Source organism: Oncorhynchus nerka, linkage group LG18, assembly GCF_034236695.1.
Source record: "Oncorhynchus nerka isolate Pitt River linkage group LG18, Oner_Uvic_2.0, whole genome shotgun sequence".
Lineage (NCBI taxonomy): Eukaryota > Metazoa > Chordata > Actinopteri > Salmoniformes > Salmonidae > Oncorhynchus > Oncorhynchus nerka.
The window spans coordinates 61,660,962-61,805,140 of record NC_088413.1 but is presented as its reverse complement, the minus strand read 5'-3'; the positions used below and the strand labels follow the sequence as shown (position 1 = coordinate 61,805,140).

At 41.9% G+C, this 144,179-nt stretch overlaps 6 protein-coding genes and 3 long non-coding RNA genes across 17 annotated transcripts; 5 read left to right on the top strand and 4 right to left on the bottom strand.

Moving 5' to 3' along the window:
- The first annotated feature begins 3,495 nt into the window (after window positions 1-3,495).
- LOC135561907 (uncharacterized) lies at window positions 3,496-6,266 on the top strand. Of its 4 annotated transcripts, none has more exons than XR_010459780.1 (7): window positions 3,496-3,549; window positions 3,640-3,701; window positions 3,784-3,870; window positions 3,958-4,240; window positions 4,320-5,008; window positions 5,290-5,401; window positions 5,496-6,266. It is a non-coding gene; the product is annotated as an uncharacterized LOC135561907 (long non-coding RNA). The 4 variants fall into 4 exon arrangements; XR_010459782.1 differs by having other exon boundaries at window positions 3,784-4,240; window positions 4,320-4,355; window positions 4,454-5,008; XR_010459779.1 differs by having other exon boundaries at window positions 3,784-4,240.
- Window positions 6,267-14,677: 8,411 nt separating this feature from the next.
- LOC115146289 (protein L-Myc-1b-like) lies at window positions 14,678-20,907 on the bottom strand. The gene is made up of 3 exons (XM_029688285.2): window positions 20,632-20,907; window positions 19,345-19,979; window positions 14,678-18,624 (listed from the first exon to the last, which is right to left on the bottom strand). The coding sequence occupies exons 2-3, from the start codon at window positions 19,931-19,933 to the stop codon at window positions 18,047-18,049; spliced, it is 1,167 nt and encodes a 388-aa protein (XP_029544145.2). The 5' UTR covers window positions 19,934-19,979; window positions 20,632-20,907; the 3' UTR covers window positions 14,678-18,046.
- Window positions 20,908-31,962: 11,055 nt separating this feature from the next.
- Window positions 31,963-39,275, bottom strand: LOC135561908 (uncharacterized). The gene is made up of 2 exons (XR_010459783.1): window positions 39,053-39,275; window positions 31,963-34,300 (listed from the first exon to the last, which is right to left on the bottom strand). It is a non-coding gene; the product is annotated as an uncharacterized LOC135561908 (long non-coding RNA).
- A 1,690-nt stretch (window positions 39,276-40,965) lies between these two features.
- LOC115146288 (sodium-dependent lysophosphatidylcholine symporter 1-B-like) lies at window positions 40,966-64,091 on the top strand. Its single transcript, XM_029688284.2, has 14 exons — window positions 40,966-41,311; window positions 43,377-43,505; window positions 44,134-44,258; window positions 48,275-48,398; window positions 48,555-48,633; window positions 48,741-48,910; window positions 49,022-49,112; window positions 49,442-49,560; window positions 49,737-49,820; window positions 50,491-50,574; window positions 50,670-50,782; window positions 50,915-51,058; window positions 60,904-61,080; window positions 61,409-64,091. The coding sequence occupies exons 1-14, from the start codon at window positions 41,222-41,224 to the stop codon at window positions 61,461-61,463; spliced, it is 1,584 nt and encodes a 527-aa protein (XP_029544144.1). The 5' UTR covers window positions 40,966-41,221; the 3' UTR covers window positions 61,464-64,091.
- A 394-nt stretch (window positions 64,092-64,485) lies between these two features.
- Window positions 64,486-68,212, top strand: LOC115146658 (uncharacterized). Of its 2 annotated transcripts, XM_029688722.2 has the most exons (8): window positions 64,486-65,074; window positions 65,169-65,278; window positions 65,358-65,461; window positions 65,593-65,767; window positions 65,890-66,007; window positions 66,195-66,274; window positions 66,551-66,639; window positions 66,777-68,210. In XM_029688722.2, exons 1-8 carry the CDS (start codon window positions 64,559-64,561, stop codon window positions 67,538-67,540), a joined length of 1,956 nt encoding a protein of 651 aa, XP_029544582.1. In that variant the 5' UTR covers window positions 64,486-64,558; the 3' UTR covers window positions 67,541-68,210. The 2 variants fall into 2 exon arrangements, with proteins under 2 accessions (XP_029544582.1, XP_029544583.1); XM_029688723.2 differs by lacking the exon at window positions 65,169-65,278 and having other exon boundaries at window positions 64,969-65,074; window positions 66,777-68,212.
- A 3,549-nt stretch (window positions 68,213-71,761) lies between these two features.
- Window positions 71,762-115,135, bottom strand: LOC115146285 (NHS-like protein 3). 2 transcript variants are annotated; one of them, XM_029688276.2, is made up of 8 exons: window positions 114,836-115,135; window positions 97,672-97,930; window positions 78,402-78,542; window positions 78,240-78,283; window positions 77,950-78,106; window positions 77,656-77,769; window positions 74,033-77,497; window positions 71,762-73,929 (listed from the first exon to the last, which is right to left on the bottom strand). In XM_029688276.2, exons 2-8 carry the CDS (start codon window positions 97,904-97,906, stop codon window positions 73,862-73,864), a joined length of 4,224 nt encoding a protein of 1,407 aa, XP_029544136.1. In that variant the 5' UTR covers window positions 97,907-97,930; window positions 114,836-115,135; the 3' UTR covers window positions 71,762-73,861. The 2 variants fall into 2 exon arrangements, with proteins under 2 accessions (XP_029544136.1, XP_029544138.1); XM_029688278.2 differs by lacking the exon at window positions 114,836-115,135 and adding an exon at window positions 113,972-114,140.
- LOC115146287 (syncoilin-like) lies at window positions 113,461-131,157 on the top strand. Of its 4 annotated transcripts, none has more exons than XM_029688282.2 (5): window positions 113,461-113,544; window positions 126,963-127,524; window positions 127,838-128,248; window positions 128,327-128,451; window positions 130,623-131,157. In XM_029688282.2, the coding sequence occupies exons 2-5, from the start codon at window positions 126,970-126,972 to the stop codon at window positions 130,666-130,668; spliced, it is 1,137 nt and encodes a 378-aa protein (XP_029544142.1). In that variant the 5' UTR covers window positions 113,461-113,544; window positions 126,963-126,969; the 3' UTR covers window positions 130,669-131,157. The 4 variants fall into 4 exon arrangements, with proteins under 4 accessions (XP_029544142.1, XP_029544141.1, XP_029544140.1 ...); XM_029688281.2 differs by lacking the exon at window positions 113,461-113,544 and adding an exon at window positions 121,495-121,657 and having other exon boundaries at window positions 128,327-128,432; XM_029688280.2 differs by lacking the exon at window positions 113,461-113,544 and adding an exon at window positions 121,498-121,657.
- Window positions 130,886-135,694, bottom strand: LOC115146286 (histone-binding protein RBBP4-like). Its single transcript, XM_029688279.1, has 10 exons — window positions 135,571-135,694; window positions 134,948-135,095; window positions 133,272-133,417; window positions 132,964-133,137; window positions 132,763-132,878; window positions 132,503-132,663; window positions 132,229-132,355; window positions 132,040-132,117; window positions 131,663-131,908; window positions 130,886-131,465 (listed from the first exon to the last, which is right to left on the bottom strand). Exons 1-10 carry the CDS (start codon window positions 135,584-135,586, stop codon window positions 131,403-131,405), a joined length of 1,275 nt encoding a protein of 424 aa, XP_029544139.1. The 5' UTR covers window positions 135,587-135,694; the 3' UTR covers window positions 130,886-131,402.
- Window positions 135,695-141,070: 5,376 nt separating this feature from the next.
- LOC115146657 (uncharacterized) lies at window positions 141,071-143,586 on the top strand. The gene is made up of 2 exons (XR_003866196.2): window positions 141,071-141,398; window positions 141,682-143,586. It is a non-coding gene; the product is annotated as an uncharacterized LOC115146657 (long non-coding RNA).
- Window positions 143,587-144,179: the final 593 nt, after the last annotated feature.

Here is a 144,179-nt window from a genome sequence, read left to right as displayed (position 1 = left end):
CAACTAGGAATATAAAATGCTATGACACTTCCACGTGTATTAGCTTTGGAAAGCGAATTAATCTCCAAATCGTGAAAATAAGACCTGTGCAATGTTGTGCGCAATTTTTCCAACATCATGACACTAATTTTGAGTCTATGGCTCAAGTGGTTTGAAAGCGCGAATATACAACTTGAAACCGTCTTTACCTCGGTTGACTTTACTCACATAAAAACTGTGGATGGGAACCTGGTTAGGCTACTACAATCTCCTAAAGTGTTGGATGACTTTCGAGATAAAAATGATAATAATTCACTTACTAAGAAGATCCCCCCCTGCACCTTGCGTGTAGTGGGAGCGGTATCGTTTCGACGCATTGTCCTCTCCGAAATTAGGAAGGTGAGATGTATCTTTTGGGTTGCTGGTCCCTGTCTGCGATATTTCAACAGTTGGACTAAATATTATTCAGATCCTTTTCGACCAGTTTGAGGTTGTCACAATGCGTTTGTCTCAGACCATTCAGGACGGCATTTTGTCAGACTACACTTTTATGACGTAATGTTATATTCTACTAGCAATTAAAAATATTGGACATGGATAAATATTTGGTCATTTTAGTCGTTGATTTGACCGGTTAGGCTGCTTAAAACAACTCCCCGCATCACCCCCAGGCATGCGCATATTAAGTCATGAGTGTGTCTGTCTTCGATAATTAAGCGCAATGGGTGACTGACTGTAGGCTGCTAGTGTCATTACAGACATGATAACTAACAGATGGACCCTCTTCTAAATGCATTATGAAAGCCTTATCTAGTAGCCCTTATATTTTATAACAAACGTTTTAAAAACGAAGGAACTGGTTTCTTATTTGGTGTAAATGTCAATGATAATTGCCACATGACAGGAGATACAGTACATTCAGTTAACGAATTGATAGGTAGGCTAACAGATACATATAAAACATTGAACATGGATGAACATTTGGCAAACTCCCCCACAATACAGACTGAGATGTGCATGACGCCTCTGAACATGTTACTTTAGGCCTATTGCCATTGCCTTCCAATGTATGCGTTTATCAGTACCCAAATCTGCCATTTTCAAGTCGTATAGGGTACGAGTGTAAATGGCTACAACCCTCAGAGATCACCAAAGCGGAGGCTTGTTCTCCACTTTAAATGTAGCTAATTGTGATTGTTAGGTTCGAGACAGGCAGTTTATTTACCCATGGTTGCCCAGCCCTCACACAGGGGCTCCTCCCCTTGGGTGCTTAGTAGCATTGTCCTTTTCACTGTTTAATGGGCGGGGAAATGGTGCCACTGGATCATTTTATGATGATTTCTTATTGCCTTTCTTCCGAACCCCTGCAGCTCTCTCATCTGATAGAATTACAGTACAGCAGCAATTGCTTAGCAACCATGGGACCCCTCAAGTTGGAAGCTGATTGGCTGCCGTGTTCCACGCTCCGTATTTAGCCTGATAAACGACGTTACAGAGGCAGACGCCCCAGGAAAATAAGATATAGGTGTCGCTTTTACTTTGAAGATCACGCATGGAAAATCATATCCGCCTTGGTTATATGGTTTTAACCCAACAGAAGCAGTTACTGTAAAATCTGTTACTTGTGACTGGAATGGATATTACACAGACATCCTGTAAAAGGCTTAATCAAGACACAAATGGATAAATGGGTTACCAGATGCACTTACATCTTATTCATGTGTTTCTGTTAAATGAGATGTATCAGAGATGGTTACCTAACATACTCTGGTACATACATCCTTGAAATGGGTTGCCAAAAACACACATTTCCCCATGGCACATTACAAATCTAATCTATACAATATGCAACGTTTGTTACATTTTCTATCCTTTCTGTGTGAGCAGTATCAGGATAATATGACCTGCTGTGAGCTGTGACCATCAGCTCCAGGCTGTCTGGGGAATAGACACAGAGGGCACTTTGTTGATCAACTCAGACATTTACAGGCTGGGGTGGATGGAGTTTACAATCCTGTTGGAAAGCATTTGTGGCATTGTAAAGGATATGACCACTATAGAATAATTAGAGCTTTTGATCTAATTTGTGTTGAGCAAATGAGAAACTTGACATAATTCCTTCATTGCAAAAAGTATCTGCTTACCATTTAATAAAAATGTTGTGCTCTTTGAATTCTAAATATTATAGTTTTTGGTCTTGTCATTTAATGACAATGGACATAATACAGATCCTAGCCGTTATGTTCAGGAATATTACCATAACATTAAACCAAATGTAATTATGACTAATAGACAGGTTGGGTGTGTAGCAACAAAACCGACATGTGCGCAACTATGGGGCTGGCTTAGATTGTTGACAACATGTAAACAATATTTATCTCCAATGTTTATTGAAACATAAATACATTTGCACAATGAGCACTTGTTGTCTCTCAAATACATCTTTACTGTTGTTGGTTAGCTAGCTAGCTAGTGAATTTGAGCCATATTTGCATAAAGTGACAGTCAAAACACCTCAAAACAGACATGGTATCAAGAACAAGATAAACTGGGGCCTGTTGCACAAAAGTAGAATTAAGACATCCGGGATAAATGACTCAGCTGAGCTCAATGAAGCCAAAACATGTGCGTCCAGGCTTAATTGGTTGCACAAAGACCAAGCCAGGATGAGCAGACACGGATTCATTAAGCCAGGTGAAACCAATCCTGGATAGGTGCGCGCTCACGGCTCACTCAAATAGACCCCGCCACAGATCACAGATTAACTGATTTACCATGGCAACTAGAGCCGCGTACTTTTCCCCGTCGGAAGCACAAATCCTCATGGAGGCATACGAGGAGGTAAAAGATATAATTAAGAAGAAAGGCAACACCGCCACAGTGATAAAGCAAAGAGAAAAAGCGTGGCAAAGTATTGCAGACCGCCTGAATGCGTAAGTAGTGCACAATTACACACTCACCGCTCCGCTGAAACATCACAATTACAATTCAAATATTTAATTCACATCTCCAAAAATGCAGTTGTACTGTAATTATGAAACGGTTAAATTTTTAATTGAAATGCACTGCAGATATGAGTGAAATTGTGTAAAGTAACTCCATCACACTGTATAAAGCTATGATACATTTTTTGATATTTTTACTGAAAACAAGACAAAAATACCAAGTAATTTTTTGCAGTGTGACTCCATTAAATGTGTGTGTGTGTGTGTGTGTGTGTGTGTGTGTGTGTGTGTAGATTAAACATGAACGGGCCAAAACGGACATGGCAGCAGGTCAAAATCAAATACAAGAACATTCTGCAGAATGGTATGGTCCCTGACTAATATTTAACAAAGCACAAGCATATATTGTACCCAGAAGGTGCCTGCTCACACATTGTCTGTACTGTTTTAGCAGTGAAAAGAATACCCACAGACAAGGCACGGGTGGTGGGTCACCAAAGGCTGACCTTACCCCAGCAGAGGACATGGCCTTGGAGCTAAATAAAGGCAGGCCCGTCTTAGAGGGATCCCTGGGGGAAAGAGACGAGCATAGGTTCCTCCCAAGATGCCACCCGCTTCATTCAAGGTATGTCCTTCCATCTCTACATGGGATACAACCACATTCATATTGAATCAATTTGGACTGTCTGACTTTGGTTTACCTATTGCCTTGCAGTGCCTGGCAACACTGTGTTCCTGTTAGAGCCACCAGCACAAGCACCAGACGATGCTGATCCAGTGAGTACTCCATCAAAGGCATACTGTAGGCCTGGCATGTCTTGTCTACTAGCTTCAATATGAATCCGATTAAATGTGATAGGGTGAAGGCCCCAGTGCAGCAGCAACAGCACATGATGGAGACGATGATGAGGAGGAGACCATCTCTCTGGATTCCAGAAGGCATGAGGTATCATGTTAAGACTGTGAAAGTACTATTTACTCTACAATGGTGAGGAGTCCTCATCAAAATCAAAAAATCTAATTTCTTTTACAGGACCCAGATGCTATACAGTGGGAAAACCAGCCTGGCAACATAGTGCGTATTAATAAAAGGACACCACATCCTGCCAAATTCCAGCTGCGCTAATTGTATTGTGTTCACAGAGCTCACAAGCTATCAGAAAGTTGTATGGCAACCACCTCCGGCGCCAAATAGAACTGGCAGACATAGACATTCAGTACAAGAAGAAAAAGATGGAAAATCTTGCACTGGAGTCCGAAATAAAAAGAGGACAATTAGGAAACTGGACCTTGAAATAAAAAAACTTGAGAGGGAGGTGAGATATGCCTTCAATGTACACTGTATGCTAACTGTAACACAAATGTATTAATCATTATTTTTCTTTCCTCCCCCAGCTCCAAGAAGATGACACAGCTCAAAATAAAAATTAGGTATATTCTCGTAAAGTCAAGTGAGCCATGACATATGAGCTCTTATTGTGAGCACACAGGACGGTGGCATCTTTCTAAGGTTTTTTTTATTTTCCCAGCAATCAGTACAACCAAGTCATCGTTATAAGGCATCGCCCTCTTTTGCCCACCCCCCCAGCACCAGGTGTGGCCACTAGCCTATATGAAGGCCCAAAATTGTGTGTTCCTTTCTGCTCTGACAATGGCATGCCCATTCGTGCGAGATGTGGTGGATGAAGAAGCACTTGTGCTGAGGAGAGCCTTCAGGCGAGAAAGGGTCTTCAGGGACCGGTTGGACCCACTGGCCTTCCCTGATGACCATCTATATGAAAGATACCTGATGCCATCTGCAGAAAACCTGTATCTATGCAGACTACTGGGTCCCAGGATTAAGCACCGCACTGCACGGAGCCATGCACTGAGTGTGGAGCAAATGGTTTGTGTGGCCTTGCGCTTTTTTGCTAGTGGAGCCTTCCTGTACTCAGTGGGGGATGCAGAACAGCTGAACAAGGCCACAATTTGCCGCACAATAAGGAGTGTGTGTCTGGCTATCAAAGCATTAGCAGATGTCTTCATCTCCTTCCCTGGCCACAGAAGACTCTGTGACATCAAAGAGGAGTTCTATAGGATTGCAGGTAAGAGGATCTACAAATTACAGGACAACTGTTAACACATAGTAGGATACTCATTACTTTGTGTGACAGGTTTCCCCAATGTCATTGGTGCAGTGGACTGCACACACATAAGGATAAAAGCCCCCTCAGGTGCCCATGAGGCCGATTTTGTGAATAGGAAATCCTTTCACAGCATTAATGTTCAGGTGAACATAACTTTTTGATATTGTCCATTGACGAACACTCTGCATTGCCAGTGATGTGCATTGATTGGTGTAATATTCCTCATCTTATGATTTCAGATGGTCTGCAATGCTGACTGTGTGATCAGCAATGTTGTGGCAAAATGGCCTGGCTCAGTCCATGACTCCAGAATCTTTCGGGCCTCTGAAATCTATCAGTGCCTATCACAAGGTAAGCCACACAACCCCTATTTATAACCATCATGGCTGTGTCAAGAATATCACTGTGTTTATGAGGTAGTAATGATGAGATTTTGTGTTGACAGGTGAATTCTCTGGTGTGTTGCTGGGAGACAGGGGTATGGCTGCCAGCCTTTTCTCCTGACACCTTTCACAGACCCCAGGAAGCACAGCAGGCCTACAACCATGCCCATGCCAGGACCAGGGCCAGAGTTGAAATGACCTTTGGCCTCCTGAAGGCACGCTTTCACTGCCTTCACAAATTAAGGGTCAGCCCTGTTAGGGCATGTGATATTACTGTGGCTTGTGCTGTCCTCCACAATGTGGCCTGCCTGAGGAAGGAGAGGGCCCCCAGAGTGCCACCAGCCATGGACTGGGACAATCCGGCAATCTTCCCTGATGACGACAGTGGTCGGCTGCTGAGGGACCAATATGTGTTGAATTATTTTAGTTAGTATGTGTGCTTTCAATTTTGGTTAAATATGTCCTGCGGTGGCAGAGGAATTTGGGTTTTTTTGGGTTCGTTTTTTGACGAATTTGGCCTCTTATGATGTTTGTGCGGTATACTGTGTGTAATACAAGGCTGCAGGGAGGCTACTGCATCCATTCATTTGTCTGTTCAGTTGATGTGTATGGATTTGTCCTGCATTTATTTTAGTGTGCAGACATGCAGGGTGTGTTATATACAGACCTTTGAATGTGTATGTATCATTTTGTATAATATGCTTGGATTCTGTGCTTTCCATCTTGTAGAGTCACTGTGACTTCAGTTTCGAAAGGAGCTGATGGTTTACCTGCTTTGTTTTGTCCTTATTCAATAAAGGAACATAATGTTACACATTGTGTTTTTATATTCATATGGAATGTGTATTTGTTTATATGACAGAGTACTAGGGCCACACTGAAGAAAAAGGATAAAGTCATAAATTTATGAGGCTGGTTCTTTCTGCAGAAAAGCTACATATTGTTTTTACAGTTTTGATACTTATGACAATGTGATACTTAATATTCTGGCACATCAGCATGTCTTTGTTTATGAAACCATACTGAAGTCGAATTTCACGAAATGCCCCACATCTGTCATTTTAACAACTGTCCTCCTTTAAAACAACTGGTTACAATATTATGACTTGTGTTTTTTTCCCCTCTGTGGCCCTAATATTCTATCATTTTATATATAGCCTTATAGTCTATGGGAAACTGTAAATTATCTAATGATAGCAACATCATCTAAAAATCATTTTTTATCCAAAATCATTGAAATTAATGATCACAAACGTTTAAATAACAGTGGGTCTAGTTATATGTGATAACAATGTATAGTGAGCAGTGAAATAACTATTGGTTTCCATTTGTGGTGACTGCTGACTGACATTAGGGATGAGATTAAATAGATCCTGGAATTTAGCCTGGTCTGGAGCAGGCTAGCTCCACAGAATAAATCTCCATGGTAATTTATACCATAACATATCCTCCTGCCCCCTATCCATCTTTAGTGCAACCGGATTACGGATCAATTGAGCCAGGATCACCAAGATATCCTGGCTTAATCCCTTATCCTAGTTTTGTGCAACAGGCCCCTGGTCTGAAACGAGACACGTACTATTCCCCACATGGCAGCGTCTTGTCATTGTTGCTAGCTATCTGGCCATCCAGAATAACAACAACACAAGGTGTTCCGAGCCACATTAGGGATTCTTCAATAAAATCTTTGTCATTCAACGATGACTCGTTTTCATTGAGAAATACTGCACCAAACATCTTAGTCAGATGTAAGACTAAGATCTCCTTAGTAAAAAAAAAACATAAAAATGAATTATAGACTTCTTGAGTTATCGTATACTGAACAAAAATGTAAACGCAACCATTTCAAAGATTTTACTGAGTTACAGTTCATATAAGGAAATCGGTAAATTTAAATAAAGATCAGGGGTGCAGCCATGGGTGGGCCTTGGAGGGTATAGGCCCACCCACCTTGGAGCCAGGCAATTAGAATACGTTTTTCCCCACAAAAAGGCGTTATTAAAAACAGAAATACTCAAAATAAATACAGAAATACTCTTGAGTTTTTATTTCAGCTCATGAAACATGAGACCAACGCTTTACATGTTGCATAAATATTTTTGTTCGGTGTAGATTCATTATGACAATTTTGAGGAAGTATATACTGGCTACAGCGTCTCAAAATGAACAAACAGTACTATTGCCCTGTTCACTCATTTTTTTAAGCGACTGTCTTTTAAGGGAGTATACGAGCACATTCGTTAGGCTAGGCGCCATGGCGCTGCATGGTCAATCTGTCGTCTGCATTGGCCGTGTATAATTTAAGGTGATACTGCCTCTGCAGAAGTCAGGGCATTCATACTTGTTGTGAAGGAAGTTGTCAAGGAAATGAGTTTGTGTTTATACAGGACCTCCCGCACCTACCTACCATCAACCAATCATGTCAATGCAGAGCTATATAGAGCCCTCCGCATTGTTACAACATTTGGGAGGTCATAGCTCCGTACAGCGCTCAGTTTGACCTCTGCATGCCCCCAGAGACTCCGCAATGGCGTCGCACCCTCCATTGGCTTTTAACTCCTCTGTAGCTTTCAAAAAATTCAATAGAGTATTTCATTTCAGAGAGGGGGAACTTTATTAGCAAAGCTTATTTTTTACAGCCTGTTTGACATAGTTCATGGTGTTTGTGTGCCCTTGTAGCAACTTTAATTATTTAAAACAAGACTTAATACAGGACTCTTTTTTTGGGGAGACATTCACGTTTTATTATTATTATTATCCCCGCTAGAGGGCAGCATTGTACAAGTCAAATTCCTTTCCCCAGTTTGGGATCATTTGTTACAAAATGTCCAGAAACACAGGATGTGAAAGAACAATAGGGGAATTTTGAAGAAGTACATCTAAAATGACTTTAACCTGCGAATTTATGGTTTAGAATTACATATGATTACATCACATGCAATGCTTTCTGGTGTCTTCTGCAAACGACGGTGCCATATAAATTATTTACAGCCTTTTAGTGTATCATGTAGCAGTAAGAACTGAAAAATACAGAATTTTGGCTCTGTTGTCCTAAATTTGAATCATGACACATTAATTTTGAGACCCTGAAAACATTATAAAATTTTTAATAATGTGGCTCCAAGACAAATTCCTTATGATTCATTATGCCCATATAAAATTAGGATTTTCAGAGGGATGATGATCTGTCATAGTTTTTACTGGTTTTCTGAAGCTAGAGAGTGAGAAACCCTATCCACTGTGTCCGATAGGCTACAGGAGAGTATCTATTTTAGAGTCAAGCCTAGTCTTTGTGATCTCTAAACAAGCTCACAGCCCTCTGGTGGTGTAGGGGTTAACGGGATGAGGAGGCAGTTGAAAGCAAGTCTTCTTAATACCTACAGCAGGAAGCTCCTCCCCCTGTTGTGGCGGGAAATGCTGGTGTGAGAGAGAGAGAGAGAGAGAGACAGAGACATGTAAACATATGTTTCCCATGACAATAAAGCCCTTTTAATTGAATTGAAGAGAGAGAGAGAGAGAACTGCAGTGGCTGAACCTAAAAAGGAGCGTAATCTACTACTACTCTACCTGCTTCCACCGGGTTGCCCTGGCAACATGCCAGAAGCAAGCACCTAGGAGGAAGGGGAAGAGAAAGAGATAGCTTTTACAGCCCCGGCCCCACACCCTCCCTGTTTTGGCGCGAGACGGATAGAGAGATAATGCTATGTCATAGCAGTAGATGGGCGGGGACTAAGCAGGCATGAGTGTAGGGGAAGAACAAAGAGGGTAGAATAGAGACACACACACATCTCTGAGGGTAGGAGCCAAATTACTATCTTAACGGTAATCAATCTCCAAAATAACTGCCCAGGTCTGTCTATTCATCCATTGACCACACCCCCTCCATACACACATAAACATGCACCTTTTTCATGTTTATATAGCCATGTATTAACAGTGGACTCAGACTCAAAAATTGTTGAAAATCCACTTTCAGAGAGGCCATTCTATGGAACACAGACTAGTCCAGAGACACCACCACAGTCAGGAGAGAGAAGGCCCTCAAAGCAGAGACCACAGTCCAGCCATTCCCTACACGTTCTGCCTCGAAAGGGGCCCTATACAAAATCAGGAAGCGTGAGCTGCCTCTTTGTTCCCACTTCCCAGAGCTAGAACCACAACCTATGCAGTCTGCAACTCTCTGACAGACAGAGAGGTGAAAGGAGGGCATTGATTATTACATAACCAGGCGATGTGCTGTAATGTTACTGCTGTAGTGGTCAGGCTGATTCTACAGCATCAAACACATTCAGCTGCTGTTAGAAGAAAAGACTGGTGACTGTTGTCCATGGAGGCAGGACAGACAGAGACTGGTGACTGTTGTCCATGGAGGCAGGACAGACAGAGACTGGTGACTGTTGTCCATGGAGGCAGGACAGACAGAGACTGGTACTGTTGTCCATGGAGGCAAGACAGACAGAGACTGGTGACTGTTGTCCATGGAGGCAGGACAGACAGAGACTGGTACTGTTGTCCATGGAGGCAAGACAGACAGAGACTGGGAGCACAATGATCTAAATGCTTTATGTTCAAAATCTGGTATTCCACATGGGCTCACCCACTTGTTCTCTCAATTAAATTGCAATTCAAAGGGTAGTATTGGCATGAGAAACATATGTTTATATTGTTATATCTACTGAACCCCCCCCCCCCTTCTTTCTCTATTTCCATCCGTGTGGTAATTAGCCATTGTTTGCATGGTGGTGGTGGGGTGGAGAGAGAAACTGATTAGTGAGGGTTTGGCTGTCGCTTCATAAGGGACAAAGAACAGGGAGAGAACCAAACAGAGCCGCTGTGACAACTATGGGGTCTGCAGGGGATTAAAGGGGGTGGGGGAGGGGTTAATACCCCTCTGAGTAGCTTGAGGGTATGCAGGGGGAGGGAGATCTTCAATGGGACGAGATTCAAAAGATGCAGCAAGTGTCCCGACTACAACTGATGCAACTTTATACTGTGAAGCGCTGCGGAGCCGAACAAAGGAACATCTGCTTACTGACAAAGCATTCAGACACAGCAATGGCTCTCAGCTGGGACGCAATGGCTTCAGATTGGTTTCAAAACTAGCAACAGGTTAAGAATTGAGAAAATATGAGAGAAAAGAACATGAGTTAGGTCAGATTTATGGCAGACGTTGAGTTAAAATATAAACTATATTTAACTGTTGTCAAAAACGTCATATGCACATCATATTACACATAGGTACATGTTGAAGAGGTTTACACTATTTTGCACATTGTAGTTCCAATTAGTGGTATGGGAGAGTACAGTGTGCAATCCTTTCTGTTTCAAAATACAAACCACAGCCCTAGAGATCAGTCTTTCACAGTTCACTTGCACATGCACAAGAACACACTACACACACTCTTACATTCTGTATGCAACGTTGCCAGGGTGAGGGTAATAGACCAGCTGTAAGAGCTGAGGCCCGTTCCTCCTCTCCTGTAGCCCTGATCAACGATTCACCAGCTCCATGGTTACATCACATGCTAAACCTACTGCTACATCACTGGCTAATTACCACACAACCTGCAGTAGGCCTACTCCTCCGTCTTCCAACAATGCTACTGTGCTTACATTCATTTACATTTATCCCACCGCCATACCTTGCCCTTTGAATATGAAACTAGGCGGGACATTTGATCTTTGACCCCGTATTGTCAGACTGGTCTCAGGCTACAGCTCCCTGGTTCAGAGTGGTTCTAGGTTCTACTAGGCCTGGGCTAGGTAGTGCTGCGCTCGTTGTCCAGGTCAGGGGACCTTATGACGAGTTCATTATTCTCAGCGATGGGGTCTGTCTGGGGCCAGATGGCCGTGGTGTTTACACTAACGGGATTAGGATTATCTCCATATTAGACAGGCGAGCTGAGAGTCCAGCTCCCCACTATCACAGGACTGCTGCTTTAAAAATAACATCCCCAGTCACTACCAAGTCACTACTCTACAATGGGCATCTACACTATTTCCTCTATTAAGATTTGCCAAGAACAGTCAGAGCTTGATATTGTAATTTCACTGCATAAAGGGTGAAATTCTTACTCTTCTGTGAACCCATTACTGTTTATTTTGTATTTAAATAGAACAAGATGATAGAGTTGCAAAGCTCAAATGCAGAACATGCATGTATGTCACAAATTAGCAAGGCCCAGATGTAGAGAGACAGCGTGTTCCGACTGAATCATTCCTGTTATGTAACTTTGGCCTTGGGATGAGACAGAGTGAGAGAGAAACAGAAATGGGCTGATGATTCTGGCCTATTTCACAGAGGACTAGAAACACAGAAATATGGACCTAAGGGAAGGGCTGGAGTCTAGGAAGAACCTGTTGGTGAGAGAAGGATAGAGGGACTGGGAGACATGGAGATGGGAATAGAGATGGGAATAGAGATGGAGAAACTAACAGACGGTGAGACAAAGTGATAAATAAAGCTAGAGAGAGTGACAGTGTGTGTGTGTGTGTGTGAGTGCATGTGAGTGTGTCCATATCCATTTTATACCCTGATGAAGACATCTTGTCTGTCGAAACATTGGTTATTATGTTATTCAATTATTGCATCTGAGCTCCTAGTTTGCGGCTCTCCTTTTTATTTTCAAGTGTCCATGTAAAACAGGTAAAATCTCCTCTTCGTTCTCCCTTGACTGCCATCGCAGTCACCTAAAAATAAAATTTGGGAAAAGGTGTGTTCTAAAAAGTGTTGATGTTAAGTAATACCTAGGCAGTCATTCAAAATAAGACTTTGTTCTCAACTGACTTGCCTAGTTAAATAAAGGTTTTTTAAAAATTACAAAAAATAAATTAAAATTAAAAACTACAGAAATGAAAGTATTGTCCACCCAGCAATATTCTCTCCATTCTCCAGCTGAACTTCTATTATTTTATCGCTATTTTACTGGAAAGAAACTGCAAAACACAATGTCCCAGAAGACCTCCAATCTTACATTCAAAGTAGACATAAGTTAAAGCATAAGGGAGAGGCAGTCAAATGTGTGATTGCAGCACCGTAAAGACAATATAATCAAAAGACCAAAGAAAGCCGCATGTTTAACAACATCTGGGTCAGATGGGCTCCGACCTGATAAGGAACCGTTTCAACAAGATCTATTGTGCTTTTAGTCGACTTCCTCTCTGAATCACTATGTAAAGACACTATGTAAACTCTGCATAACCAAGCCAGTGAGAAGAATACAGGGGAATATAATGACTTAACATGGCAGAAAAAACATTGCCCAATATCTCTCTGTGTTAAAGTGCAAAGGTATGGAATGTCTCACGACAGCTGAGGGATGTTACGAAACTTTCATCGACAAGAACAGAGATGCAGTTGTTCAGATATTGCTCAATGTTTACTGCTCAATGTTTACTGAGGTGTGTTGCAATCATCACACAACCTTTTCTGGCTCCGGAAGTACTTTATATTGTTTGCATTTATGCTGGTAGATAACCTGGCAGCATTCCTCATAGAGCTGTTCTCTGTGCTGTTCTGTGAGGAGGTTGGGCTAACGTTTATGCACTGGGTTAGCCAGACTGATTATTGTTCAGCTCAGTGATGAGGGAATCTATCTATTTGAGTAATCAATTGTGTGAAAATGAACCGTAACACACACACACGTGTGCACGCACATATACACACATACACACAGAGTAGCACATCATAGAGGACTGTTTGCTACCCTAGAACACTATCCTGCAGCCTAGTGCACACCCACATATTTGTTCTCTCTCTGAGCTGGGATACTATTGGCCCATTGCCAAAAGAGCAGATACACAGACGCTCTGCTCTCCCATTGTCTCCTCTCTGATATCAGGCCACTGACCCTTGCCCTGGTCATCCTGTTAACCACAATTATCAAATTATCCACACAGTAAATTATCCCCAGCCATTCAATCAACCACTAAGATCATCAAGTCAGCCCTCCTAGTCATTACCTATTGTATGTGAGCTGATTTGCTGGGAAGACCTCTATTCTTGATTTAAATAGGCATCGATGGCACAAGGTCAAAGTGTTTATGTCGACTAAAGTGGATGTGTTGGTGGTGCTGATTAGCAGAGTAGTGGAAGGAGAGGTGAAGGAGGACCAGCGTGTAGCTGGTAGACTTACGTGGATTACATATTTGTGGAGAGAGAAATGGAGAGAAAAAAGTCCAGGAGAGGAGTATGACGGTGTAATGAGGATACTTGCTTGTGTAGGGAGATTTCAACAGGGGAGAGGAATAAAAGTGTTCTGAGGAGAGGATCTATAAATCAGGAAGATCAGAGTTCCCTGTACCACCAACTGCCCGAATCATCACCCTGATCAGACATACACTGTGGTCTGACCACCACTAGAGCTCACTTAGGCTGTGTTTAAACAGGCAGCACAATTCAGATCTGATCTACTTGGCCTTTTGTCCAATCAGATCAGAGAGGAAGAAGATCTGTGATTGCTCAAAATATCAATTGGGGAATACACACAGATTCAGGATGCACAGGCCTCCATGACACATACAGTACATGATATGCCCACAGACACAATGACTTCACACCACCAGACACATGCAAGACAACCGACACGCATGCAGTTAAGAGTCGGGTTGTAACAGGGATAACTGTAGAACACGTGTGAGAATGAAATATTTGATCTTTAACACACACCAGGCCACCTCAAAAACATGTGTGGAAGTGATCACACATGCAGTATTTCAGAGGTTGCTGTGTGGGCGTGGCTTCAAACCAGAAAAGCCAGTTGGACAAGCCAGTAGAGTTTAACCGTCAGGGGCCCCAACACAACAGAGCAGCTCACGGGACAAACAGATCATCTTACATCACCACTTACTACATGGGAAAGATCCTGACGCTATGGAGGGAGACACTCGAGACATATACTTGACTTTTAACAGTGTTTGCACATGCATTTTCACTCATCGTTATTACTATCATTAGGTACTGCAGTAACAGTTGGAAACCACCCCCAGTGACTCAGTAAAGACTGTGGGATGAGTACTTTGCATATTAGTTGTTTTATGCCTAATCGTAATTGCATAACCACTAAATAAACACAACTGTAAACAGAAAAGTGGGTTCTCTAGAAAAATATATTGCTTTCCCATGAAGTGTAGGGCGGCAGATAGCCAAGCAGTTAAGAGCGTTGGGCCAGTAACCAACGCACTAGGTGTGGTCTGGTAGGATGGCAACAACAAGAAACAATGACAGACATCCAACACACAGAAGCACAGCTTAAACCAGGCATATTTATTTAAAATAAAAGGTTAACAAAGACTGTTCTCAAACTGTAACTGAAAACAAAACACTGTCCTTAACTGAACCTAAAGTTAGACTAATGAAACTAGCTGGGATGCTACCAAGTTTACCAGCTTCACTTGTAGTCCAGTTACTCCTTCCTGTAGAGAACTCAATGTCCAGGGGCTTCAAACAAATGTCTGTAAAGCTCTCTGTGCTGAACTACTGCAGCACCTTAAATGTCCCAGGTGCGTTGCAGCCTAAGGAGGCTGAGTGGTCTCAGGTGTGGGTGTAGCGCTGCAGCCTACAATGCTGGTTGGACGTGGCTGACGCTCCAAACAGTGGCTTTCCTCGGTCACATCGCCGGGGGAGCCACAGTGCTTTATTCTTTATGTGTTGTGACAATTATAATCAGGTGAGTTGGCTGAAGATCTTGGACCGGGCTAACTCACAACCGTATACATTTACATTTAAGTCATTTAGCAGACGCTCTTATCCAGAGCGACTTACAAATTGGTGCATTCACCTTATGACATCCAGTGGAACAGATGAAATAGAGAATTGCAGCAGCTCTACTCAACACATTTCTATCTGAAATGTTCTGGAACGTTCTACTTCTTTGAGAAAGTCCATAAACACAGTGTACAAAACATTAGGAACACCTTCCTAATATTTAGTTGCACCCCGCTTTTCCCTCAGAACACCCTGAATTAGTTGGGGCATGTACTCGACATGGTGTCGAAAGCGTTCCACAGGAATGCTGTCCCATGTTGACTACAATGCCTCCCACAGTTTTATCAAGTTGGCTGGATGTCCTTTGGGTGGTGGACCGTTCTTGATACACACAGGAAACTCTTGAGCGTGAAACCTAGCAGTGTTGCAGTTCTGGACAGACTCGGTCCGGTGCGCCTGTTCAAAGGCACTTAAATATTCTGAATGGCACATATACACAATCCATGTCTCAAGGCTTAAGAATCCTTTAACTCATCTCCTACCCTTCATCTACACTGATTTTAAGTGGATTTAACATCAATAAGGAATCATAGTTTTCACCTGGTCAGTCTATGTCATGGAAAGAGCAGGTGTTGCTAATATTTTGTACACTGTGTAGAACACATTCACAACAGAATGGGGACAGAAAAAGGATGCCCCTAGGGCTCAATGAATGCAGGTTAACTACCAACCGTCAACAGTGGGACAAAGGGCTGTGTGGTGTGAGACGGTTGAGGGTGTGGCTGACTGGTCTATCAGGCTACAGTGCCATAAAAATCCTAATCCTCAAATTTCCAACATTCACTGTGCTCTTGTTCAGACAGGTTACTGACATCACCAATGGCAACCTGGGTTACTTCACTGAGGAAGAAGCTCACATAGGGTAAAATTTTGCTTCAGAATTCTTTGTGGGCCATAGTTAAATCAAGAATCAACGCAACACGCTGTTCCAGCTTGCTATGATAAGGACAGCTAAGTGCTAATTGGCCTTAGATGCTTAGCTAAGTGTTGCCTCATTCCATGTGTTTCTCAAGCATAATTACAACAGAACCAGCTGAGAAGTATGGCAGGATGGCACACGACACCTAGCTACACTTTATGGGTGGAAGAACAAAGGACCAGGTGCCAACAGACTCATCACAAAACATACACAAGCTGGGGGGGGGTGGGGGTGTTGCTGCCTTGCTATGTTGTCCTAAGTCTCACTTTATATAGTGGTGTTTGTCCTATATATTATTTTGAATCCCCCATCCCCGCAGGAGGCCTTTTGGTAGGCCATCAGTGTAAATCAGAATTTGTTCTCGAAAATGTAACCTACAGATCAACTGCACTCTGATTCCCTGCCTAGAAGTGTAGTATATTTATGACCAATTGGAAACTAAAGCAGAGACCGAGCTCCTTTCTTACATCAGCTTCTCCACTTGACCATTCACAGCACCTTTTGCTTTTGCAGTCAAGGTTCAAACCGCTCTCTACCATGCATGCATAGGTCGATTAAGAGCAAGGCTTCTCAGTCACTACATACTTGTTTATAATAGGATGACTGAACCCATCTCAGGATAGATCACACAGAGACCCTCGCCACACACCAGGGACTGTTCTAAAGATTGTGCTCTCAACTAGGTTACGCACATCAAGTGCCCTGCATGCAGCAGCCACTGCAGAGGAGAGGATCCCAAGGTATCACACATTTCAAGGACACACTCCCTCTAAATCCAGATTCTGCATGCTGCAATCTGGCAAGATGGAAGTAAAAACAAATACTACCTTCAAAGTCAATACATGCACTTTTTCCATAGGGCATGTCTCTACGGTTTAGGGTCCCATAGTATCATCCTATGGGAAACTTTTGACACGGACTGAGAAAATGTTGTTCGATAGGTTATGGAAACCGATGAAGATAATTTAAAACGGAAACACTCTAGCTGCCAAATCAGAATGTTCTGAGACACTTGATCTGTATTGCAGAAGTGAACGTGTGTTCATGCATTCATGAGTCATTATACAGTTAATACATTGTTCTTTCAGTAAGAATACACTGCTTCAATTCCCTATGTTAACCATGTTATCTGATAGAACCATCAAAAAGGACAAATATCACAATTATACAATGTTATCAAAATTTTATGAATACAGAAATCAAATCTCAAACAGAGGAACAAGCAGTCAAAATAGCGTCAAAGTGACATGTAATTATAAAGTACAGCAGTGCTACTTTAACATTTATACAAAAAAAAGCTCCCTGAAGGCTGTTTTAGAGAAGAAGCTCCTTAACAGAGCAATATGCTATTATTTACAGAACAATTTGTGCATCAAATAAACCAGCCACGAAGAAAACAAACGACGAGTGACTTTCTGTGTACACAAGGTGTCGCTACTAAACTTCAATCCAAGTGTGCATTGATCATTCATCAAATAAAGACTTTTACAACCTAGATACACAAGACAAGGCTATAAAATGAGCTGACAACCTACGAGACACTTATGACATTTGGAAGTAAGTTTCATTCTGGTTTAATCACAGCATCCTCTCACCTGTTCCTGTGAAATCTACAAATATCACCAGGAATCAACACCACCACATGTCAACTACCGCCTTGTCATCACTCAATGTGCAAAATGAGAAAACATGACTAACACAGAAGTGTCCTTAACGCCAGCCTCCCCACCATTGGTTCACAGGCTGAGATCCACCTAATCCAGAGCATAATGAGTGAGGCATTTCGTACGCATCTTTTTTTGCATGAGGCATTGAGTTTGAGGAAATGTCCTAGCCTTTTGAAAGTGGCAGTTTGCTTAAAGAGAAAAGTCCATGGCTTTTTAGAATGAGGCTATTGATTTATTAAGAGTCCACTGCATAGTTTGTTTCTATCCTAAGGACCGTTTGAGGGTGGCTAGCCTCTGGAGGAGCTGCTGCTGGCGCGCTTTGAGGCGTTTCCTCTCCTGGGCCTGGTGCTTCTCTCTGCTGTGCAGCTGGAGAAGGTACTCTGTCGCCTGAGTCAGGATGGCCACCTTGGGAGTCTTGGCCGACTCTACCAGGCCCGGGATCTCATCCCGCAGTGCCAAGAAGCGGGAGCGAAGGTCGTTCCGCCTCTTCCGCTCCAGGAAGTTGTGGTTCTTCCGGCGGTCAGTGTCCTCAGTGTCAGAGCTCTGGGGGCTGTCTGCAGAGGACCCTTGGGGGGAGATGGAGGCTGGGGAGTCTGGCTGCTGGTGGTGGCTGGAGTCTGGACAGAACCGTTTACACTGTGGTTCCTCATCCTCCTCCTCCGGGTCGCTTTCAGGGGAAGGGGCTGCATAGTTGTGCTGCTGCTGGTGGACAGACATGTGGAAACGCTGTGGGCAGGGGTCAGCGCGAACAGTGACGGTCACAGCCTTACGGCTTCCCAACAGTCGGGCTCGGCTCTGCTTGCTTTCCACAGTCACCACATCAATCTCATCGTCATCATCTGTTACATCAAAAGAAACAACCACACATCATTACACATGCACAGAGGAGTTCCCTCACTTCCATAAAGAGGAGTCTTAAAGCCTCAGACTTCTGACAGGCTGTTAGTGGAGAGAACACTGGAAAATTATCTATTGAAGGATGTGGCAGTACGTGTCCTAAATCGTTTGGGCGAGGTGTTCTGGGGTTAAACTATTAAAGGACAATCTATATTCTCATGAGCAAAGGAGAAGACCTGCTTTAGTTTAGTGTTAATCAAGCTTTGGTCATTCATGTCATGCCAAAATGCTGTATTTTTTAAAGTTAATGCACCAACGCCGATTTCAGCAGGCAGAAAGTTTGTCATGCGGCCTAGCGCCACATAATAAATGTCCAAGAACCCCACCTCCCACACTTTGTCATACAATTCTAGGAGGGAAGCTTGGTGCACAAAGCTTGTAGGGAGGTGTTTTTTTTTTTTACTGGGCCTCCTGCATCTGTGACCTAAGCATTTGCAGCAACCGTTTACAAATCTTGGCTGAGGAAAAGAGACATTCTCTGAAAGTGAGAGAGATTATAGTTTGTGCTGGAGATAAGGGCTTAAGTAAAGCTGAATACTTTGACTCAGCAAATGTCAACGTCCAGCCTAGTGCGGGCGTTCCCCTGGCGGCCTCAGCTTGACGCATTGAGTAGGCAACATCTAGCAGAGGCTAATCTATTTACTACATGGTCAATTTCTTACCAGAGGAATCGGAGCGAGACTCAGAGCCCGATGATGCCGGTTTCCTACAGCTGATGGCTGGGAAGATGAGCACAGACGCTGGGTCAACGCATTCTGCCACGGTGCTTGGCAGTGTCGCATCAGGTGGGGTCGGCAGGGTGCACTGCACTTTGCTCACAGTCACAAAGTTCTGGGGTGCTGGTGGGGAGAGACGAGCCTGGGCTGCAGCTGACAGGCGCTCGTTGACTTTCTCCAAGTGCTGACTGGCTGAGAAACTACTCCACATGCAGTCCTGGATAATAATGGAACTCATGTTCCCAAAAAGCTCTTCGGTGTCAGGTCCCTCGTACTCCTCATCCTGACCCAAGACCTTGGACAGCCAGCCGAACTTGTCTCCCGGGGGAACATGCATGTTACCACCTAATGTCCTGGTGGGGGACATGGGAGGGGTGGGCAGTAGCTCAAACTTCTTCCATATGTCCTCACTTGGTGCGGTTGACTTGTAGAAGTCCTCCTCTTTGTCAAGGTCATCTAAGAAATAGTGCTGATAGCAGTCGTACTCCATCTCCCAACTGTCACAACGTGATACTCTGGAGTTTATTCCAAGCATAGATGATCACACTCGACTCCGATATTGGAGAAAATCTTCACACAACCTAAAAAAAAGCAAAGTAGTGCATCAGTCCTATTCTTTGAAGATTTCTGCTACATTAATACTAATCTACACATTGTCTTTAAAATACACAATAAATCATCTTGGCGCATCCAATGCTGCGCCTTTAAACACGGTTATACAATCATCAGTACCATCCAGGTCCTTTAAACATTGTAACAGTGCATTCTAATCTTAGCCTGGTGCCTCCTACAAATTAGACTAAATTAATAATTGATTTCTTCCTGTGGGCGGTGATAATCTGGCCTTGTCTGGACACATGCAGTCTATTACGTAATCTAGTTTTATGCCCCGGTTTAACCTTCTAAAACAATCGAGAAAAACAAGACTCCTTACAGGTAATTGCGTAAATTGGCCAATGCACACTAACGGTAGCCTAGGTTAGCCAATGGGTAGAAACCTCAATGTTTTGTAGGTGTGCTGCTTCGTGCCATATTCATTGCCGAAAGCGCATTGACACAAAACAAAATAGGCTAGTCTACTTCACTGAAATCGGCTATGTTCGCTTTGTCTGGATGTTAAAACGGAACGAAGTAGCAACCACTAAGTTATACAGATATAAAGTTCCATCTTCTGAGATGTTTGTAGGCAATCGCTTCATGAGGCTAGCTAGATTAGTTGTCTAAAACACTCACCGCTTTATCTAAGGATCACACTGCAATTCCTGGCACTGGAGTCTCTCCGTATCAGCTGGTATACTAGTAGTTGGAACTCCTCGGAGAAAATGGGTAAAAACCGTAAGAGATCACGCCGAACGAAATGTACTTAAACAAATTATAAGTTCAGTAGCTATTTCTTTTAGCAGGGTGTGTGAAAAAGTGGTTCAATTGATTCCGCCCACAGTCTGATAAATAGTAGCCACACAATGCGTTTTTTCGCGCCAGTGTGAAGACGATAAAGTAGGGAGTAGATATCTGCACTGGCGCTAGATCCGGGTGAACCCCTAGGCTCATTAGCATAAACGGGTACGCCCAGTTAAAGCTACACGCAAAGCCACTACAATTCATAGGACTTGGAGATGCAAATTCCTATGGATGAGATGATGCCTTCTTGTGGGCTAACCCTGATACCAAATTTGAGTTGGTCCTGCACTCTACCCCACCCACCCAATTTGCCATGCCAGTACCACTCCCACCGATCTACACACTGCAGAGCTTTCTGGTATAATATAGAAGTTTTAAAAAACGACACTCACCTGGAAGTCCTGACATTTTAAATGTATCTGATGATGGTTGAATAAAAAAATACCTCTCTCTTTAAAAAAATATCATAATCTATCAAGATACAGTACTTTGTGTCCATACCAGATTATTCAGTTGATTGCCCAAAAATGTGTGAAAAGTGATAAGAAAGGTTTGAATGTGGTGTTGATCACCTTTTTTGCATTCTACAAGACAAGCAATGGGAGGACATTGGGCAGATCCATCACTTGACTAAAGACAAAAGACTAAAGACAATGTAAATAGTTGTGCATATGCAGGGCCCATCCATCTATTTGCAAACCATTCACGCAGTGGATATTGGAGAATTCAGATGTGGGGGAGTTGCACATTTGTGCAGCTGACATCTGTTTGTGATTTGAGACTGTTAAAATGTGGGTCCTTGAGACTGGAGGATGAACAGGAGCTTAGGAACACAAAAGAACCAACCAGAACACAATCAAAAACAACAGAAAGATAGAAAGAATGTTTAAGTCACTTTTCCTATTTTCACTTTATAGGACTCCTCTGTTTGGATTTCAGATTGAAATGCTCGTTACCACCGTGAAGAGATGAGGGAAAGACACAGGAGGATGTTTCAAGCTTCCCATGAATTGAATTCTAAAAGTGAATGTAACCACTTCTGAAACATTAGGGGTTTTGTTATTTAGAAGTTAATGTTTAACCACTTCTGAAACATAATCCTCTTTTTAAACCAATTATCAAGTCTTTTAAATATTTTGGTAAAATAGATGCTGCTCTGTGAGCTGCTATGGCTGTGGTAGCAACAGACTAGCCCGGGTTCATTTGGCTTCTGATCTGGGGTGCAGTCAGTGAAGGGGAGATAAATGTTGAGTCGGATTCTGGCTTTTCACAGGGTTTGGGTCAAAGGTCACCAACGTCTGCCAAGGACACCATCACAAAACACTGTCCTCTTCCCTCCTCCACCCCTCTCTACCCATCATATTGATCAGAGCAGACCTTGGCGTACCTCATCTTCTCCTTAATGATATATCTCTGCATTAGAGGGGAGATCCCCATGGGCCTTGTCCGTCCAGGACAAGTTAATGACATTGTTTAGTGATGGACATCTGTTGTGAGAGACGAGCCTGAGGTCAAACACACATCTACCCTGTGGTGTCACCACGCCAAGCCAGAGGGAACGACGTTCCCAGTGGGATCCTCAGGTCGCTGTCACAGTGTGGCTCCTGTCCACTCCTGCTGTCCAAATTAAGATCCACGGGGACCCGAGCTTCTCCTGTCAGGTCATGTGGTTCACTATGAGTCCGCTTGTGTCCCTGAATGTATCACATGTAACACCCTTGCCTTTATGCACTAATAGGCACACTTGTATTTTCTTACTAGCACTGAGTTTGTTGATAGCTGCTTTAATAGAGGAAAGGTTGTACTTACTTATGCCTGTGATATGTGGTTGTCTCACCTAGCTACCTTAATATGAATGCACTAACTGTCAGTTGCTTTGGATAAGAGTGTCTGCTAAATCACTAAAATGTAAGATGTAAATGTAGTTATGAAGTCTGCATGTTGAACTGATTGTGTGGACTAGCTAATCTCTTCTGCACTGGAGCCAGGACCACAGTCTAACACAAACCCTACTCAGGCTCATCACGCTATTCAAAGAGGACCACCCTCCAATCTGTTACTTCTGGAGAAATGCATCCCCACTATTAAGAACAAAAGCCTACGGACCCATACAATTCCAATAAGGGCCTTTACTCCTCCTCTTCCTTCATAAGGAATGTAAATGTAGAATTTTTCCTCAGCAGGGGTATTGTTGGCGTAACAATGCTTAACACTAACAATAGCCTCATGGGGGTAGCTCCCCAAGTCAATTCCAGCTTCACTCCAAGTGTCTCCCATTGTCCCGTATGGTCAGAGTAGCATATGTGTGTGAAGAGGAGGAAGACATGGGGAGGGGGTGCTGAACGGGGTGGGGGAGGAAACTCACCTTTGGAGAGAAGTCAAGCAGTGCACATTTAACACCCACACTCAATCACCCATTAAGAGATGGAGGGCACAGTGGCAGAGACATCAGAATGTCTCCGTTCTGTACCCTCCCATTCCCCATGACCCATTTGACACCCTGACCCTCTCCTCCCACCCCAATAGATACCATCGAACACAGATTGAAAGGTACCCTTTCACCAACTACATAGAGAAAACCCAATAAAAAAACGAGTATTGCTCCCAAGGGAGGTAATTGCACCATTTTCTGCCACACCCTTTAAGTAGGGTGTGATCTTGATCAGTATGAGAAAGGAAAAGGGGGATACCTGGTCAGTTGTACAACTGAATGCCTTCAACTGAATCAGAGGGTTAAAAATCGGAGGGCTGCCTTAAAAATCGGCATCCACGTCTTATGGTGCAACAATTTCTAGCGCAGTATAATAATGGTATGAATACTGAATATAAAAATCTTGAAGATTTGATTGAAATCATATCTTTGGATAGATAAATAAAAAATAAATAAATATTTTTAAATATTTCTATCCAAACTGAAAACTACTGCCTGATTCTTCTGTTGTGTTAATAGAACACTAGGTTGATCATTCATAGAGTACTGCACAAGAACACAAACATCAGTTTACATTTCCACCAGAAGAAAATAAGAGCTGAATATAGTGGTCATTCCAAAGTGTCTATAAAACATATTTTTTACAAAGTTAGAAAGGCACCTTTGGAAAATGTTGCACATTAGAGAGAGATTTGTAATTGAAGTCTCAGTCAGTCGGAAGTCATTGTCTGCAGCTTACACCATGTTATAGACAATTATCGTAACACAAATAACAGAAAAGGTTCATGTAAAGGTAGAGAGATGTCTTCAACTTGATGTCTGCATTGGCTGAGTTTGACTGCCATCTGGTGTTGATTATTGGTTAACACAATTTTTTTAATTGCTTTGGTACTCACAAGTCAGCACAAGACTCAAAATAGAACATCTAAAAGGCTGTTTTTCAAAAATTAAAGCACATTTTCCATTGACTAAGTAGAACACACTAAATCACACAGTAACTTTTTCACCAAACCGAATCAGTGTTTCCTCTAGAAATACCTGTCATATGAAGCCTTTCACAATGCAATGCTCACAGTACTTCTCATATGAGTCTCTTCTCATTTGTTTAAAAACATTTGACCATCACTTAATCCAACTGCGCTTAATCACTTAACCGTTTGGTTAACCTATAGATTTGAACTGGTTTATCTACTAAATCAAATCAAATATCATTTGTCACATACACATGGTTAGAAGATGTTAATGCGAGTGTAGCAAAATTCTTGTGCTTCTAGTTCCAACAGTGCAGGAATATCTAACAAGTAATTAACAAATTCACAACAACTACCTTATACACACAAATGTAAAGGGATGAATAAGAATATGTACATATAAATACAGTTGAAGTCAGAAGTTTACATACACATCAGCCAAATAGATTCAAACTCAGTTTTTCACAATTCCTGATATTTAATCCTAGTAAAAATTCCCTGTCTTAGGTCAGTTAGGATCACCACTTTATTTTAGGAATGTGAAATGTCAGAATAATAGTAGAGAGAATGATTTCTTTCAGCTTTTATTTCTTTCAATCATATTCCCAGTGGGTCAGAAGTTGACATACACTCAATTAGTATTTGGTAGCATTGCTTTGAAATGGTTTAACTTGGGTCAAACGTTTCAGGTAGCCTTCCACAAGCTTCCCACAATAAGTTGGGTGAATTTTGGCCCATTCCTCCTGACAGAGCTGGTGTAACTGAGTCAGGTTTGTAGGCCTCCTTGTTCGCACACACTTTTTCAGTTCTGCCCACACATTTTCTATAGGTTGGGGTCAGGGCTTTGTGATGGCCACTCCAATACCTTGACTTTGTTGTCCTTAAGCCATTTTGTCACAACTTTGGAAGTATGCTTGGGGTCGTTGTCCATTTGGAAGACCCATTTGCAACCAAGCTTTAACTTCCTGACTGATGTCTTGAGATGTTGCTTCAATATATCCACAGAATTTTCCTCCTCATGATTCCATCTATTTTGTGAAGTGCACCAGTCCCTTCTGCAGCAAAGCAACCCCACAACATGATGTTGCTTCATTGTTGGGATGGTGTTCTTCGGCTTGCAAGCCTCCCGCTTTTTCCTCCAACCATAATGATGGTCATTATGGCCAAACAGTTCTATTTTTGTTTCATCAGACCAGAGGATATTTCTCCAAAAAGTACAATCTTTGTCCCCATGTGCAGTTGCAAACCGTAGGCTGGCTTTTTTACTTTTGTACCGGTTTCCTCCAGCATCTTCACAAGGTCCTTTGCTGTTGTTCTGGGATTGATTTGCACTTTTTGCACCAAAGTACGTTCATCTCTAAGAGACAGAACGCATCACCTTCCTGAGCGGAATGACTCTGCGAGGTCCTATGGTGTTTATACTTGCGTACTATTGTTTGTACAGATGAACGTGGTACCTTCAGGCGTTTGGAAATTGCTCCCAAGGATGAACCAGACTTGTGAAGGTCTAAAAAAAAAATCTTGGCTTGGTCTTGGCTGATTTCTTTCGATTTTCCCATGATGTTAAGCAAAGAGGCATGGAGTTTGAAGGTAGGCCTTGAAATACATCCACAGGTACACCTCAAATTGACTCAAATGATGTCAGTTAGCCTATCAGAAGCTTCTAAAGGCATGACATCATTTTCTGGAATTTTCCAAACAGTTTAAAGGCACAGTGAGCTTAGTGTATGTAAACTTCTGACCCACTGGAATTGTGATACAGTGAATTATAAGTGTAATAATCTTGTCTGTAAACAATTGTTGGAAAAATGACTTGTGTCATGCACAAAGTAGATGTCCTAACCGACTTGCCAAAACTATAATTTGATAACAAGAAATTTGTGGAGTGGTTGAAAAACGAGTTTTAATGACTCCAACCTAAGTGTATGTAAACTTCCGACTTCAACTGTATATGGTTGAGCGATGGCCGTACGGCATAGGCAACATGCAGTAGATTGTATAGAATACAGTATATACATATGAGATGAGTAATGTAGGATATGTAGACATTATTAAAGTGGCGTCATTTAAAGTGACTGGTGATATTAAATTCATTTATTACATTTATTAAAGTGGCAAGAGATTTGAGTGTGTATGTTGGCAGCAGCCACTCTATGTTAGTGATGGCTGTTTAACAGTCTGATGGCCTTGAGATGGAAGTCTCTCGGTCCCAGCTTTGATGCACCTGTACTGACCTCGCCTTCTGGATGATAGCAGGGTGAACAGGCAGTGGCTCGGGTGGTTGTTGTCCTTGATCTTTTTGGCCTTCCTGTGACATCGGGTGCTGTTGGTGTCCTGGAGGGCAGGTAGTTTGCCCCCTATATATGGATTTTGAGAACTACAGAAATAAAATGTGTGTTTGTAAAGTATAAACATCAAAATTACATGTATGATACATGATAGCCATACATAATGACTACCGGTTATTGCTAATAGATTTAAACATGATTTCAACAGGATAGGCAGCAAGGGAAATGAAGAAATCAAAGAGCTCGTGGACAAGGGACCCGTCCGATAGGTGGGCATGGGCCCCATCAAACAGGTCAAAGAGGTGGACATGGGCCCCATCAAACAGGTCAAAGAGGTGGACATGGGCCCTGTCAAAGACATCAGAGAGAGGGAGGCAGACGGCAGGGAACTGTTGTGTCTAATGAAGTCCAGGCCATTGTCGTTGGCCATGTGGTAAACAGAGGTCTTACCATGGCAGAGGCTGCCAGATTAGTTCACCCCAATCTGAAACGATCAACTGTCAATTCGATCACGAGAACATTTAGCCAAGAAAACCAGTCAGTCTGCAGGATAAGCGCAATGCTTTACCATTACATTTACAGTAAATTACATATTGTACGGCATGTAAATTCACAAAACATGTTACAGTATTCTTACAGTATGATCTATTGACAGTATACTCTGTTCTACCCTCAGAATTGACAGAAGACCCCAAGGTGTTTGCCGTGCTGGTGTGCTGACCGACCAGCAGGAGTGGGCAGTGGTGGTGAGGGCCAGAATAGACATACAGCTGTCCGAAATAAAGCAGGCCATTGAGGAGAACGATTACACCTTTGCTAATGTGGCATCCATCAGCCTAACAACAATCAACCGCCTTTTGAAGAGGCACCAGGTATCTATGAAACACATTTACCTGGTGCCTTTTGAGAGAAACAACGACTGGGTGAAACAACTGCGGGCCGAGTATGTTCAGGCTCAGCACTATATACCGTATTACTGTTACTATTTGATGCACATGCTACTTCACAATATCATATTGGAACTATACTGTAAAAAATAACTAACCAAAATATATTTTTTAGAGGGAGATGGTTCTTGATGCTGCTGTGAACCATCACAAGTATATCTTTGTTGAAAAAGCGGGCTTCAACCTGGCCAATACTCGATGCCGTGGGAGGAACCTCATCGGCCAAGTGCCTGGACAACATGGGGAAACATATCCATGTGTGCAGCGATCTCTGAAAAAGGTGTTGCAGGACATAGGCCATTACTTGGATCCTACAACGGTGCACACCTCATTGTGTTTCTCAATGAAATTTGGTAGGCCTGTCAAGGTGAAGGGGTCACCTATGTGATTGTGTGGGCAATGTCAGGTTCCACCATTCAGAGGTGGTTCAGGCATGGTTTCGGGCCCATCCCCAAGTCGTGACCCTATACTCTTCTTTTCTCAACCATAGTGAGTAATTTGTTTTCAGCATGGAGGTGGAAGGTGTACGAACACCATCCCCATGAGCGTGCCACCCTCCTCCTGGCCATGGATTTTTATGTTTTATTGAACCTTTATTTTACTAGGCAAGTAAGAACAAATTGTTATTTACAATGACTGCCTACCCTGGACAAACCCGGACGACGCTGGGCCAATTGTGCGCCGCCCTATGGGACTCCCAATCACGGCCAGACATGATACAGCCTGGATTCGAACCAGGGACTGTAGTGACGCCTCTTGCATTGAGATGCAGTGTCTTGAACCGCTGCGTCACTCAGGATGAGGCATGCGACAACATCATTGCAGACCAATGTAAAACTTCGATTCACCACGCCAAAAGGTTTTTCCTGTTGTGCATATGAACAATGGGGACATTCACTGTGATGTGGGAAAGAATTGATGTACAAATGCTCAAGACAGGCTTTAATGCGTGCTGAATGTCCCCATTGTCCCCATTTTCATCCATTTCATTTGTTTCATATAATGTTTTACATTTGATTACAGACAGTACACCTATGTTGCAATTATATCTGAAAAATATTTTTTGCATGAATGATTTTAGAGGATGTCTTCATTGATCACACCTTTGGTTATACATTAGATAGATATTATGGAAATTATAGATTCTGTCCATTTTGTTGGGTAGTGTAAGTGTATTGCCTAATGTGTAAACTGTAATCTACTGTTATTTACATTACTGTAGCATATACAGTAACTTTCAGCACTTCTAAGGGCGATTTAAAACATATCTCACATCGTTTGCAATTGGATTAACTGGTAGTTAAAATGACTAAATTGAAAAGATATTATGTTGTGTTTGTGATTAAACCAATGTTCTCATTACATTTCACAATAAACATATGTTGAATCAATGGTTATGTGGTGAGAGATGTTTACAATCCAAATGAATGCACAGTGACAGGTTTTGAATGAAAAACTGGCTGCGTGTGACAAGTTTGAGTTTTGTACAAAGAGTTGTGAAAATGTACCACATACTTGTGAAAATAGTCCAAAAACTATTTTAAAAATATGAATGTAGGAAGAGAAAATGACATGCATGGCATTTCATTCCCTTTGCGTAGACAAGTACACCTATTAAGATCCAATTTGTAAGTCGCTCTGGATAAGAGCGTCTGCTAAATGACTTAAATGTAAATGTAAATGTAAATGAATTAGATGTTTTCCCCATTATTTTCTGAGACATCGGCATATTGGATTGTGTAAAGTAAAACTGCAATCACTGTAAAACTGCCCACTCTCTCAGCCAGAATGTATTTTAGAAATGCCATCAATGTCCAACAGACATTAAGATATTTTCTTCACTGAGACTGTGGGTGTTATTAACAGTTATTCTCAGGGTTGATTTCTGTCTGACACACTAAAACACACACATGGAGGCACACATGCAAGCTCACGCACAAACACACACACAGACTGCATTAAAGTCTGTTGTGTGATAACAGCCCCTCCTCTATAACCACATTTCAGTCCCACTGTCCACTCCCCCTCCGTCTATGTGTGGTTACCTCCGATGCTTCGCTCTCTCCCTTCTGTCCTCTAGATCAGCTGATGTCTGAAATAGAAGTGTTGCGTCGGTGGTGTGACGGGAGACGGGGCCGGACCTCACGCCACATTAACAGCATGCCTCCCATCTCCATATGGAAAGACTTATCACGTGGCACATAGATCATACAGCATGCCTATCACTCACTCACATAGTTTCCATACAGCTTGAGTTTCCTAATGAAACATGATCACAGGAGGAGGAGGAAGTAGCATATGTGCATGTGTATAGTTGACATTGGTGCTCGGAAGTGATAGGCTTTGTGTTGACAAGCACCTTAAAGACTAGGCCAATGTAAAAACTATAATCCGTTTTGAATAGGAGTCTGAGTCTGAGCCAGTCCAAGAAATAAAAACAAGGAGCCTTCTGCAAATAATGTTACCACAAAAACCACAGGAGCTATAGGAACACAAGATGTTCCCCTACAAGGAGCCATCCTTTTCATGAAATCATGATGCACTGGACCGTATGAGGCTTTTCAACCTCCATGGTTACAGCGGGGGTTATACCATTATATAAATATTACGGTAACATGAGTCCCGGTTTTGCGGCGTAGGGTTCTTAGGGAAAGAGGGTGTATGATTTCAGGTCCCCACACCCACCATGTGCTCCTCAGTCTCCTTGCAGAGAAGGGTTGAACAGGACGGGCACTAAATGTCAGACTCAGGAATAGAAAGCAAACAGATCTACTGACCAGATCCCCTCACTGAGGTCATCTATCTAGATGGTGTGTTTGGTATTGACCAATGAGGACTGCACTACTTATTACACCTTTGAGGATCCATTTTCTGTGTCACAGGCAATGGCCAACGGACCAATATAAATAGTGACACTCAACTTGATGATAAGCAGTGACCACATGTGGTGTTCTTCTTGACCTCATATAAATGGTGTTTAGGATTGATTTCAGTGTAAATTCACTATGTACCAGGCCTACTTTTATCACAGGTGTGAACAGCTATTCTGTAGATCCTTCATCAGTGGGTCCTGGGAACACTAAAGTGGAACTAGCTGAATGGTGCTGCCAGTCACTCAGTTCTATTTACAGACACAGTCATGTGGGACAATGGTATTACATCTTTCTGCTGACACATTGACTACTGTGGAGACTTGTAATATATGTAAGATATACTAACACGGAAGAGGAACATGTATTGGTGTGAAATCCTCTCAGAATGTCAGTATGTATCAACATAGGCTATAAAACTCATTCCATTAGCCAAGCTCAAACCCTTACTCAGCCTGTGTGTAGAGAGGCTTTAGCCTAACAGTGATTTTTGACCAGAACTGGTGCCTCCGCTTGACAATGCTTTGCTCCAAAAGATTGTCTGTTTCGTGGTCATCGGCGTTGGCGTGAACCTATTCAAGTAAGTGACATACATTTTGAAAATGTTAAAAATTATTATGACTTTCGACCTGTGGCTCTCACTCCCCTTCTGGCCAAATACATGGAAAGGGTTGTCAGTAAGCACCTTACCTTGTCCATAGCAGATCAACTGGACCCGTTACAGTTTGCCTATTAGGCACAGAAGGGGACTGAGGATGCTACACTGACCAGGGGAGCCCCAGGGGTGTGTCCTTTCACCGTTGTTGTTCTCCATCTACACTAATCAGATGATGATCCAAGGAAACAATGTGAGCCTTTTCAAGTACGCGGATGACATGGCTCTGGTGGGACTCTTTCTTAAAGAAGTAACGTCAGATGGGGACAGCTATTTTAAACAGGCCAACAACCTTCAAGCATGGTGCTGATCAAGTGCCTTCAACATCAATGTGGAAAATACAAAAGGAGCTGATTACCAATGGCAACAACTTGCCAATGTCCCAACCACTCTCTCTGAACGACCAACCAGTGGAGGTGGTTGAGTGTTTCAAATACCTACAAATTGATGACAAGCTGAGTTTTACAGAGAATGTTGAACGTATTTTCAAAAAAGCAAGCCAGCCTGTTTTTAATCAGGAAAATGAAGATCACAATTTCTCAATAAAAAGGGGTGAAGGGGATCTGTTTCTAATTTGTCTTTGCTTCTGAGTTGCTTTCTCAAATGAACATGACCTTTTTGTCCAGTTGTGAGCTCTCCAATCTGTTTTATTTGATTGTCACCGTCTCATTATATCAGGCATGTGAACCTATTTCAGTTTATCATAATGGCATGCATCACCAATGCAGTCATAGGCCTACAGTATGGCATTAGTGGCATTATGGGCATGTGCAATGTGCCCTTGTCACACATTGTTCTCATATTGTTGAGCCAGCTATATGTTCTCAATTTAAAAGGATACCAGTAGATAATGTATATGAAGCTAACCATAAGCCTGATTTTCTACATGACTTTTTCCTGACAATTGTTTAGTGCATATCCAAACCTTGTATTCATGAAAATAAGGAGCTGACAATTTGTATGGTAATTGAAATGTCAACAAGTTCAATAATGGGCATAAACAATTTCTAAGATTTTACTGAGTTACAGTTCATACAAGGAAATCAGTCCATTTAAATAAATAAAGTCCTATCCTATGGATTCCACATGACTGGGAATACAGATGTGCGTCTATTGGTCACAGATATAGTATCTTTAAAAAAAAGTAGGGGCGTGGATCAGAAAACCAGTCAGTATCTGGTGTGACCACCATTTTCCTCATGTAGCACGACACATCTTGTTCGCATAGAGTTGATAAGGCTGTTGATTGTGACCTGTGGAATGTTGTCCCACTCCGCTTCAATGGCTGTGCAAAGTAGATTGATATTGGCAGGAACATGGTGTCAAACATGTCAATCCACAGCATCCCAAACATGCTCAATGGATGACATGTCTGGTGAGTATGCAGCCCATGGAAGATTTGGGCATTTTCAGCTTCCAGGAATAGTGTACAGATTAATGGTCGACCGATTATGATTTTTCAATGCAGTTACAGATACCGATTATTGGAGGACCAAAAACGCAGATACCGATTATTTTAACTTAATATAAGACATCAATAAAATCAATTTAGCCTCAAGTAAATAATGAAACATGTTCAATTTGGTTTAAATAATGCAAAAACGAAGTGTGAAGAAAGTAAAAGTGCAATATGTGCTATGTAAGAAAGCTAACATTTCAGTTCCTTGCTCAGAACATATGAAAGCTGGTGGTTCCTTTTAACATGAGTCTTCAATATTCCCAGGTAAGAAGTTTTAAGTTGTAGTTATTATAGGAATTATAGGACTATTTCCCTCTATACCGTTTGTATTTCATTAACCTTTGACTATTGGATGTTCTTATAGGCACTTTAGTATTGGCAGTGTAACAGTACAGCTTCCGTCCCTCTCCTCGCACCTCCCTGGGCTCGAACCAGCAATACAACGACAACAGCCACCATCGAAGCAGCGTTATCCATGCAGAGCAAGGGGATCAACTACTAGAAGGCTCAGAGCGAGTGACGTTTGAAATGCTATTAGCGCGCGCTAACTAGCTAGCCATTTCACTTCGTTTACACCAGCCTCATCTCGGGAGTTGATGGAATTGAAGTCATAAATAGCGCAATGCTTGACGCACAACAAAAGCTGCTGGCAAAACACACGAAAGTGCTGTTTGAATGAATGTTTACGTGCCTGCTTCTGCCTACCACCGCTCAGTCAGATACTTAGATACTTGTATGCTCAGTCAGATTATATGCAACGCAGGACACGCTAGATAATAACTAGTAATATCATCAACCATGTGTAGTTAACTAGTGATTATGATTGATTGTCTTTTATAAAGATAAGTTTAATGCTAGCTAGGAACTTACCTTGGCTTACTGCATTCGCGTAACAGGCAGTCTCCTTGTGGAGTGCAACGAGAGAGAGGCAGGTCGTTATTGCGTTGGACTAGTTAACTGTAAGGTTGCAAGATTGGATCCCCCGAGCTGACAAGGTAAAAGCTGTCGTTCTGCCCCTGAACGAGGCAGTTAACCCACCGTTCCTAGGCCGTCATTGAAAATAAGAACGTGTTCTTAACTGACTTGCCTAGTTAAATAAAGGTATAAAAAAATAAAAATATCAGCGCCCAAAACACCAATTTCCGATTGTTATGAAAACTTCAAATCGGCCCCAATTAATCGGCCATTCCGATTAATCGGTCGACCTCTAGTACAGATCCTTGCATTGTCATGGGGTGATGGCAGCAGATGAATGGCACGACAATGGGCCTCAGGATCTCATCACAGGAATTGTGTCCGTAATTTATGCCTGCCCATACCATAATCCCACGGGACACTCTGTTCACAACGTTGACGTCAGCAAACCACTGATTTTAGTAGACGCTCTTATCCAGCACGACTTACAGTAGTGTGTGCATACATTCTCATACTTTTTTGTAACTTATCCCACATGGGAATCAAACCCACAACCCTGGAGTTGCAAGCAACTGAGATACACAGTGTCTGCCATCTGCCCCATACAGATGAAACCGGGATTTATCCGTGGAAAGCACAAGTCTCCAGCGTGCCAGTGGCCATCGAAGGTGAGCATTTGTCCACTGAAGTCGGTTACGATGCCAAACTGCAGTCAGGTCAAGGCCCTGTTGAGGATGATGAGCACGCAGATGAACTTCTGAGAGGGGTTCGGACAGTTTGTGCAGAAATTATTTGGTTGTGCTAACCCACAGCTTCATCAGCTGTCAGGATGGCTGATCTCAGACTATCCCACAGGTGAAGAAGCCAGATGTGGAGGTCATGGGCTGGCGTGGTTACACATGGTCTGTGGTTGTGAGGCCGGTTGGACCTACTGCCAAATTCTCTAAAATGACGTTGGAGGCGTCCTATGGTAGAGAAATAAACAGTTAATTATCTGGCAACAACTCTGGTGGACATTCCTGCAGTCAGCATCCCAATTGTATGCTCCCTCAAAACTTGAGACATCTGCGGCATTGTGTTGTGTGATAAAACTGCACATTTTTAGTACAAGGTGTATTTGTGTAATGATCATGCTGTTTAATCATCTTCTTGATATGACACACCTGTCAGATGGATGGATTATAATGGCAAAGGAGAAATGCTCACTAATATGGATGTACATTTTGTGTGTATGGAACATTTCGGGGATCTTTTATTTCATGAATCATGGGACCAACACTTTACATGTTCCGTTTATATTTGTCTTCAGTATGGATATCATTCAAGGGTTTTTCTTTATTTTTTACTATTTTCTACATTGTAGAATAATAGTGAAGACATCAAAATTATGAAATAACAGATATGGAATCATGTAGTAACCAAAAAAAAGTGTTAAAACAAATGTTTTATATTTGAGATTCTTCAAAAGCCACCTTTTGCCTTGATGACAGCTTTGCACACTCCTGGCATTTGTTGATGTCTTCACTATTCTATTCTTCAATGTAGAAAATAGTAGAAATAAAAAATAAACCTTGAATGAGTAGGTGTTCTAGATCTTTTGACCGGTAGTGTACATGTAGGCCTATGTATTTTACAGGACGTGAGCTATAATCATCAATGTCATGACACAGGTATAATGAAAGAGCCATGAGCTATAATATATGACAATCATAATGGATAATACAGCAGCACACTACATGGGAATTTCTTCCTTAGGTGTTTCATTTACAATGTTATAATGTGTGTTACTGGTGAATTCTATCCTTTGATGTTCAAATTTCACAATTTAATTTAGTGAACACATTCACAAAATGGTGGCTTTGATAACAGTTTTGAAGTTTAGGTTTAGGTTGATTGAGGTTCATAGCTAGCTAGCAGCACAAGAAAACATTGGGAAATATCTCTTCGTCAACAATCTCTGCAATTTTTCTCCATGCCATTGACCTTCTGATTTTGTCCTTGTATTCTAGCAAAGAAACATCATCATATAGAATTGGAAAACCAGACAGTGATGATTGGCTTTGCGACATGTTTTTTGGTTTTGCTTGCCTGGAACAAATTACAGGCAGAACTATTATCCCTTTCATACACAGACCAAAAACACACTCATATGAATGCTGTACGTACTGAAATGGTTTGCTCAGTTGGGAATTATTATCCAACTAGTCATTGCCAACTGTGTGGAGTTGAGAGTTTGTGACAGCAACTATGTGAGCTTACAGCATTATAGACACAGTACCTTCTAATGACTCTTGTGTAGTTTGTTACATGTGCTTGTTCGTGGGAGTCTCAGCTTTTCATAGATAGCTTTTAATAGTATTTGTAGCTCTAACCATTCAGACTCCACAGGCGTTTTTGTAAAAAGATCCAGCTTAGGACCACGTCGGGATTCGCCCTTGTCTCACAAACACCACTCTGGCTCAGCCCCCATTATTCACAAACTACTGGATGGTATCTACAGATGCAGAGTACATAGATAAATCAAATGTTGCAACCCAGAAATAACTCAAACACAAAGTTTAAAATGGGTTAGAAGTCCCAAATGTGCCAGTGTTACCGGTGCGACTCACTGAGTTAATAACTCTTCGATGTAAGGGACCTGTGTGGTTCTAGTTCTGGTTCTGACCAACATTTTCATTTATAAATCAATCTGTAGATACCAAAGATCAAAATGGCATGCATTAAGCAATAGCCCCTGTTCCCACGGACACGGTAGTATATGTTTTGCACCTGTGCAACGTAGGATGTGAAATCTGAAACCACTTGAAGCTGGGATGGATCTCTTAGCATTTAATTTGCTCTTCCTCCGACCGTCCATCAACTCCTGACTGAACCCTACATCACAGCCACGGGATTATTCTATTGAAGGAGAGGCGGACCAAAATGCAGCACGGTAGTTGTCCATGGTTTTTTAATTAGAAAACTGAACATGCACACAAAACCAAAACAACAAAGTGAAAACCCAAAAACCAGTCCAGTGTAGCACTAACACAGGAAACAAACACCTACAAACCCCAACACCAAACAGGCTACCTAAATATGGTTCCCAATTAGAGACAATGACTAACACCTGCCTCTGATTGAGAACCATATCAGGCCAAACACAGAAACAGACAAACTAGACACACAACATAGAATGCCCACTCAGATCACACCCTGACCAAACAAAACATAGAACATACAAAGCAAACTATGGTCAGGGTGTGACACTGACAAAGCAGATACCTTCAATTATTACATCATAGCGCAACAGGTGAGAGTGGTTTCATCACAGTAGCACATTCAGAGATTAATCTAAAATAATTCATAGATTTTAAACAAACAAAAAACTTTCTGTTTGTCATAGGCGGACAAGATTCATATGAGATGAACTGAGACTTCCTAAGGAGTTCATGAAGCCAATCTAGAGCTATGTGAGAAGTTCACAGCGATGGGGGCAGAAGTTTTAATTAAGAGAGACCTTTAGAAAATATGCACATTTTCTCTAACACCAAACATAGAAATATGCCTTTTACAGTCATGAGGAAGGTGAAATCTCATAGTTAGTCATTTTATTATTTGATGATGCTATATTTAGAAAGCAATTAAGTAATTTCAAGCCTTATTCATACAGTTTTGTTGAATAGGAAATATATCATACAAAATATTTCATATTTTATTATATTTGTACTGTGGACTTGAGCTTGTGTCCTCAAAAGTGACTACACCTCAGCAATTTATAATTATCTTTACCAGAAAGGTGAGATTAGAACATTTCTTTGAGTATGCAGCATTTCAAGTTATTGTTTCTGTCCCTCTCATGATTGTCACACCCTGATCTGTTTCACCTGTCTTTGTGAATGTCTCCACCCCCCTCCAGGTGTCACCCATCTTCCCCATTATCCCTTGTGTATTTATTTATACCTGTGTTCTCTGTTTGTCTGTTGACAGTTTGTGAAGTCAACCAGCGTTTTGTCTCAGTTCCTGCTTTTCCCCCCAGTCTCTCTTTTTCTCGACCTAATGGTTTTGACCCTTGCCTGTGTTGTCTCTGAGCCCGACTGCCTGACCACTCTGCCTGCTATCCTGTACCTTTTCCCCACCTCTGGATTACTGGCCTCTGCCTGACCTGAGTTTGCTTGCCGTCCTGTACCTTTGCCCCACTACTCTAGATTATCGACCCCTGCCTGCCTTGACCTGTCGTAATTACTTTTAGGGATTACATTTTCAATGACAGTTGCATTTAACTGTTTAAAACATCCATTGAATATGCACCATCACAAAGAAATCCACTATTAATTTGTTTTAGGCAGGTTCTTAAACATTACATAAGACTAATCAAATGGATGTTTTATTATCGTATTTTAATTATGTTACTGGTCTGTGCAGCCCGCACCATGCACACGAAATCAATAGTCATTTTGTTCATTAAACAGACAAGATACACTTAGGCTGAAAAGTATTTTCAGTCAGTCAGGAGAATAAAAATATTTGACATGGGTCCTCAGATCCTCAAAAAGTTCTACAGCTGCATCATCAAGAGAACTGGTTGCATCACCGCCTGGTATGGCAACTACTCGGCCTCCGACCGCAAGGCACTACAGAGGGTAGTGTGTATGTCCCAGTACTTCACTGGGGCCAAGCCTCCTGCCATCCAGGACCTCTATACCAGGCGGTGTCAGAGGAAGGCCCAAAAAATTGCCAAAGACTCCAGCCACCCTAGTCATAGACTGTTCTCTCTGCTAACACACGACAAGTGGTACCGGAGCACCAAGTCTAGGTTAAAAAAAAAGGCTTCTTAACAGCTTCTACCCTCAAGTCATAAGACTCCCGAACAGCTAATCAAATGGCTACGCAGAATATTTGCATTGTCCCCACCCCACCCGCATTTTTACGCAGGCTGCTACTCTGTTTCTAATCCATACATAGTCACTTTACCTCTACCTACATGTACATAGCTCAATTACCTCAACTAACCGGTGCCCCAGCACATTGACTCTGTACCGTTACCCCCTGTATATAGCCTCGCTACTGTTCAGTTGTTGTTGCTCCTTAATTATTTATTTATTTCCATTTTTTTATATACATTTTTTACTTCAGTTTATTTTAGTAAATACTTTCTTAACCCTTTTTTCTTCTTAAAACTGCATTGTTGGTTAAGGGCTTGTAAGTAAGCATTTAACTGTAAGGTTTGTATTCGGCACATGTGACAAATAAAATTTGATTTGATCACAGTCAACACATATTTTAGAGTATGCTAAGAATATGATGAAATATAACAGAATAAAATACAAATAAGATGTTTCCCACACAACTTGCATCAGGGCAACGTGTGGAACTGTCATACAAAAAAAGTTATTTTGAAAACGTGTTTTTTCTATGCTTCCCGTTCTTAAGTTAACTTTTTGCAAATTTTACTTTCGGTTTTGTACAGCAGATTCAAACAACTGAAAATACAATATTTTGGGTTATGGAAAATATATTTCACAGCGGTTTAGATGTTACAATGATTCTCTACAGTACACCATACTTGTTTTGTCACATAAACTGAATTTAGGCGAACTAATAGAATTTTAGCAACCAGGAATGGCAAAGTGATTTCTACATAATGCATCTTTAAGCTAGATAACATGCTGTCAAAATGTTCTGATCAATACTAATAAATGAGCCAAATCGGCAAGATGATCATGGGCAGCACTCACCTCAACTTAGCTAACATTTCCACAGCCTCATTGTAGCCTAACCAATATCCAAATGAAGGTTCAGTGAAAAGAAAAATCTTGACATTGATTGATCAAAAGTCTACACGTGGGTAGGCTTTTACTTCGAACGTATTAGGCTATAACGATTGGATGACTTAGGGGTTTCTGTAAACAACCATTTCATTATTTAACTAGGCAAGTCAGTTAAGAACAAATTCTAACGTACAATGACAGCCTACCCCGGCGGGCCAATTGTGCACCGCCCTATGGGATTCCCAATCACAGCTAGATGTAATGAGGCCTGGATTCGAACCAGATAACGCAGTAACTGCGATTACACTGACATGCACTGTCTTAAGACCACTGCACTGTCTTAAGACCATTAGCCTACTTTATTACAATCATTTCATCAAAGGAGTGATATTTATTCCCACAGCAATTCTTTATGGGTCCATCCAGTTGTGCTTAAGAAAACACTGCATGTGGTGAGCTATGCGAAGAGATGGGTGAAGTGACATGCCTCCAAAGTTTAGAACTGCCAGGAGAACAGTAGTAACAGGTGCTGCCGAGCAATCATCGAGCGCTTATGAGCGTAGTGATTGTCAATGCCGCCTCAGCATTACAGCTACATTTCATATTTGGCAGAACTTTACCGCAGTCATGACTAGGTCGGTTGGCGGAAATAAAAGTAGAGGCTCTGTCGCTGGCAATACCTTTCATATATAAAGAAAAGTCAGCAAAAAGTTGGCGGGATGCCAAAGTTGCCTGGGAAAAGTATTGGGTTGGAAGGTGTAGCCTACTAAAGACCTAGTCATGATTTCTGCATTTTCGCAGGCCCTTTAAACCAAAATCTAGGTATTGGGTCTGTGTGAATGGCTTTTTTGCAGGTAAATTCATTAACACTTCCATTGTTTAACACCTCCCTAATTTGAACTGCAAACAGACCCCATGTTTTAACATCTCCCCTATAGAACCCCGCAGTGGTGTCATAATACCCATACAGCATTGCAGTCAAACAGGGAAACGGTTCCAACCGTTTTTCCAACATTAATTTTTCCCATAGAGGATTTTAGGAACACTTCAAATAAGGGCTGTGGGTCGTGCAGGCTTACCCTGGCGTGAAGTTTGACAACCATGTAAATCTCTCTTGGACAACGTGACTTTTATCAATATATTCGGCTCTATTTACGCTCAGATTTGAAAATGCTAATTAGCATCAAAGTAGACATGATGCAAAACTGCAAATGTCCGCAAGCTCCTGCATGCCATCTCTGGCTGACACATTTGCTTACAGGTATTGAGTCAATTTAAAACTTGCACAAGACAGTCTACAGAATTGTCAATTTAAAGAAATTTAGCCGATTTATTTATTACAACATTTAGGTAACATTAGATAGTTAATCCAGAGATTTTAACCTTTGCCTTGATTCGGCAGTCTCGTCCGGAGCATCATGGCATTTGTTCTTTATGAATGCCACATTAGCAGCTAATTAGCAGCATTTCATTTTTGCGGGTAAAACAGGCGAATATATTAATAAAAGTCAGCTTGTCCTAGAATGATTTACAGGGTTACCAAATAGTCACACCAGGGTAATCCTACACAAAACACAGCCTTTATTTGAAGTGTTCCTAAAATACCCTACGCTATAGAGGAAAGTAAATTGTGGAACCATTTCCCTGTTTGACCGCTAGGTTTTATTTAAAAGGTAGCTTATACCTGCAAATAAGTGGTCAATTAAGTCTATTTGAAAGGGGGGTCATCTAAATATTTCCTTACATTGTTTTTTTTACAGGTAACATATCACATCTTCGGTTTTGAATGGGGTATGTTTCATGAAGATTATCAAGCAAACATCTACTCCTCGTCTGATTGGTTATAGTCAGCAGTGGCCGCATTACATTTTCATAAAATTGGCAAGAGCTGAACTTTTCGAACCCGCTCTGCTAGCAGCGGTCTTGTCGCCCATGTTCCCACAATCCTCCGCACATTTAACGCGTGCAATCATTGAAAATGAATGTATCCAACGTCAAGCCAAGGACACCAGCGTACCAAATTGAGTGTGGAACTCAGAGCTCAAACGGCTACTTAAGGTACTCGCGCGGTTTCAAGATTCAGTGAGGAGAATAGAAACATCAAAGGCTTTTAAAATTGTATCGATTTAAAACGATATGGCAAAAGGAGAGGGCGCGGAGCAATATGCCGCGGCAAGTCTATTACCAACAAAACCAATAAGTCAAGATGGAATCAAAATTGCCAAGGTAAGTACGATAATTTTAGGGCTATTCATTTGTGGCATAATAAATGATCTTCATTTAGACTAGATATCAGCAAATTATTATTTGACGAGCAATCTATTCATTTGCATCACATGGAGGGATATGGGTAGTCTATTGTAGCCGTAGGCATTATTATAATGGAGTTTTCAACGCACACAAATTCACTAAAATATTTTAACAATGAAACAGTATACAATTGAGGCGGGTTTGATATAGTTACGCTATTAACAGGAAACTAACGGTTTTCCCATTCGGACAGTTTTCCTAATTGGCAGAAAGGCATGCGATGCCATTATAGGCTATTGAAATTACTTATATTTCAATCCCGTTTCAAGCCCCAAATAGCCTTCATGGGATTGACATTAACAATGAGTGGCTTATAATGGTCTAACTGTGGCTAAACCATATATTACATGATTGGACATCATCACACCAAATATTCTCTAGCTTCATCGATGGGGCTTGATTTTCACAACGCTAGACCATCTGTCTTGGTGCAGCTGTTCAGAGGAAAAAAACTTTACCGGGTTTAAAGGGACATGCCTTCATTTAACCCGTATTTTTAGCTGTGAATGGGATTTTGTCTGAAGAATAACGTTTCCAATGTCGGCTGATGTAGACAAACTGTTATATCTCTCCATGTGGCTCAGTTGGTAGAGCATAGCGCTTGCAACGCCAGGGTTGTGGATTCGATTCCCACGGAGACCTGTACGACAATAAGCACTCACTACTGTAAGTCTATGGGTAAAGCGTCTGCTAAAGGACCTAAAAGAAGAAACAGATGCATATAATAAGTCTGTTTTACTGATGTTCACTGACATGACGTCAGTACTGGATGTCTCTATGGGGCTCACCGATGTGCTGTCATACAGACAACATGTCTGGAATTCTTTTACCAGGTTTATTCCCAGTGTGTAGTGTTTCATTTTGGCCATAGTGCAGGACTTGCTTCTTCAGGTTTAACCTTCTGGTCAGTCAGGTCTGCCTGAGGACCTCAAAGGCTATTCACCCTTTATTCTGCATGTCAGGGAGGTGCCATGTGTGTCACCTCAAAACCATTTTAGAGGTGTCACTGTTATATGGGATTTTCCATACAATTTGTCCTACACATGATATCTTTAGGCCACATTCCTGAAGGCAATATGGGACATAATTCCTGTTCTATGGGGGTATATTTCACCAGGGAAATTACCATGAAGAGGTCAGAGGAGCATGTAAAACCAGGTGTCTGCTCTCAATACTGATAGAACACATGGTGTCAGACTGGCTAGATGCTCTTTACAATGATTGGCTGTTGGACTGGGTGTATTTACTCATTGACCAGCAGGATGTGTTTGTGATGGGAAGGATGGGGGTGTGTGCACTCCTGACTGTCTGCTGACTGTTGGTGGCCTCCGCTCAGGCCACTGAAGGAATCTCGGAATGGCTGATCATCCCATAGCCAGAGCCAATCGCTGCCTCCGGCACCAGGCAGAGTTGTACAGTGACTGAACTACAGTGACCTCCCAGTCTCACACCACTTTCTAAACTCGTAGTGGCCCAGACTGCATAGTCAGAGGGATTTAGTACTAATCTGACATTCAATGGTGGGGTGAGGAGCGTTGGCCAATCTTGCGCTCACAATGAGACATGTTGTTTTACTAGCCGCTGTTGGGCCAGAAGTCTCTGAAATAAACCGGACACTCAAAGGGTCAAGTGGGTGAGTTTGGCCAGATGTGTATTTACCTCGACTGAGCAATCAAGACCCAGTTCAATGATCAAATCCACTTCCTGTACAGTTAGATCCTGCACAGAGAAATGCTACATGATCAAAGAAGTGATGCTCATATACCCAAGTGATGCCTCCAACATTTTGTCAGTTTTTAATACAAAGGCAGAGTTGGATATAGACCTACAAAGATCCTGTATCACAACAGCTAAACTGTGCATCTTTAGCAACCCCTAAAAATCCAATGCTTTCACAATATTCTGATTTTCTTTTTAAGTCTGTGTTTAGTCTATGTGTACTATTGTCATGCTATGTGCTTCTTCTCTCCCCATTTTCCAGCGGAGGGACAACAATGGCCGTCTGTCAATGTGCAGTAAGTTGTGCTATGCCATCGGAGGGGCTCCCTACCAGATCACAGGCAGCGCGCTGGGCTTCTTTCTCCAGATCTACCTGCTGGATGTGGCCCAGGTGAGTGAGATGGGATTCAAACAGAACCAATGACATCACGAAGTCACCATCAGACCAACTCCTTGAAATTTGCAGTTGTCTAAACATGCTCAAAACATATTTTGTTTTACCCTTTAGTGTGTGTACTTTACTGTATTTATACTTGAAACGCTTCTCAAGATGACTTTAAGGACAAGGCCAAAGATCTGGTATCATTTTAACAGACTTTGGCATGACTCATCTAGTGAAGCAAATTAATTCTGACTCACACTGCTTTGCTTTGTCACTCAATTAGCAAGTGATAGACTGTACACTGTGCTCACTGTAGTGCACTCTTTCAACCAGTGAGCTAATGAGCTCATTGGAATGGACTTAAACACCACATTGTTCAGATGGTAATGTTGCCAATGTGGCCTGGCCATGTATCATTTCTCAAATATTGTCTTAGTCATCTTGTTGCTAAGATGCAATCCAACTGAGTTATGCCTCTGTTTTATTTCTGTTTCAATAGCCACTCTTTGTTCTATGAGGAGAGATGATGGCTGATGTCTGTGATTGTAGTGGTCTGACAGACAATGACTCAAATTCTTTATATTCTACCCCCCCACACACACCTTATTTATCTCCCTTTATCTTTGTCTCTCCATAGCTGGACCCATTATATGCCTCTATCATCTTGTTTGTGGGCCGGGCCTGGGATGCAGTGACGGACCCAACGGTGGGCTTCCTGGTTAGTCGGAGCAGATGGACCAGGTGTGGCCGGATGATGCCCTGGTAGGTGCCTCTGCCTCGGTCACCCAGCGGACATATTACAGTAGGCAGGAATGAAAGAGGAGAGGAAATTAGATTTTTTTTTACGCAAAACCTCTCGTCACGACTAGAGGGAAAACAGTAGTTGTAATTGAAAATGGGCGGTAATCGTGACAATGACGCTGAGGTGGAATAGTTTGAATAGAGAGATCAGGCTGTCACTGAATCGCAGTGATATGCCTAATTTGCACTCTATTTTTACATCAGTCGCTACCTACTCTATCTTTATCTGCTGTTGGCCACTGTCCGTCTTAGGTTGTTGTAGCTTTTACCTTCTCATCTGGGTGCAAACCAGGACAGACTGGATCAAGGCTGTCTTATTTAGCTCCAGAGGACCTAATTTATATCTGGAATGCCCAGGTGCTTTTTGCTTTGTTGTACTGTGCTGGCACTGGATGTTTCCACCAAAGGCTCTGAGTACTTTGAAGACTGTGCCCATAGAAATAGATTTCAAATTCTTTGCTTATGCCCCAGAAGCCTTAAGTGAGACTAAGCCTAGTGATGGGTGACATACAGTACCAGTCAAAAGTTTGGACACACCTACTCATTCAAGGGTTTTTCTTTATTTTTACTATTTTCTACATTGTAGAATAATAGTGAAGACATCAAAACTATGAAATAACACATATGGAATCATGTAGTAACCAAAAAGGTGTTCAACAAATCAAAATATATTTGATATTTTAGATTCTTCAATGGTATTGAAGGAGTTCCCACAGATGCTGAGCACTTGTTGGCTGCTTTTCTTTCACTCTGCGGTCCAACTCATCCCAAACCATCTCAATTGGGTTGAGGTTGGGTGATTGTGGAGGCCAGGTCATCTAATGCAGCACTCTATTACTCTCCTTCTTGGTCAAATAGCCCTTACACAGGCTAGAGGTGTGTTGGGTCATTGTCCTTTTGTAAAACAAACTTTAGTCCCACTAAGCTCAAACCAGATGGGATAGCGTATCACTACAGAATGTTGTGGTGGCCATGCTGGTTAAGTGTGCCTTGAATTCTAAATATATCACAGACAGTGTCACCAGCAAAGCACCATCACACCTCCTCCTCCATGCTTCACGGTGGGAACCACACATGCAGAGATCATCCATTCACCTACTCTGCTTCTCACAAAGACACGGCGGTTAGAACCAAAAATCTCAAATTTGGACTCATCAGACCAAGGGACAGATTTCCACCAGTCTAATGTCCATTGCTCGTGTTTCTTGGCCCAAGCAAGTCTCTTCTTATTATTGGTGTCCTTTAGTAGTGGTTTCTTTGCAGCAATTTGACCATGAAGGCCTGATTCATGCAGTCTCCTCTGAACAGTTGATTTTGAGATGTGTCCGTTACTTGAACTCTGAAGCATTTATTTGGGCTGCAATGTCTGAGGCTGGTAACTCTAATGAACTTATTGTCTGCAGCAGAGGTCATTCTGGGTCTTCCTTTCCTGTGGCGGTTCTCATGAGAGCCAGTTTTGTCATAGCACTTGATGGTTTTAGCAATTGCACTTGAATAAACTTTCAAAGTTCTTGAAGTATTCCACATTGACTGACCTTCATCTCTTAATGGACTGTCATTTCTCTTTGCTTATTTGAGCTGTTCTTGCCATAATATGGACTTGGTCTTTTACCAAATAGGGCTATCTTCTGTATATCCCCCTACCTTTTCACAACACAACTGATTGGCTCAAACGCATTGAGATGGAAAGCAATTCCACAAATGAACTTTTAAGAAGGCACACCTGTTAATTTCACATACTCTGATACAAGGAGATATTGACCTTTTGAGGTTGCAGTTCATATTTGGCATAATACTGTGACTTGCTAGGAATGGCATCGATAAAGGAGGTTTATTCATGGTGGTAACAACTGGATTTACTTGATATCTTAAGACCCTGGGCATGTGACGTACAATAGTCTGCCTGGTGTGCCTGAGCTGCAAGTGTAGAGGGAGAAAACCGACATCACCCTCTCTGATTGGTCCAGCCCTCAACACACCACTAGATTTAGGCCAATGGGTGTGTGTGTGTGTGTGTGTGTGTGAGAGATGGCAGTTGGGGAGTGGGCTGGCTGATTCAGAGAGAGGTTACCGCAGGTCAAGTAGAGGGGAGATTATTGGCTGAATGTCAATGAGGTCATTGTTAGGTTTCTGGTCTGTATAAACCCCTACAAATCCCCCAGCGAATTCTTATCAGAGCCTGAACACAGACAAGGAGATGCATCACTTAACTAAACCTTGACTAAAGCTATTTCCCCTTCTGAATGCCTCTGCCTTTTTAATTAGCGCTATTAGTGGAATATGTTTTTCCCAGAATTGTATTACCGAGTCATAAACAGCCTGTGGAATTCTAGACCTCTAGAATGTGAATATTGTTGTCATACACAGTGAAAATAGGCAGCCTTCCTTTTACTTCCATGTAGCCGCCTGCCAGACAGACGGATAGCTGAGTAATTGATTTATCAGATTGGATGTCACAAAAATAACATAAAATTGTTGTAATAGAGAACACAGTTCTCTTAATGGACTCTGATAAGTACTTTAATAGTCTCTCTCCCTGAAGTATTAGGAGCTTGATAAGTCAATGTTGACCTAACTTGAAGAAGCACAGTAATGCACAGTAATGTTTCTCACAGACAGGTGGTGATCAAGTCTGTTTGCAGAATAAAATCTTTAGCCTCTTGTCCTGCCTACGTAGTTGTGTAGCTAGGGTGTCACCTCAAGGTCATTGGTGTGGGGCTGCCGCCGTGCTCTTGCTGTGAGCTTTGTGTATTCAACCATAGTGACAGTGTACAAAACACAGACAATCTAGGAGAGATCTGACCTCTATTTCCAGTCAGATCAGTCTATTGACTCTTATTAACCCCATTCAGTCAGCCCATGTACGCGAAGGAAGCAGACAGAGGGTGCTTCCCCAGTTCAGTGGATGTTGGCTACAGAGGATTGCCACTCCCATTGACTGGCCATGCGTGAGTGGGGTCGACATGTGTCGTGTAACATAAACAAACACGCATTTTCAGTTCAATGAGATGATAGTCCCCCGGGGGACTGTAGGCTCAAACACAGAGGACTGATGGAAAGAAACATGACCTATTACAAAGATATTGTTGTACAGTATTAATGTTGTTGTAGTAATTAATACACTTGGCAGATGAGCATGTAATGTTACAGTGACTGCTGTTCTCAACTGTGTATTTTGCTGAGACCAGTGCGGGGCTAAGACGAACACCCACTGCCCTGCTGGCATAGAAATGTCTTAGTCAGTAGATACTTGTCTCCAAAATACCATTCCAGCAATGCCCCCAAAGTCTATTTTTTGAGCTGACTTGTCTTCTGGAAACCCAGTAGTGGATCCATAGTTCTCTATGGTTGTTCTGCTACTCTAGCTGGAATGGATTGGTGTGCTTTTCAGGTGTATTGTGGGATTGTGGCTGTAGAGTGGGGTGAGGCAGGGTCAGTATGGTGCCACCATAAGTACAGCCCACCACAGTCTCCCAGGTGGCACAGTGAACAGAGAAACTCCCCACTGAGCCCATTCTGAGCCCATTCTCCACACACAGCCCCAAACAACAGATAATTAAGGGATTATTCACAAATACCTGCTTTCAATGCAAAGAAAGAAAGAAAGAAAAAAAGGGAGTGTGGATGTAAGAAAATGAGAAAGAGAGGGGGTTCAAGTTAGTTACTTTACAGAGTTTAAAAATCTCAACCCTGTGCAGATGATGTAAATTAGTGGCCCAAACTCTGCTACCACTACTGCCATCACTACCAAGTGTCACACAGGTGTCACTAATTTACGTCATCTGGCAGGGACTCATGGAAATCATAATTGTGATAAGAAATATTCACTTCTTCAATACTGTAGTAAATTGTGTTTGTATAATATTTCACTATAATTTTCCAGTCACAGAGATGAAATAGACCTCCTCAAACACCCACACATTTTAAATGCTCATCCATCATTACATTGTATTGATACACTCCTGTTTTTCCCTCAGGATCCTCATCTCCACTCCGTTTGCAGTGCTCACCTACTTCCTGATCTGGTATGTCCCTCCGGTGGAGCAGGGGAAGGTCCTGTGGTACCTGGTCTTCTACTGCCTCTTCCAGTCTCTGCAGACGGTCAGTCTCGCCTCTCTCTACACAGTCTCTTGTTTTATTGATAAGAAGGGGCACATGTTACAATACATTGTTACTCAATCCCTATTGATTGTTACTGTAATGTGGTTTCATGGTTATTGTGCCAGCAATGCTGATGGTTTTTTTTTCTGTGCGCAGTGCTTCCATGTGCCGTACTCAGCGCTCACCATGTTCATCAGCATGGACCAGAAAGAGAGAGACTCTGCCACTGCCTACCGTATGTCAACCTGGACATCTTTACGGTTATGTAGCATCTCATGTAGTTGTAATGTAAGGTCTTCATTCTGCTCTTTCTCACTCTCCCCATCCCACTCTCTTGTTCAGGTATGACAGTGGAGGTGCTGGGAACAGTGGTTGGCACAGCAATCCAGGGGCAGATTGTGGGCGGGGCGATCGCCCCCTGTCTCCCAGGTGACCTGGATGTCCTTGACAACGGTAACTCCACACTGCTGGGGTCAGACTTCAACATCACCCACATCTCCCTAGATGAAACAGTGAGTGGGGGACCCTAGGGATGTCATGTTGTATAACATGGCATAACACTGTTATAGTAACGTTAGAAGTGGAATGTGCTCCTACCCCTGCTCCTCCTGTCCCCCTAACAGAAACAAGCCTACCTCAACGCCTCAGCAGTCATCTGTACCATGTACGTTCTCTGTGCTGCAGTCCTGTTCCTGGGAGTCAGAGAGCAGGAAGGTGGGAATTGATTAATTGATTTTATTTTAAATGTTTGTCTCTTATCAGAATATCTTTACAATGACGTACTTCAAACATAGTTTTTTCTCATATTTAGAGTAGGAAAGATTTCTGTTTGTTACCCACAAGTAAACTTTTCCACTTTCTCTCAACCCGCAAATGTTCCAAGAATTATTTTGTTATAAGTAACTAGGGGAGGGCCATATTTTGGCAGTCTGTAAATGCCATGGATGAGGGATAAGAAATAATATCACATAAGTCTTCTTCAGCTGATGTTTGGCACAGTGCACCTAATCAGATTTAAAATGCCAGCTTTGTTTTGGTCCTAGAGTGTGGGCGTCTGAAGACAGAACCCATGTCGTTCTTTGAGGGCGTGAGGATGGTGATGGGATATGGGCCGTATGTCAAACTGGTCATGGGATTCCTCTTCACCTCGCTGGCTTTCATGGTGAGTCACACTCAGAGATGGGCTACAGTTAAGCACACACATAAACAACCAAACAAACAATTCTTTATGACTAGCTATAGGGTGTGTAACCTTGGTGTTTAGTTTTCTTTATGTATATTAGACCTACTTCCTGTTCATTCAGTTTGAGGTGTATTGTATTGCTCTCTTCCTGGCAGCTCCTGGAGGGGAACTTTGCCCTGTTCATCACCTACACCCTGGGCTTTAGAAATGACTTCCAGAACATTCTGCTGGTCATTATGGTGAGTGTAGTCTATTATTCTCTGAGAAAAAAAATTCTTCACGCAAGGAGACGTGTTGCCATGGGGATGAGAGGGCACATTTTTGGGGTTAGAGGTGTTGTTGTTGTGGCCCCTGGGAACCTGTCCCCCTCTCACACACTCGATCGGTGAGAGAAAGGAGCACAGAGGGGTCTTTGTTGCCCAAGCGATCTGTCAGCACCACCATGGGAACCCTCGCTTTTCTATTCTGCACCGTCGCCTCTATCTGCCTGAGTAGGATCTAGAGCTGCCCTGCCCTGCCCTGGCTTGGCTACTGGAGCAGGAGATGTCACCAGATCTGTTTGTTTTAGCCAAATCCTCAAAGGTCCTTAGATGCTGCTGGTTTTGGTCAGCACTGATGAATTGTTTGATATTTCCCATAGTGCTAGTTGCTCAGCCACTCGCTAATCCTTGTGTGATCATTTGACACACCGGTTGACCTCACCTCTATAAGAGTTCAGGGGTCATGTACCCCCAGCAGGGTTAAATAAAGGGCCCTTTCACATTGTCCTTCTCCCATGACCTTTTAGCCCATCGGTCAGTCTGACCTATTCTGTTCCCACATTGCGCAGAGAAGTATTTCTATTCATTTTTATGGAAATTGTTTAAAAGTTAAATATCTTAATGCTCTTCTTTGGTGTTTTATTTCTAGCTCTCTGGGACTTTGTCCATTCCATTCTGGCAGTGGTTCCTGATCCGATTCGGGAAGAAGACTGCCGTCTACATTGGCATCACGGTGAGTAGTGTATGTTGGTGTGGAGTTTCATGCTGTGTTATGGAACTCTCTCTCATGCCTCATTTCATGTCTATCCTATGTGTCTCTCTCTGCAGTGGGCAGTGCCCTTCATGATCCTGATCGTCTGCATAGAAAGCAGTCTCATTGTGGCCTATGTGGTCTCTGTGGCTGCAGGAGTCAGTGTGGCTGCAGCTTTCCTCCTACCTTGGTAAACAGACTACTGAATGTACCTCAGCACACCCACCTATAGATTATCTATCTCCAGTGTCTCTTTACTTTTATCCAGTCTGTGGTGCGGCTTATCTTTTGGTATCCATTCACATATTTCCTTGTTTCTCAGGTCAATGCTTCCAGATGTGGTGGATGATTTCAAAGTGAAGAATCCAGAATCTAGTGGCCACGAGGCCATTTTCTACTCCTTCTATGTCTTCTTCACCAAGTTTGCCTCAGGAATATCCCTCGGCATCTCTACTCTCAGTCTAGAGTGAGTTTGTTTTTCTCTCTTGCAGGTATTGTACATGATAAACTGACGTTGTAAAAACTTAGCATGTTGACAATTTAATGAGCTTAGTTTGAAATTAAACTGTATTTTGCAGTTCCTAAAAGTTTGAAACGCACTACATCACCAAAAGTATGTGGACAACTTCTCAAACATCTCATTCCAAAATTATGGGCATTTAAACATTTTAAAAATCTTACATACATACACAGTTGAAGTCGGACGTTTACATACACCTTAGCCAAATACATTTAAACTCAGTTTTTCACAATCCCTGACGTTTAATCCTAGTAAAAATTCCCTGTTTTAGGTCAGTTAGGATTAAGAATGTGAAATGTCAGAATAATAGTAGAGAATGATTTATTTCAGCTTTTATTTCTTTCATCACATTCCCAATGTGTCAGAAGTTGACATACTAATTGAGTGTATTTGGTAGCATTTTCTTTAAATTGTTTAACTTGTGTCAAACATTTTAGGTAGCCTTCTACAAGCTTCCAACAATAAGTTGGGTGAATGTTGGCCCATTCCTCCTGACAGAGCTGGTGTAACTGAGGCAGGTTTGTAGGCCTCCTTGCTCACACACACTTTTTCAGTTGTGCCCACACATTTTCTATAGGATTGAGTTCAGGGCTTTGTGATGGCCACTCCAATACCTTGACTTTGTTGTCCTTGAGCCATTTTGCCACAACTTTGGAAGTATGCTTGGGGTCATTGTCCATTTGGAAGACCCATTTGCGACCAAGCTTGAACTTCCTAACTGATGTCTTGAAATGTTGCCTCAATATATCCACCCCTTTTTCCTCCAAACATAGCAATGGTCATTATGTCCAAACAGTTATATTTTTGTTTCATCAGACCAGAGGACATTTCTTCAAAAAGTTTGATCTTTGTCCCCATGTGCAGTTGCAAACTGTAGTCTGGCTTTTTTATGGTGGTTTTGGAGCAGTTATGTCGATATAGGTATCATTTTACTGTGGATATAGATACATTTGTACCGGTTTCCTCCAGCATCTTCACAAGGTCCTTTGCTGTTGTTCTGGGATTGATTTGCACTTTTCGCACCAAAGTATGTTCATCTCTAGGAGACAGAACGCTTCCCCTTCCTGAGCGGTATGACGCTGCGTAGTCCCATGGTGTTTATACTTGCATACTATTGTTTGTAAGATGAACGTGGTACCTTCAGGCATTTGGAAATTGCTATCAAGGATAAACCAGCCTTTTTTCTGAGGTCTTGGATGACTTCTATTGATTTTCCCACGATGTTAACCAAAGAGGCACTGAGTTTGAAGGTAGGCCTTGATCTCCAATTGACTCAAATGATGCCAATTAGCCTATCAGAAGCTTCTAAAGCCATGACATCATTTTCTGGAATTTTCCAAGCTGTTTAAAGGCACAGTCAACTTAGTGTATGTAAACTTCTGACCCACTGGAATTGTGATACAGTGAATTATAAGTGAAATAATCTGTTTGTAAACAATTGTTGGAAAAATGACTTGTGTCATGCACAAAGTAGATGTTCTAACTGACTTGCCAAAACTATAGTTTGTTAACAAGAAATTTGTGGAGTGGTTGAAAAACGAGTTTTAATGACTCCAACCTAAGTGTATGTAAACGTCCCCTTTCAACTGTATCTTTCAACTATGCAGTGATGTTTAACATACAATTTGAATCTATCTAATCAAATAGAATCCACAGATTGCGAGTTGAAGATAAATACTTTTACTAAGAGTATTAGAATATGAATAATTGACTGACCTCTAGTCTCTCCAGATCTCCTAACAGTACTATTTCTAGGGTCAATTTTAGATCACTGTTATGCATTTTCAACCATTCCTGAACCTGAGACCAGAAACAAGCTACCTGAGTGCAATACCAAAATATATGGTCTATTGAATCTGTATCCTCACAACAAAATCTGCTGAGTTTCGATGATTTCATGCCCCAAATACTCAACATGTCGGTGATGAGAATTCTATGTAATAATTTTAGCTGAAAAGGTATATTTTCCTATTTATGCTATTTTTATTCCTCTGCCAGTTTTGATCCGTTACATTGGGCAGACAGACCTGTCCCCTACCTCCTCCCGCTGCCACCTGCCTACTTCATTTTTGGGGTAATGCTGTAATCAATTGGTTGTACTCTTGGATTGAGCAGACCTTCCCATACAATTCTGATAACTCCATGAAATACGTAACTCTACCATTACAATTTACAATTTCATTTAAGAACAAAATACCCTTTCCCATAAATACAGCTATTTTATCAACCAGCACATTTGAGTTCAGCCATAATATTTGTTCTATCTTTTCAGGGGGATGAAATTGAAATTGTAGCCAGCTCTGCAATGTTTCTTTGGGGTGGCAGGGTAGCCTAGTGGTTAGAGCGTTGGACTAGTAACCGGAAGGTTGCAAGTTCAAACCCCCGAGCTGACAAGGTAGAAATCTGTTGTTCTGCCCCTGAACAGTTAACCCACTGACTGTCATTGAAAATAAGAATATGTTCTTAACTGACTTGCCTAGTTAAATAAAGGTAAAATTGTTTGAAAAAGAGACTCTTTGAAAAAGTATAATTTTCAATAAATCGAAAATGAGACATGGCAATCTGCAAAAAGGCCATTTTTAAGCAATGGATGAGATTTTCTTAGTAGTCTACTTGAGAACCATTTAGGGTTCAAGTAACTTTTAAATAAGTGAAACTTTTATAGCAGTTTAGTGCTTTTATATTTAATAATCTCAATCCACCCAATTCATTATAGAGATAGGCACACTTTATTTTGTCTGGTTTAGCGTCCCAGATAAAGCAAAATATTTCTTGCTCATATAATTTGAAAAACGAATCATCAGGAGTAGGCAGCACCATAAGTGAGAACTGAGATATGACTAAGGAGTTAATCAGGGCAATTTTTCCATAAATAGACCAGTATTTACTTCCCTATGGTTGCAGGATCTTGTCTATTTTTACAAGTTTTCTATTGAAATTCATTGTGGAGATCATATATCTTTTGGGATATGAATACCAAGTATGTCTACATCACCGTCAGTTCATTTTATAGGTAAACTGCAGGGTAATAAAACGTAGTATTTTAAAAGATCCTCATAATTAGGTTTTCGTCCAGAAAAGTTATCTAGGTCTCCAATGAGACATTACAGGGATCTAGCATGCAGACTTAATATACATTTGTTGTCATCGGCATACATGGACACCTTTGTTTTTAAGCCTTGGATTTCTAATCCTCTAATGTTGTTATTGGATCTGATTTTAATAGCTAGCATTTCAATGGCCATTACGAATAGATATGGTGACAGCGGATACCCTTGTTTAACTCCTCTTGACAATTCAAAACTCTCTGAGAAGTAGCCGTTATTTACTATTTTACACCTGGGGTGCTATACATTACGTTTACCCATTTTATAAGAGATTCACCAAAATTGAAAATACCAGGCCTGGCTTCTTAGATGTTTCATGATGTTCTATTATTGTCCTGTCAGGATAAACAATACCTGGTAAAAGCCTTTTAATTCTGAGTGCTATTCATTTCGCTAGTATTTTTGCATCACAACATTGAAGTGTAAGAGGCCTCCAGTTTATTTTACACGGAATCTTCATATTTGCCATCTGGGTCTTGTTTTAATAATAGAGAAATCAGACCTTCCTGCTGAGTACCTAACAGACTGCCATTTCTATAGGAGTAGTTAAAACAATCTAACAATGGAGCTTTTAGTATATCAAATAATACTTGATTTTCCTCTACCGGTATGCCATCAAGCCCTGGGTGTTTTTTCAGACTGAACGGATTTAATAGCCTCAAATTCTGCCTTTGTAATTTGACCTTCGCACTGATCTTTCTGTACATTTGTTAATTTTCCATTTTTTGTTTTATTTGGAAATAATTCCTTACCATAATCTTCATTCAGTGGGAGAGGATCAGACGGAAAAGAGAACATCTGCCTAAAATAATTAGCTTCCTCTTCTAAAATATAATTCGGAGAATCAGTAACGAGTTTCTGCAAATAATTTCTGTTAGCGTTCCTGTGTTTTGAATTTTTCTCCATATTCCATCCAGTTTGCTTTATTTTTGTAATAAAGTATAGATTAGATTGGTAAAGTATAGATTAATAGATTAGATTGGTCTTGATTAAGTTCCTCAAGTTCTTTTTGTTTTTCCTCTAACTTATTTTATCTCTGTAGTATTGTTTTTATTTATATCTACCTGTACTATTAGTTAATGTTAGTCTTGTCTCTTTAGCCAGAAACTGCTTTTTTATTATTGATGAATATTGAATTGAATGTCCTCCTGAAGGTACATTTAAAGGTATACCAACAATAAGTGGATTTGCTGTTCCTATATTATACTGGAAAAATTAAGTTATATATTATTTTGTCTTAGTTAAAAATAAGATGTCCTCCAGTAAACTTTGATTACATTTCCAATATCCCTGTCAACGTAGAAATTCTATAGGAGTTATGTGAAGGCCAATTAGATGATGATCTGATCGCATTCTGTCTTTTTTAACCTTTGATGCAAGAGAGAAAGAGACAAGAAAGTAGTCAAGATGACCAGCTTGATTAAGTCTCCTCCATGTGTATCTCACTAGGTCTGGTTTTTTTAAGTCTCCAAATATACACTATTTCTAATGTGCCATAATATTTGTGATTTCCTTAAGGGCACGGTGATGATAGTTTGTAGAGTGATTTCCTTTATGGTGTGTTATAGTCTCCTACCATAATGATTTGATCATTTGTTGTCTGTAAGTTCCTTTGTCTATGACAGAAAATTATTTCACCACCCCATTCCTTTTTCCACACTTCATCTAAAGGATGTAGAATGAGTTTCCTGTAAACAGTATATGTTATTGCTTTTCTTTTAGCCGCGTAAAGACGGATCTTTTTTTATAATCTGCTAAACTGTTACACTTATAATTGGCTATACTTATTTGAGCCCTTACCATAACTAGAAACTATTCTCAGTCTAAATTGATCATAATCAGTGCTTCAGAGGTATTATGACAGTCAAAATTAGAGCTTTCAAATGTTTGATATTTAGAATAAAAAAAAATAGGATCGCAATATGTTTTATTCCCTTGCCTGTGAGCCAATGCCACAGATGTTAGAAAATTGAGCCAAGATATTATGTGTGTAGTAATCTGAGTAAGTTGATGTGTATGATATTGGATGTGATTTAGTGAGAGTGTGTACGATGTCTGTATAAGACTAATGTGTGATGTCCAAATAAATAACCCCGCCAATTTGCATGGTTGAATGTCTGTGTGTAACATGTAGTGCATATAGCCTTAATATTCATGATGATAATTGTAATCCATATCGTATCACCATCATAGTTGAATTATAATTACCTTTAACATCATTGAAAAACACCTCCCAGCATTTCCATAGCAATTGACATTTCACACGATCATGGGCGAGACCTTGTATTACTATAGAGACGGCTTCACTACAGTACAAATGTATTCCGTACAATATGTTATTATTACCCAATGTCCCTGTTCTGATATCTTCCCCTTGCTTGTTGTAAGTGTGTGTGTGTGTGCATATATTAAATAATACAACAGTTCTCGACGAGGGAGAGTAAAGAGCGGGATTAAGTGTGTAAGTGAACATGTAATTGAGTATGTGTGTGTTCATATCCACTTCATAGTGTTTTTATATTTTTTACAGTTCCCATACTTTCTTTTTTTCGTAACCTGAAATCCCTGTAGAATTTAGTACAGCCATGGTGTTATGGAGCTGTCTCGGAATAGCTGTCCATCTATAAAGAGTTTGTCCACAATGGGAAAGGCACGTGTACCCCTCTCCTTCTGTTGCCTCTGTACAGGATACAGTGTCTTGCGACGTTTGTTTATCTCCCGGAGAAATTGGTCATTGAGACGGAATTTGGCCCCTTTGAGCTCCCTTCCCCTGCTTTTGATCAGTTCCTTTTGTTGGTAGTGTTCAAATTTTGCGATGATCGGTCGGGGACCCTTGGTCTTGTCGCTCCAAGTCTGTTTACATAGTGGAACGCCACCTTTTTTAGTCTCTAGAGGAAGTTTCAAGGCGGATTGCATGAATTCTCTTATCAAGCCCTCTGGATTATTGGATGCGTTCTCAGGAATCCCAGAAAATAATAGATTTTCACGCATGCTACGACTTTGTATGTCTAGTGTTGCATGGATTCCAGCCAGAGCACTAGCCTCTACTTCAACGGTAAGTAAATCATCCGTGTCTGGTTCGAGTCCTTTTGAGGTAGTCTGCTCTTTCCATGATGGTGTATGTTGTTCCTCCATAGCGTAAAGCTGTTGGTACTTCTCGATTTCCCTCAGGATCTCCTTAGTATCCAGGTTGGCTCTTTACTGCAACCAGTTGTTTTAAAATGTTTTTTAACAATGCGTCTTTCACACGATGACGACAGGTGTCTGTAGTACAGCCATCTAGCACTGTTTGGTTAGCGGCGTTTCCTAGCTGTTAAAAGCTAAACATGTTTGGTATTCTTAATGAATTAATAGCGGTTTTGTTTTAATAAAAAATAACAAACTGGGTGTTTTTCAGCATACGGTGTTCAGCTGCCCCTCTCTCTAGTATGGAGTTGGTCCCCCTTTGCTGCCATAACAGTCTCCACTCTTCTGGGAAGGCTTTCCACTAGATGTTTTTGCTGAGGGGACTTGCTGCCATTCAACCACAAGAGCATTAGTGAGGTGATGTTGGGTGATTAGGCCTGGCTTGCAGTCGGCTTTATAATTCATCTCAAAAGTATTTGATGGGTCAGGGCTCTGTGCAGGCAAGTCAAGTTCATCCACACCGATCTTGACAAACCATTTCTGTATGGACCTCGCTTTGCACATGGGGGCATTGTCATGCTGAAACATGAAAGAGCCTTCCCCAAACTGTTGCCACAAAGTTGGAAGCACAGAATTGTCTAGAATTTCATTGTATGCGGTAGCATTAAGATTTCCCTTCACTGGAACTAAGGGGCCTAGCCCCGAACCAGCCCCAGACCATTATTCCTCCTCCACCAAACTTTACAGTTAGCACAGCATTCGAGCAGGTAGCATTCTCCTGGCATCTGCCAAACCCAGATTCGGCTGCGGACTGCCAGATGGTGAAGATGGCACCAACAGATTGGTCTGCTGTGCTTCTAGCTCTTAGGAAACTTTGCAGTATTTTGTTTTTTTTCTGTGTTATTTCTTATATTATTAGCCCAGGAAATGTTTTGTGTTATTACAGCCGGGAAGAACTTTTGGATATCAGAGCGGCAGTAACTCACCAGCATTACAACCAGGAATAGAACTTTTCCAAAATCGGATCCTTTTCCGAAATCGGTTCCAAAACACAGCTGGCGCGAAAAATGTACTCTGAGTGGACTTATCGTATGACTCAGGAGGCACGCACACAACCCACCGCTTCAGAGTATATTACTCGCTAATGTTCAGTCTCTGGATAATAAAGCTAATGAGCTCAGGGCAAGGATTTTCTTCAAAGAGACATCAGGGATGTAACATACTCTGTTATACGGAAACATGGCACTCTCGGGATATACTGTCTGAGTCCGGTCAGCCAGCTGGGTTCTCAGTTCATCATGCAGACAAGAATAAATATCTCTCCGGGAAGAATTAGGGCAGGGGTGTGTGTTTCATGATTAACTACTCACGGTGTAATTGTAACAACATACAGGAACTCAAGTCCATTTGTTCACCCGACGTAAAACACCTCACAATCAAATGCCGACCGTATTATCTCCCAAGAGAATTATCTTTGGTTATAGTCACAGCCGTGTATATTCCCCCTCAAGCCAATACCACAACGGCCCTCAAAGAACTTCACTGGACTTTATGCAAACTGGAAAATGCATATCCTGAGGCCGCATTTATTGTACCTGGGGATTTTAACAACGCAAATTTGAGAAAAACATTACTGAAGTTCTATCAACACATTGACTGTAGTACTCGCGCTGCTAAAACACTTGACCACTGCTACTCCACCTTCTGGGATGCCTACAAGGCCCTCCCCTGCACTCCCTTTGGGAAATCTGATCACAACCTCATTTTGCACCTCCTGTGCTAAGGACTATTCAATGCTGGTCGGACCAATCGGAATCCACGCTTCAAGATTGTTTTGATCACGTGGACTGGGATATGTTCTGGGTAGCCTTCGAGATCAACAGAGGAATACACTGATACGGTGACTGAGTTTATCAGGAAGTGTATAGGAGATGTTGTATCCACTGTGACTATTAAAACCTACCCTAACCAGAAACTGTGGATAGATGGCAGCATTCGCGCAAAACTGAAAGAGGCAAGGTGACTGGGAATATGGATGAATACAAACAGTGTAGTTATTCCTCTGTAAGGCAATCAAACAGGCAAAAGGTCAGTATAGAGACGACATTGAGACGCAATTCAACGGCTCAGACACGAGACGTATATGGCAGGGTCTGCAGACGATCACAGACCACAAAGGGAAAACCAGCCACGTCGCGGACACTGACGTGCTTCCGAACAAGCTAAACACCTTCACCCACTTTGAGGATAACACAGTGCCACTGACGTGGCCCGCCACCAAGGACTGTGGGCTCTCCTTCGTCGTTGCCGGCGTGAATAAGACGTTTAAACATGTTAACCCTCGCAAGGCTGCTGGCCCAAAGGGTGGTGCAGTCTGCCCAACGCAGCACCCGATGTCACAAAGGCCAAAAATTATAATCAAGGACAACAACCTGAGCCACTGCCTGTTCACCCTGCAGAAGGCGAGGTCAGTACAGGTGCATCAAAGCTGGGACAGAGAGACTAGAAAAACAGCTTTTATCTCAAGCCATCAGATTGTTAAATCGCCATCACTAGCCCCACATAGACTGCTGCCCCATATACATAGACTTGAAATCACTGGCCACTTTAATAATGTTTACGTATTTTGCATTACTCATCTCATATGTGTATATACTGTATTCTATTCTACTGTATCTTAGTCTATGCCGCTCTGACATTGCTCGTCCAAACATTTATATATTCTTAATTCCATTCCTTTACTTTAGATTGTGTGTATTGTTAGGTATTACTGCACTGTTGGAGCTACACCTGCAATAACATCTTCTAAACATGTGTATGTGACAAATAAAATTTGATTTGATTGATTTGAAGCGTGATTCATCACTCCAGAGAACCCGTTTCCACTGCTCAAGAGTAATGGAGGCGAGCTTTACACCACTCCAGACAATGCTTGACATTGTGTAAAGTGATCTTAGGCTTGTGTGCGGCTGTTCGGCCATGGAAACCCATTCATGAAGCTCCCGACGAACAGTTCTTGTGCTGACGTTGCTTCCAGAGGCTGTCTGGAACTCTGTAGTGAGTGTTGCAACTGAGGACAGACGATTTGTACGCCTACCACTTCGCGCCAGAGCCGTTGTTGATCTTAGATGTTTCCACTTCACAATAACAGCACTTACAGTTGATCGGGGCAGGTCTAGCAGGGCAGAAATTTGACGAACTGACTTGTTGGAAAGGTGGCGTGACCTTGACATGTTGAAAGTCACTGAGCTCTTCAGTAAGGCAATTCTACTGCCAATGTTTGTCTATGGAGATTGTATGACTGTGTCCTCGATTTTACACACCAGTCAGTGACGGGTGTGACTGAAATAGCCGAATCCAATCATTTGAAGGGGTGTACTTTTTTATAAAAGGACCTATGATAACTGCGTTTTTAAAGATTACCTAGCTTAATTTTCTCAATTCACCGGCGCAGTCCTGTGGTGAACAATAACACAATCCACATTCATAATCAAACCAAACTGCACCTTTTTTTTATGTTATTTTTATTTTCTTCTCTCCCTGGAAATGTTTTTGCAGCTTTGCCGGCTATGTGACCAGAGGCTGCTCGCAACCCGACGCAGTGAATTTAACGCTGAAGGTGCTGGTCTCTCCTGCTCCTGTTGTTCTGATATTCCTGGGGCTGTTTATATTCAAGACCTACCCCATCGACGAGGAGAGGAGGCAAGGCAACCGGAAACTACTGCAGGAGATGCGGTGAGTTAGACCAAACACGCACACGATTAGGGCTGATTTGAGGCTATCTAAGCCAGACACTCATTGTAATAGAACAGGGTTCATGCAGGACCCAAGCTATTTCCTCCTAAATTAAGTAACCGAGTGTACTGGGGAGCTAAGCGATCCAGTGACCAATCTCTTCACAGGGGACACTAAACTTAGTTCCGTTCTGGCATCTTTCTCTATACTTCAGCTAAATGCAAAGGACACACTTTAATCCTTAGCCACTCTGCGATGAATAAGGACCCTCTAGAACAAGCTAAGTCCTTTGTTTCTAACGCTTGGCTGTGTTCCCATTCTGAAACAGGGAGAGCGATCAGGATTCCGAGACAGAGTCCACAGAGCTTGGGAGCGTTGTATAGGAGCCCCGGGAGAGAAGGGCGACCAACCAAAAGGCCACCGCTGTCCCGCGTGTTTGCATTGGCAGGCTGGAGTGATGAGGCCACTGGGGAGCCTGGACAGAGTTTGTGAGTTTTGGGTTAAGCTGGACTAACGGAGGAGAAACCACAGACCACACTACTGCTACATGAACACAATGGCCCTCGTCTCCACAGGATTCCACAGGTTACAGAGACCCCTAGTGGACATTTTGAGTCATCGCTCTCTGTAGAGTACCTACTGTACTGTACTGTACTGTGTATGTGATTCGTGGTACTGGTTTATCGGTTTTGTTTGTTTACATGACAAACATTAGTTTGGGATTGTTAATCATGCATTTACCCATCAAATTCAAGATTTTTTTAATGAGATGTTTGTCTACCTGAACCAAGGATATTAGGTCAAAGGGTGGGAAAGCTTTCTCTGCACTAAAACAATACTTTCCAATCAGCAGGATGGTCCTCATAGAGGGAAGATTCCAGCATTCCTTTTTTTGGGGCATATCAGTAACTGCACTGGATTTATATGGTTATTTACAACAACAAAAAATAAATAAACTAATTTCAAGAGGATAGTACTCCTCTTTAGGGATGTGGAGAGCACATAACTGTTACAATCTTATCCACTGGAATTATATTTGTGTCTCATGAGGAAAAGAAACAAGGAACCTTGTAAAAGAAACTCTAACCTTAATGAACTCATTAACATTGCCAATAATGTGTCTAGATTTCAGACTTACTATAGCTAGGCTAGCTGATTTCCACCTTATAATTACTGGCTTAACAGCGTGGCTTGTAGAGTTGTACTTTGTAAACCTTGTTGTCGTAAAAAGATTTTCTGTACAAGTTTGAACTAAATTCTATTTGGTCAAAGTTGTTTCTCCCCCACGATACTAAGACTTTCCTTAAAAAGCCGTCTTTCTTGGTGAGTCCAAAGGCTAGTGGGGAGACTAACAACTTATCTCACGCCTAACTTAATGTTTGATGCCTTCAACTGTATGTACATCTTAGAGGCCATCTTGGCCCAAAGCACAGAATCTTCACTAACTATTTAAAACTAGTTATGTTTCGATGTAAGCACACAGTAATAATTTGGTAATAATCATTGCAGATAATCAAATTCTATATACACTTGTCTGAATATGGATGTGTACATTTTGTGTGTGTGTGTATGTCTGAGCTCTGAGTGGTGTGTGTGTGTGTGTGCACACAGTATATGACTAAACACCCACACACGTTGTATGATCATCAGAATGATTAGTTGACTGTCAACACATGATAGGCTTAATTTGTTTCTCATATTATTTAAAGTATTTTCTAAAGATAATGTGTCAGTTGAGGCTGTGTCCTGATCTTACGCTGTGTGCAATGTGACCAACAATCAGTTTTTTAATGTCTGTACTCTTGTTATGAATCTTTTTGATCAGACCAAAGCCAAGTTTTCTATTTATCAGACAAATCAAAATTCAGAACTCAAATGTTTTTTTTACTCTTGAATGTCTCAAGTACTGTAATATTGAATAACCTTGACAAATCCTAAGCCGTATCTAGATATCTAAAAACAAGAGTATTTTCTTTGGGTAGTAGCCTACAATGGGTACATAACCTCTTAGATGTAAAATCCCCTATTTAGGTGACCTGCGTGGTTCTGGGACATTTATGCTTGTAAATTGATCTGTGAACACCGTAGATCGAAATGACTTGTATTGAGCGATGGCCCTTGTTCCCAGGGACACAGTGGCCTGTGCGACATAGGATGTGAAATCTGAAACCACTAGAAGCTGGGATGTCCCTCCTACCATTTCATTCGCTCTTCTGAGTGTCCAATCCCCCTGCCTGAACCCTACATCACAGCTACTGACAAAGCACATACCTGCCATCCTTACATCGTAGTGCAGCAGGAGACAGTGGTTTCATCATTATTGCACATTCAGAGATCGATGTATAGCCATTCATCTAAAATAATTCATAGATTTTAAACCAGTACACTGTCATAGATGTGAGATGAAAGGCGCTTTCCTAATGAGTTCAGGAAGCCAAGCTAGAGCTCTGTGTGATCATTAGAAAATATGCACAGTTTCTCACACTAAACATACAAATATGTATTTTACAGTTAAAAGGAAGGTAAAATCTTAGTCCTTGGTTTTATCATTTGGTTATACTGTATAAAGCATATGTCATTTCAAGCTTTATTCATACGGTTTTGTTGAATAGTAAATGTCAGAAAATTACATATTTTCAGCAAAAATGTACTTGAGCTTGTGTCTTCAAAAGGGACTACACCTCAGCATTAATTTTTTTTTTTTTCCAGAAAGTTGAGATTTTAAAATTTTCTTGGAGTATGCAGCATTATTAGTTATCTTTTATGGTCCTTGCATGACGAATAATGACTTTTGGGGATTATGCAGATTACATTTTAGATTACATTAAGAGGTTTTTAAGAGCTTTCTCCAATGTGCTCCTCACTCCAGTATGGTGCTGTTTTGGTGTACATGTTTTGTGTATATATTGTTTGTAAATTGTAAATATGTTTGAAACTGGATAAAGTTTACAGCACTGACAGCTGCTAAAAAATATGTACAATAATAAAATGACATTGGTGTAACTCAGGAATCATTTCTGACAGAGTTTGAAATGTAAAGACTCAGTAATATTTTCAGACATACTGTCACTTGTCCTGACAGAACAATGTTTTTCTTTCTGCAAAAGTTGAAAAGACATGCCAATATTTCAGACATTCCTTTCTTCTCAGCTAATTGCACTCAATTAACTCTAAAAGGGCTGACCCCACATCCAATACCTAAAAGATGCATCCTTCCTTCCATCATTAGTTCCAAGAATCACTGACCTCACATGACTGGATTGGTTTAATGGAACTCATACTTTCAGGTACAATCATGTTAGATCAGTGATTGGGCATTTATCAAGGAAGGAAGGACTCAAGCAAGGGTGTATTTCTTACATATTGGAACATCGTCCCTGTTCAGCCTACCTAATGACAAATCACCTCAAGCTGTGTTCGGTATAGAGGACATCCGTGTCGACTGAAAGGTGGAAAACGAAACATCACATTTCTTGCGATGAAAATAAAGTGGTGGCTCTGTATTTTATGGAGAGTATTTTCACTTAGTATTGCAATATCTACATCGGGTATTTATGGGTCTCCATCTGTTTCACGTCCAGTTGGCAGGAGAAAAGTCCTCAAACTGGGCACATCACAAGGCGTTGGTGACTTATCCACAGCAAACAGAAAATCAAGCCCGAGGATACTCTCTCACAGTATCTCATTCAGAACACCCCAACTCACACCAGCGCCTGTAAGGATATATTCCTCTCCACCACCACAGATCCAGCGCCCTACGCTTCTCGATAGGCCTGTACCAAAGTCTCAACGTGATTTTGCTACGCTCCCGGACGTTTCGGTTACGTGTTCCAGTGGTGACTTCGTGGTCCGGGTCAAACGGGATTTTTATGGTTTTGAGGCCGACACAGAGGAGTTGACGCTGGGGAGCACCTGCAAGAGTAACGGTGTTCTCATGCCTTATGGTGACTTGCTCTTCTCTTATCCATTGATGGAGTGTGATGGCAAACGGCAGGTAAGATTGTTGAAGGTGATTAAACTGATAGTTTTGTTGGAGTTAACGTTCTTGTTTGTATGAAATTATAACATTTGAATCTCATCACTGACAGATGCCACCGGGTTATCTCATCTATACATATGTGCTCCATTACACGCCTCTGACCTGGTTCCCACGCAGAGCGCATCGCTTTAACGTGCAGGTCGAGTGTCGGTTTCAAAGGTTAGTCGCCTCATAATTTAATGATGCGGCTATATCCACAATATCACTATAACCCGATAAACCATATCCTTCTGCACAGGTATCATCATGTTAATCAGCTGGTGGTGCGCCCTACGTGGGAAACACACACCGGGCTTAAAAAACTAAAGGGGCGCGTTAACTTCCGAATCCAGCTGATGGACGGTGAGGATAATGTTGTGGTTGGTTATGAGTGGTTCAAGATTGAATTTATTTTTATAATTACTTTTAATGCAAACCAGTTGTGACATGTTTTTACATATTCAGCAATATGTCTTTTGTTTCATGTCTTTTAGATGCATGGGCCATGCCAGCCAAGTCCCAGGTGTACATGCTGGGACAGACCATTAATTTCCAGGTTTCTGCACTTAATCTATCCCATGGAGGAAAGCTTTTCATCAACCACTGCTATGCCACAACATCTAAAGACCGCAAGACATCCCTCAAGTTCACTGTCATTGACAACTTTGGGTATGTACGCATGGAGAACAGAGATTCCTTTGGGTTGCACCTGATAAGGACTTGGTTAGGAGGAATATAAACCTACACATTACGCTGACCTGAGTGTAAACTCATTGTTCTCTGATCCACAGCTGCATGCTGGAGAGCCAGAAGAACCCTGGTGGCTCTCAGTTTGTCTCCCCCAGGACTGATGACACCCTCCGGTTCTTCCTCAGTGCCTTCCAGTTCACCTCTGACCCAGACACACCGGTGAGTATGGGAGACTTGTACCCTATCACTGAATCTCAATCACTCTGGACTTTTCTGTTGCATGTATGCATATTAACAGGGCTGTTTATTGTAAATAAGCAAACTAATTGCGGCCTTTGAGCAATAAAATAATTGACATTAATTTTTCAATTTCCTTTATCAGAGTTCATCTTTTCATCTCCTCTAGGTCTTCCTTCACTGTAAACTGCATGTGACATCAGAGGAAACTGGCCCCATACACAAGTCTTGCACCTACCAAGAGAACAGGTATGCTGGTAGGAGTAAGATGTTGCACTGTGGGAAATGTAGTCTGCTCTTGAACTTACTTCCTCCTTGCACTCAAGACCATTACACCCCTAACACTTGCCTTTTTGTACTGACTTTGCTGATGGCTGCTTTGAGAAGTTTTACTTACTATGTCTAAGATGTGGTTGTCGTTGTACTAAGCAATCTTAAGTTGAATACCATAACTGCAAATCACTCTGGATCAGAGCGTTTGCTAAATTACAAATATAAGTAGTCTCTTTGATTCCCCTTCTGTAGGTGGAAAGCTGTTATGGGAGAGGATTCCATCTGTGACTGCTGTGACTCCAAATGTGTGACACCGAAACCCAGAAGATCCATGGTGAAGGGTAAGTGACTCAACGTTACCCATAATCACTGGTTTGGGTATACAGCACTGACATCTCCCTTGTGCTCAAATAGGCCATGGTGATGAGGCCTCCAGTAGTGATGACACTTCTAACCTGTTGATTTCTATATCCTGTAGGGTTTGCCAGCAGCGGGCCTCTACTGCTCTTAGATCAGCCATCCGCACCAAAGGGTGGTTTCCCACCAGTCAGTCCCTCACTAGTTGAAGACACTGTCTGGTTTGAGACCAAAATGGATGAGTTTGACAACCCAGATCTACTGGAAACCATTGATGTGGAGAAGTATTGTGATAAGGAAGAGGGTTATACTCGTTCCAAGGAGGATGAATCAGTGCCATTGGAGGGTGAGGAGTCAGTGGTTCAGACTGTGTTTAGAAAGGGGGAGATATTTGAGGGCACACAGGGGTCAGGTGTGAGGGATTCGGAGTTGATAAGGGGAGAGGGGTCAGGGTTTAGAGCTGAGGGGACAGGGTTGCGACTAGAGTTTCCATGGGAGAGGGCAGAGTTGAGAGAGAGGAATCCATGGGAAAGTAAGGGATCAGTGTTGACCGAGGAGGGCGCCATTGAAAGGCAATGGATGCATCCACAGGAGGAGTCCTCCCTGGGATCAGAGATGGGGGGAATGTCTGTATCACAGGAAGAGGTGGTTTCACAGTCCATGGAGGAATGGGGATTTGGGGTGGGTGAGGCGCAACCACTTGTGATTCCTGAGGATGAGGGGAGGGAAGGAAGAGTGGAGTCTGGGGAAACCGATGAGGATGACAAGACGTTTCCACTCTTCTCTGAGACTGGTGAGGAGATCATTAGTGATTATGACGGGCTGGTAGAGTCCGGGATTGACGGTGGGAAAGACTTGCCCGGGGTTTGGCATTTCAAGTGGTGATGGGGTCAGTGACTGAGACCATACAGTGGTTCATTCTAATCTTAACCATAGACTTCTACTATGGTACACCACTGACACAGTTGAAATAAATAGTCAATGCAACTCTTAATTTCTTAATCACCAGATGGAATGGGAAGTCTTTCTACAAGATTTGTTTTACTTTGACTTAAACATTTGAGGAAGTAAACTTTTCAGCCAAAATTACAAATCCTTTCCTTGTCTTTATCTCAAAGCAGGAAATGCACATAACGGTAGGTGAAGGATACTGATAAGGTAATGACATCAGTAGGCCCACTGTTTTCCCAGTCAGACATTACATTAATAAATTTGCCCTACAATGTTTGTACATACTACATGATTTTTCTGAGCATGCTAACTAGGGTCATTGTAAAATGTGAACATGGGATAACAAACCAACCACTGCTATTCAAGCAGTATCCACAATATCTCCGCTAAGTGTGTCATAAGTGCTATAAAGGAAGTTAATGTTTGTTTCCCTGTCACACTGACTGAGAAGCTTTGGTTGAAAATGTTCCAGATCACACCCACTGCATTGCCTCACCTTGATTGAGCTAATAAACTGACTGGTACAGAAAGCTATGGGTGATATTTTTTACATTTCATTAACCTGACATGGAGACTGTATTACTCACTTTCAGACTATTACTGTATTCTCAGTATATCATGACCTATCTAGTGTAAATCTATTCATCCACTAAGGCAGATAATTTATGAGTTTAACATGATTTTGATACTTTATATTTGTGATAACTTTTTTGTGACTTAGCATGATCTCAATGCCACTGTTACGGCTCTACCAGCAGTTCCAGTACAACCACCATTACAATCCTCATTATAGTCAGTGAAACTTGGTATTTTTCATTGTTTCAACAGAATCCATTGCATCATTGTCTCTGATAAATAAACAAAACAAAAATATTGGCACATGTCGGTATCTCAGAACTTAAGTACAACCCAAATGTACATGGTAAACTATAAAGTAATATGGCAGTAACTTCTTGGGGAAAGTACTCTGGGCAGCATTGCCAACAGTCTCAAATCAGACTCATTCATCTATATATAAATTCTTAAATTTATTTTTTCCACTGGCCCACATGGTTTTTCTCAGTGCTGATATTAATAGTACAAACAGCAGTACAAATGTCACTATAGGAATAAGAATTGTCCATCTTTTTCTGTTGTCTTCAGAAATTCTGCTTTTTTCCAGTGACCTCTCGTTTCCTGGGAAGAAAATGTTTGAACATTGCGATTATACTCTACGTCTAAACAACTGAACTCTATATTTCTCTCTGTCTCTCAACATTTGTGCAGTAGAGAGGCAATGTCAAGGGTTTTTCAAATCCAGGATATTGTCTATTTACCTCTGAAGTGTGATCGCTCTTCTGATCTCCTGTCTCAGGTCCTTGTTCTTCAGGACGAAAGTGAAGGTCTTGTTGACAGGTCAGGTTCAAAATGGCCAGAAAACAAAAAACTTTCTTCTGAAAGTCGTCAGTCTATTCAAATAAACTCAGCAACAAAAAAAAGAAACGTCCTTTTTCAAGACCCTGTCAAAGACAATTCGTAAAAATCCAAATTACTTCACAGATCTTCATTGTAAAGGGTTTAAACACGGTTTCCCATGCTTGTTCAATGAACCATAAACAATTAATGAACATGCACCTGTGGAACGGTCGTTAAGACACTAACAGCTTGCAGACAGTTGGCAATTATGGTCACAGTTATGAAATCTTAGGACACTAAAGAGGCCTTTCTACTGACTCTGAAAGACACAAAAAGAAACATGCCCAGGGTCCCTGCTCATCTGTGTGAACTTGCCTTAGGCATACTGCAAGGAGGCATGAGGACTGCAGATGTGGCCTGGGCAATAAATTACTATGTCTGTATTGTGAGACGCCTAAGACAGCGCTACAGGTAGACAGGACAGACAGCTGATCATCCTCGCAGTGGCAGACCACGTGTAACAACACCTACACAGGATCGGGACACCCGAACATCACACTTGCGGGACAGGTACAGGATGGCAACAACAACTACCCGAGCTACACCAGGAACGTACAATCCCTCCATCAGTGCTCAGACCGTCAGCAATAGGCTGAGAGAGGCTGGACTGAGGGCTTGTAGGCCTGTTGTAAGGCAGGTCCTCACCAGACATCACCGGCAACAGCGTCGCCTATGGGCACAAACCCACCATCGCTGGACCAGACAGGACTGGCAAAAAGTGCTCTTCACTGACGAGTCGCGGTTTTGTCTCAACAGGGGTGATGGTCGGATTCACATTTATTGTCGAAGGAAGGAGCGTTGCACCAAGGCTTGTACTCTGGAACAAGATCGATTTGGAGGTGGAGGGTCCGTCATGGTCTGGGGCGGTGTGTCACAGCATCATCGTACTGAGCTTGTCATTGCAGGTAATCTCAACGCTGTGCGTTACAGGGAACATCCTACTCCCTCATGTGGTACCCTTCCTGCAGGCTCATCCTGACATGACCCTCCAGCATGACAATGCCACCAGTCATACTGCTCGTTCTGTGCGTGATTTCCTGCAAGACATGAATGTCAGTGTTCTGCCATGCCCAGCGAGGAGCCCGGATCTCAATCACATTTAGCATGTCTGGGACCTGTTGGATCGGAGGGTGAGGGCTAGGGCCATTCCCCCCAGAAATGCCCGGGAACTTGCTTTGATGGAAGAGTGGGGTAACATCTCACAGCAAGAACTGAAGAACTGGGAAATCTGGTGCAGTCCATGAGGAAGAGGTGCACTGCAGTACTTAATGCAGCTGGTGGCCACACCAGATACTGACTGTTACTGTTACGTCTCAGTTGTTGAATCTTATGTTCATACAAATATTTACACATCTTAGGTTTGCTGAAAATAAACGCAGTTGATAGTGAGAGGACGTTTTTCTTTCTTCCTGAGTTTAGTACCCGTAAAACACCAGTCTCAACAGTGAAGAGACAACTCCGGGATGCTGGCCTTCTAGGCAAAGTTCCTCTGTCCAGTGTCTGTGTTCTTTTGCCCATCTTAATCTTTTCTTTTTATTGGCCAGTCTGAGATATGGCTTTTTCTTTGCAACTCTGCCTAGAAGGCCAGCATCCCAGAGTCGCCTCTTCACTGTTGATGTTGAGACTGGTGTTTGCTAAAGTTAAGATATTGTTGTCACCGGCAAACTTCAGTAATAAGGATGTCTTCTGAGTGCCAGATACTGTGCCCACACAGCAGGTGTAATTTCCTGCATCTTCTAGGGTGATACTGTATGTTTCATCCTGAGAGAGGTTATTCCCCTTTTCTTTCTTAGAAAGGTACAGGCTTGTTCTGTTGGTCTTGGCTGTGGTAGAAACGGTGGACAATCTCATCATCTATCTTCCAGTCAGTCAGGGAAGCTGCAGTCCAGGACTACATCTCCACCATGGATGGCAAGCTTGGACAGACTGGGAACAGAGATTTGAAACCAGTGGAGCCTGCTGAGGGGAGGACGGCTCATAATGGCTGGAAACCATGTGTTTGATACCATTCCACTAATTCCACTCCAGGCATTACCACAAGCTCGTCCTCCCCAATTAAGATGCCACCAACCTCCTGCATTAAACGTATCTACAGACACAGTAACACGAACAGTTTTACTAACCACACTGGATAGTGGTAAATTCAGCACACACTTAATGTTTGAGAAAGACTGTGGGTTTTAACTGGTAAACAACGTATTATTTATTACCTAAACAGTAATATGGTAAATCATTGGCACTACTGATGTGTTAACTCATAACAAAATAACATAATACTGTATATCTCAAATTCAACTACAGCGACAGGGACACAGACAGTCTTACATCAATGTAGTTAGTCCCCATTGATAGTAAAACCAGGAGTACCATAGAAGTGAGTCTTACCAGAGAAGGAAGTCTTAAATCAGTGGTTCCCAAACTGGTTTGCAGGATGATATTTTTCGTGCATTTTTACAATGTCATTATTATATAGTATTATTTAAAAAAATGTCTCTAGAACCCATACTCAAATCTACATTCAGTAATGTTTTGAGGGTTTTATTAATACCTTTTCTATACTTATTCTATGGTCTGGGTATGTTTTTTCACCACTCAACCATTTATGCTGGGTCACGACTCAACAGACACTTAAATTGGTGGGTCACGAAGCAAAACATTTGTGAACCACTGTCTTAAATAACTGGAGAGAAACAAAAAATCCTTTGAGTGATTCATGATGTCCAGGTCATGACAGAGTTGACTTTATTCAACCAGTAATGCTACACAATAAAATAAGTCCTTCAGTGAATCAGAAGCAGTCCAGGCACTGGTATTTTACAGTTTATGCTGAGGAATGAATGACCTACTGATACTCCATGCACTTACTGTAACTCTTTGTCACTGACTCCGCCTAGCCCGGGCTTCCCTCTCGATGAGGTGAAAGCCTGTGACAGAAGCTAGAGTCCGCCAAATGACACACAACGTCAGTGACACAAGGACGTTGCCAAATAAACTTTGAAGTTATTCTAGTATCTTCTATGACCTGCTTATTCATTTGTCATTGTAAATCAAGATCCACCCCAATTCATATCAAGGCATTTAGTTTTAAGCCCCAACAGAGATCCATCCACTCACATAAATTCAATCCCTTATTCTCCATGGATTCTCTCAGACATGCCATCTAATAAGAGTTTATATAGCAGCTCAGCAACAATAATACAATAAACATCTGGTTTAAAAATAAACCTCGACAAAGGTAAACAGATTATTTTGTTACCCCTGTCAAGGTTTGACACATTACCCAGGAGACAGACAAAACAAACATTCAAACATAAACAATATATTATGTCAAATCTAAATAATAACAATATTAAAATATGCATTACATATACAGTCAATCTATTCAATAATTTGTCTAAATTATGACTGTCAAAAGATGCGTCTAAGATGGACACTGGAAAACCAGACGTGTGTGAATGTGAAGTTTCAACATCCTGATAAGACGGAAAAGGTACAAACCTGGGGGAAACCCGAGAGCAGGAAGTGTGTGTGTGTCTCACATAAATGGATCTAACTGACTGATAAAATATTGACAGAACTTTTCTCAAAATGTTTCAGAAACAGGGTAGAAATAATGATATGGCTGAATTCATTCATTGTGAATAAATCAATTTATTCGGTTATATTGAAATAAGTGAAACTATACTTAATAATTTTTCATAATCTTTTATCATTGAAATCACTTTGAATAATATTTAGTACTTCCAAAGCAGATTTCAATTCAGTTGAGGAATATCCCAATTTCTGGACAATTTAGCAACATAAATGCAATGTATAATATAGCTCCTATCTGGTTGAAAGGAAGTGTATCTAAATCTGAGGGACAAGTAATTAAAAACAAGACAAATACCTATTTGTCCAAATACTCCTAGTGAAAGACTGAGATTTGATTTACACAAAGGGTGAGCTTCCAGTACAAATCTATGAACATTCATATCAACAACAGAGAAACAAAACATGAACATGTAAATTCAGCATGAATATGATTCTCATCCTCAGAACAAATGACATCATCCAGTTCTGATGACATCATTTTAGTTGCTAGGGAGATAAGAAAATATGATGACATCAGATGACTTCATAAAATATTGACATATATTGAAACGTAGAACAAAAGAAAAAAACATACATTTTTTTTCTCCCAAAATGCAATGGAAGATGTTTACAGGAAAAAGATATTAGGTAAATAATGTTTAATGCAAAAACATGAAGGATGAAATGGGAATTTAACACAATTTAATAGTGCATGTATCTTATAATGATATGAATATATAAAAATACAATATTCTGGTATATAATCCAGACAAGTGGATTATAAAATTTCTCATTGTTTTGTGTACCAAACGGCAGTAGCTGTAACATTCCATAGTTGACACTAGAGGGCAACCTAGACTTGTACCTAGACCAGAATGCTGTCCATGGCTGTCTATTGTTAATCAGACCAGTAAGAAGTCCTTCTGGCAAAGAAAAATACTCTAAAATAGAAAAAATAGTATTAGAGAAATTAAAGACCAACACCATTTTCATATAAACTCAAATGATTGTTTTTGTTGTTGTTGACAGGGCAACATTTAGCTATGTCCTGTTGCCTTGCCTTCAGAAGGCTCTGTAGTTCTCATCCACTCACCCCTTGATCCATCTCTCTCCCGCTTGCATATTGTGATTGACATATGGTGTTTGACACATTGGGTCTTCTCAATTTACAGGTAAAAGTCAGTCTGTCTTTGTGAATGATTAGTCCTTGCCAAGTGGCAGTGTTGCTCATGTGGATGATGATGGTGGTGACACTTCAACACTAACTGCTGTCCCGTTTGGAGCCTCTGGAGCACCTTTGACAGGAGAGAAAGATAAGTCAGATCAGATCAACATGAATGGATAATAGCTGTAACAAAGGAGGCAAGTATGGTTGTGTCAGAATCACAGATCCCTTACCCTCAGTGTTGTCTGCTGGCTGTGCTTCCTGTCCCGCAGTTTGCACATGCTCAGTCTCCACACTGGGGTCTGCATCTGTGACCTTAAGCCTGGGTTTCCTTGCCACAGGTGGCGGAACCTTGACTGCCACCTCCTTCTGTGTTTCTATGGACTTGGATGGATTGGACATAGATGAAAGCTCTGCCACCAGCTTCTTTGTGAGATTGGCCTGGGCCTCAGGGGTTAAGAGGGTTTCTATGACAACCTTCTTTGTGCTCTTGGCGAAGATGAAACTGGCGGTAGATGAGGGGAACTTGAGACCTGTTGGGGAAGTTGGGGAGTGCAGGCTGAGATGAGAGGGAGGCCCCTCTTTACTTCTGGCCTCTGTCCTCAAGCGAATGGCCTCCTGCATTCTCATGGTGACTGAGGCAGAAGGAGACTTACTTGTAGGAGAGGTGACAGTAGAGGACTTTGAGGGTAAATTAACTATGCTGGGCTGGAAATTGGCTGTGGTTGTGGTTGGGACTGAGGTTAGGGCTGCCTCTGGGACAGTGGCTGGGGTTAGGGCTGCCTCTGGGACAGTGGCTGAGGTTAGGGCTGCCTCTGGGACAGTGGCTGAGGTTAGGGCTGCCTCTGGGACAGTGGCTGGGGTTAGGGCTGCCTCCGGGACAGTGGCTGAGGTTAGGGCTGCCTCTGGGACAGTGGCTGTGGGAAGTTGTGAGACAACAGTAGTAGGTGGGGATGTGACAGTGGGAGGGGGAGCTGTCATGATCAGAGACCTTCGAATAGGCTTCTGTGGAGCCTCCCCGTTACTGGGTTGTTTGGCCCTCAAAGTGACCTCTGTATGGTTCTGTCCCTGACTCTGGTCCTTTTTCAGACCCTGGTCACCATTATTGACAGACCTCAGCTTGACCATCTGCAGAAGGGAGGGGGTGACCACAGGAGTGGGGTTCTCCTCTGGGGGAGTGGGAGAGCTCTTGCTGAGGGACATCTTCTCTTGGTTCTGGCACTCTGTGATCCCTGGACTGGGCTGCGGTATTCCCTGGGGTACAGATGAAACTTCCTGAGGTGCAGGTCGGGCAGGGTTTGGAGCACCCACTGTCCCCTCTGAAACAGGGGGCACAGGTTCTGTCATAATAACCCCCTCCTCACAACAACTGGGTGGTGGGGGAAGGGGGAGGTCAAGCTCATCGCCAAGGGTGGCCAAGTCCATGGGAGGTGGGGGAGGAGGCCAGAAGGATTCCCCAGTGGGGTAGACTAGTGGGAGCTCTGGAGTGGGTGAAGAATCTGAGGGGACCCCAAGTATGGTCACTGGCGGGGTCTGTTTGGAAGGGGGAAGGGGAGGATAGTGTGCTGGGGGAGGAGAAGGAGATGGCGAGACGCGTGCTAGAGCAGGGCTAAGCATGGCCAACGTGTCCATTTTAAGTTGAGATTCAGTCCTTTTCTCTGTAGCAGGAGTCTGTATTTCTATATTTACTTTTCCTAGGCCCCTTCCTGGAGCTACTGAGGCGTTCACTGACTTTTCATTTACCAACCGACTTGCCTGGACCTTCTCTAGTTTACCTATCATCTGACTTACCTTGACCTTCTCTGGTTCAACCACCAACTGACTTCCTTGTACCCTCTCTTGTTCAACTTTCTGTGCCACTTCACTATTCCTTTTCATACCTTCAGAAGGCTCTATTTGAGTCGGTCCTTTATCTCCCACTTCTATAACCACTGGACTCAACCCATCTTTTTCCTGGACCTTTGGACTCTCCTGACCGTTTTCTGACACAGATGTTAGTGCTGCTGGATTACTGGTCTGCTCTTTAGACAGAGGCTCAGTGACCCTATCTAGCACACCTCCTGCCTCCTGCTCTGGTGCAGACTCAGAAGCCTCTCTTGATGTGGAAGGAGACTGCCTCTGCTGTCGTCGATCCTTTGGGTTCTTTCGCACCACCGTATCCGTGTTGTTGGGGGCCGGGGGACCTAGCAGCAGTTCAAAAGTGCGCTTGTTGTGTGCCCATACCTCCGGGGGAGGAGGAGAGGGGGCACACACTTTGGGTGGGGGAGGGATGTTGAACAGCTCTCTGAGTGCCATGACTGAAGGTGAGGAAGTTACAGTGTCGACTGGAGGGGATGGACGAGGCGTCTTGCTGCTGTCAGAGGCCTGTGGCTGAATAACAGGTGATGGGGATGGTGCCTTGGGGAAAATGCTTGCTAGTTTGGCCAGGATGCCCCTCTTGTTTCCTGGGGATGAGTTATGGGTCTGTTTGGAGGGGAGGGTGGGCATGCCACCCGGGCTGGGATAGCAGCTGGAGGGGGAAACAGTCTTCTTCAGGATGTTTTCCTGGGGGGTCTGTTTCTGGGGAGAGAAGCCTGTGGAGCCTGGCTGCTCATTCCTCTCCTCTTCCCTGACTGCTTGCTGTCGGGTGTTAAAGGAGTTGGTGGTCACAGAGCCCGAGGACTCATCCAGAGAGCTGGTGTCTGCTGTGTATCCAGGGCTACTTTTGTTGCTGGAGGGCATGGGAGAAGAGCCGGTCTCCCCAGCACTGACAGCCTTAGCCTCCCCACCACGGACTGGGCTGCTTTGGGCAGGGGCAGCCACCCTGGTGTCAGTCAGGTCTCGTGAGCGCCGCTTCATCTTGTCCTTGTGTAAGGAGTAGGAGCGGCTGGGTGGGGCCGGTGCCCTCTTGGACTTCATCACAGATAGGCTTCGGATGAAGGGCCCCTCCTGTTTGCCATCATCCCCTCTGGCTTTCCCCTTGCCTTTGATGGTTGAGGTCCTGGAGGCCTTACTGACAGAGGAGTGGATACTCTCTCTGTCCAGGGCCATCTCCCTGGATGAGCCCTCCCCACCCCCCCCCTGTCTGGTGGTGCTGTTGGAGGAGACAGTGGAGGAGTCAGACACCAGGGTCTCAGAGGACTCAGAGTGGCTCCATCCAGAGCTGTCAGAGAAGTGTGGTGGGTTGTATCGGGAGGCGGAGGACATGGCGGAGGCGCGGGAGGAGCCTCTGGAGGAGGCAGGGCTGGCCAGCAGCAGTCTGCTCTTACTGACGGTACGGACACTGCTCCGGCTGCGGTTATGGCTAATCTCCACCACGTCGATGGAGGGTGGCAGCACGGCATTGGGGATGATCTTAGACATGTAGGTGGCCTGGGGGGACATGGACATGACGGGGCTGGGGGGATGGTGCGGCAGGCCGGACACCGTGGTCATCCAGGGGACGGCCAGGGAATTGGGCCTCTTCAGGCCGCACAGCTGGGGGCCCATGCGCTGGAGGAGAGCCAGGTCATCTGTGTGACCGGCCCGGGAGGGGAACTTCTGAACCTGGTCCTCACTAACGGGCTGCAGGCCTTCTACAGACTGGAGATATATCCTCACACCCTCCTGGGAATCAGCTAGGTGAGGCCCATCAATGGTGTGGATGTCCAGGCTCTCACCGTTATGGAGCCCGTCCTCGTCTATAACCCGACGAGCTGCCCATGATGCTCTATCCAGCCCTTTAGTGAGGAACAACAGGACAAATCAGAATAAACAGCTACACAAGCGAATACAAGCACAGAAGCTTTTATTGAAGGTGAAATTATCCACAGGTATCTTCACAATGGTCTATATTAACATTTCAATTCATTTAGAGCATAAATAATGAGTAGCGTACCCAGTTCCCTCTGGATGTGTTGTGGTATCCCCATAACTGTGGTTCTCCTGTGTCTCCTCCTGGCCTTGGTCTTCTCTGGCTTCTTATCTGACTTCAGGGGCCTGAAGGTTGATGCTGGTGGAACGAGACAAAAAGCAGGAGAAATATTAGGTCAAAATCAACAAAAACCAACAACAGCCGCTTTCACTCCAGTGTTTACTCTAAAACACATTGAAGACAAAGAAAATGAAACTAGTTGAAAAAGGTTTTATAGTGGTTCCAGTATGAATTGTTTTCTGGTTATGGTCATGTTACCTTGGCGGGTCAGTCCTGACCGCGAGGACCGTGTGGAGACAGCGGAGCGCGTTGAGACCTGGGACATGGTGTCTAGTATAGTGCTGTCTGACAAAGAGCCTCTCCTCTCTCTGTAACTGTCACTCTCAGTCTCGTCAGGCTGACGGCTCACTGTTGACTGTAGAAATCACAGAAAATTCCAAAGTAAATTATTAGTATACACTTAATTAAAGCAGCTGTGAATTTGTGATGGGACAATGTTTAGTGATTTGATGTAGCACCGTGGATGAAATGTAGAATGGGAAACTTACAGCGATGCTTTGGTCATCCTGGTAATCCACCCCATTATTTGTTTCTGAAATAAAGGTCAAAATATTTCAAATACAGTACTTCACTTAAAGCATTAATCTTATCAGGGGTAGGTGTTGGATTAAGTGTGAGTATTTGGAGGGATTTGGAGGGGGCTTTAGTACCTTCTTGCTGCTGAAGTTTGAGTCCCTCCTGGGCCTCAGTGTGCAGGTCCTCCAGGTACTTGGGCCGGCTGCCCTCGATGAACACATTCTCCTGGACGTGTGAAGGGACGTGAGTCCCCTCATCCTCCTGCTTTGGGACTGCTGGGAGGAGAAAGAGATAGAATGTGAGTGGATATATAATACAAAATAAACAAATGTGTAAACAAATGAACAATACATTTGACAAAACTACATTGCACCAAGATAAATGAACCACAAATCCCAGCAGGCTTCATTGACATAACCAGCCAGTATATTCCCCAAACAGTCCTACTCTCATATAATCCAGAGTAGCAGTGTCATAGGGTTATCATGAGGACAGTAGCAGGATAGTGCCCCTTGAGGACAGCAGTCCTGAACAGATCTAGGATCAGTGAGGTGATAACCAGTTAAGTAATGCTGAGAGTGGCCATGTGGTAAGCCTGCAATCTTTAGTTAAACAAAGCTGCTTTATATTTAGCCATGTTCTGTACATGTTCTGTGGGGCTAGGAAGACCATGCTGGAATTAGTCCTGTGGACCATGTGCTCTGAGCGATCCCTGCTATAAAGCACCATCTCTGGCTGTTCACCCTGGAAATACACCCTCTTTGACCACTTTTAATTTGATCCTCCTAACAATAGCAAGTTCACACAAACTGTAAATTCAGTCAGAATGATTGATGAATTACATGTTTTTCAGACAGTTACAGTAGCCCAGTTAAGTAAATACAACCTCTCAGTGACAGAGTCACCAACATACATTTAGACAACATTTTAACATCATAAGGCGAGATAGTTTAGAATGGCTCTTCAGGGCTTACCAAGCCTCTGTATCACACCAATAGCAAATAGTTTGACACATTTTATGACAACAGGTATTCACTAATGAATTCACTCTAACTCATATCAATTGAACCAGTTAACCCTGCCCGTATCTCCTAGAGAAGGAACATTCGCTTGACCATAAAACTTCAACTTCAATAATTCAAGGTATGTATTATAAATGAAAACCCTGTCTGATAATGTCCAGGACTCAACCCATGTACTTAGCCTATACACCGTAACTCACCTTTCCTCTTGAAAAGCAAAGGCACTGGCAGACAAACATTCTGAGTCAAAAGCACCACCATGGCTACTGAGACACCATGGTAATATAATCCCCCTTAAATTTAGAAAAACAGATCTTATCCTTAGAAAAATGACAGGAATTCAAAACACTATCCCAGTGAGTAGAACTAAAAATGCAGGGTAGATCAACATCCAATACAGACAAAATAATTAAGTGAACCGGGTAGAAAGGATCTTGCTTGATGTTGTTATTATTCCCCAATTCTAGTGGTTACACTTCCATCACTAGACAATGAGAGCTCAGACATTAATCCCAGCAGCCTAATTCTGCCCATCCCTCACGCAAACACCCCCCTCCTCATACCCCAGGCAACTGATCCCATTGCTCCTTGTTTGTGGACATGCTGACCCTGGATTGGTCAGAACGTGATTATGACACCGACCATGCTGGGATCAGACACACACAAAGGGAAAGAGGAAAAGTGGTTAGACAGTTGAAGCTCTTATCTGCTTGAAGCAGCCACTTATCATATTGACTAGCTACTGTGCCATTTCTGAAAACTACTCTGGTCTAACTGACAGAGATGAGGAGATCTAGTAATCCTTGGAGAACGAGTTCCTTTTGAAGTCTGAACCACAAGGTGGAGTAAAGGAGCTAGAAACTATGAAGGTTTTAGTTATCAAACAAGATCAATCCTGTTGGGAGAGAATACACAATAGAATAAATGTTACACAATGAAATCATGTACCTAACTACTTCTATCTATCAACACGGTCAATAGGATCTAACTGGACTGAAGTAATAAACTGAAAACATCATTCCCTGCGATTTACTGCTGGCAAGAATTATGTGGAGAGGCTAATATCTCTTACTACTTTACATCCCTTTAGCAAATCTGCAACTGACGCTCCTTACTTCCCATGGGGCATGTCTGAAGATGTGTACTACTGTAATGTACAAACTTCATCTCAACCTGGGAAAATGGTCTATTTACCTCCTTGTGCAGTGAGCAAACATGACAAGGAATGTATAACATCTGAGCAAACAGAAAACATTTCCATGTTATCATCATGCTGTATGACTCAGACCTTCACACAGTGCTCCAGGTATTTCACCAGGATGAATGGAACTTAGGCAACATGAATCATGTGGACCATCAGTGGCTCTGTCTGTGCTCTACCAGGATATTTTGCATAGATTGGTTGTTTGATTATGATTATAGCAACATGACATTGTCATTCATGGATAAGCGAGAAATGAGCCCTTTGTAGACCGGGACAAAACAGGAACAGGAGGAGGAAATGGAAAAATATAAGTACAGCCACAATCACTAATATATTTACAATATAAATACACCAGGGAAACACAGATAGAAAATAGTAATACCATAAACACGCAGACAGACACAGCATTTGGAGGGGGTCTGATGATGTCCCACAGCCTTTTGTTCGTTCCTATTGTAATTCAGTTCATATTAAATCACAGTAGTAACCCATCTGTCACTGGAGTCTAATAGAACACCAGTAGGATTTATGAGGGAGGCTGATCCTGTGAGCCCCCAAACTGATGTTTACTCCAGGGATTTCAGTGCCAATACCCAATCTAATATGTATGATACCCAACAGCTTAATGCTCTGACATCAAAGATCAGCTTACAGACTCAATGAAATACAAATAACATGTGAGATTGTGTGATATTATGAATGTACACTACATTTGACACATAATTGAATGTAGAGAACAATGCTGAGCATTTAACTGTGTCCCTTTGCATTACAGTTACAGCTCTAGTCGATAATGCAAACTAATGGTAAAGTGCCTTCAAAAATAATTCACGACCCTTGACTTTTTCCACATTTTGTTGTGTTACAGCCTGCTGTTAAAATGGATTAAATGTAGATTTTGTGTCACTGGCCTACACATAATCGCCCATAATGTAAAAGTGAAATTATGTTTTTAGAAAGATTTTGAAATGAATTACAAATTGAAAGCTGAAATGTCTTGAGTCAATAAGTATTCAACCCCTTTGTTATGCCAAGCCTAAATAAGTTCAGGAGTAAAAATGAGCTGAAGTCACATAATAAGTTGCATGGACTCACTCTCTGTGCAATAAGTGTTGCACATGATTTGTGAATGACTATCTCATCTCTGTACCCCACACATACAAATACATATCTGTAAGGTCCCTAAGTCGAGCAGTGAATTTCAAAGACAGATACAACCAAAGACCAGCTAGGTATTCCAATGCCTCGCAAAGAAGGGCCACTATTGGTAAATGGTTCTACAAAGTATTGACTCAGTGGTGTGTATATTTATATAAATGAGATATTTCTGTATTTCATTATCAATACATTTGCTAACATTTCTAAAAACACGTTTTCACTCAGTATGGGGTATGGTAAGTAGGTGGGTAAGAAAAAAAATATATTTAATAAATTTTGAATTCAGGCAGTAACACAACTAAATGTGGAATAAGTCAACTGGTACGAATACTTTCTGAAGGGTAGGTATTAGTCTTTCAGGAATTAAGTCAATGACATGATTATTCAACCAGTAACAGAGTCTATTTAATGAGTCAGATTAGGCGAGAGGGAAATCATCAGAATGAGTTCTCGCCTGTTACCCAGGATCTAGCAGTCATCAGGTTGGCGCTGATACATTCTGACACAGGTAGACTTCATATGGTGCACACAAACACAGCTGACTCTGTCCTAACATGCCTCTCTGTGTTTTGAGAAAGCAATGGACAGACAGACAGACAGACATTCTTTGCTGCTGTGAATGTTCGATCTGCTGCTGTCTGCCAGATCCTACAGACTTTTAACCTCCTAAATGTAATTTCCCCATATTTGGGGACCTTATTAGATTGTTTTATTCAATTCAGTCTGCTATGAGAACGGTAGCCCCTATCTGCAAAAGCGGGTGTCTGCGGAAAGCTGAGTATCTTGGCTATTGATGTATGCCTTAAAACCTTTGGTGTGACTTACTACCATATTTGGCCATACGAATATATAAGAGCAGGCCGAGCCGAGGACCTCATTTCAAGATGGCTACAACCTAAATTCCGTTTAGAGTTCTGGAGAGTAAACAAAATAAAGACGGAACACGTCGATTCACACCGAAAGCCAGGACTCCACAGATCATGATGATGCCTTATTTGTCTGCCTGTGACCTACTGTTATTGATCACCAGCCACAAGAGTCAAAATGTTTATTTTACACGTTTTCACCAAACAGCAAAAAAAAAATATTCCACCTTTATTTAAACCAGGTAGGCCAGTTGAGAACAAGTTCTCATTCACAACTGCGACCTGGTCAAGAAAAAGCAAAGCAGTGTGACACAGACAACAACACAGAGTTACACATGGAATAAACAAACGTACAGTCAATAACACAATAGAAAAAGTCTATATACAGTGTGTGCAAATGGCGTGAGGTGGTAAGGCAATAAATAGGCCATAGTGGCGAAGTAATTACAATTTAGCAAATTAACGCTGGAGTGATAGATGTGCAGATGATGTGGAAGTGGAAATGCTAGTGGCGAAAGAGCAAAAAAGTAAATAAAAACAATATGAGGATGAGGTAAGTCGATAAGATGGGCTGTGCACAGCTGCAGCGATCGGTAAGCTGCTCAGATAGCTGATGTTTAAAGTTAGTGGGAAAGATATAAGTCTCCAACTTCAGCGATTTTTGAAATTCATTCCAGTCATTGGCAGCAGAGAACTGGAAGGAAAGGTGGCCAAAGGAGGTGTTGGCTTTGGGGATGAGCAGTGACCAATACCTGCTGGAGCGTGTGCTACAGGTGGGTGTTGTTATGGTGACCAGTGAGCTGAGATAAGGCGGAGCTTTACCTAGCAAAGACTTATAGATGACCTGGAGCCAGTGGGTCTGGCGACGAATATGTAGCGAGGACCAGCCGACGAGAGCATACAGGTCACAGTGGTGGGTGGTATATGGAGCTTTGGTGACAAAGCGGATGGCACTGTGATAGACTGCATCCAGTTTTCTGAGTAGAGTGTTGGAGGCTATTTTGTAAATTACATCGCAGAAGTCAAGGATCGGTAGGATAGTCAGTTTTACGAGGGTATGTTTGGCAGTGTGAGTGAAGGAGGCTTTGTTGCGAAATAGGAAGCCGACTCTAGATTTCATTTTGGATTGGAGATGTTTAATATGAGTCTGGAAGGAGAGTTCACAGTCTAACCAGACACCTAGGTATTTGTAGTTGTCCACATAGTCAGAACCGTCCAGAGTAGTGATGCTAGTCAGGCGGGCAGGTGCGGGCAGCGATCGGTTGAAAAGCATGCATTTAGTTTTACTAGCGTTTAAGAGCAGTTTGAGATCTTACAAGGTAAGCTTCAATTTGGTCTGTGTTTGAGCTATAAGCTACATGGAGATTATAAAATGAATCCTTAGGTTGGTATGAACAAATCTAGCCTATTACCAATGTTATCTGATGATGTATGACTTAATGGCAACATCGAACGTCCCCCAAGTGACTATATCTTTGCGTATCAAAAATATGACGTTGCCCACTTACAGCGCCGTAGGCATCCATTACACAGGGGATTGGCTACTATGGCACATTGACAGTCTTGTAGCCAATGAGATAAGCTTTCCAGGGATATGCAGTTGACTTGGGTAGGACAAAGCAAGGCCTAGAACCTTTAATGCGAACTATTGCTACCTGACTCGCTACATTGTACGCTACATTGTAAACATATTTCATTGCTTTAGCATAAAAGATTGCTTCTCAAGGGGGGAAAATAATCGTAAAACTAAGAATATTGAACAGGAAGCTAAAAAAAAGGCAGCTATGATTAAGTATACTGACATAGAAGCTTTGAATACAATACTGGTTCGGAACAGGGGAGCGATTTGGGAGAACTAGTATTTTGACACGGCCGATGAAGATTGCTTTCTAGAAGGTTTGGATCCACTTTTAGATCTGTAAGGACATTATGTTCATGACTTTATATTAGCTAATTTACGATATTAAGTTGTCTGCTTTTTGGGCTTTGGATTTAGTTTACATAGAATTGACTTGTTACGTTGTCCTACGTTATATAATTCCAAAGTAGTTTTACATTTGTAAATGTTTTTTTTATTTCACCTTTATTTAACCAGGTAAGCTAGTTGAGAACAAGTTCTCATTTACAACTGCGACCTGGCCAGTTATTGTCAATGTTTCATGTTAGTTCATTGTTTGCTGTTCTAAGTTTCATCCTTGTAACTTTGGAGAGGCCACTAAACTCTCGTAGCCATTGTTGCTTTGTGGTTCTCACCTCTGCCTTTGTCTCCAAGGTGTTACTGTTTGCATTGTGTGTGTGAGTCACTGTACAGATAAAGTTTAGGCTTGGTGTTTTTACATTACAGTAATGTTGTTTTGTAAATTTAGTCAACTGTAATTCTGTGTGTCTTACAACAATATGTCCCTTTATTTTATTCACCACAGAGCGGAGGATGTAGAGGATTTGGATGATGACATTTGGGAGCCACTCCTCTCCAGTAAGCGCCCCCGCCGATCAAGGTCTTCACCCCCCCGCTGCTATGTCAATCACCCTGTCTGATGATTCTACATCCACTTTCATAGACATCTTGAAAAAGACATTAGGGTCTGTGGCACCATTCGTCCTAACAGAATCAGCTTTTTGTGAAATGGAAGGACACTAGGGAAGTAACCATGCTCACCACACAGCATAAGGCATTCAATAACAACAATGTCTGTCAAGGACAGTGAAAAAGGAAGAATGTCCCCATTCCTGTTTCTGTGAAGGCCTACAATGCCAGCATGGGGGGTGTCAACCTATATGATGCCCTGATAGGCTACTACCAGCTCCCCTCCACTTTGTGGACAGTAAAATGCAGTAAAATGCTTTCTTTCTCCACAACACACATGCCAAAAGACAAAGGGAAGCAGTGCAAGCATTCCACAAAACACAGGGGAGGGGGGGATGTACACCTGGGATGTAAAACTAACACCATTTGTAAATAGTTTCGCTTATTTCTATTTTTGCACCTTTTATAGTGAAGGACACGTGTGTCACCAAGTTTGTGTACAAGACATTTTATTTTTTATGCACAGCACCAGTCAAAAGTTTGGACACACCTACTCATTCAAGGGTTTTTCTTTATTTTCTACATTGTAGAATAATAGTGAAGACATCAAAACTATAAAATAACATGTAGTAACCAAAAAAGTGTTAAATCCAAATATATTGTATATTTGAGAATCTTCAAAGTAGCCACCCTTTGCCTTGATGATAGCTTTGCACACTCTTAGCATTCTCCCAACCAGCTTCACCTTGAATGTTTTTCCAACAGTCTTGAAGGAGTTCCCACATACAGTGGGGCAAAAAAGTATTTTGTCAGCCACCAATTGTGCAATTTCTCCCACTTAAAAAGATGAGAGAGGCCTGTAATTTTCATCATAGGTACACTTCAACTATGACAGACAAAATGAGAAAAAAAATCCAGAAAATCACATTGTAGGATTTTTCATGAATTGATTTGCAAATTATGGTGGAAAATAAGTATAGTCCCGAATGGACGGGGAATTCCGGCAGCGCTGGACAGGCGGGAGACTCTGGCAGCGCCTGGCTGGCTGGTGGCTCTGGCAGCTCCTGGCTGGCTGGCGGCTCTGGCAGCTCCTGGTTGGCTGGCGGCTCTGGCAGCTCCTGGCTGGCTGGCGGCTCTGGCAGCTCCTGGCTGGCTGGCGGCTCTGGCAGGTCCTGGCTGACTGACGGATCTGGCAGCTCCTGGCTGGCTGGCGGCTCTGGCAGCTCCTGGCTGGCTGGCGGCTCTGGCAGGTCCTGGCTGGCGGCTCTGGCAGGTCCTGGCTGACTGACAGCTCAGGACAGACTGTAAGCTCTAGCCGCTCAGGACAGAAGGGAGACTCTAGCAGCTCAGGACAGACGGGAGACTCCGGCAGCGCTGGACAGACGGGAGACTCCGGCAGCGCTGGACAGACTGGAGACTCCGGCAGCGCTGGACAGACGGGAGACTCTGGCAGCACTGGACAGGCGGGAGACCCTGTAGGCAGAAGACAGAGAGACAGCCTGGTGCGGGGGGCTGCCACCGGAGGGCTGGTGCGTGGAGGTGGCACTGGATAGGCCGGACCGTGCAGGCGCACTGGAGCTCTTGAGCACCGAGCCTGCCCAACCTTACCGGGTTGAATTCTCCCCGTAGCCCGACCAGTGCGGTGAGGTGGAATAGGCCGCACTGGGCTGTGCTGGCGAACCGGGGACACCATGCGTAAGGCTGGTGCCATGTATGCCGGCCCGAGGAGATGCACTGGAGACCAGATGCGTAAAGCCGGCTTCATGGCACCTGGCTCGATGCCCACTCTAGCCCGGCCGATACGAGGAGCTGGAATGTACCGCACCGGGCTATGCACACGCACTGGGGAAACTGGCTTTTTTTGGGTCCTCCAATAATCGGTATCGGCGTTGGAAAAATCATAATCGGTCGACCTCTACTGTGTGAGAGAATTTATGAGTCCAGGTCTAAGCTTGTGGCCCACTGAGTTTTACACAACACTTGGCCTCTGGTGAAACTAGGAACAAACATTCAACAGTGCCCTCTTACGATGAAGAAGACTTCTCTTACGAGGTAGGCAGGTAGATATGAGCCTGTGTAATAGATATACCTGCAGATGTCTGGTCTGCCTCGTTCCAGTCCATTTCATCTTCAGACACTACAGGCCATCCCTCAGGTTTTAACATGTCAGCACACATGCATGCCGTGAATAAACACATTCAACTACACACACACCCCTAATGACTTGAGCTCACACAAATTTCAGAATTAGTAGCCAGACACAGTAAATGTGATAATCACAGTAATTACATCAATTAAAGCCAGAGATCCTGTGTAACAGACCAGAGTACTTCCCTGTCGTTCTCTAATTAAAAACACTTAAAGGTCAGGAGTGTTCCCCACATCCCTGCCAGGCAGCACCACAGCAAAGGGCTTAGCTAGTGATAAGCGCCAGATAAAAGCCCATTAAAAGCATGCAGGAGAACGAAGGAGAATGTGAAAAATTCAGTCAGACTTGCTAGGGCACGCACATTTCAGCAAGGCGCAGCTATACAGGTCACACAATCACTCAGGAGCTCAACATTTACATTACTAGACCAGCAGGGAGAACTTTCCAGACTGTCAGGAGACACTATGCCCTCAAGGACAAGTGTTAAGCTTCCATGCTTTACAGATGTCCTATGGCAAGCTGTTTTAGAAAAACATTCAGGAAAATAAATACTTCATTATTAGTAATACTAAAACAAACACTGCTTGATCATAATTGAATGTATTACGTTTATTGTAGGTCTATGTGTAGTACAACACAGATATGTAATACACCGTGGTAGATACCCTAGACCTCCGTTTAAGTGTATCTAAGACAAGAAGAATAAACTGATCTGGGACCATTACTCCTCCATGCACAATGCCTGCAGAAGTCAGTATTCTCAGTAACCTGCAACGGGTGTAGAAGCAGCAGCACAGTGGGAATGCTGGGTGGCGAGGTTCCACTGGGCAGGTCTCTCTCTGTGTGCACATGTACATGCTGCTTATCCCTACCTCATGCCTTGAGGGCATGAAAAAAACTGTGCGTTCTGGGAAGGAAAAACAATTACCCCAGTAACCACCTCGACTTTAAGTGACCATTTTGTCAGAGTGGAATTGACATAAACTAAAGCTGCATTGCTCTATTTCTCTAGCATGCCATGCATGAAGTCGTGCATAAAAATATGTATATCTTTTTAGATTAAAGTACCACCACAATGTCCACTGAAGACTCAAAACTTCCTATAATGCAATCATCATGAAACTAGTTTGTGGACTGGAGTTTTAAATAAATGTCCTGCCGTGACAGTAGTGTGTGAGAAGAAAGTGTAACGTATCTGTGTAACATTACAATAAATGCTCATAAATAATTTCATAAATAATAACGGTTGTTGAACGCAACGAGGCTTGGCCAGGTAATGATTCAACTAAGTATTAGAGCATTGATGAAATCCAACCCCAACACATCATACAGATAGGACTAGAGGGCATGCATGCTGGCACTGTATAGACACAATCTGATCTCCTCAAAATCAGGGTGTGCTGACTAATATTCCCAAATATTCAAATGTAAATGTTATTACATGCTTCGCCATACTATATTATTAGGATTTTTATTAGCTACTGCTAACGCAGAAACTATTCTTCTTGGGGTCCACAGTAAATACAAAACATAAAACACAACACAATACAGAAAATGAAAAGACAAGAACAGCTCAAGGACAGAACTACATACATTTAAAATAAGAATAAAAGCTTTCATACACTTATGCCTTAACATTCCGTGCATCATGTACTCAATCATCATCAACATTAACGGCTACACTGCAGCAATTATTCCCCCACATTTTTCCTGTACATTCTCTACTGATACAATTGCTTTCTCTAAACCGGCCTGGAAATGATTATATCACAATTCCAGTGTTCAGTAAGTCACACGGTACAATAACAGCAACAATCCTGGTTCTTGGTTCTTGGTCCTTGTACCTTCAACAGTCTGAAACCAATTCTATCAACAGACATGAACGTTGAGTCTAATACCGAGTTCAAAACAACTGGGAAGTTGGAAATCTCCTGCTTCGGGCTTCAGTGCTTTCAAGAAAACTGGGAACCTTGAAATTAATTTGGAATATTCATCCAACTCGGAATTTTAGATTGAGAACTCAAGCCTCTTTCTAGAGCTCCGACTTTCCGACCTGAAGATCACCGACTGTCACGGCCATTGTTGAAGGAAGTGGACCAAAGCACAGCGTGTGAGCGTACATTACTTTTTATTTTGTAAATGTCATCAACAAAAACAATAAACAATATAAAACAACCGCAAAGCTTAAGGGCTATGTGCCGCAACCAAAGTTAACTACCCACCAAGACAGGTGGGAAAAGGGCTGCCTAAGTATGGTTCCCAATCAGAGACAACGATAGACAGCTGTCCCTGATTGAGAACCATACCTGGCCAAAACAAAGAAATACAAAACATAGAAAAATGAACATAGAATGCCCACCCAAATCACACCCTGACCAAACCAAAATAGAGACATAAATAGCTGTCTACGGTCAGGGCGTGACACCGACGTTATGATTCAATCTAATTTTTTTCCTGAGTTCCCAGTTGTCTTGCCAGCACCATAACATACAAGTCTAAGATCCTCAACTTCGCACAAACAGACACTGCCAGAATAATGTATTTACCATCTGTGTCCTTGGTCCTTCCATCTGATGTCAATACTATGCATAATCATGTGATGCATAGATGCTATTGAATGTAAACAAAACAATATGTTCTGAATTTTGCAAAACAAATGTGTTGCAAATTTCAATATCTTGTGGCTAATGTTAGCTAAGTGGCTAATACTAACATTAGCTTGAGGTTAGGGGTTAAATTTAGGGTTAAGGAATAAGGGTTAAGGTTAGAAGGTTATAGTTAGCTAATGTGCTAAGCAGTTGCAAAGTAGCTAAAAAGTAGTAAGTAGTTGCAAAGTTGCTAACTAGATAAAATGCTAAAGTTGTCCGTGTTGAGATTCAAACACGCACCCTTTGGGATACGCCCGACCAACCAACCACCTTACTTTGTTTTTTTTGGCTAAGTAACCTTCTATCTTATGCAACCATACCAAACATAACATCATACAAATTTGAGTGTCCCGGATTTAAATGTACTAGTCTATGAGACCAGGCTGTACAAGCGACAGACTGTGCTTGACCTGTTGCAGAGAAAATAATGGATACCTCCAGCTCAATGTCCAAAGGATTTTTTAAATCTAACCTTTATTTGCCCAAGAAAGTGAGGCAACCTGCCTAATTGACTACCGCCATGTAGTACTCACGTCGGTCAGCATGAAGTGCTTTGAAAGGCTGGTCATGGCTCACAACACCATCATCCCGGAAACCCTAGACCCACTCCAATTCGCATATCGCCCCAACAGATCCACAAATGACGCAATCACACTCCAGACTGCTTTTTCCCACCTGGATAAAAGGAACACCTATGTGACAATGCTGTTTATTGACTACAGCTCAGCGTTCAACACCATAGTGCCCACAAAGCTAAGGACCCTTGAACTAAACACCTCCCTCAATCTGGACGCTGGACTTCCTGACGGGCAGCCCCCAGGTCGTAAGGGTAGGCAACAACACATCTGCCACGCTGATCCTCAAAACGGGGGCACCTCAGGTGTGTGTTCTTAGTCTCTCCTGTACTCCCTGTTCACCCACGACTGCGTGGCCAAGTATGACTCCAATACAATCATTACGTTTTCTGATGACACAACAGTAGTAGGCCTGATCACAGACAACGATGAGACAGCCTATAAGGAGGAGGTCAGGGACCTGGCAGTGTGGTGCCAGCACAACAACTGCTCCCTCAACATGAGCAAGACAAAGGAGATGATCGTGGACTACAGGAAAAGGGAGAGCCGAACACGCTCTGGTTCACATCGATGATGCTGTAGTGGAGCGGGTCGAGAGTTGAGTTCCTTGGTGTCCAAAACACCAAACTATCATGGTCCAAACACACCAAGAAAATTGTAAAGAGGGCACAACAACGCCTTTTCCCCCTTGGGAGACTGAAAAGATTTGGCATGGGTCCCCAGATCCTCAAAAAGTTCTACAGCTGCACCATCGAGAGCATCCTGGTGGTATCACCGCCTGGTATGGCAACTGCTCAGCATCCGACCTTAAGACGCTACAAAGTGTAGTGCGTACATCCCAGTACATCACTGTGGCCAAGCTTCCTGCTATCCAGGATCTATATACTAGGCAGTGTCAGAGGAAGGTCCTAAAAATGGTCAAAGACTCCAGTCACCCAAGTCATAGACTGTTCTTTCTGCTACCACACAGCAAGCTGTACAAGAGTGCCAAGCATAGGTCCAAAAGGCTCAACAGCTTCTACCCCCAAGCCATAAGACTGCTGAACAATTAATCAATTGGCCACCCAGATGATTTACATTGACCCCCCTCACTTTACCCCTACCTACATTTACAAATTACCTCGACTAACCTGTACCCCCGCACATTGACTCGGTACATAGCCTCGTTATTGTTATTTTATTGTTACTTTTTACTATAGTTAATTTATGTAAATATTTTCTTATCTCTTAACTTTTTCTTTAACTGCATTGTTGGTTAAGGGCTTGTAAGTAAGCATTTCACAGTAAGGTCTACTACACCTGTTGTATTTGGCGCGTGTGACAAATTTAAATTAGATTTACTTAACCAGGGTAGTCTCATTGAGATAAAAATCTATTTGTCATTAAGAGGGAAAGCTGCACTGACGTGCACGCATACGAAAGCACGCGCCCACCACAGGAAGTTCAGTTGAACTCCTGCAGCAGTCTGGGGGCAACATAACAATGCAGAAGAGGGCAGTGTGTTTGATTCTTGCCATAAACTGTGGAAAGAGAAACAGTATCCAGGCTCAAAAAACTGTTCTCCTGCTCTCCCCAGCCTTTATGGGATAACCAAGCTAATGCTTAGAGGTTTATACACCCACACATTATGAAACTTCATGTCATGGCAAACAGTGTATTAGCGCAGCTAATCAACTTTATTTAACACATAATTTGGTATTTATTAGGATCCCCATTATCTGGTGCAAAAGCATCAGCTACTCTTCCTGGAGTCCACATGAAACATGACATAATACAGAACAGGCAGTTTACTTTGGGCACGCTTTTCATCCGGAGGTGAAAATACTGCCCCCTACCCAAGAGAGGTTAAAGATGTTGTTGGTGTTGTTATGATTAAAAACTATTTAATGAAAACTATTTCATAAAAACCACAGTCCTGAGTGTAGACATTGAAAGTCATAAATGAAATAATGTACAGCATTCCTCTGTAAAATTATAATACTGCAGGGCATGGCCGTGGTGTGGTGAAATCTGTGCAATCTTTAGAAGGACAAATCGCTGAGAACATTTGACCTTCCCTATTTTTCTTAAACAAACACACACACCGCACTCACACACACGTACAAAGGAACACCATTGCCTGGGCTCTAAGGAAAAGTGTGTATAGTGCTGAGGAATGCATGGAATCTCTATAAAGTCTACAGATCAAAAGTCTACAGATCAAGAATCCAGGTGACCTCCTACAGGTGCCAGGTTTACAGCAGCACCATATAACTCTGGCATCTCCTCAGTCTCCTTATGCCCCTCTCACTCAGCTTAGTGTGAGCCTGCGGAAGTCCCACTGTAGAGAACACAGGATATGAGAGACTACAGCAGCATTAGGCTGGCTAACAGCTTGGCTTGACTAGGTTACTTACAGGATCAACTGGGCCAAAAGCACTGCAGGCAAATAACACACTGTAAGAGTGCTGAGACACACGCAGGTGAAGCATACAGGGCACACAGGTAAATTGCCCACAATCTTCTTGCACAGCCAGCAACCACCCAATGGGTCAGTAGCCTATGTAATTCTGTGTCCTAGGCCCATGTGAGTCATTGTCCTGGTTATCGTAGGTCATCACGGGAGGATGTGTCAACACAGTTACGGGTCCAGGAGCATACCGTTATCTCTGCTAGCTACTGTGCACTCAAACATGATGTCTGGGTCAAACTCCATGGTCCATTTTTACCAATACATTCCCACCAAGAGCAAAGGTGAGATAAACACTCTTCTGAGGGGGTTGCACTGGACGAAGGATTTGTTTAACAAAATTTCTTACCGAAAGTTTTGAACAAGAGGCCATATGCCCGTGACAACCTAAAAAAACATCTAAACCAACCATCGTAGATCCCCTCTCATTCCCCATCCATTGAGGATATTGTTTCAAGACACACATCAACTATCTGTCAGACTGAGGTTTATAATATTAGCATTGTTTGGATACACCAACACGCACAATCCCCAGCCAGACACTGATCTCTGATAGAAACCTATTTCATCTCATTCATAGTAGGGTGAGGAGGGAGGGATCTATGTGAAGGGAGGTTGGGTCATAAGAAACAGAACCCCTTGTTCCTACTTACTGTAACTGTTCTGGCTGGGGCTTTAATTAACTGGGTGCATACCAACAGCAGCCCTCTGCCCAGGCCAGGCTGAGGTGGGGTGGGTGATGGGCCCCATCCTCTCTGGTATCACTGTGAATCACCATCAGAATGAGCTGGCATTCATTTTAATATGGTTAACCTGCAGGAATTTATTGTGAGCTTTTCCAGGAGCATTTCAGTATCTGATGCCTGGTACTATGCCTCTGGATTTTTTCTCATAGAATTGTCAGTTGCTTTCTTATTTGAGCCAGTCACGCTGTTGGTCAAATCAAACTGCCTTTTGGAGTGACTTGCCAAGCGCAAACACAGAACACACCACGTGTTCATGGCTGAGGGCTCAATGCCTTGGCTTGCAAAATAACATCTGGAATATAATGAATATAGAATAATGAATACTTCCTAGTTTATGATGATATATATAACCTGAAGGGAAGCTTTGTGGCCTCCCTCTCATTACGGCTGCATCAGTGGGTAATCCACTCACACAACAGCAATACCCAACCATACTGAATCAATTAAGTGTTTCAAAAGGTGAGTAAAATGTATCAAATTCACTTCTAATTCTCCTTCACCAGACAGGTAAACATTATATCACATTTCCAGGTGTTACAGTTGTACACCATTGGAGGGCAGTCCATTCAGTTAGTAGACCCACCTACTGGTAAACCCAAATGGGAACACTACGCACACTCTGAACTGGATTCAAAGAGATCTGAGGGAAAACTGAGGAAAATCTTCCAGGGGAGGCATGTGCCCTGCTATGCACAATGTGGGAGGTAGCCCGTGCTGACCTTGGCAGGGGAGAAATACCTTATCTCCCCCGCTCACAGTTTACATTCTCTCACAGAACTCTTAACAGATATAATGGTAATATTGTCAAAACTCTGCTTTTAACAACCAGCAGAATTGGTTAAAAAAATAAGGTTATGTATGTCAACATATTAGGCGATAATTAAGAGAAGGAAAAGTGATCATGTCTGGCGAAAATGATATCAAACGTTTTACCATTGCAACATTTGACGTACAGTCACATTCACTGTGGTTGTCTGAACCGTGTTATAGAGTTCACACCTGCCGATGCCTCATTGCGATTGGTTATTCCCCATCATTTGCAACGTTAATGAGCATCACCACTATCTTTCCTTTGTGGTACCTCAAACTGTCGTGATTACCAGCTCAGATAAACTTTTATGAGTTGATTTTACTCCTGGCTCAGAGTTTGTCTGGGCAGTGTCTTAACATCCTAATATAACCTACTCTGAGCTGGGAGTTTTTTTTGTCTTAAAACAGGTTTTAACAGAATTCCTATGACCTTTTTTGAGATGCTTTATGGATACGGGCCAAGGTCTATGGAGCAGTGTTGAGTGATTAACCAAAATGTCGGGGGGGCTTTCGGTTAATTAAACAACTAATTAACTGAAGTCGGGTCAATTACTTGAAAACCATTTAGTTTTTTGTGAGCTTAACGTGACGTTTCTCTAGAGAGAAATCAAATGATTCACAATACATTTTTTGTCAAGTACTATGTGGGACGCTGGGCTGATTGGAAGTTGTAGTTGTAGGCCAGGGTGGGTACACACAGACCCTTTGAGTTATTTTCGCCCCTAAAATATATGAGACCTCATGAGAGAGGAAATTTACACAACGACGAGAGGGATAGAGACAGCTCATGAGGTAGCTCTATCCAATTGATAGTTGTGGTAGTTGGCAATAAGCAGTCTTGAAAGTATGCCTCATCTACTTTGAAGAACTAGTAAAATAATTGTCAGCCAGCTAGCTACTAGCTTAGCTATATAGGATGACTTGTTCAATGGGGAGCACAGAAATAACATTACAGCCAGTCTGGCTGGCTGCTACTGCATGAGCAGGAGATGATGACTAAGGAATGGACTATTAATAAAGACATCTAATAAAAACTAAGTAATATACACAATTGAAATATTTTCTTAAAGTAAACTAAGAAATGTGAATCAATTATGGTTGATATGTGATAAGCACAGTGGTAGAAAAAGTACTCAATTGTCATACTTGAGTTAAAGTAAAGATACCTTAATTGAAAGTTACTCAAGTAAAAGTTACCTAGTAAAATACTACTTGAGTAAAAGTCTAAAAGTATTTGGTTCTAAATATACTTAAGTATCAAAAGTAAAAGTAGAAGTATAAATCATTTAAAATTCCTTCTATTAAGCAAAGCAGACGGCACCATTTTCTTGTTTTTAAAATGTATGGATGGTCAGGGGCGCACTCCCACACTCAGACATGATTTACAAAAGATGCATTTGTGTTTAGTGAGTCCGCCAGATCAGAGAGAAGGAATGACAATGTGCTGTATTGATAAGTGTGTGAAATGGTCAATTGTCCTGTCCTGCTAAGCATTCAAAATGTAACGAGTACTTTTGGGTGTCAGGTAAAATGTATGGAGTAAAAAGTACATTATTTTCTTTAAGAATGTAGTGAAGTAAAAGTTGTCAAATATAATAGTAGATTATAGATACCCCCAGAAGTGACTTAAGTAAAATGACTTTAATGTACTACTTAAGTACTTTACGCCACTGGATAAGCAGTAATGTTTATTCACTACCATCATGGGGCTCTTATTAATTGTTTCATTCTGTGTTACACTATTCAACACACTGTCAGTGTCAGGAAAAGACTGATGATGGCTGAGAAAAGCTCTAAAATCATTTAAGTAATTTTTTCATAATGGATTTCATAAAAATAAAAAACATTTAAATAAACACGATTATTTTTTTCATGATCTAACCGAAGCGACCTCAAAAAGCACTAATCCCTAGGCACTATTTTGGAGCAATTAGCCAAGACTACACTAGAACCGACAGATAAACAAACATAAAACAGCTCTTACTAAACCGAGCTATTGTGCTCTTGCAAGAGCGGAAATAAATGACAATTAACAAATGGGCTCCCAAAGAAAACAAAAGTGTTGGCCTGTGTGTGTTTGTGCTTCTGTGTTGTGCTGCTTGCATCATTTAGATTGTTGGTGTGATTTTCCAAACATTACATTTAGCAGGAATGAAAGTCAAGCTGGTACTTACAGCGACTCTTAATCATTGAAAACATCTTAACCAAAAACGTGGCAATACCACGCGATACAGTACACTGACTAAACAAGGAATTACTGATATTGTTCAACATTCTCTCATATATAGTACATATAGCTATGTAAATTTCAATCTCATCGCGGTGCCTCTGATTGATTCTATGTGAATAAGCTATTAATTTCTCTATGTCTAAATGTGTGTATATTTCTTTGTCTTAACTTGTGTAAGTTTCTCTATGTCTAAACGTACATTTCTGTATGTCTTAACATATATATATTTCTGTATGACCAAACGTAAGTAAGTGAGCCATATTTCATCCCTTCTATGAGTCTACGTCAATGTTTGACAGTTTGGAATCTGGACCTGTCTGCAACCTGAACACTGCTGGAGATTGGTTGGGTATCACAGAACAGGACTGACAAGAGTTCTTCACGGCAAACAATGTCTGGGGAGGTCAAAGGGTAGCTGGCGAGTCAGAAATTGTCCTCCAGAGAGCAAACATGCTTTGGTGTGCAAGACCAATATATTGAACTGTTTCTGAACACCCAACACCACAATCCAGAGACTAGACTATAGCTACCTAGCCCCACTTGAAATGATATCAATAAACAAACAACCTGCTTCACAAACAGCAAGCTACAGTCTGTGCCATAATCTCTGAGCCACATACAGTCTAGAAAGAGAGATATCAGTAAACATATTTTGATTGCTAAACAATGTTAAAACATAGTCAATCACATAGTGGAGAGTGAGGATCCACATAGGTGGGTTAATGTTTTTCATCATGAATATTGTTCTGGAGGCAGCTCTGCAGTGGTTACTAGCTGGCACAGCCACAACGTCATAAAAGCCATTTTAAACCTAACCCTAACCACATTGCCAACCCTAATGCCTAACCCTAAATTAACACCAAAAATCTAATTTTTGCTTTCATACATTTTTACAATATAGCCAACTTTGTACTTTGCAGCTGGCCCATCTAGCGGAAATCGCTCAGTTCTTCCTCAAGAACAAGACTCATCCCAATAAACCTGCTCCACATAGTGGATAACCTGTTAGGTTGTTCTTACCATGGCTGTGGCCCTGTGGGGAGATCTTGCCAGTCTTTGGACCAACTGAATGAAAGTCCTGGATCTGTCCGTTAGCATTGACCTCCTTCTTCTTCTTTCCCTTGAACCAGCTGAAGGCCCGACCCAGGGAGCCCCCACGCTTCTTCCTACGGCCCCCTTTGGTTTGCCTCTCATGGGCAAACACCTCCGCAACGTCCTGGGGGATCAGGTCTCCCACAGACTCACGGCCAGACATCCCACCTCACACTGGACCTACTCCCTAAGAGAGAGAGAAGGAGAAAAGAGAGGGAGTCAATTATAGAAACATATTTATGTAACCAAATCCTAGCTATTCCACTAATTTAAGGAAAACATTTGCATAAATACTTTTCCATTGTCCATTCCAATTGCTACATCAATAGTACACAAGCATTGCACCATTGGTTTAAATCGACTTTGACTCTTTTGATCATGCCCCTCTCTGTGTTAGGGTGTGGGGGAGCAGAGCCCAGACCACACAACCAGCCTACTCAGACCCATCTTGCCTGCTTCTCAACCAAACTTCACTGCCTCTGCAAAGAATTGGCACTGCTCCCTTCATTCCTGAACATGTAGTCATAATGCACAGTGCCCCACCCGAAGCCACACACACACAGACACACACACACATATCCAGAAACACACACACACATTACCAGAGAACTAACCGCATCGATCTCCAACACAAGCTCACTTTCTTTCCCGCTGTCTCTTATTGTCTTTATTTGGCTCCATCTCAACACCCTGACACAATGAGCTCATCACCCTCCCTCTCTTCCATCCCTCTTCCGCCCTGCCAAACTTATTTCCTCTAAAGCAGGTATCTCAATAGAGCAAGATATGACTCCATCTAAGTTACAGTACATGCAAAGCATATCAGCCAAGTGTCAGTTCTTCAGGGATAATCTGTGTGTTTGAGGCATGCAACCAACACATAAAAATCCCCAAATCACTGAGTCTTGGTAAGATGCCCCTCTACTGCCATCCATCCCTAATGCCAAAATGTCCAGGAGGAGCCTTTGGCCTCTGCAATCCCTCTCTAAGATGGGTCTCAAAATTATCATAAATGGGCTCTTCTCTAACAGAGCTCCATTATCAAAATATCCTTTTAAAGTATTGAAAGATTTAGGATGAGATGTAGTGTACTGTAACTAAGGCCCTGGTTTGGCTCTAAAACACTAGTTAAATGATTGCAGCAGATGCAGGCTGCCAGACACCCCTCACACTGGTCATAAATTAACCGTTAATCACTCCAATCTCCTAGAGGAATGTCAGCACTCAACCACTGGAATCTCTGAATGCTCTTAAATGGAGGAATATGGGGAACATCATCCCCACCCACCCAGACAGACAATGACCATCACTGAACTAACACCACAGTACTGCTTGGCTCTGCTATCCCAAGCAGAGCATTTCACAAGGAATGTTAAGAGAGACAAGCTCATATCACATGAATGTCTTAATAGGAAATTGTGTACTTTCCCATGGATGTTCAGTGAAATAATCAAAAGGATGGCTGGAGAATAGCTCAGGAGTGTAAATTTGTCTAATTTGATTGATCCATGTTTGGTTCAGTCTGGTCGCAAGGAACTGACTCACATCACACCATGCTTACCTGAAAACAAACCAATGACTTCCTGCTTCTCAAAATGAAGTACACACATTTTCACAGGGGTTGGGGCTAGAGGTCGACCGATTATGATTTTTCGACGCCGATACCGATACCGATTATTGGAGGACCAAAAAAAGCCGATACCGGTTAATCGGCCGATTTAAAAAAATATGTATTTGTAATAATGACAATTACAACAATACTGAATGAACACTTATTTTAACTTAATATAATACATCATCAAAATTTATTTAGCCTCAAATAAATAATGAAATGTTCAATTTAGTTTAAATAATGCAAAAACAAAGTGTTGGAGAAGAAAGTAAAAGTGCAATATGTGCCATGTAAGAAAGCTAACGTTTAAGTTCCTTGCTCAAAACATGAGAACATATGAAAGCTGGTGTTTCCTTTTAACATGAGTCTTCAATATTCCCAGGTAAGAAGTTTTTGGTTGTAGTTATTACATGAATTATAGGACTATTTCTCTATATACCATTTGTATTTCATTAACCTTTGACTATTGGATGTTCTTATAGGCACTTTAGTATTGCCAGTGTAACAGAACAGCTTCCGTCCCTCTCCTCACTCCTACCTGGGCTCGAACCAGGAAAACAACGACAACAGCCACCCTCGAAGCAGCGTTACCCATGCAGAGCAAGGGGAACAATGTTTGAAACGCTATTAGCGCGCACCCCGCTAACTGGCTAGCCATTTCACATCGGTTACACCAGCCTAATCTCGGGAGTTGATAGGCTTGAAGTCATAAACAGATGCTGGCAAACTGCTGGCACGAAAGTGCTGTTTGAATGAATGCTTACGAGCCTGCTGGTGCCTACCATCGCTCAGTCAGACTGCTCTATCAAATCATAGACTTAGTTATAACATGATAACACACAGAAATACGAGCCTTAGGTCATTAATATGGCCGAATTCGGAAACTTTCATCTCGAAAACAAGACGTTTATTCTTTCAGTGAAATACGGAACCGTTATCTAACGGGTGGCATCCATACGTCTAAATATTCCTGTTACATTGCACAACCTTCAATGTTATGTCATAATTACGTAAAATTCTGGCAAATTAGGCGGCCCAAACTGTTGCATACACTGGAGCAAAAAAGTATTTAGTCAGCCACCAATTGTGCAAGTTTTCCCACTTAAAAAGATGAGAGAGGCCTGTAATTTTTATCATAGATACACTTCAACTATGACAGACAAAATGAGAAGAAAACAAATCCAGAAAATCACATTGTAGGATTTTTAATGAATTTATTTGCAAATTACATTTTAAATATACTGAACAAAAATATAAACGCAACATATAAAGTGTTGGTCCCATGTTTCATGAGCTGAAATAAAACAGAAATTTCCCATATGTGCATAAGTTTCGGGCACAACTTTGTTTACATCCCTGTTAGTGAGCATTTCTCCTTTGCCAAGGTAATCCATCCACCTGATTGGTGTGGCATATCAAGAAGTTGTTTTAACAGCATGATCTTTACACAGGTGCACCTTCCACAGGTGCTGGGGACAATAAATGGCCACTCTAAAATGTGCAGTTTAGTCACACAACGCAATGCCACAGATGTCTCAAGTTGAGGGAGCGTGCATTTGGCATGCTAACTGCAGGAATGTCCACCTGAGCAGTTGCCAGAGAACTGAATGTACATTTCTCTACAATAAGCTGCCTCCAATGCAATTTTAGAGAACTTGGCAGTAAATCCAACTGCCCTCGCAACTGCATTTGCTGATGTCAACATTGTGAACATTGCCCCATGGTGGCGGTATGGGCAGGCATAAGCTACGGGCAACGAACACAATTGCATTTTATCGATGGCAATTTGATTGCACAGAGATAGCGTGACGCGATCCTGAGGCCCATTGTCGTGCCATTCATCCACCACGATCACCTCATCTTTCAGCATGATAATGTACAGCCAGATGTCGCAAGGATCTGTGCCAGTTCCCGCCAATATCCAGCAACTTCACACAGCCATTAAAGATCAGTGGGACAACAGTCCACAGGCCACAATCAACAGCCTAATCAACTCTATGCAAAAGAGATGTGTCACCCTACATGAGGCAAATGGTGGTCACACCAGATACCGACTGGTTTTCTGATCCACGCCCCTGCTTAAAAATGTAAAATAAACAGTATCTGTGACAAACAGCAGCATATCTGTATTCCCAGTCATGTGAAATCCATAGATTAGGACCTAATGAATTTATTTAAATTGACTGATTTCCTTATTCGCTGTAACTCAGTAAAGTACTTGAAATTGTTGCATGTTGCGTTTATTGTTGCATGTTGCGTCTACTGGCACAAACAGCCAGTCACATGTGTTTGTTTACAAAGAAGCACAATGAGCAAAACGGAAGCTTGGTGAGGTGAGTCACTCCTGCAGTGCAACTTAAGTGAGGTGATCAAGTTACACTTGTATGACATTCACTACTGTTTGCCAGCTATATCTCTTAGAACTATTAAATTCACAAAGATTGGGTTTTGCTAACTTGTTAGCGTTGGTAAGAGCAGCAGAGATAATCCCCTCCTGGATTAAGATCCCTGCTGTGCTGTCTATAGTGAACAAAATTATAAAACGCAACATGCAACGATTTCAAAGATTTTACTGAGTTACAGTTCATATATGGAAATCAGTCAATTTAAATAAATTCATTAGGCCGTAATCTATGGATTTCACATGACTGGGCAGGGGTGCAGCCATGGGTGCACCCACTGGGGAGCCAGGCCCAGCCAATCAGAATGATTTTTTCCCCACAGAATAGCTTTTTTTACAGACAGAAATACTCCGCCGCAAAAAATACTGCCCCTTTTGTACACTGTCGGTAATACCTTATATTACGGGACGGCACAGGCATGGTATGAAGATATGGAAATCTGGATACCACCCAACCCTAATTTGCACACATTACACAAGATTAAGTTAGGTCCAACAATGGATCATGCATTTCAAAATGAGAAGGTGCTACAAATCAGAGCAACAATCACAACATTCATGACAACATTGTATATAATTCCAGTGCATCTAGCACAATGCTGTAGCTGTGATTGATTTGCTCGTATTTGATGCATGGCCTTCCATAGATAAATAAATATTTGCCTAAGCATACAACAGAGCACTTTGGTAACTTCCCAATTAAATTGTTCAGAATATGCCTAAGAGACCCTCTTTCTCACACACACACAAATTAAGGATCAGGAAAATAAAATTCTCAGTTTCCCCTACCAAAATTACACAGTTGCTTCATTGGCACGGTAATTGTAGGACTCCTAACCACACATCTCAATGGTGGCTGGGTGTTGAAACACAAACACTACACACATAATAATACCAACAAAAAGAGGTTTAAGGACAAAAGTTCCTTGAGAATTCCATGAAGGTATAAACATTGGGACTATTTATTTAACTGCAGCAACACACACCATTGGCTTCCGCTGTGGTTTTCCAGCCCAATGCTACTGAAGCAGGCCTGTGCTCTGACATGCCGTTTACATTTCCCTCACAATAGATGTGGTGCTTTTACGTCAACCAAGAGAATCATCTCCTGAACAGTACTAAACAGCAGCAAAATAACTAAATGTACATTCATACATACATACAGTGCCTTGCAAAAGTATTCACCCCCCTTGGCGTTTTTCCTATTTTGTTGCATTACAACCTGTAATTTAATTTGATTTTTATTTGGATTTCATGTAATGGACATACACAAAAATAGTCCATATTAGTGAAGTGAAAAAAATTACTTGTTTTAAAAAAATTCTAAAAAATAAAAAACTGAAAAGTGGTGCATGCATATGTATTCACCCCTTTGCTATGAAGCCCCTAAATAAGATCTGGTGCAACCAATTACCTTCAGAAGTCACATAATTAGTTAAATAAAGTCCACCTGTGTACAATCTAAGAGTCACATGATCTCCGTATATATACCTGTTCTGAAAGGCCCCAGAGTCTGCAACATCACCAAGTAAGGGGCACCACCAAGCAAGCGGCACTATGAAGACCAAGGAGCTCTCCAAACAGGTCAGGGACAAAGTTGTGGAGAAGTACAGATCAGGGTTGGGTTAAAAAAATATATCAGAAACGTTGAACATCCCACGGAGCACCATTAAATCCATTATTAAAAAATGGAAAGAGTATTTCACCACAACAAACCTGCCAAGAAAGGTCCGCCCACCAAAACTCACGGACCAGGGAAGGAGGGCATTAATCAGAAAGGCAACAAAGAGACCAAAGATAACCCTGAAGAGGCTGCAAACCTCCAGAGCGGAGATTGGAGTATCTTGTCCATAGGACCACTTTAAGCCGTACACTCCACAGAGTTGGGCTTTACGGAAGAGTGTCCAGAAAAAAATAATCAAACATGATTGGCATTCGCCAAAAGGCAAGTAGGAGACTCCCCAAACATATGGAAGAAGGTACTCTGGTAAGATGAGACTAAAATGTAGCTTTTTGGCCATCAAGGAAAATGCTATGTCTGGTGCAAACCCAACACCTCGCGTCACCCCGAGAACACCATCCCCAAAGTGATGCATGATGGTGGCAGCATCATGCTGTGGGGTGTTTTTCCATAGGCAGGGACTGGGAAACTGGTCAGAATTGAGGGAATGATGGATGGCGCTAAATACAGGGAAATTCTTGAGGGAAACCTGTTTCAGTCTTCCAGAGATTTGAGACTGGGAGGGGGTTCACCTTCCAGCAGGACAATGGCCCTAAGCATACTGCTAAAGCAACACTTGAGTGGTTTAAGGGGAAACATTTAAATGTCTTGGAATGGCCTAGTCAAAGCCCAGACCTCAATCCAATTGAGTATATGTGGTATGACTTAAAGATTGCTGTACACAAGCAGAACCCATCCAACTTGAAGGAGCTGGAGCAGTTTTGCCTTGAAGAATGGGATAAAACCCCAGTGGCTAGATGTGCCAAGCTTATAGAGACATACCCCAAGAGACTTGCAGCTGTAATTGCTGCAAAAGGTGGCTCTACAAAGTATTGACCTTGGGGGGGTGAATAGTTGTATACGCTCAACTTTTCAGTTTGTCTTATTTCTTGTTTGTTTCACAACAACAAAATATTTTGCATCTTCAAAGTGGTAGGCATGTTGTGTAAATCAAATGATACAACCCCCCCCAAAAAATATATTTTAATTCCAGGTTGTAAGGTAACAAAATAGGAAAAATGCCAAGGGGGTGAATACTTTCACAAGCCACTATACATACACTACCATTCAAAAGTTTGGGGTCACTTAGAAATTTCCTTATTTTTGAAAGAAAAGCATATTCTGTCCATTAAAATAACATCATATTGATCGGAAATACAGTGTAGATATTGTTAACATTGTAAATATTGTAGCTGGAAACAGCTGATTCTTTAGACTAGTTGAGTATCTGGAGCATCAGCATTTGTGCGTTCGATTACAGGCTCAAAATGGCAAGAAACAAAGAACTTTCTTCTGAAAGTCGTCAGTCTATTCTTGATCTGAGAAAGGATGGCTATTCCATGCAAGAAATTGCTAAGAAACTGAAGATCTCAACACTGTATACTACTCCCTTCACAGAACAGAGCAAACTGGCTCTAACCAGAATAGAAAGAGGAGTGGGAAGCCCCAGTGCACAACTGAGCAAGAGGACAAGTACATTAGAGTGTCTAGTTTGAGAAACAGACGCCTCACAAGTCCGCAACAGGCAGCTTCATTAAATAGTGCCCACAAAAACACCAGTCTCAACGTCAACAGTGAAAAGGTGACTCCGGGATGCTGGCCTTCTAGAAAGAGTTGCAAATAAAAAGCCATATCTCAGACTGGCCAATAAAATAAAAGATTAAAAATAAAAGTTTAATATGACACTGGACAGAGGAACTCCGCCTAGAAGGCCAGCATCCCGGAGTCGCCTCTTCACTGTTGACATTAAGACGGGTGTTTTGCGGGTATTATTTAATGAAGCTGCCAGAGCATAAATTCCATGGGATATGTAGGTCTCCAGTTTTATATGAGTAAGCCTGGGGATTTAAGACACTGGCACCTGCTTTGCCTGAAGAAAACATCAGACCCACACAGTACTTTGTACACTCCCCTATGTATTTATTTGGACAGTGACGCTAAAACTTTGAATTTGGTTCTATACTCCAGCATTGGATTTAAGATCAAATGCTTTATGAGGCGGCAGTACAGTGCCTCCTTTTGTATAAGGGTTTTTCATGTCTCTTTTACCGTTTAGAAATTCATGCACTTGATCTAGTCCCTTGTTGTGCACAATATAAATGAATGGTAAATAATGTACTGTGTCATTTTAGAGCTCATTTTATTTTAAATAAGAATAGAATATGTTTCTGAAAACTTCATTAATGTGGATGCTACCATGATTAAATATTTATTATGATTTAAATCGTGAATGTTGAGTGAGAATGATAGAGGCATAAATATCATACACCCTCCCTGCTGTGGCAGACACATCCAGACCATTGTAATGCAACAGCACAATCTGTATATTAATGTCATAGTATTGTGCAAGTGAAGATTGGAATAAGTTTACACTACAGGAGTTGTTGCAAAAGTGACTCAGGGTGAGGAAGCAAACCTGGCTGGTACATGCGCCCGTGGGGACAAGTCAAAGACAGGAGGGTGTGGCAGTGAAACAGACACCTTTGTTTAAAGAGTGAGTATAGCTTAGTTTAAACAAGAGCACATTCACATTTACCTCCAAGTCTGGACACTGGGATTTAAAGTGGCAGAGCAGTGTTCAAGGTTCTAGTCAACATTTAGTCCACCTTCAGAGATCAGTGTGGGACATAGATTCCCCCCCCCTCAAACCCAATGTCTTCTTAGGGTAGTATAATGTGGGCAATTCCATGATAAGGGAATTACACTTTTACTCAGATTTTTTCACTTGAAAATGTATGCCAAACTAAAACCATTGATTTCAAAGTTTAACAAACCAAACTCTATGCACAAGGACTACTTTTAATAATTGTTTAACATTTTTTTTTTTTACTAATTTAGTGGAAGAACTGTGCAGATGCAAACTTTGGTGACAGAATTACGGTAAAATCTCCCTCAGTGTTTTATGCGACCACATTCTCCAAAAATTCTTAAAATATCTGCTCAGAATTCAAATAAAAAAGATGGGTTTTCAGCTATGACATGGCATCTTGAGTTTAAAAATATATATATTTTGGTTATGAGAAGGCACCTACCTTAAGTTTAGTGGATTTACACACGGTAACGGAATTACTGTAATGGAATTACATCATGGGTCCCTGATCTCTACGACACAGAAATGCATAATTATTCTCCTCATGTTTCACAACTTTGGACATCACAGCACAGCACAGCTCAGTAGTTCAGTAAAGTAGATATACTGTACTAGTGTATTGGACTACTGTGCTCAACTCACTGTACAGTACTGTATTCTACTCAATGTACTGTACTTGTGCTATGCAAACTTGTGAAACATGTCTATGATAGGTCCAGTCCGGTCTGTCTGTGGACGTTAACATCAAGGCCAGGGTGAACTGACCAAATTTTCACACATTTTCAACATCAATGGAGGTCTGGTGTTAGTTGGTGCTCAGTGGGTGAGGATGTTGATTATAGTAAATGGAAAGAGGGGGCTCATGGGTAGGTGTCAGTAAGAGCTGGGAGAGGTGATATTAACTGGAGAGAGAGAGGGAGGAGTTGTCAAGACTTAGGCTGTTTTAACACTCTTGGTTTGACCACCAGACAACAGAAAGACAAAGAAAATAGTTGTGAGCTGAACATAACAGTATGCCATGGAAGGGAGGACAGGAGCAAGTGACCCAACTGTGTTTGTGACCATTGTAGCTAACTCAGTTGCAGTAATTCCGTTACACTTTTGGGGTAATTCTGTTACCAATTTGGTAACGGATTCACACGTTTTTTTTTTACTTCTGTGAACTTGTCAAAGCATTAAGTTATGCCATATTCCTTAGATGGAAATGTTTGAAAAATGTATCTATGCCTTCATTTCCTAAAAATATAGACTCAGCTTTAATTTGACACCCAATATGATATGCTGCTATGAGCTTCACATGTTGGTGCTCATGGGCCGCTTTTGATGGAACTGCCCATGTACAGTTTTGAATAGAGTGAACATTATGTGAAATAATGGCGCGTGCTGCTGTAATAACTGATTAAGTGTCAACATTTTACTCATGTGAAAGGTGGCTTTACGGTACTGATTGATCAGAGGTCAACCGATTAATCGGAATGGCCGATTAATTAGGGTCGATTTGAAGTTTTCATAACAATCGGAAATCGGTATTTTTGGGCACTGATTTTGCCGATTAAAAAAAAAAAGTTATTTAACTAGGCAAGTCAGTTAAGAACACATTCTTATTTTCAATGACGGCCTAGGAATGGTGGGTTAACTGCCTCGTTCAGGGGCAGAACGACAGATTTTCACCTTGTCTGCTCGGGGGGTGCAATCTTGCAACCTTACAGTTAACTAGTCCAACGCTCTAACCACCTGATTACATTGCCTGTTCCGCCAATGCAGTAGAAGCCAAGGTAAGTTGCTAGCTAGCATTAAACTTATCTTATAAAAAACTAATCAATCAATCAATCACTAGTTAACTACACATGGTTGATGATATTACTAGTTTATCTAGTGTGTCCCGCATTGCATATAATCGATGCAACGCTGGGGGATGATTTAACAAAAGCGTATTTGCGAAAAAAGCACAATCGTTGGATGACTGTACCTAACCATAAACACCAATGCCTTTCTTAAAATCAGTACACAGAAGTATATATTTTTAAACCTGCTTATTTAGCTAAATGAAATCCAGGTGAGTAGGCAATATTAACCAGGTGAAATTGTGTCTTCTCTTGCGTTCATTGCACGCAGAGTCAGGGTATATGCAACAGTTTGGGCAGCCTGGCTCATTGCGAACTAATTTGCCAGAATTTTACATAATTATGACATAACATTGAAGGTTGTGCAATGTAACAAGAATATTTAGACTTAGGGATGCCACCCGTTAGATAAAATACCGAACGTTTCCGTATTTCACTAAAATAATAAACGTTATGTTTTCGAAATTACTGTTTCCGGATTCGACCATATTAATGACCAAAGGCTCGTATTTCTGTGTGTTATGTTATAATTAAGTCTATGATTTGATAGAGCAGTCTGACTGAGCGATGGTAGGCAGCAGCAGGCTCGTAAGCATTCATTCAAACAGCACTTTCGTGCGTTTTGCCAGCAGCTCTTCGCAAGCACAGCGCTGTTTATGACTTCAAGCCTATCAGCCTAATGGCTGGTGTAACCGATGTGAAATGGCTAGCTAGTTAGCGGGTGCGCGCTAATAGCGTTTCAAACGTCACTCGCTCTGAGACTTGGAGTAGTTATTCCCCTTGCTCTGCACGGGCCACAGCTTTTGTGGAGCGATGGGTAACGCTGCTTCGAGTGTGGCTGTTGTCGATGTGTTCCTGATTCGAACCCAGGTAGGGGCGAGGAGAGGGACGGAAGCTATACTGTTACACTGGCAATACTATAGTGCCTACAAGAGCATCCAATAGTCAAAGGTATATGAAATACAAATGGTATATAGAGAGAAATAGTCCTATAAATACTATATTAACTACAACCTAAAACCTCTTACCTTGGAATATTGAAGTCTCATGTTAAAAGGAACCACCAACTTTCATGTTCTCATGTTCTGAGCAAGGAACTTAAACGTTAGCTTTTTTACATGGCACATATTGCACTTTTACTTCTCCAACACTTTGTTTTTGCATTATTTAAACCAAATTGAACGTTTCATTATTTATTTGAGGCTAAATTGATTTTAATTTATGTATTATATTAAGTTCAAATAAGTGTTCATTCAGTATTGTTGTAATTGTCATTATTATAAATAAATACTTTTTTTTATTTTTTATCGTCCGATTAACAGGTATCGGCTTTTTTTAGTCCTCCAATAATCGGTATCGGCGTTGAAAACCATAATTGGTCGACCTCTAATACTGATATTTCATAAATCAGGGTATGCCTCTATTCTGTGGGCATTATCAAATAAAGAAGAGCAGAACCACTCAAGTGAAGGGCATTCTACAGTGAGGCAGGTGATTAGAACACATGCACGTTCTGAACCAGAGGCGCGGTGTACAGTTGAAGTCGGAAGTTTACATACACCTTAGCCAAATACATTTAAACTCAGTTTTTCACAATTCCTGACATTTAAAAAGTCCCTGTCTTAGGTCAGCTAGGATCACCACTTTATTTTAAGAATGTGAAATGTCCGAATAATAGTTGAGAGAATGTTTTATTTCAGCTTTAATCTCTTTCATCACATTCCCAATGGGTCAGAAGTTGACATACACTCAATTAGTATTTGGTAGCATTGCCTTTAAATTGTTTAACTTGGGTTAAACGTTTCAGTCAGCCTTCCACAAGATTCCCACAATAAGTTGGGCCCATTCCTCCTGACAGAGCTGGTGTAACGGAGTCAGGTTTGTAGGCCTCCTTGCTTGCACACGCTTTTTCAGTTCTGCCCACAAATTTTCTATAGGATTAAGGTCAGGGCTTTGTGATGGCCACTCTAATACCTTGACTTTGTTGTCCTTAAGCCATTTTGCCACAACTTTGGAAGTATGCTTGGGGTCATTGTCCATTTGGAAGAACCATTTGCGACAAAGCTTTAACTTCCTGACTGATGTCTTGAGATGTTGCTTCAATATATTCACATCATTTTCCATCCTCATGAAGCCATCTATTTTGTGAAGTGCACCAGTCCCTCCTGCAGCAAAGCACCCCCACAACATGATGCTGCCACCCCATTGCTCCATGGTTTCATCTGACCAGAGGATATTTCTCCAAAAAGTACCATGTTTGTCCCCATGTGCAGTTGCAAACCGCTTTTTTTATGTCCGTTTTGGAGCAGTGGATTCTTCCTTACTGAGCGGCCTTTCAGGTTATGTCGATATAGAACTCGTTTTACTGTGGATATAGATACTTTTGTACCGGTTTCCTCCAGCATCTTCACAAGGTCCTTTGCTGTTGTTCTGGGATTGATTTGCACTTTTCGCACCAAAGTATGTTCATCTCTAGAAGACAGAACGCGTCTCCTTACTGAGCGTTATGATGGCTGCGTGGTCCCATGGTGTTTATTCTTGCGTACTATGATGTCAAGCAAAGAGGCACTGAGTTTGAAGGTAGGCCTTGAAATACATCCACAGGTACACCTCCAATTGACTCAAATTATGTTAATTAGCCTATCAGAAGCTTCTAAAGCCATGACATCATTTTCTGGAATTTTCCAAGCAGGTTAAAAGGCACAGTCAGCTTTGTGTATGTAAACTTCTGACCCACTGCGATTGTAATACAGTGAATAAGTGAAATAATCTGTCTGTAAACAATTGTTGGAAAAATTACTTATGTCATGCACAAAATAGATGTCCTAACCGACTTGCCAAAACTATTGTTCTGTTAACAAGAAATTTGTGGAGTGTTTGGAAAAACGAGTTTTAATGACTCCAGCCTAAGTGTATGTAAACTTCCGACTTCAACTGTATGTACATGATGTATGTGAGTCACCACTAGGGGAAAACTGGAACAACCCAATGAAATCCATCTCCTAAAAAGGATTGTCACATTAATAAGCAATGACAGCGGGTAAGACCAAAGGAATGTGCCTATTTTCAATGTGATGATTTCACTCAAAGTTACAAAGGTACATTGTACAAGGCAAATGTCAGAACATTGCGTTAACAAATCATATTTTTTTCCCAATGCATTTTTTCAAAAGCATTTTATGCACATGGCTCTGGACAATTCCTGGTCTTCCCATGGACTTTTGTAAAAATTAGTGGAAAAGAGGAAACATTAAAAAACATCCGACAAGACACAAATGGCCTTCTAAAGAGACAGTGAGTTTGAACGCTAGTATTTCAAGAATATATAGATATGCATTTTTCTTGAGGCAAAACCTTACCTAAGTTTCTGTTTGCTATAATAAAGGATATGTGGATCAGGATATTGATAGAAATAAATTCAACACAACAATACATGCCAATACTAAACATACATAAAGAGTTGGATAAGACCCAACTGAAATGAGGTCAGTCGACAGTGAATCAGGGTCATTGTTGCTGTAAGGGTGAATATGTGGAGCCGTGGACAGATCTGTTCAAGTCTGAGTGCTGTTGGGCCACTGTAGCCATGCAGCAGCTTGTCTAAGAGTAGAGCCTGCATTCCTGAGAGATTGATAATTACTGAGGAACTCCTCTTTCCAAATATCCTTCACCCCCTCTCTCCCTCTTGTTCCCCCCCCCCCCCTCCCCACCCACCTACCTCCCTCTTTCTGCCTGACAGAGAACTTATACAGTAGCCTAGGAACCAGAGACATAAAAACATAATGGCAAGGGCCATTAGAGAATACCATTGTAAGATAAAGTTTTAAAACTAATTATGCACAGGCTAAAGTTACCGGTACCCCTCATTACTTTCTCATATTGTTCACATGTTTCAATAGTGAGAGACTCTTGAGTTTCTCAGACTGGGCTGTTGAATATGCCCGTTTCTAGACCTCATATAAGTGTTGCCGTGGGCCTAAGCCTGGACCTCTGTATCTATGGGGATGAAGACCCTGGTCTGAGGGAACAAAACCAGGGGAGGTGAAGTCTTTTGACAGTAGTGACTTAGTGACTGCTGGGATAAACACAGCTGTGGTTTAAAAAACATCCTCTCCTGCCACTGGCATCTCTGAAGTCTCTGTTCTCTCCAGTCAAAACAAGCCCTCTATGCCCCAACCACAATAACACACACTCACTCACTCAGTCACAGACTGCCATACACTAAGCACTATGTAGGGTGAGAGGACTGGGAAATCTTATAGTAAGGACTAGATGGTATAGGGTTAGCAGACATGCAGACAGAGCAGAGCAGACTAATCCAGCAGTGGACAAATGCAAATGTTCTCTATGTAAACTGTTTTGGCATTTCAGAGTGCCTAAATAGGCTACTAAAAGAAGGCCTGTCCCGTTTGGCTACTACTACTGAAACACAGTCCGCCGACCTAGGAATGTTGGCCTGAGAACATGAGACACACGCTCACACACACATTAGCGTGGCTAACGTTTTGACTGATTGGATCTCCCATTAGTGCTGATCAATGGTTCAATGATTACAGATGAGTAAGTAAACCAATCCCACTGATTAAACATAGTGTCTACCACTCTGTCTACACAAAGGAGGCTTCTCACTACACTACAGACCTGAGTCACTGCTGATTTCACCACACTCACGGGACTGTCGCCCATTCCAGACTGAGGCTAGAATGTCTACAGCCCATCATAATACTGAGACGTTATCTGTCCACACTGCTGTGAACTAAGTTCTACTGACTAGCCCTCCTCCCCACTGGTCACTGTGGTCATTTTCCCCTGAGTTCTCCCAAACACTAACCACTGTCTAGACTGAGCTATCCTTCCTCTCTTAAGATCCTCTTGATCTGTCATGCCCTCATCCCTCTATTCCTAGGGCCCTGAGTTTTTCTAGGTCAAGTCCCATGCTGGAAGAAAGGTCAGGGCCCTAGTTGTGCAGAGGAATCTCCCCCTGGATCTGTGGTTACATAAGGCACCTGTTATCTCCATGGGTACAAGCCCTGGCTTGGCAGGCAGCCGAGCGAGAAGGAAGAAACACCAGTGCAGGACACACCCTTCCTAAACAAAAGTATATTGTCTCCACTCCAGTTCAGAAGTCATGGTGAAGTCATCAGGGGCAGAGGTTAGAGAGGGGTGTTCTGAAATGATCAGGACAATTTTGTCAAAATAAACTATAGGCCAATGTTTATTAGCAGACTGCACTGGTAATTACTGGTAATTATCAGGTTTTAGTTGTCCACAATCAAATTAACGAGACAAAACAAGCAACTGACATATCATGTGACAACGTCTAAAATGACTGAAATCTGGCCAATTTGTCTCCAAAAGGACTTTATCCATAGAAAGATGTGAATAAATTGGAGTCCTGTTTCATTTCACAATTGATCTGCAGTCAAAACAACTTTGTTTGCAGCTTTCAGTTCTAAGTCCATGGCCAGGCAATGTACAGTATGTCTACAAACAGAAGAAGTCCCCTCTCGAGAACTGAGACTGTCAGGTTATCTCCAGTCAGGTTAATAAATAATCTTCACTCAAGATAAAGGAAATAGGAAATACATGTATTAGACTGCCGTGAGGCCATTGACTGGGAGAGATAGTGTTATGGTAAGGTAGGTTGGCGCTATGTCAGTGTCCATGAGTCCTGCTCAGATAATTAATAGAAAACTAAATGTCTTTCATTGTAAATATCTCTTTCGTAAAACATGTTTAAGATTATATGTATTTTTACCTGTCTGTTTGACAGTTCCAATGCAATTCAACATTGGGTCTCCAGGCTATCCACCACCCTGACCCTGCATGCCAAGTTGGCTGTACCTGTACTGTACCACCGATTGCCAATCATGTAGCCTATGTCAAATTAGGCCTACCTCACATAGTTCTAAAAGCATGATCTTGATTTGCCTGGAAACCCTATGTTGAATTGCATTGCATTCTACAAAGGGGAGAAATAAGCATTTGAATCAGGAACGTTTCCTCTCACGACCTCTACAAGCCAGAAAGTGTAATAAAATGATATTTTAATGTACTTTACCGTTTGGTCCTTTTGGCGGTAGGAATGTGAGACAATATATCCACAGGAAAGTATAATTACATCAACTTTTCGAAGCGCTTGTAGTGCATTCCGATTTCTATCAACTGAAGCATGCCCACAACATAAAAATACATGCAGGATTTGCTGAGCTCGTGCACGTGTTTCCATGGTTCAGCACATGCTTCAGGTGATAGAAATATGACTGCACTACCAGCCCTTTGAAAAGTTTATGTAGTTATACTTCCCTGTTGATATAGCCGATTGTGCGACATTCCTCCCATCAAAAGGACTAACCACAAGGACAAACTGTAAAGTATGTTAAAATAGAATTGTATTCAACATTCTGGCTTGTAGAGGTCGTGAGAGGAAACTTTCCTGATTCAAACGATAATTTCTGCCCGATGTAGAATTCAATGCAATTCAACGTTGGTTGTCTAGGCAAGATATTGATACGTCATTGAGATCTTATTTTCCTCATTGTTTAGTAGGAAAGTTCAACTTTAGGATGAAAGTTATGAAATATATGACACTTATCATTATTGCCACGTTCATATGCTGGTCGGAACTAAGAAATGTCCGACTTGCTGATTCGTTGATCGCGGCACGCGTATAACTAGGCTACAACCATTAGAACATTTCAGAGTTTCCTAGTTCCAACAAGTATTTGACCGCGGCATTTGTCAGAGCTCATAAAAAAGTTATGACATTATGATGACACGTGAGTTCACGTTCCCCTCATCAGACAACTGCCAAATTCAGCATGCTACACTACACATAACACACTGACTATGAAGTATTAGAAACTTGCCATACAGAAATGGCCTGCAGACGACGGCAAAAAACATTCATTCGGAATATGTTTACCTTTGGATTAAATACTTTTAAATCCCGATTTGATAGGTCAAATTCTGCCTCATCTGCTTTACATTTGAAGCGCTTCCACTGCGTTCCTCTCCAAAGTGGTTCACAGTCCGAACTGAAACACCAGGTAAAGCATTTCCGCTAAATGTGCCACAGGAGGAGACTACAGTGGTATTTTCTGCTGACCGTCACTCCATGAATTGTTTTCCACAAACTGGCTCAATCGGTTTTTCGCACGAACGCTCCAATGGTTTCCCCCAAATTACACAATACGTGCGTCTTGTGCTGTCCTATCTGTGGCTGCAGTGCGCGCACAGGTGAAAAAATGATAGGGATGATCTATGATGTTCATGTCCGCGCGCTGTGACGGCCACCTGGTGGCGGGCAAAATATCCTTCGTAGCTGAACATTACAAATGATTAATGTGCACTTCTTCTTCCTTGATATCATGGCGGTCCGCAAACAAACGTTAAGGTGCATGCCGCCACCTACTGTGCTGGAGTGTGCGAGAAATCATGGTCTGTCTAATTATGTACTTACTAAAATATATATATATATATATATATATATATATATATATATATATATATATATATATATATGTATTATAATAAATTCAACCTGCCATTTCTGCTTTCCACAATACAAGTCGTGTAGATAACCTTACTAATGAAAGCTATGAAAGTTAACTTTATTCACAGTCAAAGTTTCCTTTGACATAGCACATTCATGAGGTCAAGATTTCTGAACAGGTCTCAAAACCATACCAGGGCTAGCAGCAATACCAGTCCTGACATTAGGTCCACTTAGTACAGGAGCAGCCATGGAAGCTCCATCATTATGTAAAGTCCATGGAGAATAAGAGCACCTCCTCCCAGCTGCCCACTGCACTGAGGCTAGGAAACACTGTCACCACCAATAAATCCATTTTTCCAATTGCTTTCCATCTGGCTACCCCTACCCCAGTCAACAGCCCTGCACCCCCCACAGCAACATGCCCAAGCCTCCCCATTTCTCTTTCACCCAAATCCAGATAGCTGATGTTCTGAAAGAGCTGCAAAATCTGGACCCCTACAAATCAGCTGAGCTAGACAATCTGGATCCTCTCTTTCTAAAATTATCTGCCGAAATTGTTGCAACCCCTAGTACTAGCCTGTTCAACCTCTCTTTCGTATCGTCTGAGATCCCCAGAGATTGGAAAGCTCCTGCGGTCATCCCCCTCTTCAAAGGGAGAGACACTCTAGACCCAAACTGCTATAGACCTGTATCTATCCTACCCTGCCTGTCTTTGAAAGCCAAGGTAACAAACAGATCACCGACCATCGCCTGGTTCACCAACTACTTCTCAGACAGAGTTCAGTGTGTCAAATCAGAGGGCCTGTTGTCCGGACCTCTGGCAGTCTCTACGGGGGTGCCACAGGGTTCAATTCTCAGGCTGACTCTCTTCTCTGTATACATCAATGATGTCGCTCATGCTGCTGGTGATTCTCTGATCCACCTCTACGCAGACAACACCATTTTGTATACTTCTGGCCCTTCTTTGGACACAGTGTTAACAAACCTCCAGAAGAGCTTCAATGCCATACAACAGTCCTTCCGTCAACCAATCGCTGCCCACACCTGCCCGCCTGTCCAGCATCACTACTCTGGACGGTTCTTACTTAGAATATGTGGACAACTACAAATACCTAGGTGTCTGGTTAGGCTGTAACTCTCCTTCCAGACTCACATTAAGCATATCCAATCCAAAATTAAATCTAGAATCGGCTTCCTGCGTTTTGTTGCCAACCTTACTTTGCTACCTGACAACTTTACAGTTTTTACTTTTTAATTACCGTTTATATTTTTAGTTTTTCCCTCACTCAACTTTTTTTCATTCACCTTTTTCACTCCGGATGCTTTATCTGGACATGGTTCGTCAGGGCCTCCAACAGCTGAAGCTAAGTAATAACATTAACATGATGCCTTCTAATTGCAGTCGCTGTACTCATAATATACAGGAGAACAATCGCCTTACGGCGAGGATAGCTGTGCTACAAGCCCAGCTTCAGATGCAAGGGTAATTTCAGTGTAGGAAAGGATGAAACAGCGTCTGTGCCACCAGTAAGTACAGATAGTAATGTAAATCCCCTCGCACGGTCCCCGCAGCCAGACAACTTTCTCATGACTTCTGGGGGGAAATGCTGTAGAAATGCTCAACCGGTGTCGTTCATTCAGCCGACAGAAACTTTCAACCGGTTTTCCACATTAAGCAGCGAGTCGGAGTCTGAGGCCGAGCCTTCTCTTGTCTCTACTCCTCTCGTTACGGGGTCTGAGACGCCGAAGCTTCCCACCATTATCTCTAACAAATTGAAAACCCTAGTCATTGGCGACTCCATTATCCGCAGTATTAGACTTAAAACAAATCATCCAGCGATCATACACTGTTTACCAGGGGCAGGGCTACCGACGTTAAGGCTAATCTGAAGATGGTGCTGGCTAAAGCTAAAACTGGCGAGTGTAGAGATATTGTTATCCACGTCGGCACCAACGATGTTAGGATGAAATAGTCAGAGGTCACCAAGCGCAACATAGCTTCAGCATGTAAATCAGCAGCTAGACAAATGTGTCGGCATCGAGTAATTGTCTCTGGCCCCCTCCCAGTTAGGGGGAATGATGAGCTCTACAGCAGAGTCTCACAACTCAATCGCTGGTTGAAAACTGTTTTCTGCCCCTCCCAAAAGATAGAATTTGTAGATAATTGGCCCTCTTTCTGGGACTCAGCCACAAACAGGACCAAGCCTGGCCTGCTGAGGAGTGACGGTCTCCATCCTAGCTGGAGGGGTGCTCTCATCTTATCTACCAACATAGACAGGGCTCTAACTCCTCTAGCTCCACAATGAAATAGCGTGCAGGCCAGGCAGCAGGCTGTTAGCCAGCCTGCCAGCTTCGTGGAGTCTGCCACTAGCACAGTCAGTGTAGTCAGCTCAGCTATCCCCATTGAGACCCTGTCTGTGCCTCGACCTAGGTTGGGCAAAACAAAACATGGCAGTGTTCGCCTTAGCAATCTCACTAGGATAAAGACCTCCATTCCTGCCATTATTGAAAGAGATTGTGATACCTCACATCTCAAAATAGGGCTACTTAATGTTAGATCCCTTACTTCGAAGGCAGTTATAGTCAATGAACTAATCACTGATCATAATCTTGATGTGATTGGCCTGACTGAAACATGGCTTAAACCAGATGAATTTACTGTGTTAAATGAGGCCTCACCTCCTGGTTACACTAGTAACCATATCCCCCGTCCATCCCGCAAAGGCGGAGGTGTTGCTAACATTTACGATAGCAAATTTCAATTTACAAAAAACAAATGGCATTTTCGTATTTTGAGCTTCTAGTCGTGAAATCTATGCAGCCTACTCAATCACTTTTTATAGCAACTGTTTACAGGCCTCCTGGGCCATATACAGTGTTCCTCACTGAGTTCCCTGAATTCCTATCGGACCTTGTAGTCATAGCAGATAATATTCCAATTTTTGGTGATTTTAATATTCACATGGAAAAGTCCACAGACCCACTCCAAAAGGCTTTCGGAGCCTTCATCGACTCAGTGGGTTTTGTCCAACATGTCTCTGGACCTACTCACTAACACAATCATACTCTGGACCTAGTTTTGTCCCATGGAATAAATGTTGTGGATCTTAATGTTTTTCATCATAATCCTGGACTATCGGACCACAATTTTATTACATTTGCAATCGCAACAAATAATCTGCTCAGACCCCAACCAAGGAGCATCAAAAGTCATGCTATAAATTCTCAGACAACCCAAAGATTCCTTGATGCCCTTCCAGACTCCCCCTGCCTACCCAAGGACATCAGAGGACAAAAATCAGTTAACCACCTAACTGAGGAACTCAATTTAACCTTGCACAATACCCTAGATGCAGTTGCATCCCTAAAAACGAAATATATTTGTCATAAGAAACTAGCTCCCTGGTATACAGAAAATACCCTAGCTCTGAAGCAAGCTTCCAGAACATTGGAACGGAAATGGCGCCACACCAAACTGGAAGTCTTCCAACTAGCTTGGAAAGACAGTACCGTGCAGTATCGAAGAGCCCTCACTGCTGCTCGATCATCCTATTTTTCCAACTTAATTGAGGATAATAAGAACAATCCAAAATTTATTTTTGATACTGTCGCAAAGCTAACTAAAAAGCAGCATTCCCCAAGAGAGGACGTCTTTCACTTCAGCAGTAATAAATTCATGAACTTCTTTGAGGAAAAGATCATGATCATTAGAAAGCAAATTACAGACTCCTCTTTAAATCTGCGTATTCCTCCAAAGCTCAGTTGTCCTGAGTCTGCACAACTCTGCCAGGACCTAGGATCAAGAGAGACACTCAAGTGTTTTAGGACTATATCTCTTGACACAATGATGAAAATAATCATGGCCTCTAAACCTTCAAGCTGCATACTGGACCCTATTCCAACTAAACTACTGAAAGAGCTGCTTCCTGTGCTTGGCCCTTCTATGTTGAACATAATAAACGGCTCTCTATCCACCGGATGTGTACCAAACTCACTAAAAGTGGCAGTAATAAAGCCTCTCTTGAAAAAGCCAAACCTTGACCCAGAAAATATAAAAACTATCGGCCTATTTCGAATCTTCCATTCCTCTCAAAGAAAATTGAAAAAGCTGTTGCACAGCAACTCACTGCCTTCCTGAAGACAAACCATGTACAGTGGGGCAAAATCGCATCTCTGCATGTCTGGCAGACATATCAGTGTGGATGACGGATCACCACCTCAAGCTGAACCTCGGCAAGACGGAGCTGCTCTTCCTCCCGGGGAAGGACTGCCCGTTCCATGATCTCGCCATCACGGTTGACAACTCCATTGTGTCCTCCTCCCAGAGCGCTAAGAACCTTGGCGTGATCCTGGACAACACCCTGTCGTTCTCAACTAACATCATGGCGGTGGCCCGTTCTTGTAGGATCATGCTCTACAACATCCGCAGAGTACGACCCTGCCTCACACAGGAAGCAGCGCAGGTCCTAATCCAGGCACTTGTCATCTCCCGTCTGGATTACTGCAACTCGCTGTTGGCTGGGCTCCCTGCCTGTGCCATTAAACCCCTACAACTCATCCAGAACGCCGCAGCCCGTCTGGTGTTCAACCTTCCCAAGTTCTCTCACGTCACCCCGCTCCTCCGCTCTCTCCACTGGCTTCCAGTTGAAGCTCGCATCCGCTACAAGACCATGGTGCTTGCCTACGGAGCTGTGAGGGGAACGGCACCTCAGTACCTCCAGGCTCTGATCAGGCCCTACACCCAAACAAGGGCACTGCGTTCATCCACCTCTGGCCTGCTCGCCTCCCTACCACTGAGGAAGTACAGTTCCCGCGCAGCCCAGTCAAAACTGTTCGCTGCTCTGGCCCCCCAATGGTGGAACAAACTCCCTCACGACGCCAGGACAGCGGAGTCAATCACCACCTTCCGGAGACACCTGAAACCACACCTCTTTCAGGAATACCTAGGATAGGATAAAGTAATCCTTCTCATCCCCCCTTAAAAGATTTAGATGCACTATTGTAAAGTGGCTGTTCCACTGGATGTCTTAAGGTGAACGCACCAATTTGTAAGTCGCTCTGGATAAGAGCGTCTGCTAAATGACTTAAATGTAAATGTAAATGGCAAAAAAGTATTTAGTCAGCCACCAATTGTGCAAGTTCTCCCACTTAAAAAGATGAGAGAGGCCTGTAATTTTCATCATAGGTACACTTCAACTATGACCATCAAAATGAGAAAAATAAATCCAGAAAATCACATTGTAGGATTTTTTATGAATTTATTTGCAAATTATGGTGTAAAATAAGTATTTGGTCAATAACAAAAGTTTATCTCAATACATTGTTATATACCCTTTGTTGGCAATGACAGGTCTGCGTTGCACCAAACGGCAGGCGTCACACACCGGGAATCTTCAACTTTAATTGCTCCACCTCCACACTTAACACTGCCCCAGAAATCACTCCTTTCACTTTCACCATTTTCCTAAGAGCAAAGCAAGAAACAGATCTTGACCAAAGGGATGTCCCATTTAAAATGGTTAAGGTTAGGGTTAGCTAAGGTAGGGTGATAATGCAAAGATTACATTATCACTTGTTGGTGTAGATAAGACTTTTAGACTGGCACGATATACTTCTGACAAAAAAATGAATAAAGTGTAACTTCTTTTTTTGACAGCTATCAGAATGATTACAATTACATTTCTCAGAATATTGCATTATTTATCCTGGATGACATATTAAAAAAATTCTTTAGAGACAATTACGTTATCTCATATCATTAACATCACATTATTATATACGTACAATGACCAGATAATTCAGAACCAATACTATTCATCTAATGTGTGGGAATGATCAAACAGCAGTACATCCTTTTATCCCATTGGTGCCTGATTCTTTAAGACTGCTCTGCATGGAGTCCACCATGAGATCAAGACTCTATCTTAGTTGTTTATAAATGACAGGCCATAAAAAACTAAATATAATCTAGCTCTGCACAGGCTGGCCCAGATAAGTGTCAGCAATGGCATCAATAACTTCTTGGCCTCTCTCACTGACACAGTGAGTGACCTCAGTTTACCATGTGGGAGATGAGAAAGTCTACCTCGGGGGAAGGATAGTGTTTCTCCGCTCCCTCCTATCTTATTTATGAACACAAACAGGATATATGTTTATGTTTAGACAAGCAGCTCCACAGAAAAGGTGGTCTAAAGAGGAAACTGTTTGTCTGTGTTGCTATCTACACTTCTCTGCATCGTTGTCTAGAAAGTGAGTTGAAATGCTAATCGTTTCAGATGGGTGATTTTGCAACACTGTAATTCTAAAAACGGAACATTTTATTATTATATCCTTGGTCTGAGTTTGGTGGTCTGTGTCTTGACTGGGCAATGTCTGAATGCCTTTTGCATTTTTTTAATTTTCTTTTTACGTTGGAAGTTTAAGGTGAGTGACACTTTTACAACCCTAAAATGTACTTACTAAATCAGTGGTTTTCTAACCTCTCATTGGGGACCCCCAGACGTTTCACCATTTTGTTGTAGCCCTGAACTAGTTCACTTGATTCACATATTGAAGGGCTTGATGATTTAGTTGAGAAGTTGGATCAGGTGTGCTGTGGAACAGTTCAAATACATGGAATGGCTGTGGGTCCATGAAAAGAGGTTTGAAAACCCTTGTACTAAACGGATTAAACGTGATTGTAGGGGATTATGTTTTCTTTGAAAATACATATGGGTAAAATTGTGACATGCCTGTACAATTCATGAATATAACAATGTCTGAGAATGTCACTGTCATCATATCAAGAACAGATAGTGGTAAGAATAGACAGATGGCACAATCAGGAATATACAGTGATAAGGGATGATTAGATATATCTAGATAGAGGCTCCGAATCAAAACACAAACAAAGAAAATCTCTAACATTGACTGGGTCATCTTACTCTTCAGTCTATTTTTGTGCAATCTTATAAATGAAGGTCAGCCTTGATAGTGTTCCTATTCCCATTAATATGTCCTGCGATTTCACTGGGCTGTGTGGATCACAAAATTATCTGGCTTATCCATAGACTGTAAAAAGAATGGACAAAGCCATCGATGATGTCAGCCCAATGCTTCCTATGACTCATTTGAAGATCAGGAGGTGTTGTTTTAGCGTGTTGCCATCTTGTTTCATGGGCAATTTGATTACTTGCTATTCAGAATCATTGGGATGTCCCTACCCCATTGAAGTTGACATTTAAAATGATTACAGTAAGGGTTAAGGTTAGGTAAGGGTTAAGGTGAGGGTAGAGTTTAGGGTAGGGACATCCCAAGGATCCCGGATAGCATAATATGTTTGAGCTACTCTAGGAAGTGACATTGCAGGTTAGCTTAGTGCTGCCCCATCTCATTGAGTATCTCAACTTGAAGCCCGACTGGGGTACTAGTCAATGAGTATGGCCATCTTCATGGTCAATATTTATGGGTATACAAATAGATTTTCGTTTTCATTGTTAACAAAATGTTATTTTCATTTTACTAGGCAAGTCAGTTAAGAACAAATTCTTATGTTCAATGACAGCCTAGGAACAGTGGGTTAACTGCCTGTTCAGGGGCAGAACGACAGATTTTGTACCTTGTCAGCTTGGCGATTTGAACTTGCAACCTTTCGGTTACTAGTCCAATGCTCTAACCACTAGGCTACCCTGCCGCTCTTAAAAAAATACTCCACATAAAGGTCATCATCAAACCTGAAATAGTTATATGTCAAATCATATTCAGCCAGCTCTAGAATAAAGTTTGTTGGTAGGTATTCGTTAGTATCTCTGTCTCTCAAATAGCGAGCTAGGGCTGCCAGGCCCCGTATGGGGAATGCTGGTATATAGACTAACGACATCTAATGTGACCAAATTGCAGTATTCTGTTAATCCTGTTATAGATGAGATCTTGTTTATGAAGTTTATAGAATCTTTCACATATGATGGTAATTCTTGCCCATGAGATTTAATAAAGGAGTCTACGAAGGAAAGACAATGGCTATAGTACTGAGCCTATTCCTGCAACCACTGGTCTGTCTGGATAATTGCCTTGTTGTGTTTTAGGTTTGTGTAATTTTGGCAAAATGTACAGGCATGGATTTATGGGACATTTGCAGCAAAGGTATTCATATTCAGGTTTTGAGATAGGGTTATTTAATAGGGTTTGCTCCAGATTAGAGCATATATCCCTTTGGAACACCTGTGTGGGATCAACACTCAACAATCAAGATGTATGTCCTTGAACTGATTATATTAAAATTGCACACAGAAGTTAAGGGTAATTGTCTGCCTGCAGTGTAATGGAGGATCCTGCTTTTTGAAAACATTACCTCCAGTACCCCAGTCGGCCTTGAACTTTACATCCCCAATCAAATCAAACTTTATTGATGGCCTACACAGATTTGCAGAAGTTATCGCAGATGCAGTGAAATGCTTGTGTTTCTAGCTATAACAGTATACCTACCAATAACATTTTAAAAATACACACATAATTCAGAAAAATAGAAAATAAGAAAATCAGAATGAGCAATGTCAGAGACCGGAATATATATATATATATATATATACATATAAATATACAGTGCCTTCAGAAAGTATTCATACCCCTTGACCCCTCCACATTTTGTTCTGTTAAAGCCTGAATTCAAAATGTATTAGATACATTTTATTTTCTCACACATCTACACACAATAACCCCTAATGACAAATTGAAAACATGTTTAGATAAATGTTTGCTAATTTTTTGAAAATGAAATACAGAAATATCTCATTTACATAACTATTCACGCCCCTGAGTCAATACATACTAGAATCCCCTTTGGCAGTGATTACAGCTGTGAGTGTTTCTGGGTAAGTCTCTAAGAGCTTTGCACATTCCATTTTTTTTTTCATTCTTCAAGCCCTGTCAAGTTGGTTGTTCATCATTGCTAGACAGACATTATCAAGTCGACTTAAGTCAACACTGTAACTAGGCCACTCAGGAACATTAAATGTAATCTTGGCAAGGTGAACTTGTCTCCCAGTGTCTGTTGGAAAGCAGACTGAACCAAGCTTTAATGTTTTTTATCTGAAAAAACTCCCTAGTTCTTGCTGATGACAAGCATATTTGTTTACCCATCTACCAATAGGTGCCCTTATTTATGAGACACCGGAAAACATCCCTGGTCTTTGTGGTTGGATCTGTGTTTGAAATTCAAGCCTCGACTGAGGGACCTTACAGATAATTGTATGTGTGAGGTAGTCATAAAAGTAATATTGAACACTATTATTGCCCACAGAGTGAGTCCATGCAACGTATTATGTGACGTGACTTCTTAAGCAAATGTTTACTCCTGACCTTATTTAGGCTTGCCATAACAAAGGGGTTGAATGCTTATTGACTCAAAACATTTCAGATTTTCATTTTTAATGAATTTGTAAAAATATCTAAAAACACAATTCCACTTTGGCATTATGGAGTATTGTGTGTAGGCCAGTGACAAAAACATCTCAAATGTGGAAAACATCTAGGGGTGTGAATACATTCTGAAGGCACTGTACATTCAGAAAGTATTCAGACCCCTTTACTTTTTCCACATTTTGTTACGTTACGTCCATATTCTAAAATGGATTAAATAAATAATTTTCCTCATCAATCTTTTTTATTTAAACTTTATTATAACCAGGTAGGCCAGTTGAGAACAAGTTCTCATTTACAACTGCAACATGGCCAAGATAAAGCAAAGCAATGCGACACAAACAACAACACAGAATTACACATGGAATAAACAACCGCACAGTCAATAATACAATAGAAAAGTCTATCTACAGTACAGTGTGTGCAAATGAAGTAAGATTAGGGAGGTAAGATAATAAATAGGCCATAGTGGCAAAATAATTTAAATGTAACAATTAAACACTGGAGTGATAGATGTGCAGAATATGAATGTGTAAGTAGAGATACTGGGGTTCCAAAATAGCAAAAATAAATAAATAACAATATGGGGATGAGGTAGTTGGGTGGGCTATTTACAGATGGACAGGTGCAATGATCTGTAAGCTGCTCTGACAGCTGATGCTTAAAATTAGTGAGGGAGATATGAGTCTCCAGCTTCAGTGATTTTTGCAGATTGTTCCAGTCATTGGCAGCAGAGAACTGGAAGGAAAGGTGGCCAAAGCAGGAACTGGCTTTGGGGGTGACCAGTGAAATATACCTGCTGGAGCACGTGCTACGAGTATTGGTGCGCTATTGGTGACCAGTGAGCTGAGAAAAGGCAGAGCTTTACCTAGCAAAGACTTATAGATGACCTGGAGCCAACCATAGTCTGGCTTTTTTATGGCGGTTTTGGAGCGGTGGCTTCTTCCTTGCTGAGCGGCCTTTCAATTTATGTCGATATAGGACTCGTTTTACTGTGGATCTAGATACTTTTGTACCTGTTTCCTCCAGCATCTTCACAAGGTCCTTTGCTGTTGTTCTGGGATTGATTTGCACTTTTCTTACCAAATTACGTTCATCTCTAGGAGACAGAACGCATCTCCTTCCTGAGCGCTATGACGGCTGCATGGTCCCATGGTGTTTATACTTGCATACTATTGTTTGTACAGATGAATGTGGTACCTTCAGGTGTTTGGAAATTGCTCCCAAGGATGAACCAGACTTGTGAAGGTCTTGGCTGATTTCTTTTGATTTTTCCATGATGTCAATCAAATAGGCACTGAGTTTGAAGGTAGGCCTTGAAATACATCCACAGGTAGACCTCCAGTTGACTCAAATGATGTCAATTAGTTTATCAGAAGCTTCTAAAGCCATGACATAATTTTCTGGAATTTTCCAAGCTGTTTAAAGGCACAGCCAACTTAGTTTATGTAAACTTCTGACCCACTGGATTTGTGATACAGTGAATTATAAGTGAAATAATCTGTTTGTAAACAATTGTTGGAAAAAATGACTTGTGTCATGCACAAAGTAGATGTCCTAACCGACTTGCCAAAACTATAGTTTGTTAACAAAAAAGTGGAGTGGTTGAAAAATGAGTTTTAATGACTCCAACCTAAGTGTATGTAAACTTCCGACTTCAACTGTATATAGGATGAGCCATGACTAGAATACAGTATAGACATATAAAGTGGGTGAAACAGTATGTAAACATTATTAATGTGACGAGTGTTCAATGACTCAATACAGTGCGTTCGGAACGTATTCAGACCCCTTGAATGTTTTACATTGTGTTGTTACAGCCTTAATCTAATATATATATATATATATTTTTATCCTCATCCTGAATACTTTCCGAATGCACTGTAGGTCAGCAGTCTCTAAGGTGCAGGGTAGACTACTGGGTGGTAGCCGGCTAGACCAATGACTAAGGTTCAGGGCCGGGTACTGGTCCGAGGCTGGTGAGTGGTGATTGTCCAATGGCCTGGAGATAGAAGCTGTTTCTCAGTCACAGCTTTGATGCAACAGATGAACAGGCCGTGGTTGAGGTCCTTGAGAGGGGGAAATCATTGGGAGCAGTCGTTCCCCCCTGAACTTATAAAACTTTCCCATCCTTTCTTCTCCTACTTCAACTTTTCAGACAAGTGATGGAGACACCAATGGCTGTTGAGGATCTACAGAGAAGGAGGAAAGTTGAGTCTAGAGAGAACTTGCACTCTGGAGAGGACTCCATGGAGGAGGCACATTCTGTGGAGAGCAGCCTTATGGCAGCACTAACCCACCATGAGAGAAGCATGTACGGTGCCGGATTTGCGGCTCAAGCACACATCACTGAGGTAGTAAGCCCCGTGGAGAGGTGTGTGGAATATACCTTTGTCCAGGTGCAGGTGAACATGGACAGTGTGGGGCTGCTCTTTGAGGAGTGCATCAAGAAGGTGGGCCATCTAGAAAGTCAAAGGGATGAATTGATACTGGAGCTGTTGCAGCTAGAGCAGCCCATGCTGCAAGCTACTGTGGCCTTGAGGGGACAGTTGTTAGAGGCACGTAGAGTTCTCACCAGTGTCCAGTTGGAGTTTATTCATCTGCAAATAGAGGTGGGACAAGTGAAGAGTAAGCTATTTGTCACAGCCAGGGACTGTATCCAGAGCCAGCTAGCGCTGGCTGCACAGCAGTATGAGGTGGCCCAGGCTGCAATCACACAGGTAAGGTAGAGTGGAAACCCCACAGCATTGCATATAAGCTTTTGTGAGAATGCAGTTAATGTACCATTAACATACTGAGTGAGGGGTAACAGTATGAGGGGTGTTGACATTTTCCTGTGATTTGTGCTATTTTTTTGTGTGTTCTTTGTCATCCCTTTGTAGTAATGTTTCAGTGTTGACATGTTATATTGTTGATGGGTGCTACCACAGAATTGTTATTACTGTATTCATGGCTGTCTGTCATCCAGTTAATCACACATTCTTGTGTAAGTATGAGGGCCAACTACGCTGTCATTTCTTTTTCTGCCCCTAGGAGGAGCACCGGGCCCACATCCAGAATCTTACAGAGGAGGTAGCCCAGCTTCAGGAAGCCCAGCACAACCAGCTGAACACCCTAAAGGACCGGGCCAGACAACCATCTCGTCCCCGGGCTATGAGCGATGTCACTCACTGCCGACGAGCATCCCTGGACCTGCAGAAGCGCCTCAGTGGCAGCATGAGGAATCTAGAAGGCTGGTATGAGCCACGCCTGCTAGCCCTCCTCCGGAGGAGGCAGGCTGGGAAGGAGACCCTGAGAAGGAGCAGGGATGTGGGCCGAGACCTTAAGGCCAGACTGGGGCCCCTGAAGGAGCAGACCCAGAGGCTGGAGCTGCAGAGAGCTTGTCTAGAGGAGAGGATTGCTCTGATGGAGAGGGAGAGGGTGGAGAGAGTGGCACAGTATAAGGTACAGGGGGATTAGGAACATGTGCTGTTTTGTAGCCCGTAAAGGTGTGGTGTAATTGTTCTAATTTCTTCTCATCAGGAGACTGTGAACTCGCTTGAGGAGACCATGAGGAAGCTGAAGTTGGAGCTTTGCATTCAGAAAAAGGCAAACAGACAATTGGAAGAATTGAAGAAGGGACTTTTGAGTGAGCTGAACTATGACAGGTAGGGTGTGGTATGCCACTTACAGTGCATTCGGAAAGTATTCAGACCCCATCCCTTTTTCCACATTTTGTTACATTACAGCCTTATTCTAAAATTGATACGGTCCCACAGTTGACAGTGCATATCAGAGCAAAAACCAAGCCATGAGGTCGAAGGAGTTATCCGTAGAGCTCCAAGACAGGATTGTGTCAAGGCACAGATCTGGGGAAGGGTACCAAAACATTTCTAGTGCATTGAAGGTCCCCAGGAACACAGTGGCCTCCATCATTCTTAGATGGAAGAAGTTTGGAACCACCAAGACTCTTCCTAGAGCTGGCCGCCAGGCCAACCTAAGCAATCGGTGGAGAAGGGCCTTGGTCAGGGCGGTGACCAAGAACCCGATGGTCACTCTGACAGAGTTCCTCTGTGAAGATGGGAGAACCTTCCAGAAGGACAACCATCACTGCAGCACTCCACCAATCAGGCCTTTATGGTAGTGTGGCCAGATAGAAGCACTCCTCAGTAAAAGGTACATGACAGCCCGCTTGGAGTTTGCCAAAAGGCCCATGAAAGGACTCTCAGACCATGAAACAAGATTCTCTGGTCTGATGAAACCAAGATTTATCCCTTTGGCCTGAATGCAAAGCATCACGTCTAGAGGAAACCTGGCACCATCCCTACGGTGAAGCAAGGTGGTGGCAGCATCATGCTGTGGTGATGTTTTTCACCCGCAGGATCGAGGGAAAGATGAACGGAGCAAAGTACAGAGAGATCCTTGATAAAAAACTGCTCCAGAGTGCTAGGGACCTCAGACTGGGATGAAGGTTCACCTTCCAACACGACAAATACTCTAAGCTCACAGCCAAGACAACGCAGGAGTGGCTTTGGGACAAGTCTCTGAATGTCCTTGAGTGGCTCAACCGAAACCTGGACTTCAACCCGATCGAACATCTCTGGAGAGACCGTGAAAATAGCTGTGCAGCGACGCTCCCCATCCAACCTGACAGAGCTTGAGGGGATCTGTAGAGAAGAATGGGAAAAACTCCCCAAATACAGGTGTGCCAAGCATGTAGCGTCATACCCAATAAAACTCAAGGCTGTAATCGCTGCCAAAGGTGCTTCATCAAATGTACAGAGTAAAGGGTCTGAATACTTAGATAAATTGTGGTCTTTCACCTTTTTTTCACACATTTCTAAAAACCTGTTTTTGCTTTGTCATAATGGGGTATTGTGTGTAGATTGGTGAGTGGGCAATTCAATACATTTTAGATTAAGGCTGTAAAGTAACAAAATGTGGGGAAAAAATCAAGGGGTCTGAATACTTTCCGAATGCACTGTATCTGGCCATGAGAAGTAGAGATCATTCATTTTGACCCTAAGGAATCTGACAGTTTTCATTGAATACATTCAATTAATATTTGATGTCTGGACTACTTACAATTGCCATTAAACACTGAACAAAAATATATACGCAACATGTAGTGTTGATCCCATGTTTCATAAACTGAAATAAAAAATCCCAGAAATGTTCCATATGCACAAAACGTATATTTCTCTAAAATGTTGTGCCCAAATTTATTTACATCCGTTAGTGAGCCTTTCTCTTCGCCAAGACATTCCAACCACCTGACAGGTGTGACATATCAAGAACCTGATTAAACAGCATGATCATTACACAGGTGCCCCTTGTGCTGGGACAATAAAAGGTCACTTTAATATTTGCAGTTTTGTCACACAACACAATGCCACAGAAGTTGAGGGAGCGTGCAATTGGTATGCTGACCTCAGGAATGCCCACCAGAGCTGTTGCCAGAGATATGTTAATTTCTCTACCACAAGCTGCCTCCAACGTCATTTTAGAGAATTTGGCAGTACATCCAACCGACCTCACAACTGCAGACCACATGTAACCACGCCAGCCCAAGACCTCCACATCCAGCTTCTCCACCTGTAGGATTGTCTGATGGGAGGGTCAGTGGGTGGGCCCATCCATGGCTGCACGCCTGCCTAGTCATGTGAAATCCATAGATTAAGGCTGAATTGGTTTAAATTTACTAATTTCCTAATATTAACTAACGCAGTAAAATCTGAAATTGTTGCATATTGCATTTATATTTTTGTTCAGTATATATAGACAAACATGTAGAATAAATATTCGAGGGAGTCTCAACATGCTGTTTTTTTTTTTACAGGGGCTGTATTGAAGTGAGCGAAACAACTGCTGAAAGGGAGTCCTAACTTTTCCATACTTATCAATGGAAGTAGAACAATTGACAAAATATCCAGGACCCCTCAGACCAAACATGTTTTACTGTGTTTGCGAGTATCCTTGATGGTGCATTTAGCCAATGTCACCTATTGGTATACTTAATCTGCTCTTAGTGCATCAACAATGGTGTTATGACAGTTGACCTCAACTATGAGAGCAGCCTGTCTTAACTGTACATTTAAGGTCTACCGTAAATACATTTTTATTATGAATACACTTACAAAACATGGGAATCCGATGCAGCATACAAAGAAAACAGACACATAGGGATGATATACATACAGCTTGAAAGCTGATTGTGGAAATCTACGATTCAGATATCATGGGAATAAAATCTATGTACAATTTCTTATAAAATGAAACTGGAAATTAGTTTAAATGACTCATGTTTCTAAGAATATGAGCATAATTTAACATGAAAAACAATAATTGGGCCCCTACTCAACTGTGGTGCTTGTCCCCCTGGTAAAAATTTGACCAAAGAATGGCATAGCAACCATTATCACCATATCAAACAGTAGGATCCTTTCTTATATAAATATATGCAAAACCTTGATGCCATGATAGTGAAACAAGCACTTAATGTTTCCCTCTACAAAACTGCAAAAGAACAACTGACTCTTATGCATTAAAAAAAATACATTTGAATGTTGTTTTGAGGATGTGATCAAGGGAGGGGTGTTGTGTGATTGACAGATGTCACTCATGCCTGGACCTCAGTGTCTGCTGCTCCCTCTGGGTCCTCGTCATTGTAGATGTTCTCAGCCTTAAAAAATGGAAAGACATTCTTAGTACTCCTCCTTAGAAATAATTGTGATTCTACATATTACAGTAGAACACTTCTGCCAAGCTTTCAAAACTTACTTATGTCTCATGAAATGAATAAATATGAACAGAATACATTTAACTATTCTCTATAGCCTCCCACTGTATGACAAAGCCCAGTCTGTCCTGGGGTCTCACCATCTGCCAAACTTGCATGATGTTGTCCTCGGACACAGAGCAGATGACCCAGGGTTCGTTGGGGTTCCATGAGAAGTCAGAGATCTTAGCCGTGTGACCGCCATGAATGAACAGCAGTTCAGGTGGACCATCCTCAGCATCCTCTGGCGACTGCTCCTCTCCGATTTTACTGAGGTCCCACACGTTGAGTCGCCTGTCTGTGCCACTGGAGGCCAGGATGGTTTCATTATGAGGAGACCACTGGACCTAAAGGGAGGAAAGGAGGTGAGATGGGTTTGACGAGGCCTAGTAATAGATACAAAATCTGGTTCAAAACATATAGCTTTTGCAAAATAAACTTCATAGGGAATAATTGACAGCTTATTGACTTAACATACCTGGAAGATCTCATCTTTGTGAGACTCAAACGAATGCAGCTTCAGTTTCAGGTTCCTCAGGTCCCAAAGGGCTACAGTCTGAATTGGGAGAACCAATCAATTACAACCACCACAACAACCAGTTAGATCAACACTACATTATGAAAGATAATCTTGGAAAAATTAAGAGCAGTAAGAGATCCAGACTACCTTGTCTGCTGAGCCCGAGGCCAGGATGAACTCGCTGTAGGGGTTGAAGGACAGACAGTTGACCTCGGCAGTGTGGGCATCCACAGCATGGCTAGGTTTGGACGTGTTGTTGGATCGCGTGTCCCAACTGCACAGTAAACAATGTTATTGTTCAATAAGCAACACCAAACAATGCAGATGGTGCAACTAATTTTAGTCACACGAGCTTAGTAAATTGTTTTTCTATTCAAATCCATTATCCACTGCGGGAGTTGCTCATCTCAGGGAGCCTTACATCATGAGTTTCTGGTCATCGGCTACAGATCCAAAGAGTGACTCATGCAGTAGATGCCAGGAGACGTCCTCCACTACAGCTGTGTGTCCAGTAAAGATAGTCTTTGCATCTACAACCTTTCCCTCCTTAGGAACGGCACTGATGTCCCACATACAGATAGTCTGCAGACAGATGGGGAAACAAGGGAAGGTGAGAGGAAAGACATGGAGGGAAGAAGACTATTCAAGCACATGCTTTGGGTCAAGTGACAAGTCACTGACATGGTCATCAGAAGCACTGAGGAGGCAGCCACTCAGGTTGGGGTTCCAGGAGAGACCGTAGCCCTCTTTCTGGTGTCCCCTCAAACGCAGATCTGGGGTACACTCTCCAGATGGATCTGTAATACAGAGGTAATAGCATGTTATTTCAAAAGAAATGAGAAAGGAAGACTGGGACTTCCTGACCAACCTCTAAATACCCACCTGGTTTGGAGGGATGTTTGGTGTAGTCAAAGACGAGCACGTCGCTGGTTGGGGTTTTGGTGGCAATGATGCAGGGGTTCTGGGGCATGTGGCGGGCTCTGTTCACCTCTCCCTCATGGTTGATCTTGATTTCAATCTCTATCTTACCACTGACTGAGCCAAAGCCTCCAAACTCTGAAGGAAGAGAGGCAGAGAAATTAGCTACAGGGATAAGGACCAACATATATCACCAGTTAAAATATTTTGAATGATCCAAAGACTAAAAACACGCAGAAAGGTTGTAATTGATGCAAAAACATTGTCCCTACCACCTTTCTCACTGTCGTAGTGAGAGGCATCAAACTGGGCATCGTCATTAGGCAGTTGCACGCTGGCGATGACCAGGTGATTCTGTTCATCTGAGGTGTGTGTGCCAAGAACCAACCTGTGTACGCTGAAATCCTTCCCTTCAGGTCTAAAAGGATAGAAAGAAATATGTTACAAGACAAATAGGTCCATTTAAATAAACACTTTTGTCATATGTAGGGGGCATTAGCTAGAAACTCAATGTGGTACATACAAGGATTTGCAACAACACATATGGAGACTGAAAACAATCTTCCTGAAGAAACCTTCCCACTCCCAGTAATGTTGCAAAGGCAGGCTAATCTTTGATCGGCACAAGTATCTGGTATTCTTGGGAATTATAGCTAGATATAATGGGATACCATAAAAAAAATTGGACATGGGGTGTAAAAATAAAATGCATATAATAGTGTAATGACAAAAATATATATATATATATATATATGTGTGTAATGACATTCAGCATTCGTCATTAGGTACATTTGCAGCCTGAATTGATTGATGCATCCACTGTGATCTGCGAGCGTCACGGTCCAGTCAACTCTGCCATGGCAGAGTGCTCAGGTTAGATGAGTATATTAGTAAAACATTTAGTGTTCATGTCGAACCACACCCCATTTTGGAGCATATACCACCCATTTTTAAGTAAATCTGTTCATGTTTTGCATGTGGTTGACAGGCAGTAATGACACATTGTGGTGTAATAGCCTAGTTTTCTTGCCATCTTTGTTTTAATTGTGATAGGCTCATGTTTTACCCCCACCATTTATTTTGCCAGTACTCCAAACCAGCTTACTTTCACCCCTAATTTAGATATTTTTCTGCTTATAATTTCCGACATTTGTTAGACTATTTGTTTGTCAACTTGTTAATAAGTAGATCCATTCAGCTTCTCTTCTGTAATTACTTGTTGACCTTGAAGACTAAATAAAGCAGAAAGCCATTAATCGATAGAATGAATGCATCAACAACAATCTAGTAGTTGACATCAGTAAAAGTTCTTTCATTTCTGCTCGCAGAGCGAGGATGTGTAGAGACCGGGGAGAAAATGCAATAGCCTAAAACAGCAGACATATTTCCCTGGCAAAATGTCCAATTAACATCCGTTTCAAACGTTAAGGAAATAAAAGCTGTGAAAACAATCCAACATGATTTCAGTTTGTCTTGGATACATATTTTTTTGTGGTTAAAACAACCTACTGCGCATTCCATTCTCTCAAGAGTCTGCAATAAATAATTACTCCATTCCTGTTCCCAAGACAGGTAGCCTAGTGGTTAGAGCGTTGGGCCAGTAAACAGCCCCTGAAAAAGGCAGTTAACCCACTGTTCCCTGGTAGGCCGTAATTGTAAATAAGAATTTGTTCTTGACCGACTTGCCTAGTCAAATTTAAAACGTTTAAAATACAATTCCATTAAGTGTATACTTTTACAGCAATAAAAAATTCTGCAGGAATTGATATTATATAAGACTACATGTGGGAGTTAGTCAGTCTCCAGACTTCAGTTACTATTCAATGAAACTAATTTGAACATCAAAAGGTGCGCAAACCAAGGGCTGCAGCCGCACCTGCCCCACGCCTACTTCCACTGCTCCTGTAGCTTTGTATTCCTATAAAGGTGCCCAGACAGTGAACCCCACCTGTTGACATCGGGTAGCCACTGTGCAGTGAGGCTGGGCCACTCCAGGGCGTGGGTCATCACCAGGTCATAGAGGAAGGGTGTGTTCTTCTTCCATATCTTGTACTCCTCATTTATCACCCTCTCCTCCACAGCATCATCAAACGCTGCTATAAAATAATAAGAAAATCATGTGAGACAGGAGGTTTAAATGTAAAGTATATTAGAAGCAACCCATTGTAAGGAAATATAGGTGTGATTGAGAAGGGGAACCCTATTAACATTGAGCAAGTGTTCGGTAAAGTTAGCTAGGTAGCTACGTTCCGTTAACACTGACAGGGTTTCGCAGTTGTGTTAGCATTGATCAACCGAGCTAGCTAGCTCATTACTCCCGCAAAAAGGGGTTGTCTGGCATAGAACAAAGCTAAAGTTAGCATCCAACTAGCTTACTAGCTAACGTTAGTGGGCTACTAGTACTAGCGAGCTCATTTGTATAAAATAATGAATTAAGTATCTTCACAATTGATAAGCCGGGAGAACCTGTCCTTCCACCCTGGCCTACCTTGGTAGCTAGCTAGTTTTCCCAAGTGGTCTGGGCGCTATTCTTGTTGAAGTAAATTGTGACGTAACGTTTCACCGAATTACCTTCTTTATCAGCCATGGCGTTGATAATATTACGAAAGTATGTTTTCAGGATTAGGGTTCTGTTGAGCGCAAACAAGGCAGCTGGACTACCTTGGCGGGAACTCCGTAGTGATCCAATAGCCAATCAGCGTCAACTAAACCGGAAAACGTCGTATTTGCGTTTTTCTAAGAAAAACTGGATTCTGAAGCTTTTGTCAAATTGTTTTTTTTTAAATGTTGCATTTTAGCTAACCTTAACCCTAAGCCTTTTCAACACCTTAACATAATTATCCTAACCTGCTACGAAAGGCAAATCCGACGTGAATATGACAAATCCCCTCTAGTCATCCAAAATATTGCTATCTGGGATCCTTGGGACGTCACTAACCTACACTACATTTTAAAATAATTAAGGTACGGTTTATGGTAAGGGTAGGGGTATGTAGGTCCCAAGGATCCCGGGTTGCGCTGACCACAGCATAAAGTCAAAAATTGGCTATATCGTAAAAATTCTAACAAAAAATGCCTTTTGGTCTTAATTGAAGGTTAAGGTTAGGAATAAGGTTAGCAGTGTGGTTAAGATTAGGATTGAAGTTAGGGGTTGGTTGAAAATAATAAATGGTAGAAATGCGTGGGGTTTATGACTGTTGCTGTGGTAATTAGTGACGACCGCAAAACTGTTTTATTTATTATTATTATTGTATTACTTGTATTATTATGAACAATAAAACAGAAATATACAAACAAGAGTACTTATCCTAATATACAGTGGTATTAAATGTCGAGAAATTGCTTCTTCTTTTTTTACACTTACTGAGAATTTCAAAATAATGTTTCAATTCTGTCTTAAACAATGTGAAGAAGGGTTTGTTCTCCGCCCACTTCATTCTATGGATAAAGAATTTTCCACGAAAAATAAACAAATGAACAATAAAAGTTCATTTGGGGTCATTTGGATCAAAAATAAAGTCTCTGGCTCACAACCACAAAATACACATTTTGTTATCAATAGCAATTTTGAATCTGTGTACAATAAAGGTCTTTACAGGGTACAGTCTAAGAATGAGTTTGTGTAATACTTCTTTCATCTTATTAGATATACAATATTTGCCAGACAACAAAACTTTCCTCCATTTCACTTGTCCTAGGGCTGCATTCTTGTATATTCTAGCCGAGGGAATAGTAACATATTGACAGAGTTTTCTTATATATATATTATTATATTAATAGTTTAAAATGTAAATTCCTTCTAGCTAAATTTGGGCTACAAAATCCTCAACAGTTGCACTTGGAATATTGTTATATTCTCCTAAAAGAAGAATAGCGCCTTAAGAGACTCCCCAGGAGTGGATGTAACATCGTGTGTTCTCATGAATTCTGGATAATCATATAGTTGTCCATCATTATTCAGTCATTTTTTAACCCAGATAATGCTATTGTCAAACCAGATCTAGAAAAATAAAGACTTGTTTTTGTATTTTATGTCTTTATTATTCCAGATTGTATATCTATATATATCCGACGATCTCAAAACAAAATATATATTTGTTACTTCCTGAAACGGTCAATGTTGTTTCAACAGCAAGTACAGTGGTGATTTCAAGACAACTGGAATCTCGGGAAAAACTAGGTCAAATCCTGCCTGGCGTCGGTGATTTTCAGGTCGGAAAGTTGGAGCTCTATAAAGATGCCCCAATTTCCGAGTTGAAGTTTAGAGTTGGATGAATGTTCAAAACGATTTATCACAGTCGGAGCTGGTTTTTTTTCCAAGTTCAGTGGTCTTGAATGCCTTGAAATCTGAGTTTTCTGAGTTCCCAGTTATTTTGAATGCAGCATACCTTTCAGTAGCCTGGCTGACGCGCGACCCACATGACTACACAGCGATGTGATGTTGCTGAATTCAAGTGCAAGTCTGAACAAGTAAACTCGGAATGTCCGACCTGCTAGTTAGTTGTAGTTATACACATGCGTGTTAAAATATCAAAACAAACTCCGAACCAATTACATTAATTTGGGGACAGGTTGAGAAGCATTAAACATTTATGGCAATTTAGCTAGTTAGCTTGCACTTGCTAGCTAATTTGTCCTATTTAGCTAGCTTGCTGTTGCTAGGTAATTTGTCCTGGGATATAAACATTGAGTTGTTATTTTACCTTAAATGCACAAGGTCCTCTACTTCGCCAATTAATCCACACATAAAACGGTCAACCAAATCGTTTCTAGTCATCTCTCTTCCTTCCAGGCTTTTTCTTCTCTTGACTTTATATAGCGATTGGCAACTCAAAAATTAGGTGCATGGTCTCTGTCATGCTGGATGACGCAAGTGCTGCAAAAATAAAAACTATCCCTCTGTCCAATGACACTGTCGCCAGACGTATAAATGACATTGGTAACGATCTTAAAGAACAGCTGGTAGATAAACTCAAAGACAAACGTTTTGCCTTACAGTTCGATGAAGCAACTGACAGCAACAAAGACTGTTTGTTTATCGCTTATGTACGTTTTGACATGACAAACTCCCTGTGTGAGGATCTACTGTTTTGTAAATATGTCAGAGACAGAGCCACAGCTGAAGAGCTATTCAAAATGCTGGACTGCTTCCTGACTGAGAATGGGCTAAAGTGGGAGAACTGCATTGGTGTTTGCAGTGATGGTGCACAGACCATGGCAGGGATGAGAAAAGGACTTCGGGCACTCATCAAGAAGGCCTCACCTAATGCTGAGTGGACACACTGTGTTATACACAGAGGAGTACAGGCATCAAGGCACCTTTCCTCTGAATTAAGTGAGGTTATGACTGATATTGTAGGTGTAGTCAATTTTATAAAGACCAGACCACTAAAAACAAGAGTCTTCTCACCTATCTGTGAGGAGTTGGGAGCTGAACATCAAGCTGTGCTGTTTCACAGTGAAACAAGGTGGCTGTCACGAGGAAAAGTCTTGTCCCGAGTTTTTGAGCGCAGAGACCAGATTAGAATGTTTTCGGAGCAGGAGCACAAGTATGCCTTTGCAGAACATTTTTGTCATAAGAACTTCCTGGCAAAACTGATCTACCTGAGTGACATATTTGTAAAGCTAAATGAACTAAATCTACAGCTTCAAGGGAAAGATAAACACCTCCCTCAGGTCACAGACAAGATCAGCTCTTTCACTCAAAAGCTTGCAATGTGGGGCAGGCGACTTGATGAAGGAAATACTGATTCATTCGAGAACCTGCATGAATTTGTTGACACTACTGACTATGATGCCACCTCAGTGATTCCATATATTAAGGAGCATATTTCATCACTGATGGGATTCTTTAAAAAGTACTTCCCTGAAAACAGTTCCCAATATGACTGGGTGAGAGATCCTTTCAATGCACCAGCTCCAACTGGTTTCAGCTCTGCAGAGGAGGACCAGTTCCCAATATGACTGGGTGAGAGATCCTTTCAATGCACCAGCTCCAACTGGTTTCAGCTCTGCAGAGGAGGACCAGTTCATTGATATGACGTCAGACTCCACATTGAGACTGAGGTTCACATCACAGACACTGAGTGAATTCTGGCTGAGTGTAGAGAGGCAGTATCCACTCTTAGGGCAGAGGGCCATGGGCATTCTTCTTCCTTTTGCAACATCTTATCTTTGTGAGACTGGCTCCTCTGCTGTTGCTGCACTGAAGACCAAGTACACGTCCCAACTAAACATTGAGCAGGAGCTGAGAGTTGTAGTATCATGCTTCAAACTCCGCTTCAAAAAGCTGTGCTCTGCAAAACGTGCTCATTGTAGCCATTAATCCTGACTTCCTAATTTGGATTTTTTTTAATCAGCACAAATAGTTTTATTCATTTTTGTTTTATAGGTCAAAGTGTTTCATATATTGTGCTCCTGAGTTAATGTTGCTGATCAATTTGAATTGATTATTATATTTTATTTTTCAGTATCAAATGGTCAAAAAAATGTTTACAGTTTAAATAAGGTTAGATTTTTATTTTTTTCAAGGCAAATTGATGCACTTTAAGTCTTTTCTGTTACAGACTAAAAAACAATGTTAACAAAGTTAGGAGCGGCAGCGTAGCCTAGTGGTTAGAGCGTTGGACTAGTAACCGGAAGGTTGCAAGTTCAAATCCCTGTACAAGGTACAAATCTGTCGTTCTGCCCCTGAACAGGCAGTTAACCCTAGGCTGTCAATGAAAATAAGAATTTGTTCTTAACTGCCTTGCCAAGTTAAATAAATTATTTGTTGTAGGTTGATCTATATTTCTTTCTTTTTTTATTTTCTTTAATGTTAATAAGGATACAATGTTATGCAGAGGTGTACTTATAACCATTTTATAGTCACGGTGGAGAGTTGGGGGCGCGAAATGTTTACTTCCTAGGAGTGGCGTAACAGTGGCGTAACAGAAAATAATTGAGAAGCACTGGTGTAGGGGGACAAAATAAATGTATGCACGATGGCGTAAACGCGCAGCCGGTTTGTGTTCCGTGTCGACATCCACGTCATCGGCGCCAAAACATGAGTTATTTATGTACTCATTTGGTTTCTCTCTAGATTTGGACCACACTGATGATGTACAGTAAGTTGATTACATTACCTGAACTACAGCAACTGCTGCTACTACCCTTAAACAGTGTATGGTGGCTACTGGCAACACCTTTATTGTGAAATTCACAAAGCCTACCTGATAATGCAGAGCACCTTAGATCAGTGATCTGTAACTTCACCCTATTCAGCAGCTTTGTCTTGCATGTGTGTCATCACTCTTATGTATGTTCCTAGGCTCCACTCTTGGGGAGACTTGCTGGAGGAGGCCTTTGAGCAGTGTGCCATGGTAACGTTTGGGTACATGACAGAGACAGTTGAGCCCATTGACACAGTAGAAGTGGAGTCAGAAGGTGTGATGGATTTACAGATGGATTAAAAACAGGCATAATACTCATAGGGGGAGTTCATGAAGCAGATTGACCCATAAATGAAACAATGTATTAAATACCATTGCATTCAATACATTCTTATAATTTATCTATATTTCTTGACCAGGTGATGACATGGAATCTCTTCCACTTCCTTGATGACTGTTATTCAAATTAAGTGCAGATATATTCTTCATTCCCAGAGTAAGGGCCTTCAACATAATAATGATTAGTCATGTTAGCCAGTGGGACTTCATGGAGCTCGCTCTCTCTCCTACCCCCATCAATAGATGTTTAGCTTTCTTGGTGCCTGTCTGTATAATTGCATTGCAAAAATATTTTTCAGGTTCGAAACATAATTACAACTGGAAGGTAACATGTTATTACATTTACCACAAGTGTGCATTTATCTTGTATCCCTCCTCACAGATAATTTAATTACCAATGAGCCATTGTTTGTTTCAAATATCTCCTGCTTCAAATGTAATACGCTTTAAAAAAGACATCATGGCAACTATCAATTTAATTTAGAAGTTACAATAATAAGGTATTACCTAACATAAATTCTGTCTTCTAGGAAGTAAAAGTTTTGCACATTTTTAAAATCCGCTCTATTGGGTAAGTTGATCTAAAGTTACACACTTCAGGATTTAGTTTTCACCGTTTTTTCTCACTGGGTGGTACTAATTTACACTCGCTTGTGATTGGTCCTCTTTTGAGCCACTTACATTACTCCTAGGTTAAACTGCGTGAGGGTATATAGTGGGTTGGTTTTAGGTTATTTGACTTTCTTCTACCCCTGAGAAAGACATGGGTTGCATATTATCATTAATCCCTCCCTTAGTTTCTATGCCTGGAGTTCTGTTTCATTCTCAGCTTCCCTCCATGCCTATCATTCAGTTTTCCTCTGCTGTTGTCGGTGGGGAGAAGAGTTCAGCTTGGTCAAGCATCCACAGGTAAGCAAATGGGAGATAATCCTGATATATTTCAACTCCTCTAGCCTGAACTGACCACAAAGAGGTCTGCTGTCTGACTATCCTGAACATAAGACATAATTACTGTTATGCCCTGATGAAAATGTGTATCCAAAACAGTTTGTTTTGAGATTTGTGTTCTATTACTAAAACAAGATACATGATGACTGTTTTCATTGATTGAGACAAGTCATTTCTGAATACAAATGTTTTTGTATTTTAGTGTTTTTGAAAGTGTCACTTAACCATCTGTTTGTCTCTTCAGGGGACAGAGGTGAAGGCCATGCAGGTCCATGATATCCACAAGCCTGAGATCTTTGCCATCATCGATATCTGAGATTTTTCTACAGAGGAGCTGTCTGACGGGAACAGGACTATCAGAGCATGCCTGTGTGAATGGACATTGGATTAAGGGCAACAGCATGGGTTTTGATAATGAGCTTGTGAAGTGTGATGTTTTCCTGTACCATTTACATACTGTAGGATCCTCTGACATCCTACTCTGTGGAGAGGAATGGATATACAAAAACAAAGATAAACAAGTCCAAGATAAACTGACTGAATTTTTACAGCACCCATTCTAATGAAACTCAAAATAGCACAAAGAACGTCTCTTCCCTGTAAATATTTTCCATGACATGTTCTGTCTTGATTGCACTGTTATTACTGTAGTCAGGCTGATAACAATGATGAATCAAAGAACAAAATGAGTGTTTGTTCTTCTTCCCCTTTTTTACATAAGTCAGTCTCAGAATGCTCTGTTCTCCGAGATGAACAATATGACTGTTTAGTGAGCATCGAGACATTTTGTTTTGTTTAGTCCTTAAAGCTTAGAGCTGGTGCGCTGTGATATTGATTGAGCTTCTATTCCCCATTTCAATGTGAATGCTCCCTCCCCCTGAGATTCAAGATCTTCCCATAATCTGGAAGATGCAGATGCCTTTCCCAGTGTGTGTCTCTGTGTGTATGTGTGCATGTGCATGTGAAAGAGAGAGAAACGTAGATACTTTACTGAATCAAGGGTGCAGTCACTTTACCATCAAAGAAAAAATAGTTACCTTGTACATTGCTGCATTATACAGTAATGCGAAACATTGATTATAGCATTGATTATACCGACTATTCCATTAGCCTCTTGTGTCATTAATTATGTATAGCTCAATTATTTATATGCCAATGATATCCCAAGCATTGATGTCAATTCCTCAACAGATAATGCACTGCAATCAATATTTACATTGCATTACCTCAAAACATAACTTATGTGTGCATCTTTTTTTCCCAGGGCCTCATATTTAAACCCTTTAAAATTCCCTAACATAGGCATGCACTCTAAAAGGGCATTAGTCAAATCAATATGGAGACCAGAGGAGCTTGTTCCTGCCTGTAGTAGTGGAAGAGGGAGCAGAGCACAGTGTGACAGGAAGCTTTTAATCGCCCTCTCGGTCCCGTGTGGGCCGGTGGGTTTTTGTTCATTCAAATCAAGTGACAAGACCTTTTAATAATAATGGATTTTTTTTCTTTTTTTCACCCAGCTTTTAACCAAAATCTAATGACATGGTTAACATTTCTTGATTTCATGTTGAATTTATGTTAGTTGACAACTCAATCAAATCTAAATCGTTGCACTGACGTCTGCGCCCTGTGAGGTGTGTAATACAATACTGCAAATTTCCTTAATATTTATATACATATTGTGTCACGTCTACACCCGCTCCGGTGCTCAACGTTTCCAGTCTACTAACTACCTATCCTGGCAACCCATCATTATGCACACCTGGCAACCATCATTATGCACACCTGCACCCCATTATTAGACACACCTGGACTTCATCACTACCCTGATTACTCCCCCTTTATTTAGCCTTCCGTTGTGATCAGTTCTTGGGTGTTATTGGTTTTCTTGCACGTTCAGTACGCGGTCCATGTTTGTGTATCTATTCCATATTCAACACACCTTCTGCACCTGCTTTCTGACTCCCTGCGTATACATTACATGTTGGATACTGGTTCTGTGTATCTTTTAGTGTCGTCTCAATACACTCCACCTTTTTGCTACCAGCTCCCACACAGCCTATTTAATTAAGTGTATTTAGGCATTTGTCTTGTCTGCTGTTCACTTTAGATGAACATGCCAGAGCCTGGGAATAAAGTTATAATCTCAAACTGGTATCAGACTCTATGAATAGTTAATTCAATATCTACTGTAACAACTGGCAGAGATCATTGCTGTATATAATACTGAAACAGTGGAAACATTCTAGAGTACATTTTCTCTCCATTAGGCTTCTCCTTTCAGATCAACAGCACAAATCCCTCTGATCCTCTAGTGCCCAAATCTGTTTGCGTGCCATCAATAGTGTCATTTGTTGGTTCTCTGTGACACGATTCAATCAGTCTGTCCTCAGGGCTGATCTTAAGGGCTAAAACTGTAACCCTAATGGGAAGGTCCATCCATCCATAGACACCATTATGTCTCACAGGGCTGAGCTGTGGTGAAATATCAGTTTAGCCAACCTTAGGGAGACCAGACACTGTTCCCTTGGCATTGTTTGGTGAGAGCCACAAAAGCTCACCACCACTGGCACAGTCTGTCCAGAGCACAACAATTTGAGGTCAAGTTACGGCCTCTTTGTTGATACTCCGAGCAAGCATCCATCAATGTGCCATTTTCGAGAACGAAAATTATACTGCTCAGTGTAAAAGATGTGTAAAGTAAAGGAGATTATATTTCTCCACATCTAGTCTAAAGACTGCTTCCTC

Excerpts from the sequence above, each read along its gene's own strand:
- LOC115146289 (XM_029688285.2), bottom strand. The coding sequence starts at position 19,933 with ATGCTTGGAATAAACTCCAGAGTATCACGTTGTGACAGTTGGGAGATG. Across the intron at positions 18,625-19,344 it reads GTCTCGCTCCGATTCCTCTG|ATGATGACGATGAGATTGAT; the intron begins GTAAGAAATTGA and ends TTGATGTAACAG.
- LOC115146288 (XM_029688284.2), top strand. The coding sequence starts at position 41,222 with ATGGCAAAAGGAGAGGGCGCGGAGCAATATGCCGCGGCAAGTCTATTA. Across the intron at positions 44,259-48,274 it reads TGTGGCCGGATGATGCCCTG|GATCCTCATCTCCACTCCGT; the intron begins GTAGGTGCCTCT and ends TTTTTCCCTCAG. Across the intron at positions 51,059-60,903 it reads ATCTCTACTCTCAGTCTAGA|CTTTGCCGGCTATGTGACCA; the intron begins GTGAGTTTGTTT and ends ATGTTTTTGCAG.
- LOC115146658 (XM_029688722.2), top strand. The coding sequence starts at position 64,559 with ATGAAAATAAAGTGGTGGCTCTGTATTTTATGGAGAGTATTTTCACTT. Across the intron at positions 65,075-65,168 it reads AGTGTGATGGCAAACGGCAG|ATGCCACCGGGTTATCTCAT; the intron begins GTAAGATTGTTG and ends CATCACTGACAG. Across the intron at positions 65,462-65,592 it reads CCGAATCCAGCTGATGGACG|ATGCATGGGCCATGCCAGCC; the intron begins GTGAGGATAATG and ends CATGTCTTTTAG.
- LOC115146285 (XM_029688276.2), bottom strand. The coding sequence starts at position 97,906 with ATGTCTGGCCGTGAGTCTGTGGGAGACCTGATCCCCCAGGACGTTGCG. Across the intron at positions 78,284-78,401 it reads CAAACTTCAGCAGCAAGAAG|AAACAAATAATGGGGTGGAT; the intron begins GTACTAAAGCCC and ends CCTTTATTTCAG. Across the intron at positions 78,107-78,239 it reads AGGATGACCAAAGCATCGCT|TCAACAGTGAGCCGTCAGCC; the intron begins GTAAGTTTCCCA and ends TGATTTCTACAG.
- LOC115146287 (XM_029688280.2), top strand. The coding sequence starts at position 121,557 with ATGTTTATGTTTAGACAAGCAGCTCCACAGAAAAGGTGGTCTAAAGAG. Across the intron at positions 121,658-126,962 it reads TCTGCATCGTTGTCTAGAAA|ACAAGTGATGGAGACACCAA; the intron begins GTGAGTTGAAAT and ends TCAACTTTTCAG. Across the intron at positions 127,525-127,837 it reads CCCAGGCTGCAATCACACAG|GAGGAGCACCGGGCCCACAT; the intron begins GTAAGGTAGAGT and ends TTCTGCCCCTAG.
- LOC115146286 (XM_029688279.1), bottom strand. Across the intron at positions 132,118-132,228 it reads CCTCGGGCTCAGCAGACAAG|ACTGTAGCCCTTTGGGACCT; the intron begins GTAGTCTGGATC and ends CTCCCAATTCAG. Across the intron at positions 131,909-132,039 it reads ACAAAGATGAGATCTTCCAG|GTCCAGTGGTCTCCTCATAA; the intron begins GTATGTTAAGTC and ends TCCTCCCTTTAG.